The sequence below is a fragment of the Schistocerca cancellata genome, chromosome 9 (genome assembly GCF_023864275.1).
Source record: "Schistocerca cancellata isolate TAMUIC-IGC-003103 chromosome 9, iqSchCanc2.1, whole genome shotgun sequence".
Taxonomy (NCBI): Eukaryota; Metazoa; Arthropoda; class Insecta; order Orthoptera; family Acrididae; genus Schistocerca; species Schistocerca cancellata.
In genome coordinates, this window is record NC_064634.1 from 394,062,631 (window position 1) to 394,206,809 (window position 144,179).

General features: G+C 41.1%; 1 protein-coding gene across 7 annotated transcripts; it reads left to right on the forward strand.

Moving 5' to 3' along the window:
* The first annotated feature begins 1,822 nt into the window (after positions 1-1,822).
* LOC126100828 (uncharacterized) lies at positions 1,823-102,154 on the forward strand. Of its 7 annotated transcripts, none has more exons than XM_049911481.1 (3): positions 1,823-1,893; positions 9,855-9,954; positions 15,841-16,293. In XM_049911481.1, exons 1-3 carry the CDS (start codon positions 1,882-1,884, stop codon positions 16,167-16,169), a joined length of 441 nt encoding a protein of 146 aa, XP_049767438.1. In that variant the 5' UTR covers positions 1,823-1,881; the 3' UTR covers positions 16,170-16,293. The 7 variants fall into 7 exon arrangements, with proteins under 7 accessions (XP_049767438.1, XP_049767437.1, XP_049767436.1 ...); XM_049911480.1 differs by lacking the exons at positions 9,855-9,954; positions 15,841-16,293 and adding exons at positions 65,643-65,742; positions 101,681-102,154 and having other exon boundaries at positions 1,825-1,893; XM_049911479.1 differs by lacking the exons at positions 1,823-1,893; positions 9,855-9,954; positions 15,841-16,293 and adding exons at positions 29,330-29,444; positions 65,643-65,742; positions 101,681-102,154.
* The last annotated feature ends 42,025 nt before the right edge of the window (positions 102,155-144,179 follow it).

Genomic DNA, 144,179 nt, shown 5'->3' on the forward strand with positions numbered 1-144,179 from the left:
TTGGCGGGAGTTTTCGCTACTTGTCTTTGTCATGTTAATGGAGCCTGAATACACATTATTATTCTGTACATGTAAACATACCTGTTATGGCTACTGTGAGTCTGTAAACTGGTCGAGATGTATGCTAACGTTTGAAACGAAGGCTATGGTTTGAGAATGGGCAATGTAATCCGAAACTAGTTACCACAAATAAGAAATTTTGAACGCAACTGTCATAGAACCTGAAAAAACAAAACAGAGTAATTAGTTTGTGTACCACGATAACTCCTTTTTTTTATTTAAGGTTCTATGTTTTGTAGAGTGGCCGATACTACCCGGCAGTTTTTTAACATCTCGAAATGTAAGTGTTAGAAAATCTTTTCTTGCTGTATAATGTTTTGGGCAGATATCTTATTTATACAATGTACACAAAAACAAAGATAAATAAAGGTTTTATGCGCTTATACCTTATTTAAAAGCAACAGCTAAAGCTTTAAACCATTTTGGATTTAACAGGCTGAAACTAGGCGCTATTCCCCTAACTGAATTTCGCAAAAACCTATCACGTTTGCCACGTTAAAACCAATTTTTAAGTAAGTCTATTTCCGTTCCCCTTCTGATATTATTCACATGTAGTATTTAGAATAACGCGGAAAACAGGACTAAAATATTCAGGAAACATTAAATTTCCGGTACGCTTTGTGGACTTGGAGAGTTTGATGTTGAAAGGTTTTAAAATTGTTGGCACAATTTTAACGATATTTCAAATTTTCAACTATGTTTATTTTATTACTTCAGAAAAAGTCACACAAATGGTGTCATTACTACTTCAACAGAAGATGGTATGTTCAAATGAAGGAAAAAGCCAGTTTTAAAATACTAGGAAAGCAAATTAGCTTCTGTACGCAATCATACTTACATGAATATGTTACACAGTAACTCTTCAACCGAAGAGGTCCAGACAGACAAGACGCTCACTTGGTAAACGAATCTGCGCTCCAACAGTTGGAGCTGAATGCTAAAGTTGACTACGTAATGATAAGAAATTCGCAAATCTCTAAACACGAAAATATGATAAAGAATATTCACAATGTAAAATTAACTATCAGGTAATATCTTTTCAAAGTGGAAACTAGTAATGAAACCATTTAACGCCCAGCAAGTTAAATGAAAAAATCAGGATGGACGACACAGTCCGACAGTAACAGCTGCGGTCGCAATTTGTACACTGCACATAAAATTATAGTTGTGTACGGAAGTTTGTCATTTAGTTTCCTAGTGTTCTGCTATCAACTTTTATTTATGTTTACACAGAACATCTAATGAGCACCAGGTAATAAGCCGGAATCGGTAATAACACTTCTAATATGAGTTGAAGCAAAAGCATATTATTTAAAAAAATTACAAGACCGCAGTGCCTTTTCCTAAGGCAATATGGTTAGTATGCTTACGTTGATAAGTTACATTTTAACCAGTTTTGAACGCTGAAACACTATCTTAATTCCTGCACGTTTAATTCACATGTAATTACGAAATGGTATAAACTTGAGCGAGATTTTATTATAACGAGGCGATAACGACAAAGAAAATCTGGGCCACGAAGAGAGAGACTGGAAGCCCGTGCGAATGCTACAAGAGCCGCCACGAAACTGAGAAATCGGCATGCTCGCGTCTTTCGCTCCCCCCATCGAGCAGGTTATCTAGACGGTCCAAGGTGCCGGTAATTAATGGCCGGTGTTAACCCGGTGTGGGGATGTGGGTGTTGGTGGGGGCAGCGTGGCCGCACGTACTCGTCTGCTCCCGCGTATAAAAGGCGCGGCCCACCGGCCATCCTCACACGCAGAGTTACGACCGCACCATCCCTCGCTCTCATCGCTGAAGTCTACACTGCTCTTCTGCAAAATGATGAAGCTGGTGAGTATTTTACTTTCGTTACTCACACATTTCCATTCCAAACGAATATGCCTTGTTGCTTCCGCTGTACTTTGCGGAAGTCTGTAAATTACGTGACGGAGCCCTCTCGTCATGATGCGTCGAAACATTTTACGTGTTCCCTGGTTTATGCTCGTCAATCGGTATGTAGAGCTCGGCTGCCTACGGGCGCTACACTCTAATTCGCGAACCGCGTATCACACCAGTTTTGTGATTGGATAGAGGTCTCACTAACAAGTAGTGAGAGTTACTAGAGAGAAACCATCGAACTTAAAGTAGCTTTGGGCGCACGCCATGGACGTATTAAAGGTACATTACTGTTACATACGATGCTACGAACTGACGCACCAACCTAATATATATACAAGCGCAACGCGAAAAAAAATTGTAGCGAACGCAGAACGATCTACAGACAATCGACGTTCATGTACGGATTTATAGCTGAAGTTCGATATAGGTAAATGTAATGTATTACACATAAGTGGACGCCATTATTATATGGTTAGATGATTGCAGAAGAATCATTGGGAGCAGTCACAGGCATAAGACACCTACGGGTGTGCGTACAGAGCTTTTTAAATTGTAACGACCACGTAAAACTAACCACAGGTAAAGGGAGCGCCAGAGAATGCCATTGGAAGAACCCTCGGGAAAAGTAACCCACACACAAAAAGGGTAGCTTACAAACCCCTTGTTTAACCAATACCGGAATATTGCTCATCTACGTATCAGGTAGGATTGAGAGAGAAAACGGAGATGACTGAAAGAAGAGGACGCTTTTTCTTAGAGCTTTATTTAGAAAACGCGAAAGCATCAGGTGCTGCCCAGGGAGTTCCATTCCAGGACTTCACAGCTGCTGAAATTCCGAGACAGTACCTCGCTAGAAGAGTCAGCCAGTATATAGTTTCCTCCTATTTATGATTCACGAATCGACTATGAAAGTAAGATTATAGGTATTGGAGCTCACACTGACACAAAAGCGTTCTTCCAGTAAACACGTCGCGCATGGAGCAGGGAAGGCGTAAGAGACAAAGGCACACTAACTATTCCCACCATACTACCCTCAAGCAGCACACGAGTGGCTTGCGGAGTATACACGCAGATGTAGGTGTAACATAGGAGCCGAGCCAGGTGGCTCAATGGTTATCTTACTGCACCCACTTTCTAGAGGAGGTGAGGACAGCCCTCATGATTTACTTATAGATTAGCCGCTTCACTGAATCAGTGGAGGCCATAGCCATGGTGTTTCGACGGCCGGGGTGGCCGAGGGGTTCTAGGCGCTACAGTCTGGAACCGCGCGACCGTTACGGTCGCAGATTCGAATCCTGCCTCGGGCATGGATGTGTCTAATGTCCTTGGGTTAGTTAGGTTTAAGTAGTTCTAAGTGCTAGGGGACTGATGACCACAGCAGTTAAGTCCCGTAGTGCTCAGAACCATTTGAACCGTGGTGTTTCCCTAGGCAACGCAGCAATTGTTTTCCTACCACATCTTTCTGTATTCCGATATTGTGCTCTGTAATGATGAGTGAAGTTGTGCAGTCCTGGGACACTCGACTTACGTTAGGAAGGACAGCGACTGAAATCACGTTCGGCCACCCTTAAGGCATATTTTGGAATGGTTTCTATCAATATCACACATCCGATGTCCTTTCCCAACCATGCTAGCGTTTCGCATCTAATAAGAAAGTCGTCAACGAGACGTTGATCATTAATCTTTATCCCTCCTTTCCATTTCCAATAACCGCTACGTCGGCTGGACATTAGAATAAGCTATCTTCCTTATCACTCTAATCTCCATTCATGAACATCGACGGGAGAAATCTATTTGTATTTCACGATACACCTGTCATGTCAACTTGTTGCCCTAAGTCATCAGTGTTTTGACTGTGTTGACTGTTTTGACTGTGTTTGACTTTTCCCTGCCTGGTGCGATTCTGTTCGTCCCTAAATTTACCTCTAGGTTTACACGACTTCTCTACAACTCACACTTACGTGCCAGGCTGGGGGTCCATCCAACCACTTTCAGACTACTTCTGTACCGTTTCACTCACGAACCACGTGAGGGGGAAACGAACACTTAAATATTTCCTTCCGAGCTCCGATTTCTATGATTTTATTACGAAGACCATTAATTACTATGCAACTGGAAATCAATAACATATTTTCTGACTGGAAGAAAAAAAAAAACAATATGGAGACTGAAATCTAGTGAAAGGATTACGCTGGGTCGAAATACGCCTTTGATTTAATAACAGCCACCCCAATACGCGCATCGTATCCGTGACATTCTGTAAAACGAACAAACCGCACAACATTTGCTTAATCCACAATCTTTTATTGTGTACACGATCGGTTTAGGAACAATAAAATCGTATTAACAGAATCTTCCGTCGGTTCTTGGTAGAACAACATTATAATAAATGAAGAGCACCAGCCGGCCACGCTGTCCATGCGGTTCTAGGCGCTGTAGTCCGGAACCGTGCGACTGCTACGGTCGCAGGTTCGAATCCTGCCTCGGGCAAGGATGTGTGTGACGTCCTTAGGTTAGTTAGGTTTAAGTAGTTCTAAGTTCTAGGGGACTGGTGACCTCAGATGTTAAGTCCCATAGTGCTCAGAGCCATTTGAACCTTTTTTTGAAGAGCACCAGTTTGCTTTTGTTCTACAAAAGCAAACTGGTGCTTTTCCTTTATAACAATAAAATCTCTTAACATTAGTAGCACGGATGATCGGTTTTAGTGGAATTTATGTTCCTTCTATCGTTTTGACACGGCACCGTAGGTTCTATAACAAGAATGGGCTGATGATGCCCTCTGAAGGTTAAGAGATTTTATTTTTTACACCAGATGATGCAACTTTAAAAGTTCCGGAACCCTGTCGCCTACACAATAAACGATTTGGATTACGGAACTGTTCTGCGGTTTTTCTCATTTTACAAAATGGTCTTATATAGTTGCGCGTGCCCCATAGGAACTCTTTGTGCACATTTGTGACACGCTCTTACCTATTTCGCGGTAATACAAAACTACCTGTCCTTCTTTAAACTGTTTACATGTCCTGCACCAATCCTATCTCGTAAGGACCCCATACCGCGCAGCGATACTCAAGAAGATGACACGAACAAGCGTACTGTAGGCAGTCTGTTTAGTAGATCTGTTGCATGTTCCACGTGATCTTGCAATAAAACACAGTCTTTGGTTTGCCTTCCTCACAGCATTATTTAAGCAATCATCGTAATTGTAGTCCCTAGGTATTCAGTTGAATTGACAGCATTTAGATTTGTGTGTGTAACTGCTGAATTCAGAATCCTCAACGTACTTTGCATATCCTAGTCCTGGACTTCCCTAACCTTTCTTTCCTATTACTGGTCTTTCCACAGCCAAATTTTGTATGCGTGGGTGTCGTAGCGGAAATCAAACTAACTACCCGTCATATGGTAAGAGGCTTCAACAAACATCTTTTCTATCTTTTTATAGAATTTATTTATGTCATTTTGTCTGTTCACTTGATTTTTAATTTTTATCAGTAACACCATATCCTTCCAGCGTTTTCTTCTCCGGATTTCTGGTGATCAACCTTTCATTTGCACACCGTGTAATACTCCAGGGTTTTACTTTCAAGAACTTCATAGCAGCAACACTCCCTACAACCCCCGACCCCCTTCCCCCTCCCCCAAAAGAAAACCGCTATTCTTTAACGAATCGACCTTGCATGTATGAAACAGTGCCAAATGTCTGACTGCGTTACAAATAAATTATCGAGTGAAATATTTTATATTAAATGTGTGAATCCTTCATGCTTGAAGATGGAAAATCGTAACTACTCCGATTTTGTTCGTTTCGAAGTACTAAATCTGCAGGCTAATGAACCATACTTGGTTAAGCAAGAAACGTATAATTCCTTTAAATGTTCATGTAAGACCTGTTGGGGAAATAAATTAAAACGTCATGTCTGATGCTAAAGCCGTACTGCATGAACACCGAATATATAGAAGGCGATAAATTTCTTTTCCTTTCATTACTTTGTGGGAGGCATCAACAAGAACAAGTTTCGAAAAGGTTTCAAATTGTGTAAACTTTGTTGGAAGTCACTAAGCGCTCTCATCCTCAAATACTGGATGAATGTAGTATTTGTTTTTTTTTGGGGGGGGGGGGGCAGTGAACTACGATGGCTCATTTACATTTACAGTTTCTAACATTAATACTTGTGTTATTGTGTTAAACCTTCAATGTAACATTACATCTTTTCATGAGTAAGTTATGATAGCATTTTAAGTTTCTAATTACCGGCAATAATTGCAAGTAATATTAAAAAACAAATTTTTGTTGCCTATGGGAGTTATCATTGGACAGACAACTTGGAACAGGGATCGTGTACCGGATTAGCCATTTAGCAACACATATACCAGCAGAGCCGTGTTCTGAAAGCAAGGTTGTTTCGTCTGTCTTTACCCTCTTCAGACAGCTTGTTTGCTTCAGCTATCTAGCGTGAACTTACTTTCTACATACGAGAATTCTTTCTTTAAGTGGACATCTGTATCGTTCTCAGTTTAGATGTTAAGTAAGCTACTCTCCATTTTTTACGTTATCCATCTCTCTCTGTACTTTCTCCCCAATCATCAAGGACAATGACAATATTATCCACTTTTACAGTGTCGAAAGTGTTCTTTGGGTCCATAAATGCTACCGAGTTCGCCTGTTTTTTTCGGTTTCCCTTTCATTAGTAAACTAAATATCTAATTTTCTTCTCTAACATTTGTTTCCCTTCTGACGTAAACAGATCTTCATCCAGTATGTCTTCGACCTTTCCGTATTCTTTGGTATTGTATTCTGGGCTACATAAAATAAAATGAAATGATCGTGTGCATTGAAGGCCTGGAGTTTCCACTTGAGGAAATTCGCCCACCAAATTGCAAGTCTTTTCAGTTGACTCCACACTAGACGACTTGCGCAGTCTATGATGATGAGAACAGCACAGCACAGCACCTAGTCCCTGAGCATAGGAAATAACAGAACCGGCCGGGAGTAGAAGCCGGGTCCACTCCATGCCAGTCATACACACTGACCACTCAATAAAGGAGGCAGACCTTTGGGTTACAGTCTACAAAAGTGACTAGCTGTGCAGTAGTTCTCATATTTATCCGTTCGTGACATCTTAAGTAATGTCCTGATAAGTTCTTTTTTATTGTTATTCTTACTTATTTAAGTTACACAATTAATGCTAAAAATATTCAGTAAAATAAGAAACCTGCCTAAAGTCCATATCCACTTGTTTCCTCCGATAGAATTGGTTGCAGTATCCATGAAACGGTATTTCGAAAATGAAATATTCTCATTATATCAATTACAGCTCGAACACTGAGATTGCGATCCTTTCTGAGTATGGTCCTATATTGCACTACAAAATTGTAAACTAATTAATTCGTCAATAAATATAATGGGACCGTCTATAGAATGTAGCTATGCCTAATGAGTCAATAAGACACTGACTGCTGATAAATGAAATTAAAAGTTTCCCAGATGCAAGGCATGTTCTGCTTGGTGTGATTCACCTAACTTTACATGATCGTGTTATTCTGATAGAAGGGCGTCCATTTTTGCTTTTGTGAGTCTTATGATCATAGGTAATGTATTCAGTAGAGGACTAGCAAAGAATAGGCGATTTTATCTAATGAAAACTGCTATCAGTACAAGGAACAGCGAAATTGATTGTGTAAAAACACGCCAGTGGCGAGTTAGAGGGTTGTATTCGACAGAATAATGTTGCTGATGACCTCAAAACATGTAAAATATCGATAAAAAAAGACTCTAAAGTGTGTTTGTGATTCTTTCAACTCTCGCAATAGCTAAAAACAATATACGTCGTAACAATAAGTATCTTTTTAGGTCTTCTGAATACCGGTGAAGCCGTAGATTACTGATATTTTAGCCACAACTTTAGTTTCTTCAAGTGACCTTCATTCTCCAGATAATGTGCACATGACAATGTTCCAGCGAGTAAGAAAGTGTGACGTGCCTGTAATTCCGTGTATTTTCCTTCACTGGAAAGATTTTGGTTATAGCGCCACTCATTTCACTTAGACACTGAGGTACGAACAAAAAACGTGTTGCATCAGACGCCGGAGTTAGCAAGTAACCTACATCTTTCGACGATATTAGCCCGGGGTACTGAGCTCTCTGAGAATCAGACTACCACTTAGCAAAACTGCAAGCCAGACACTACTAGCAGCATTGGCATCAGTATCATTTCGCACGCTCATTGTTTACTGGACATTGTAGCTAATTTATGTTCCCTTTTCTTTAAGGTTACTGCTTATTCATTATTTCCTTTACACAGAACAAAGCTGTAGAATTCTTGAAACCTGAATTTTTAATTGCGCATTTCGAGTGAAATCCGCATCGCACAATGTTGCTCTGTGGATGGTATTTCCTTATAAAGCATCCTCTGCTCAGTTTGTTCGTTTAGTGACGCTGTGCAATGATTCGGATTACGCAGTAGAATTTTCAGAGGTTCTGTACTACCAATATAGTGACATATTTCTAACTATGGATGCCAAGTGATGCATACTGCGTGTCACATACGTTTGAAATTTGAATGAGAGAAACAATAACTAAATTAGAAATATAACAAAAAGTTATTATTTAGATTTTCCCGCTCACGCTTGAATCTGTACGTGGTGGCAGATTATGATTACTTTTATTTAGCTACATCAGTGAAATCCTACACGAAGCTGTAACGCGATCCCGCTATATCTTTGGGTGATACATTGTTATGAAATTCTAATGGGATGAAACATATGCCATAATTAATGTTAATAAATGTCTTTCATAAAATAGGTCAACTCCAAGCCAAAGTTACCAGTGATTTCAGCTTGTCGGATAGGATAACGTCATTGAAAATATTTTACCGTCACACTTGTCAGGAAAATCATCAAACTTCTTAAAAATAACCTCGAAACTTGCAGACGACTTTTTCAGATATACAGTACAATTAAATGACGGCGAAGCCGGCCAAAAAGTCTCCCACAAAAGTCTCGTCTTTAACATATGCCACTTGTCTCACAATACTTTTGAAATTAAGTTGTGACTGGAATTCCATAAATGAAACACACAACTTTGAATAATATTTTGATTTCATATTATATTTTCAACATACACTCACTGGTATATTAATTCAGCTATGAACAGTAATCAGAATGAGAATCAAACGAATGCGATGCGAATGTGAATGAGAATTCCAAAGTCTAATTGTTTCTTCACTTACACAACACTGTAAAAAAATTTTCGTCCCTCTCTGACATAGTTTGTAGTAGATCTTAAAGATTTAGTTTCTCCTTGCTCTTAAATAATCTTAGTCAGTCTGCTCGAACATTAACTATTGTCACTCACACGTAACTAAGAAAATATTAAAGCTACGTAAAAACCCTTAAACTTAAGAAAATAGGTGCTTGAAACCACGCATAAGAGCCCAGCACATTCACTGTGTCCCCATTAAAGATTGCACAAAACGCTCATCACTACATCCACAGGCGTTACTCCAGTTCTGTCCTTTGCGTTCCCTACGAGTCATAAGGGTTCTTTATTCTGTTCCCGGTACTTCAAGGTTGTTGTTACAATCCTCTTACTGTCGGAAACTTCTTAGACTGAAAGACTGGACTGGATCGCTTGCTGGCTGAAATTTTTGATCATATTTTGTTTCTCTTCTACTTCTCTATAACAACTAATTTTGCCCTGTTATCACAGAAACACCTGTTTGTTAGAAGAGATTGTTTGTGGTTTGTGACTGTCAGCGATCGCATATTCCTCTTACAGGACGTCGCCGACCGAGTTGGTCTCGGATTTTGCCGGATGCCGATTTCTTGTAACTGGGTCCCCTGCCCCAGTATTAATAAGTTGCTGTAGTTTTATCTTGCAGAACCCGTGGCGATCCCAGCACTGTGTGTTTCAGGTGTTAGTGCTGTGTGCCGTGACGGGCTTCGCCCTGGCCACCCCTGCCGAAGACACCAGCGTCCAGAGGTCCAAGAAGGCGGTCGACCCCCTGGTCACAGGTACGGAACTCCTAAAATGATCTTACGTTAGATGTAATAACGTGTACAATATGTCCATACGAGATTCATACGTTTTCATATGCGCCTTTCTTGCCCTTTTGTAAATGGTAAGAAGAAAGAAAAAGGAAGTGCACCTCGAAGGAATTATCCGAATGGGACGGGAACTGATACATGTGATGTACATATACAAACAAACAAACGATTACAATTTCTGAAAAGTTGGGTGATTCATTCAGGAGAAAGAGTTTCACAAATTGAACAAGTCAATAACGCATTGGTCCACTTCTCGCCCTTATGCAAGCACTTGTTCGGCTTGGCATTGATTGACCGAGTTGTCGGGTGTCCTCCTGAGAAATATCATGCCAACTTCTGTCCAGTTGGGGCGTTAGATCGTCAAAACCCCGAGCTGGTTGGAGGGCCCTGCCCGTAGTGATCCAAACGTTCTGAGTTGGGGAGAGATCCGGAGATCTTGCTGTCCAAGGCAGCGTTTGCCAAGCGTGCAGACAGACAGTAGAAGCTATAGTCGTGAGCGGGCGAACATTACCTTGCTGAAATGTAAGGCAAGGACGGCTTGCCTTGAAAGGCAACAAAACTGCGTGTAGAATATCGTCGACGTACCGTTGTGCTGTTAGGGTGCCGCAGGTGACAACCTAAGTGGTCCTGCAATGAAAATAAATGGCATCCCAGACCATCATCCTGGCAGTCGGGACGCATGGCGACGGACATTCAGGTTTGTATCCCACGGCTGTCTGGGGTATCTCCAGACACGTCTTTGGCCTGGAGTCTCATTAACTGGAGTAGAATTGTCTTCGGCGATGAGTCATGCATGCTCCAATATGACCGTCGATGACCAGTGAAGACGTGAATGAGATTTTCACTCTGCAGCGGAGTGTGCGCTGATATGAAACTTCCTGGCAGATTGAAGCTGTGTGCCGGACCGAGACTCGAGCTCGGGACTTTGCCTTTCGCGGGCAAGTGCTCTACCAACTACCGAAGCACGACTCACGCCCCGTCTTCACAGCTTTACTTCTGACAGTACCTCGTCTTCTTCCTTCCAAACTTGCCCGCGAAAGGCAAAGGTCTCGAGTTCGAGTCTCGGTCGGGCACACAGTTTTAATCTGACAAGTTTCAGTGAAGACGTGTCTGCAGAGGCACCGTACAGCAGTGGCCTACCAACCAAATGCCCGCCATATGGCCTGACAGCTAACAGTGATGGTCTGGGGTACATTCCTTTTCGCAGCAGGATCCCTTAGGTTGTCATCAGCGTCACCCTCACAGCACAGCGCTACGTCAACGATATTCTTCGTCACGTTTTATTGTCCATCATTCTAAGCAATCCTTTGCTTACATTTCAATAAGATAATGCCTGCCTACAAACAGCGAGAGTTTCTACTGCTTATTTTCGTGCTTGCCAAACTGTACCTCGGTCAGCAATTGAGAAAATTTGGAGCATTATGGGTATGACCCTCCAAGCAGATTGGGATTTTGAAGATATAACGTACCTACTGGACAAAACAAACTTGATGAATTTGTGAAGCCATTTCCTTTGAATAAATAAAACAATGTTTCTGAAGTCGTAATCATTTGTTTGTCTGTACATACAAATTACATTTCTTTGCCGTCGAACAATTCCTTCGTGGTGCTACTTTCTTTTCGCCCTTAGAGTGTATGTGCGTTTTCATTTTATCCCACTTCATTATTAACCGATTGCGTTAGACATGGTGTAAACCTCAACATCTAAATATCAATTAACCACAAATTGCAGTAATGAGTTTTTTCTTTTATTCCTCGGACCATCACGATTCTGATGGTTCGTGGCGGTCCACTTTGATATAATTTCTTGCGCTAATCTCTTCCTCTGATAGATATTTTGAGAAAGAAGTAGGAGCTCTTGAAAGCTAGTAACACCAGGAAGCCTTGTTTAAAATATTAATCGATTATCTCAAAACCACTGGTTTGGGACATTCGCATACAAAACTGCGACTTTTACCATGAGAGGCATTTGAATGTTCACCTGCTCGAAGTCTATGATAGGAATTCGGGTAACGCGAAGAAACTAGATATTGTTGGTAGAACCAAAAAAACACGCATTGCAATGTCGTGACTGATGGTTATACTTCCCTCTGCTTAAAATAACTGCTCTATGTGAAATTTTTCTGCTGACCTGACCAGAGGTGCACAGCTATTCAGTCTACAAGGTGTAGGTGCGTTTTCATTGAAGTAGTCAAAACAAAGGGGAACGGAACAATATGCATGTCTTACTAAATTTTGTTTCCTTCTCTCATTCAGTATCACGTCTGCGTTGAAGCAGTCCAATATCAAACGCCGCAGAATTACATTTTCAAACGATGATATTGGTATGTAAATGTCTTAATCTGGCTTTTGCCACGTCAGTGTAAAGTGGGCTTGTTCGTCACTGCATAAAAGTTGACTGGACAACACAGGCTGCAGACTGATCATGAAATGACGTTCACGTAACTTTACTTTGAGTTGTTTCACGTTGTAGTCTGAGATAATCAACGATCCTTTTCATGTGAAACTCATGTTGCCTAAACAAGTACACATCAGAACGTTGTTGAATGCGGTAGCACTGCCTTGAGCGTAACATTCTTGTTCGGAAAACATTCACCTAGCAGAGTACGATCTTTATGGCCTGACCAGAACTGACAATAGCAGAAAACAGTTGCGTCTTGAATGCGAATGGCTAATACCACTGTTTTTGGGATGAACGATTTATATTGAAAGCGCATTTGCGCGTTTGAAGTCATGCATCTCCCTTGTCAGACCAGCACTTGCACCTAACATTCTCAGTTATTTGTTGCATACATTGCAGTCTCAATCTCCCGGTATTATTTTTGCGCTCTTAACTTCCGTTTCGTATCATGGAAGTCATTCCCCTGAGTCTTAACACATACCACATCACCCTGTTTCTTCATATAATTAGTAGATTCCATATATTGCTTACCATTCCAATTCTGCGATGAACATTCCCATTTCTAATCGTAGCAAACGACCTAATTTTGAGCATTCTCCTGTAATACCATCTTCACCTCTGATTTTCTGGCAGCCCATGACTCACTTTTGTACAATGCTGTATTCCATATGCGGTTCTCAGAAATTACTTTCTCTGGTAAAGTCCAGTGTTCCGTAGTGGTAGACCTACTGTGGTGAAGATTGCTCTCCTCGTTTGCGCTAGTCCGTTTCGGTAACCTCCTTGCTTCCTCCGTCATGCGTTAATCTCCTTTCAACGGAACAGAACTCCTTCGCTTCGACAGCCAGTTTGTCTCCAATTTTGGTACTAGGTTTGTCACTAATCTCATTTCATCTATTCTCTAACACTTTCACACAATCAATTTAATTAATGAATCTTAACATTCGCACAATTTCACACTGAATTTTAATTCCGCTTGTGACACTTTTGTCTTTTAATTGATTTTTCGATTTACATGTTACACATCATAGGAGAAATACTGCATTTCTACTTTACTCTTTCTTCAAACCGAGCACTTCTCCGTTCTTGGCAGGACAGCCGAAGAAAACGTTACATGGCACACACCAGCCCGCCCGGCTAGCCACGCGGTCTAACGCGCTGCTTCCCGAGCGGGAAGGCGTGGCAGTCCTCCGCACGAATCCGCCCGGCGGATCAGTGTCGAGGTCCAGAGTGACGGCCAGCCTGTAGAGGGCTTTTAAGGCTGTTTTCCACCTACCTCAGCGAATGCGGGGTGGTTCCCCTTATTCCGCCTCACAATGTGTCGGCTATTGCTGCGCCAACACCGTTTCCACGTACACACACACAACTATTACTCTATCACGCAAACATTTGGGGTTGCAGTCGTCTGGTATGAGACGTTCCGGGAGTGGTGGTGGCGGAGGTATTGGGGGGGGGGGGGGGTGCACTGTCGGCCAAACAGCACAATAACCCTGGGTTCGGTGTGGGCGGCGGTGGGGTGGGAGTACTGCTGTGGCCTGTTGTGGGGTTGTGAACCACTGAGGGCTACGGCGGTACGAAGCCTCTCCGTCGTTCCTAGGTTCCCAGTTCAAATACACAATACAATACACAGTGGTACACACCATCTACAGAAATGATTATGATGTTAGGGTGTAATTGACGATGTCAGGGAACAGCTTCCGTGAATCTAGAAGAAGCCCTGGAGGAAAAATATTGGAGGCGAACGCAGATACTAGAAATCACAGAACAAGTGACTAAGGATGTTGCTGCTCTGAACTGGCGAGATTAGTACAGGGCGCGATACTCTGGTCGAAGAATGATTCTTCATACACTTAGCGATCCACAGTTATGGTCACCAGATGAAAAATTAACAACTGTATCAGACGCTTGCAACAATCTCCTTTTCAGTCACTCGGAAAGACACGGGCATTCGTGCAATGATATATCTATGAACCATATTACGTTTCCAAATCGCATTTTCTTTCCTTCGCATATGAGAATCTACTAATTCATAAACAAGGTTTACAAAAATAGATCAGTTTTTATCTTTGATTCCACCTGTTAACGCGAGTGATTTCGGAGAGTATTATTATTCTAACACAGCGGCTATGGCCCAATATAAGTGAAAACTGATACGAAATAAGAGGTAGAGGAGAAATGGCTAGATATTGCAGTGAAAAATTGCTCGTGGAACACAAAAGCTCAATAAGTTAAGCTGAGAGAAGCAATACTGAAAAATTCGGCATGTAAATTGAGGGTTATATTATGAACATTCTTGAGGTGTAATGGTCACACTGATAAAATGTGATATTAGGATATTAATTAAACAATAATAAAATAGCTCATGATGTCATTAACAATACAAAATCTTTGTTTTTTTTAAGAGAAAATTACTCTGAATAAGGATCATCTTCATCGAGGAAATCTGCTAGTCGACGTTAAAATCCTGTCAAAATTTGTAGATTGTTTGTCGTCCATTTTCTTAATTGGAAAAGTGTCCTCCACTATGTTAAACAAAATAGAAACGAGGCGGAAGAAAATTGCATGAGATTTTTATCGTTAACTGAGGGCAATGGAATTTTATTAGTCTTTGTTCAGTAGCTAATGGAAACCTAAAGCTATCTGTAGTCAGACAGTATTTCAAGATGGACTGGCTGTGCTTGTAGTAGAACGTATAGTTCGCGGTGAGAAAGATTGTAATTTACACTTCCATTTCTTTTCAATGCATAATATTATTATTGTGAAAGTCAAATATTTTCTTAGAAAGAATAAATGAGGAATTCCCTGAGTATATACTTGGCATAACGTTCCAAATAGGCTCATGTTGTATAGTCCAACATGTAGCAACCGTTTTAGGATTTCTGTGACTCTAGGAAAAGTATAACAAAGCATATTAAAAACCATGCAGAGAGTAAGACTATGTATAACATCAGAGAAACAGCATACATCAGTCGTCAGCAGGCACAGCGTCAGTTTCGGAAAGGTGGATGGGACTGTTGTATCAGGGTATGAAGATGAAGAACGAAATTTGAAACCTATAGCGTCTTTCTGTTTTTCTTTTTTAACTAGTACCAGATTTATGTCAGGATACCAGCTGCAGAATGTATCTTTGTTGTAATGGTAATGCCAGTATTAGAAGGGAAATAAAAAATGGATTAACATAACGCAGAGATATGCTGTAAATACTACTTACAGTAAATCGTCATTTCGTTTTAATATGAGTGCAATACCAGTTAGAAGTCATGTAATTTAACGTTTCCAATTCATTTAATTTCCTTTGCATACGAAACAGAGTAAAATTATTTATTGAATAATTTCTAATACTAGATTATTATTTCGCATTATACTAAAGACATGTAACTAATGTATGCATATTTATGCCTCCCATACTGTTGTCTCATTAGCCTGTTGGTAATAGTGTGTCTTTTTACTTGCAGGGGCAGCCTACAACCCATACTATTCTGACGTGACTGGCCGCTACTCCGCCCTGGGCTACACAGGGGCCTACCCCTATTCGTCAGCCTACAACCCCTTGACTGATGTATACCCCTACACAGCTAAAACGTACCCCTACACAGCCAAAACATACCCTTACACAGCTGGAACATATCCCTACGCTGCTGGTACCTACCCCTACACTGCAGCTGCCCACCCCTACACCGCTGCTGGCGCCTACCCCTACACGGCAGGGATAAGCGGTTACCCGTATACTGCCGGGGCTTACCCACATGCTGCTGCCGCTGGAGTTCTCCCCTATACTGGATAAGGAAGATGAACTGTTCTGCAAATTCATTCTGACAATGTTCTAGTGCCTTCTGTGTTACTAATATTGTATAATACTGGCTTTAATACTTCAGTAGTCAAATAAAAATAACTGTGGAGAAATTCAATTTCAGATTTATTTATTACACACTCATCATTTCCCACTCAGGTCCTGATCCACGCTACACACAATAAGTTTCGTCTATCTTAGTTTTACACTGTTGTGGATAAGCAGCTTATACTGCGTCGGCAACAGCTTTAATATTTAGAAATAAGACACACATATATTATGGATCTTATTTTGCATAGAATGTCATGCAGCTACTCGATGGGGGTCCCCCTTCACAGCGGAGGTCGTTTATGTATTCCTTTGATACGGAGCTCGTCTCGGAGATAGCAAGTGTTTCGCCAACAAGGTAACGAAAGATGCTCCCTTATCACCAGATCTTGTGCCAGTGACCGGCAACAATACCAGATACCTCCTGAGTGTCTCATAAAGTGTGACGACGCAACACTGTTGATGTTACGTCCCTCATATTAGGACGTTTAGCTTGGCTGACCTCTTGGTAGTGTTTCAGAGAAATGAGCTATATGTCTGGGCCAGGTTAAAGTTCTCTCCTGTCTGATTATCGTACAACTGAAACATGACATAACACCACATATACAAGGCGTGTTTTTTAAGTAAGGTCCGTTTGAACATGAGTACACAGCGACAGGTTATTTCAGAAAACTAAATTTATTTTCAGAAAGTACATACTTCACTCCACTTTTCGACATAGTAGCCAGGTTTGTTGAAACACGTATCATACCTCTCAACCAATTTTAAAATACCCTCTTAATAAAAACTTGCCACCTGTTCTGATACCCAAAAGTTCACTGCCGTTTTCACGTCGTCGTCATCATTGTAATGGTTGCCACTGAGGTGTTGTTTGACGTGGAGGAACAAATGGTAATCGCTCGGTGCAGGATCAGGACTGTAGGGTAGGTGGTCTAAAACTTTCCGGCCAAAACTGTCCAATAACTATCGGGTCTGAACTGCAGTGTGAGGTCTTGCATTGTCATGGAGGAGGACAATTCCCTGTGTCAACATGCCGCGTCTTTTGTTTTGAATCGCTCTGCGTAGCTTTCTCAGGGTTTGGCAGTATGTTTCTGCATTGATAGTGGTTACTCATTGCATGAAGTCGACCAACAAAGCACCATGCCTAACCCGAAACACCGACGACATGATTTTGCACTGGGACAGAGTCTGTTTGGCCTTCATCTTTACAGGCGAGTGTGTGTGTCTCCATTCCATGCCCTGTTGCTTCGACTTTGGGCGTGATATGCGAAACCCATGTTTCGTCTCCAGTTGTGATCTGACTCAAGAAGCCGTCACTTTCTTCGTGATAATAGACAAGAACTTCATCGCACACTCAAATCTTTGGTTTTTGTGGTCCTCTGTTAGGAGTTTCGGGACCCAACGGGAGTACAGTTTCCTAAACTTTAGGAGTTCAGAAACAATCTTGTAAAGCACAGATCTCGACACGTCAGGAACTTCGTTTGAGAGACCTGTTATTGTGGAGCGCCTGTTCTCACGAATCCTTGATTCAGAGGAAGCCACCAAATCATCTGTAATCAAAGAAGGGCGACGAGAGCTGTCCTCATCATGGACGTTGTGGCGGCCATCTTTGAATTCTCGTACCCACTTACGCATTTTGGTTTCTCTCATAACAGTATCACCGTACACTTCGCATATCTGTCGCTGAATTTCTGCAGCAGACAGGTTCCTTGTGACAAAAACTACTAGTGTCTACAACACAATGGACCTTACTTAAAAAACGCGCCTTGTATATCCAAACAGTGACTTACACTCAACAGATACATTTAAAAAACAGCTCTCACATATCGCAAGAATAAAGGCCACTGTATGTGAAACAAGAAATCCCTTTCCAATTAAACAACATCTCAGCTTCTACAGGCAACAATGACCAAAAATGTTCAAATGTGTGTGAAATCTTATGGGACTCAACTGCTAAGGTCATCAATCCCTAAGCTTACACACTACTTAACCTAAATTATCCTAAGGACAAACACACACACCCATGTCCGAGGGAGGACTCGAACCTCCACCGGGAACAGCCGAACAGTCCATGACTGCAGCGCCGTAGACCGCTCTGCTAAGTCCCGCGGGGTGCACCAATGCCACGCGACTCCTTAGCCATACCCTGTTCACTGTCTCATTTCCAGTGGCAATACACTCGTTGTATCGAGGTTTTTACTTGCAGCCTGTTGGTATAGAACCTTTCATGCTAGATAACGACGTAAATATTATTACATTTAGTTGCGAAACTGTCTGTGCGGTACGAAGCTTCTGTCATGCTAACTCTTCTGTATGACTGAATTACTTATGATGTATAGCGATAATCTGGATTTAACCTTACTAAAGATTAAGCTACCGCGGTTTCTCTGAGAAACGGTGAACGGATCATCATATGAAAACTTTTAAATATTTTTAAATAAAACAACCGTTATTCAACCGTTATTCACACTGTACATCGTTATTCTTCATGTCTACATATTTGTACCGAGCGGGGTGGCGCAGTGGTTAGCACACTGGTCTCGCAATCGTGGGGACGACGGCTCAGTCCCGCGTCTGACCATACTGATTTAGGTTTTCCGTGATTTCCCTAAATCGTTTCACGCAAATGCTGGGTTGGTTCCTTTGAAAGGGCACGGCCGATTTCCTTCCCCCTCCTTCCTAATCCGAGCTTGTGCTCCGTCTCTGATGGCCTCGCTGTGACGGTACCGTCTCCTTCTCCTCCTTCTTCTTCTACATATTTGTTTCTCAACATTGTGATTCTTGCGACGAACACTTTTCTCCCTACACGAGACCAGTCTGTTGATGCCGCCACTGTAAAATATATTCTTTACGTTTTGGAAGGAGATGAAAATCGGATGGGCAACTCGGAACTGTATGGAGGACCGTCAATGACAGTGAACCCAAGCGCCGGATGGTTACATTGCTACAAACGTCGCAATGCTCTTGTGTGGTCAGGCATTGTCATGCTGAAAGGGAGGGTGTTCCAGGTGTGGACGAACTCATCGACTTCGTAACTTGATCGCAGCACGCTGTTCTCACGCTCCGAGATAGTTATGTTACACACTGCCGCGTTAAACGCTACAGTTCTGAGATCTCCAGTGACAGATGGCTGCAAATATGTAGACACGTAGATGAAACCTGGTAGTCAAGGAAGGCAGGATTCGGTTACGATTGTGGACGGGGGTGTAATCAGGTACTATTGGTTGCCTTTTAAAGTTGCACACAATTTATTTTAAACCAGCAATTCCAGACCCAACAATAAATAAAAAATACCACACGTTATTAATGAAGGACTAAACAACTGTGTAAATAATAGTGTCCTCAGTGAGTTATAATTTAGCAAATCACCATTAAATACAGATACAGCAGATAATGTTTTAAAAGCAAGCCACTGTGATCTGGGCAGAAGGCCTTACACGCCAGGAATGGCAGTAAACTAAGACTTGTTTAAAAGTTGCTACAACCTTCAAATTACAGGCATTGAAATATTAAAGGCAAGTAACCGCAAACACAGCAGAAGGCATCAGACGCCAGGAATGGCAGTAAATAAGGTTTTAAAGGCTTACTGCGTAAACACAAATAACAAATTAGAATTTTAAGGCAAGCGACCACAAACACTGCTGAAGAACTTACACGCCAGGAACGGCAAAAATATAAGAAATTTAGTAACCTGCTGTAAACCAGCAAATACAATACCAAAGGTTAATTTAAAAAAAAACAAGGAAGAGTGATGGGGAGGAGTACATGGTCAGAGGAAGGGGAGATGGTAGATATGGCAAGGGAGATGGGATGGATAGAGGCTGAGAAGGACAGACCGAGGCAGGAGGACGGCGACATGGAGAAGGGGAGGAAGAAGTGTGTTCACTGTATGTGTCGAAGGGATACGTGGGTGAAGCCGCGGGGAGAAGTCTAGTTAACTAATAAAGACCGCTAATCGTATGACATTGCAGATGAGTAGGTTGTTTGTGAGACAACATAATTGTAAAGAAATCTTTTTACTCGAAAACTAAGTTTGGAGTATGAGTTGTAAAACTTTCGCTACTTGCCAGAGGCAAATGCAAACAATGCCTTTATTTTCATTAAAACAGTAAGGACACAAGCGAAGCAAGAGATGACAGTTCTGAAAAAAAAATATAGAAAATGGATATTTATTGGTATTATCAACATACTGTTCGCAGAGCATTTTGACGTCTTTTCTTTGAAGAAAGAAATGCAGGTTCGTTCGTAAACAACATAATTATCAGGTTCATACGCCGAGGTAAAATAAACAGTATGAACAAATAACAGACGTGACGACTGCCTGGAACCTGCCAGAAGCTACAGTACTACTGACGTTAGTTACCATAAAACCAATTTATTGAGCGTGGCACATGAATACTCTTCCTTTCTCTCTTTAGGAAGAAATAACTAAGATTCATCTGAAAGCGTGTGCGTCAAGTGACTCAGTGGGGTAAACGAAAATAGCTGGCCGTAGCTCGTCTGGCACCTAACTTATCCCAGCAGCACTGGCGTAACACCAAATGCCGAAACGTATGGACGCCAGGCATCTGTTCGACGATGTACAAGGTCAAGAGTGTCTGGACCACTGTACCTTAATCGTAAGGAGTAACATTTCCAGTAAATTCACGGATTACTGTGAAAAAAAAATCCACAATATTGCTGAATATTTGCTTCACTATATAACTACAGAACATTACTAAGTACTTTAGCTCTGGTGTACTCAAATGGGAAAAAAAGGGGACACTGCGTCCGTATATTTGAAGTTACGTCGTTACTATGAAGTAGTTAATGACCTTGGTACACATTGTACATAGAAAATCAAATAACAATCAGAGGCGTAAAAGACTTAAAAACAACGCAATAGGATTATTTGATTTCAACCAGTGATACGCGAGGGTACAATTGCAGCGTGCGATTATAAAATTTGAGTTTGTCTATAATGAAAAATAAAAATCTTCTTTAAAGCTATTTTTTTCCTACCATTCAAGGTTCTATATGTGTCGAAGTGGTTGTTATGGGCCATTTTAAATTGTGACAGAACTGTAACTTGTGTTTGGTCATTTTTCTTTCGTTTTCCAACGTGTTATGACACCCTAGGCTTCAGTGTATTAAGCAGACCTAGGTAATTCACTGAGCTGCAAAGAAATTGACTTTAGCCGCATTTACAGGTCATCTCATTTCACACTGTAAACCGAAAGACGATTTGAAGATTGTTCTTAACTAACCCGTAAAAATGTAATTTCAGGGACATACCTAATATTGGTGCTAGTAACGGAAACAAATATTAGTAATTAAAGATAACATTTTTTAGATTCTGGAAGCAACGATAGTAAGTTCTTCATCCGCAGTTGGAATTAATTAACGAAACAAATTGCTTTAAATACAGAAATATTGGATATCAGTCTTTGGTATGAGCTTCAATATATAATGCACAATCATTGATGAAAATTAGTTTATACAAGGCTTTTTAATCTGGACTTTCAGGAGGAACCGTGTTAGTCAGATAATTATGAAACGGACCTATTTACAGGATTCCGCACCTGTCGATAAGATCGCTTTGTTGTCCGACTGTTACGACTGCTTTTCTCAGGAACGGAGAGACGTATCAAGTTGAAATTTTTATGTCAGACACTAAGAGCTACGGTTCCTGAGCGGTGTAAATAATTTAAGCTTCCGTGTCACATATTCTGTTATTCACAAAGTGACACAGCAAAATCTATGGGTAAACTGTTTCTGTATGTGTCGACCCTGGTGGCCAAACGGATACCCTCACTCAGCTCAGAGACCACGTGATTTATTATTTGTTTAGAGAGGTGATGTCATAGATTTCTGGAACTATTTAAACGATCGTCATTGTGCTATTGTGAACAATCCTAAGTACAGCCGATACTTTTCGAACGTCTTGCGGAGCATCATCCACGATCCGGCCCGCAGCTGGATCATTCATGGGAAATGAATTTGACACATCCACATGCAGAAGATTGAACAGATAGCGATACCTACACGACAATGCGAAAAGACATGCCATGGAGATGGACGGCGGTGTCCGTGGATAACGAGGCCGTATGTTCATGTTCCAGAAGTGCTCCCTTGCGTTTCGTTTCTTTCTTTTTCATTTTGTCACGCACTTAGTACGTAACCCTTTTTCTTTTAAAATCTTGGAGACAGAGGCACGTCATGGGAAAGACATTTTATGTTTTGTCAAAAAATAAATGAGTATTCTTCTGTGGCCAGGTAACCCTTCCATTTCCTCCTCTCTGGTGACGGACACATTGTGGCCAGGCATCGTTTATTGACCCTCACCCACTTCGCCTCTGGGACCATTCCATTTCGAAAAAAAATTTCCAGGTTTTTGATTGTTAGTGAGATTTCGTGTAACATCTGCTTATAGCGTCGTACCTTGCTCACTACCGGAACTGAGGGCTTTATCTATTTAAAACAATAATAGTACACGGTAAAATCCAAAGCATATGTAATGAGAAGTCACAAACTTACGTCTGATACTGTTGTATGTATTAGCAAATTTGTACGAGTTTCCTGTAAACGTACAAAGTAAATATAATACTAACCAATAGTGTAACGTCAATAATACTCCAAGCTCGTCGTCGAAAGAGTCTCTGGAAAGTCAGTGCCTCATTTGGTGACCAAGGTTATGAGAGAGTTCTGAAATCTTTCTGTAGTAAGATTCCTACCATTGTTTGGTGTAATAAATTTATGGTACCCTCTCAAAAAGCAGCATCGCATTAATTACTGCACGTCATTGTTTAGAAAGCAGAGTTAACATAGAGAAATACGGAGATGTATCTAACAAGGCGTCCTCAAACCTTGCTACGCACCGTTTCGGACGAAATTTACTGTACTAGTTGGCAATCTCTCGATAGTAATTCTTGTGGCATGCTTTAGGACACTAAGCTTCCGTTTCTGAAAGAAAAAGGATCAAGGTCAAAAGGTATGGCGCTGGAGTCGTTCTGACTAGATGGAACCACTAGCATACAGTAAAATTAGAAATTTCTGTTCATACGTGTGAGACCCACAGTGTAAGTGCTTCTGAGAAATCGAAGAACTGATTCTTTCGATTCATTTAACAGAAATTTGAGGAGGGAAGTTTCATCTCTCTCGCCATGTTGTTATCTGCCGTAATACAGCAGTTGAATTTCGCACACATGGCTTTGAAACAAGTCCTTTGCAGAATTTTGTGCATTGTGGCGGCAATTACAGCTGTTGCGAAATTTATATGTTGTTATTTCAAGCAAAATAAATTTCACTGAGTAAGAGGGAAAATGTGATTAGTGTGCAAACCTACAAACAGTAATCACTCGCCGGCCGCGGTGGTCTAGCGGTTCTAAGCGAGCAGTCCGGAACCGCGCGACTAAGGTCGCAGGTTCGAATCCTGCCTCGGGCATGGATGTGTGTGATGTCCTTAGGTTAGTTAGGTTTAAGTATTTCTAAGTTCTAGGGGACTGATGACCACAGATGTGGTCATCAGTCCCATAGTGCTCAGAGCCATTTGAACTTTTTTTTTTTTTGTAATCACTCGTTTTTAATCTTTAGTCTACTTAATATTTTTACATTTTGTTTTATGCTCATTAAATGCATCATAAACTTTTAGGGAAAGTGAAGTAAAAACCGCCTGAAAAACTGCCGAGAGCTGCTACGCATGCAGTGTGGCCAAGTGGTCTTTGTTGGCCTATCTATTGCGGGTCGCGAGTTCAAATGTGACCACCAGCAATTATTTGTTATTTAGCATCTATCATTCCCGAAAGTTCTTGAAATATGTTATGTATGTGTCTAAATATTCTGGATTGTTCGATGTTTGTCTAAATATCATCTTTCCCGAATATTCAGTGCATGTATAAACATAAGGATCAGTTAAATGAAGACCAGGCAAATCGGAAAAAAGTAAGTAAACTCCATATTATTTCAAAGCACTCCCCAGAATAGTTCAGACATTTATGCTACTGTGAGACCAGACAGTCAATACCTCAATGAAAAAATGTGTGCGGTAGGGTACGGAACAATGACTGTACGCAGGTGTGCATCTCTTCGTCCGATTCAAATCAACGGCCACGAATACCTTTTCCAGGGCTCCCAAAAAATGGAATGAGGAGAGTTCGGGACTGTATGGAAGATGTGTAAGGCCTTTCCAGCGAGACTTCTGCAGCGAACTCGAAAAAACATTGGCAATATGTCGGCGAGCCACAAAGAAAGACATTCGTGACCCTCGATTTGATTCGAATCAATAGGTGCGTGCCTGGATCACGGATTCGCAGGCAACAGTAAACATTTTTCTAGTTGGTCGTCTTCTCTCACAGTGGGTTGAATGTGTTAACAGTTATGATGATTACGTGTCAAAAAATGAACAGTTTATTTCCTTTTTTTCCGTGTATCTCGCTTTAATTTGGCTGCCCTTATAGCTACATTCTCCGGCCAAGACGCCTTGTCGGTACTGCACGCATTAACATATATTGTTTCAAGCAAATGTTTAGCTTATTGGCAAACGATACGTCGTGTATGCCTTGTGTAAATCCAATGCTCATAATTGTCTGTTACACGCTATTGTTCACCGACTTCTGTACTTCTTCCTTCATGTTGGGTGTAACTGTCAGATCTCCGTTTTTTAACGGGTCTCAGTCGCTCGTATCACAGTAGTTTCGAAGTTACCAAAGAGGCACACAAATGGAAGTGTTATTTTCCATTTCCAACCATTTTTATTTGATGTGAGTCTGCAAAAACACTTTGAATATTAACCTCAAAAGTTCTGAGAGATTTTTTGAAAAGTAATAGTGTATTTTCTCTGTCTTTCAATGATACTACATTATTTATTAAATAATACACTTATCATCGAACGCATATAATATTCGAATTTCTTCAGATGAATGTAGATTGATTTTAGTAATCAAGTAATGAAGTGGAGCTATTCACAGAGGTCCAGAGAGGCTGTAATTATTGTATGGTAGCGAAACTACGTAGATATTCCAATCTCGTTGACGTCTCCGGTGCTCACACTGAACAAATTATGTAATCGGGTGTTAATAATATCAATGTTACGCCTTTCTCACTCGTCTGATCCTTCCTACCCATCCCCCGTTCATAATCCATTACATATGTGAACATATCTATATGTCTTTCTAGCATTTACAGCGCCAAATTTGCGTCCGGTGGTCAAAATTAGAACTATTTTTCCTAGCGTAAATGGGTTCCTCAGTAACACATTAGAATATCTACCACGTTTTGCTGCCATACGATAATTACAATCCACACTGACCCTCTGTGAGTAGGTGCATTTCAATTGTAACGACAATGTTGCTGTGGAGTACGACAATCCCCAGAAGAGAATGCCTAATCATCTGTCACCTCTTCTTATGATACCTGGTTCTCTGATTTACTTATAATATTCTACTTTTCTTAAAAACATAGTCATCTGTCTGTTTCTCAGGTAGTGTAATATGTGGTTCCTGCCATTAAGTAGCGCGGAACGACTGGCAACGAGTAATCAGGCCTGAATGGTACATTCCGCATTCGCCCACATTATGGATTCTTTCCTCACTGATTGTAAGACCAGCTTCAGCTGTTAGATTTCCACACATTTTGACAATCTCCTGACAGTTGATTAGGGTAGCGAGTATTATACTCTAATGTTTTATGTTTTTTATGATATACTCTCTAACTTCCACAACCACAAGAATCACCTCATTTTTTGGTATATGGAACGAAAATTGAATCTAATCTGATCTAATCTACTGATGACGACATAATGGAATATTGTACAATACCTCAAAGATCATTAGACAGAAAGACTTCAAACAATTAAAAGTACTGCTCACAGTAGGGAAACAGCGGGCAGTGTTTTCCGCAAGACAGCGGAAACAACGCAGACCTTGTGCGACGTATCTGTCAATTTCTTGTCTCGAGTAAATTTTATTTATTTTTGAGTGTTAAAGCTGGGGAACAGTGTAATTTTCAGCATTGGTTTGTACTTCTAAGCGTGACAAGCAATGTAATACTAGTAATACTATTTAAGTAGTCTAATGAAGATGCAGTTGTAATAGTGAAATTCCACTCACTCAAGCCTGAATCTGTTAGCGCCATGTGCAATGGCACAAGGGTAAATGGGCGATACTAAAGTCGGGTGGTATGGGTCATGTAAGCGACCTTTTTCTTTCTTTTGCTTTTAGGGTACGACATCAAGGTTGATTAAAAAGTATAGCGATGAGGGTCGAAGGGAGGGGTCTGGGACTAAAGTGAAGCAAGTGATTTCAAATGTTTTAGAAAACAAAATCATAGAAAGTGCTCTTGATTGTCTATGTATGTATGTATTAAACTTGGGACCTAGAAAGTACGGAGAGGCTTCGTCCCGCCGTAGCCCTCAGTGGTTCACAACCCCACAACAGGCCACAGCAGTCTACCCACCCCACCGCCGCCCAACACCGAACCCAGGGTTATTGTGCAGTTCGGCTCCCAGTGGACCCCCCCCCCCCCCTCCCCCGTGAACGTCTCATACCAGACGAGTGTAACCCCAAATTTTTGCGTCGTAGAATAATTATCGTGTGCATGTACATGGAAACGGTGTTTATGCGGCAATCGCAGAGACAGTGTAACTGAGGCGAAATAAGGGAACCAAGCCCGTATTCACCGAGGTAGATGGAAAACCGCCTTAGAAACCAACCACAGGCTGGCTGGCACACCGCACCTCGACATTAATCCTGCAGGCGGATTCTTGTCGGGGACCGGCACGCCTTCCCGCTCGGGAAGCAGAGCGTTGGACCGCGCGGGCTCTCTTGATGTTAGTTTTAATGTTCCTAGAAGTACATTGAAAAAGAGATTAAAAGCATTGTAGGGACTCAGAAGACATCTGCGACATCTCGGGTGGATCTTTTCTAGCCAAAATTTGAAGAAAGTTACGAAGAAATGCTTTTAGCAGACATGAGAGATTTAGATTTCAGCTTAATGTCGTTAGATAAGATTGAGTTCAAAAAACTAGATTAAGATATGGCGGAAAATTTAACAGCCAAAAGAAACTGCCAGATCATGATTTATATCAAAACTTTATGAAGGATCACCTAGAAATTTCTAACAGAAAACCTCTGCCCACATGTTTAATTTGTTGTGTTGGTTCAATCAGCCACAAGCTGACAGGTTTTTGACGATTTTTTTAAATTATCTTGTGCATTTGATGTATGTACAGAGTAATTCGTGAAGTTCCAACGTAATGTAGGAGCGAACACTAGCAACTTGTATTAGTAAATTTTATGTATTATTATTACCATTCAGAGTCTGTCGATGTTGCATGTGATACCACGTATTTTTGGCGGGAGTTTTCGCTACTTGTCTTTGTCATGTTAATGGAGCCTGAATACACATTATTATTCTGTACATGTAAACATACCTGTTATGGCTACTGTGAGTCTGTAAACTGGTCGAGATGTATGCTAACGTTTGAAACGGAGGCTATGGTTTGAGAATGGGCAATGTAATCCGAAACTAGTTATCACAAATAAGAAATTTTGAACGCAACTGTCATAGAACCTGAAAAAACAAAACAGAGTAATTAGTTTGTGTACCACGATAACTCCTTTTTTTTATTTAAGGTTCTATGTTTTGTAGAGTGGCCGATACTACCCGGCAGTTTTTTTAACATCTCGAAATGTAAGTGTTAGAAAATCTTTTCTTGCTGTATAATGTTTTGGGCAGATATCTTATTTATACAATGTAAACCAAAACAAAGATAAATAAAGGTTTTATGCGCTTATACCTTATTTAAAAGCAACAGCTAAAGCTTTATACCATTTTTGTTTAACAGGACGAAACTAGGCGCTATTCCCCTAACTGAATTTCGCGAAACCCAATCACGTTTGCCACGTTAAGACCAATTTTTAAGTAAGTCTATTTCCGTTCCCCTTCTGATATTATTCACAGATAGTATTTAAAATAACGCGGAAAACTGGACTAAAATATTCAGGAAACATTAAATTTCCGGTACACTTTGGGGACTTGGAGAGTTTGATGTTGAAACATTTTAAAATTGTTGGCACTGTTTTTAACGATATTTCAAATTTTCAACTACGTTTAATTTATTACTTCAGCAAAAAGTCACACAAATAGTGTCATTACTACTTCAACAGGAGATGGTATGTTCAAATGAAGGAAAACTCCAGTTTTACAATACTAGGAAAGCAAATTAGCTTCTATACACAATCATACTTACATGAATACGTTACACAGTAACTCTTCAACCGAAGAGGTCCAGACAGACAAGACTATCACTTGGTAAACGAATCTGCGCTTTAACAGTTGGAGCTGAACGCTACAGTTGACTACGTAATGATAAGAAATTCGCAAATCTCTAAACACGAAAATATGATAAAGAATATTCACAATGTAAAATTAACTATCAGGTAATATCTTTTCAAAGTGGACACTAGTAATGAAACCATTTAACGCCTAGCAAGTTAGATGAAAAAATCAGGATGGATGACACAGTCCGACAGTAACAGCTGTGGTCGCAATTTGTACACTGCACATAAAATTATGGTTGTGTACAGAAGTTTGTCATTTAGTTTCCTAGTGTTCTGCTATCAACTTTTATTTATGTTTACACAGAACATCTAATGAGGACTAGGTAATAAGCCGGATTCGGTAATAACACTTCTAATACGAGTTGAAGCAAAAGCATATTATTAAAAAAAATTACAAGACCGCAGTGCCTTTTCCTGAGGCAATATGGTTAGCATGCTTACGTTGATAAGTTACATTTTAACCAGTTTTGAACGCTGAAACACTATCTTAATTCCTGCACGTTTAATTCACATGTAATTACGAAATGGTATCAACTTGAGCGAGATTTTATTATAACGAGGCGATAACGACAAAGAAAATTTGGGCCACGAAGAGACAGACTGGAAGCCCGTGCGAATGCTACAAGAGCCGCCACGAAACTGAGAAATCGGCATGCTCGCGTCTTTCGCTCCCCCCATCGAGAAGGTTATCTAGACGGACCAAGGTGCCAGTAATTAATGGCCGGTGTTAACCCGGTGTGGGGATGTGGGTGTTGGTGGGGGCAGCGTGGCCGCACGTACTCGCCTGCTCCCGCGTATAAAAGGCGCGACCCACCGGCCATCCTCACACGCAGTCTCACGACCGCACTAGCCCTCGCTCTCATCGCTGAAGTCTACACTCCTCTTCTGCGAAATGATGAAGCTGGTGAGTATTTTACTTGCGTTGCTCACACATTTCCATTCCAAACGAATATGCCTTATTAATGCCGCTGTACTTTGCGGAAGTCTGTAAATTACGTGACGGAGCCCTCTCGTCATAATGCGTCGAAACATTTTACGTGTTCCCTGGTTTATGCTCGTCAATCGGTATGTAGAGATCGGCTGCCTACGGGCGCTACACTCTAATTCGCGAACCGCGTATCACACCAGTTTTGTGATTGGATAGAGGTCTCACTAACAAGTAGTGAGAGTTACTAGAGAGAAACCATCGAACTTAAAGTAGCTTTGGGAGCATGCCATGGACGTATTACAGGTACATTACTGTTACATATATGCTACGAACTGACGAACCAACCTAATACATATACACGCGCAACGCGAAAAAAATTGTAGCGAATGCAGAACGATCTGCAGACAATCGACGTTCATGTACGGATTTATAGCTGAAGTTCGATATAGATAAATGTAATGTATTACACATATGTGGGCGCCATTATTGTATGGTTAGATGATTGCAGAAGAATCATTGGGAGCAGTCACAGGCATAAGACACCTACGGGCGTACGTCAGAGCAGTTTAAATTGTAACGACCACGTAAAACTAACCACAGGTAAAGGGAGCGCCAGAGAGTTCCATTGGAAGAACCCTCGGGAAAAGTAACCCACACACAAACAGGGTAGCTCACAAACCCCTTGTTTAACCAATACCGGAATATTGCTCATCTACGTATCAGGTAGGATTGAGAGAGGAACGGAGATGACTGAAAGAAGAGGACGCTTTTTCTTAGGGCTTTATTTAGAAAACGCGAAAGCATCAGGTGCTGCCCAGGCAGTTCCATTCCAAGACTTCACAGCTGCTGAAATTCCGAGACAGTACGTCGCTAGCAGAGTCAGCCAGTATATAGTTTCCTCCAATGTATGATTCACGAATCGACTATGAAAGTAAGATTATAGGTATTGGAGCTCACACTGAAACAAAAGCGTTCTTCCAGTAAACACGTCGCACATGGAGCAGGGAAGGCGTAAGAGACAAAGGCACACTAACTATACCCATCATACTACCCTCAAGCAGCACACGAGTGGCTTGCGGAGTATACACGCAGATGTAGGTGTAACATAGGAGCCGAGCCAGGTGGCTCAATGGTTATCTTACTGCACCCACTTTCTAGAGGAGGTGAGGACAGCCCTCATGATTTACTTATAGATCAGACGCTTCACTGAATCAGTGGAGGCCATAGCCATGGTGTTTCGACGGCCGGAGTGGCCGAGGGGTTCTAGGCGCTACAGTCTGGAACCGCGCGACCGTTACGGTCGCAGATTCGAATCCTGCCTCGGGCATGGATGTGTCTAATGTCCTTGGGTTAGTTAGGTTTAAGTAGTTCTAAGTGCTAGGGGACTGATGACCACAGCAGTTAAGTCCCGTAGTGCTCAGAGCCATTTGAACCGTGGTGTTTCCCTAGGCAACGCTGCAACTGGTTTCCTACCACATCTCAATGGCACATCTTTCTGTATTCCGATACTGTGCTCTGTAATGATGAGTGAAGTTGTGCAGTCCTGGGACACTCGACTTAGGAAGGACAGCGACTGAAATCACGTTCGGCCACCCTTAAGGCATATTTTGGAATGGTTTCTATCAATATCACACATCCGATGTCCTTTCCCAACCATGCTAGCGTTTCGCATCTAATAAGAAAGTCGTCAACGAGACGTTGATCATTAATCTTTATCCCTCCTTTCCATTTCCAATAACCGCTACGTCAGCTGGACATTAGAATAAGCTATCTTCCTTCTCACTCTAATCTCCATTCATGAACATCGACGGGAGAAATCTATGTGTATTTCACGATACACCTGTCATGTCAACTTCTTGCCCTAAGTCATCAGTGTTTTGACTGTGTTGATGATGGCTACTTTTCCCTGCCTGGTGCGATTCTGTTCGTCCCTAAATTTACCTCTAGGTTTACACGACTTCTCTACAACTCACACTTACGTGCCAGGCTGGGGGTCCATCCAACCACCTTTAGACTACTTCTGTACCGTTTCACTCACGAACTACGTGAGGGGGAAACGATACTTAAATATTTCCTTCCGAGCTCCGATTTCTATGATTTTATTACGAAGACCATTAATTACTATGCAAGTGGAAATCAATAACATATTTTCTGACTGGGAGAAAAAAAAATATGGAGACTGAAATCTAGTGAAAAGATTACGCTGGGTCGAAATACGCCTTTGATTTAATAACAGGCACCCCAATACGCGCATCGTATCCGTGACATTCTGTAAAACGAACAAACCGCACAACATTTGCTTAATCCACAATCTTTTATTGTGTACACGATCGGTTTAGGAAAAATAAAATCGTATTAACATAATCTTCCGTCGGTTCTTGGTAGAACAACATTATAATAAATGAAGAGCACCAGCCGACCGTAGTGGCCATGCGGTTCTAGGCGCTGTAGTCCGGAACCGTGCGACTGCTACGGTCGCAGGTTCGAATCCTGCCACGGGCATGGATGTGTGTGATGTCCTTATTTTAGTTAGGTTTAAGTAGTTCTAAGTTCTAGGGGACTGGTGTCCTCAGATGTTAAGTCCCATAGTGCTCAGAGCCATTTGAATCTTTTTTTGAAGAGCACCAGTTTGCTTTTGTTCTACAAAAGCAAACTGGTGCTTTTCCTTTATAACAATAAAATCTCTTAACATTAGTAGCACGGGTGATCGGTTTTAGTGGAATTTATGTCCCTTCTATCGTTTTGACACGGAACCGTAGGTTCTATAACAAGAATGGGCTGATGATGCCCTCTGAAGGTTAAGAGATTTTATTTTTTACACCAGATGATGCAACTTTAAAAGTTACGGACCCTATCGCCTACACAATAAACGATTGTGGATTACGGAACTGTTCTGCGGTTTTTCTCATTTTACAAAATGGTCTTATATAGTTGCGCGTGCCCCATAGGAACTCTTTGTGTACATTTGTGACACGCTCTTACCTATTTCGCGGTAATACAAAACTACCTGCCCTTCTTTAAGCTGTTTACATGTCCTACACCAATCCTATCTCGTAAGGACCCCATACCGCGCAGCGATACTCAAGAAGATGACATGAACAAGCGTACTGTAGGCAGTCTGTTTAGTAGATCTGTTGCATGTTCCACGTGTTCTTGCAATAAAACACAGTCTTTGGTTTGCCTTCTTCACAGCAGTATTTAAGCGATCATCGTAATTGTAGTCCCTAGGTATTCAGTTGAATTGACAGCATTTAGATTTGTGTGTGTAACTGCTGAACTCAGAATCCTCAACGTACTTTGCATATCCTAGTCCTGGACTTCCCTAACCTTTCTTTCTTATTACTGGTCTTTCCACAGCCAAATTTTGTATGCCTGGGTGTCGTAGCGGAAATCAAACTAACTACCCCTCATATGGTAAGAGGCTTCAACAAACATCTTTTCTATCTTTTTATAGAATTTATTTATGTCATTTTGTCTGTTCACTTGATTTTTAATTTTTATCAGTAACACCATATCCTTCCAGCGTTTTCTTCTCCGGATTTCTGGTGATCAACCTTTCATTTGCACACCGTGTAATACTCCAGGGTTTTACTTTCAAGAACTTCATAGCAGCAACACTCCCTCCAACCCCCGACCCCCTTCCCCCTCCCCCAAAAGAAAACCGCTATTCCTTAACAAATCGACCTTGCATGTATGAAACAGTGCCAAATGTCTGACTGCGTTACAAATAAATTATCGAGTGAAATATTTTATATTAAATGTGTGAATCCTTCATGCTTGAAGATGGAAAATCGTAATTACTCCGATTTTGTTCGTTTCGAAGTACTTAATCTGCAGGCTAATGAACCATGCTTGGTTAAGCAAGAAACGTATAATTCCTTTAAATGTTCATGTAAGATCTGTTGGGGAAATAAATTAAAACGTCATGTCTGATGCTAAAGCCGTACTGCATGAACACCGAATATATAGAAGGCGATAAATTTCTTTTCCTTTCATTACTTTGTGGGAGGCATCAGCAAGAACAAGTTTCGAAAAGGTTTCAAATTGTGTAAACTTTGTTGGAAGTCACTAAGCGCTTTCATCCTCAAATACTGGATGAATGTGGTATTTGTTTTTTTTTTTTGGGGGGGGGGGGGCAGTGAACTACGATGGTTCAGTTACATTTACAGTTTCTAATATTAATACTTGTGTTATTGTGTTAAACCTTCAATGTAACATTACATCTTTTCATGAGTAAGTTATGATAGCATTTTAAGTTTCTAATTTCCGGCAATAATTGCAAGTAATATTAAAAAACAAATTTTTGTTGCCTATGGGAGTTATCATTGGACAGACAACTTGGAACAGGGATCGTGTACCGGATTAGCCATTTAGCAACACATATACCAGCAGAGCCGTGTTGTGAAAGCAAGTGTTTCGTCTGTCTTTACCCTCTTCAGACAGCTTGTTTGCTTCAGTTATCTAGCGTGAACTTACTTTCTACATACGATAATTCTTTCTTTAAGTGGACATCTGTATCGTTCTCAGTTTCGATGTTAAGTAAGCTACTCTCCATTATACTACTCTTAGCCACCTTTCTCTTCGCTTTCCCTATTCTGAAACAACATTCTCTGCCAGGTATGCTGCCCGTTCCTCTAAGCAGTCTTCTAAGTACTTCTCACGTAAAGGGCTGCACCATTCTTTCTCGTCCATCACTGCTCTGTCACAGACAAGTTCATCGTTAGTGGTGGTCAGCTGCAAATCCGTCTAAGCACCCTGCTCAACACAAATTTATCTCACTTGACTTTCCACTTTAATACTACTTTCACTTAGATTTTTACGTTATCCATCTCTCTCTGTACTTTCTCCCCAATCATCAAAGACAATGACAATATTATCCACTTTTACAGTGTCGAAAGTGTTCTTTTGGTCCATAAATGCTAGCGAATTAGCCTGTTTTTTCTTCGGTTTTCCTTTCATTAGTAAAATAAATATCTAATTTTCTTCCCCAACATTTGTGTGGACGTAAGCAGATCTTCATCCAGTATGTCTTCGACCTTTCCGTATTCTTTGGTATTGTATTCCGGGCTACATAAAATAAAATGAAATGATCGTGTGCATTGAAGGCCTGGAGTTCCCACTTGAGGAAATTCGCCCACCAAATTGCAAGTCTTTTCAGGTGACTCCACACTGGACGACTTGCGCAGTCTATGATGATGAGAACAGCACAGCACCTAGTCCCTGAGCATAGAAAATCTCAGACCCGGCCGGGAATAGAACCCGGGTCCGCTCCATGCCAGTCATACACACTGACCACTCAATGAAGGAGGCGGACGTTTGGGTTACAGTCAACAAAAGTGACTAGCTGTGCAGTAGTTCTCATATTTATCCGTTCGTGACATCTTAAGTAATGTCCTGATAAGTTCTTTTTTATTGTTATTCTTACTTATTTATGTTACACAATTAATGCTAAAAATATTCAGTAAAATAAGAAACCTGCCTAAAGTCCATATCCACTTATTTCCTTCGATAGAATTGGTTGCAGTATCCATGAAACGGTATTTCGAAAATGAAATATTCTGATTATATCAATTACAGCTCGAACACTGAGATTGCGATCCTTTCTGAGTATGGTCCTACATTGCACTACAAAATTGTAAACTAATTAATTCGTCAATAAATATAATAGGACCGTCTATAGAATGTAGCTATGCCTATTGAGTCAATAAGACACTGACTGCTGATAAATGAAATTAAAAGTTTCCCAGATGCAAGGCATGTTCTGCTTGGAGTGATTCACCTAACTTTACATGATCGTGTTATTCTGATAGAAGGGCGTCCATTTTTGCTTTTGTGCGTCTTATGATCATAGGTAATGTATTCAATAGAGGACTAGCAAAGAATAGGCGATGTTATCTAATGAAAACTGCTATCAGTACAAGGAACAGCGAAATTGATTGTGTAAAAACACGCCAGTGGCGAGTTAGAGGGTTGTATTCGACAGAATAATGTTGCTGATTACCTCAAAACATGTGAAATATCGATAAAAGAAGACTCTAAAGTGTGTTTGTGATTCTTTCAACTCTCGCAATATCTAAAAACAATATACGTCGTAACAATAAGTATCTTTTTAGGTCTTCTGAATACCGGTGAAGCCGTAGATTACTGATATTTTAGCTACAATTTTAGTTTCTTCAAGTGACCTTCATTCTCCAAATAACGTGCACATGACAATGTTCCAGCGAGTAAGAAAGTGTGGCGTGCCTGTAATTCCGTGTATTTTCCTTCACTGGAAAGATTGTGGTTATAGCGCCGCTCATTTCACCTAGACACTGAGGTACGAACAAAAAACGTGTTGCATCAGACGCCGGAGTTAGCAAGTAACCTACATCTTTCGACTATATTAGCCCGGGGTACTGAGCTCTTTGAGAATCAGACTTTACTACCCCTTAGCACATATCGTCTCAAAACTGCAAGCCAGACACTACTAGCAGCATTGGCTTCAGTATCATTTCGCACGCTCATTGTTTACTGGACATTGTAGCTAATTTATGTTCCTTTTTCTTTAAGGTTACTGCTTATTCCTTATTTCCTTTACACAGAACAAAGCTGTAGAATTCTTGAAACCTGAATTCTTAATTATGCATTTCGAGTGAAATCCGCATCGCACAATGTTGCTCTGTGGATGATATTTCCTTATAATGCATCCTCTGCTCAGGTTGTTTGTTTAGTGACGCTATGCAATGATTCGGATTACGCAGTAGAATTTTCAGAGGTTCTGTACTCCCAATATAGTGACATATTTCCTACTATGGATGCCAATTGATACATAATGCCTGTCACATACGTTTGAAATTTGAATGAAAGAAACAATAACTAAATTAGAAATATAACAAAAAGTTATTTTTTAGATTTTCCTGCTCACGCTTGAATCTGTACGTGGTGGCAGATTATGATTACTTTTATTTAGCTACATCAGTGAAATCCTACACGAAGCTGTAACTCGATCCCGCTATGTCTTTGGGTGATACATTGTTATGAAATACTAATGGGATGAAACATATGTCATAATTAATGTTAATAAATGTCTTTCATAAAATAGGTCGACTCCAAGCCAAAGTTACCTCTGATTTCAGCTTGTCGGATAGGAGTAACGTCATTGAAAATATTTTACCGTGACACTTGTCAGGAAAATCATCAAACTTCTTAAAAATAACCTCGAAAATTGCAGACGACTTTTTCAGATATACAGTATGATTAAATGTCGGCGAAACCGGCCAAAAAGTCGCCCACAAAAGTCTCGTCTTTAACATATGCCACTTGTTTCACAATACTTTTGAAATTGTGGCTGGAATTCCATAAATGAAACACACAACTCTGAATTACATTTTGATTTCATATTATATTTTCAATATACACTCACTGGTATATTAATTTAGCTATGAACAATAATCAGAATCAGAATAAAATATGCAAACGAATGCGATGCGAATGTGAATGAGAATTCCAGAGTCTGTTTCTTCACTTATACAACACTGTAAAAAAATTTTCGTCACTCTCTGACATAGTTTGTAATAGATCTTGATGATTTAGTTTCTCCTTGCTCTTAAATAATCTTAGTCACTCTGCTCTAATATTAACTATTGTCACTCACACGTAACTAAGAAAATATTAAAGCTACGTAAAAACTCTTAAACTTAAGAAAATAGGTGCCACGGCACCACGCCTAAGAGTCCAGCACATTCACTGTGCCCCCATTAAAGATTGTACGAAGTAGTGACGTCCACAGGCGTTACTCCAGTTCTGTCCTTTGCGTTCCCTACGAGTCATAAGGGTGCTTTACTCTGTTCCTGGATACTTCAAGGTTGTTACAATCCTCTTACTGTCGGAAACTTCTTAGACTGAAAGATTAGATTGGATCGCTTGCTGGCCGAAATTTTTGATCATATTTTGTTTCTCTTCAACTTCTCTATAACAACTAATTTTGCCCTGTCATCACAGAAACACCTTTTTTTTAAAGGGGTTTTTTTCCGGTTTGTGACTGTCAGTGATCTCATGTTCCTCATACTGGACGTCGCTGACCGCGTCGGATTTTGCCGGATGCCGATTCCTTGTAACTGCGTCCCTTCCCCTGTGTTAATAAGTTGCTGTAGTTTTATCTTGCAGAACCCGTGGCTATCCCAGCACTGTGTGTTTCAGGTGTTAGTGCTGTGTGCCGTGACGGGCTTCGCTCTGGCCACCCCTGCCGAAGACACCAGCGTCCAGAGATCCAAGAAGGCGGTCGACCCCCTGGTCACAGGTACGGAACTCCTAAAATCATCTTACGTTAGATGTAATAACGTGTACAATATGTCCATACGAGATACATACGTTTTCATATGCGCCTTTCCTGCCCTTTTGTAAATGGTAAGAAGAAATAAAAAGGAAGTGCACCTCGAAGGAATTATCCGAATGGGACGGGAACTGATATATGTGATGTACATATACAAACAAACAAACGATTACAATTTCAGAAAAGTTGGGTGATTCATTCAGGAGAAAGAGTTTCACAAATTGAACAAGTCAATAACGCATTGGTCCACTTCTCGCCCTTATGCAAGCACTTGTTCGGCTTGGCATTGATTGACTGAGTTGTCGGGTGTCCTCCCGAGAAATATCATGCCAACTTCTGTCCAGTTGGGGCGTTAGATCGTCAAAACCCCGAGCTGGTTGGAGGTCCCTGCCCATAGTGATCCAAAGGTTCTGAGTTGGGGAGAGATCCGGAGATCTTGCTGTCCAAGGCATCGTTTGCCAAGCGTGAAGACAGACAGTACAAGCTATAGTCGTGAGCGGGCGAACATTACCTTGCTGAAATGTAAGGCAAGGACGGCTTGCCATGAAAGGCAACAAAACTGAGTGTAGAATATAGTCGACGTACCGTTGTGCTGTTAGGGTGCCGCAGGTGACAACATAAGTGGTCCTGCAATGAAAATAAATGGCATCCCAGACCATCATCCTGGCAGTCGGGACGCATGGTGGCGGACATTCAGGTTTGTATCCCACGGCTATCTGGGGTATCTCCAGACACGTCTTTGGCCTGGAGTCTCATTAACTGGAGTAGAATTGTCTTCGGCGATGAGTCATGCATGCTCCAAAGTGACCGTCGATGACCAGTGAAGACGTGAACGAGATTTTCACTCTGCAGCGGAGTGTGCGCTGATATGAAACTTCCTGGCAGATTGAAGCTGTGTGCCGAACCGAGACTCGAACTCGGGACTTTGCCTTTCGCGGGCAAGTGCTCTACCAACTGAGCTACCCAAGCACGACTCACGCCCCGTCTTCACAGCTTTACTTCTGCCAGTACCTCGTCTTCTACCTTCCAAACCTGCCCTCGAAAGGCAAAGGTCTCGAGTTCGAGTCTCGGTCCGGCACACAGTTTTAATCTGACAAGTTTCAGTGAAGACGTGTCTGCAGAGGCACCGTACAGCAGTGGCCTACCAACCAAATGCCCGCCATATGGCCTGACAGCTAACAGTGATGGTCTGGGGTACATTCCTTTTCGCAGCTGGATCCCTTAGGTTGTCATCAGCGTCACCCTCACAGCACAGCCGTACGTCAACGACATTCTTCGTCACGTTTTATTGTCCATCATTCTAAGCAATCCTTTGCTTACATTTCAATAAGATAATGCCTGCCTACAAACAGCGAGAGTTTCTACTGCTTATTTTCGTGCTTGCCAAACTGTACCTCGGTCAGCAATTGAGAAAATTTGGAGCATTATGGGTAGGACCCTCCAAACAGATTGGGATTTTGAAGAAATAACGCACCAACTGGACAAAACAAACTTGATGAATTAGTGAAGCCATTACTTTTGAATAAATCATACAATGTTTCTGAAGTCGTAATCATTTGTTTGTCTGTACATACAAATTACATTTCTTTGCCGTCGAACAATTCCCTCGTGGTGCTACTTTCTTTTCGCCTTTAGAGTGCATGTGCGTTTTCATTTTATCCCACTTCATTATTGACCGATTGCGTTAGACATTGTTAAACCTCAACATCTAAATATCAATTAACCATAAATTGCAGTAATGAGTTTTTTCTTTTATTCCTCGGACCATCATCATTCTGATGGTTCGTGGCGGTCCACGTTGATATCATTTCTTGCGCTAATCTCTTCCTCTGATAGATATTTTGAGAAAGAAGTAGGAGATCTTGAAAGCTCATAACACCAGGAAGCCGTGTTTAAAATATTAATCGATTATCTCAAAACCACTGGTTTAGGACATTCGCATACAAAACTGCGACTTTTACCATGAGAGGCATTTGAATGTTCACCTGCTCGAAGTCTAAGATAGGAATTCGGGTAACGCGAAGAAACTAGATGTTGTTGGTAGAACCAAAAAAACACGCATTGCAATGTCGTGACTGATGGTTATACTTCCCTCTGCTTAAAGTAACTGCCCTATGTGAAATTTTTCTGCTGACCTGACCAGAGGTGCACAGCTATTCAGTCTACAAGGTGTAGGTGCGTTTTCATTGAAGTGGTCAAAACAAAGGGGAACGGAACCATATGCATGTCTTACTAAATTTTGTTTCCTTCTCTCATTCAGTATCACGTCTGCGTTTAAGCAGTCCAATATCAAACGCCGCAGAATTACATTTTCAAATGATGATATTGGTATGCAAATGTCTTAATCTGGCTTTTGCCACGTCAGTGTAAAGTAGGCTTGTTCGTCACTGCATAAAAGTTGACTGGATAACACAGGCTGCAGACTGATCATGAAATGACGTTCACGTAACTTTACTTGTGGTGTTTCACGTTGTAGTCTCAGATAATCAACGATCCTTTTCATGTGAAACTCATGTTGCCTAAACAAGTACACATCAGAACGTTGTTGAATGCGGTAGCACTGCCTTGAGCGTAACATTCTTGTTCGGAAAACATTCACCTAGCAGAGTACGATCTTTATGGCCTGACCAGAAATGACAATAGCAGAAAACAGTTGCGTCTTGAATGCGAATGGCTAATTCCACTGTTTTTGGGATGAACGATTTATATTGAAAGCGCATTTGCGCGTTTGAAGTCATGCATCTCCCTTGTCAGACCAGCACTTGCACCTAACATTCTCAGTTATTTGTTGCATACATTGCAGTCTCAATCTCCCGGTATTATTTTTGCGCTCTTCCGTTTCGTATCATGGAAGTCATTCCCCTGAGTCTTAACACATACCATATCACCCTGTTTCTTCATATAATTAGTGGATTCAATATATTGCTTATCATTCCAATTCTGCAATGAACACCCCCATTTCTAATTCTAACAAACGACCTAGTTTTCAGCATTCTCCTGTAATACGATCTTTACCTCTGGTTTTCTGGAAACCCATGACTCACTTTTGTACAATGCTGTATTCCATATGCGGTTCTCAGAAATTACTTTCTCTGGTAAAGTCCAGTGTTCCGTAGTGGTAGACCTACTGTGGTGAAGATTGCTCTCCTCGTTTGCGCTAGTCCGTTTCCAGTAATCTCCTTCCTTCCTCCGTCATGCGTTAATCTCCTTTCAACGGAACAGAACTCCTTCGCTTCGTCAGCCTCTTTGTCTCCAATTTTGGTACTAGGTTTGTCGCTAATCTCATTTCATCTATTCTCTAACACTTTCACACAATCAATTTAATTAATGAATCTTATCATTCGCACAATTTCACACAGAATTTTAATTCCGCTTGTGACACCTTTGTCTTTTAATTGAATTTTCAGTACACATGTTGCACAGCACAGGAGAAAGACTGCATCTCCATCTTACTCTTACTTCAAACCGAGCACCTCTCTGTTCTTAGCAGAACCGCCGAAGAAAATGTTACATGGTACACACCAGCCCGCCCGGCTAGCCACGCGGTCTTACGCGCTGCTTCCCGAGTGGGAAGGCGTGCCGGTCCCCGGCACGAATCCGCCTGCCGGATTAGTGTCGAGGTCCAGAGTGACGGCCAGCCTGTAGAGGGTTTTAAGACTGTTTTCCACCTACCTTGGCGAATGCGGGGTGGTTCCCCTTATTCCGCCTCAGGAGGGGAGGGAGGGGGGCCGGCACTGCAGGCCGAACAGCACAATAAACAATAACGCTGGGTTCGGTGTGGGCGGCGGTGGGGTGGTAGTACTGCTGTGGCCTGTTGTGGGGTTGTGAACCACTGAGAGCTACGGCGGTACGAAGCCTCTCCGTCGTTCCTAGGTTCCCAGTTCAAATACACAATACAATACACAATGGTACACACCATCGACAGAAAAGATTATGATGTTAGGGTGTAATTGACGATGTCAGGGAACAGCTTCCGTGAATCTAGAAGAAACCCTGGAGGACAAATACTGGAGGCGAACACAGATGTTAGAAATCACAGAACAAGTGACTAATGACGTTGCTGCTCTCGCTTAGTACAGGACGCGATATCCTGGTGGGAGAATGCTTCTTTGTACACTTAGCGATCAACAGTTATGGTCACCAGATGAAAATTTAGCAATTGTATCAGACGCTTGCAACAATCTCCTTTTCAGTCACTCGGAAAGACACGGGCATTCGTGCAATGATATATCTATGATCCATATTACGTTTCCAAATCGCATTTTCTTCCCTTCGCATATGAGAATCTACTAATTCATAAACAAGGTTTACAAAAATAGATCAGTTTTTATCTTTGATTCCACCTGTTAACGACAGTGATTTCGGGGAGTATTATTATTCTAACACAGCGGCTATGACACAATATAAGTGCAAACTGATACAAAATAAGAGAAAGAGGAGAAATGGCTAGATATTGCAGTGAAAAATTGCTCGTGGAACACAAAAGCTCAATAAATTAAGCTGAGAGGAACGATACTGAAAAATTCGGCATGTAAATGTATATTATGAATATTATGAACATTCTTGAGGTGTAATGGTCACACTGATAAAATGTGATTTTAGGATACTAATTAAACAATAATAAAATAGCTCATGTACTCATTAACAATACAAAATCTTTGTTTTTATTAAAAGAAAATTACTCTGAATAAAGATCATCTTCATCGAGGAAATCTGCTAGTCGACATTAAAATCCTGTCAAAATTTGTAGATTGTTTGTCGTCCATTTTCTTAATTGGAAAAGTGTCCTCCACTATGTTAAACTAAATAGAAACGAGGCGGAAGAATATTGCATGAGATTTTTATCGTTAACTGATGGCAATGGAATATTATTAGTCCTTTGTTCAGTAGCTAATGGAAACCTAAAGCTATCTGTAGTCAGACAGTATTTCAAGATGGACTGGCTGAACGACTGTGCTTGTAGTAGAACGTATAGTTCGCGGTGAGAAAGATTGTAATTTACTCTTCCATTTCGTTTCAATGCATGATATTATTACTGTGAAAGTCAAATATTTTCTTAGAAAGAATAAATGAGGAATTCCCTGAGTATATACTTGGCATAACGTTCCAAATAGGCTCATGTTGTATAGTGCAACATGTAGCAACTGTTTTAGGATTTCTGTGACTCTAGGGAAAGTATAAAAAAGCATATTAAAAACCATGCAGACAGTAAGACTATGTATAACATCAGAGAAACAGCATACATCAGTCGTCAGCAGGCACAGCGTCAATTTCGGAAAGGTGGATGGGACTGTTATATCAGGGTATGAAGATGAAGAACGAAATTTGAAATCTATAGCGTCTTTCCGTTTTTCTGTTTTAACTAGTTCCAGATTTATGTCAGGATACCAGCTGCAGAATGTATCTTTGTTGTAATGGTAATGCCAGCATTACAAGGGAAATAAAAAATGGATTAACATAACGCAGAGATATGCTGCAAATACTACTTACAATAAAGCGTCATTTCGTTTTAATATGAGTGCAATACCAGTTAGAAGTCATGTAATTTAACGTTTCCAATTCATTTATATTTCCTTTGCATACGAAACAGAGTAAAATTATTTATTGAATAATTTCTAATACTAGATTATTATTTCGCATTATACTAAAGACACCTAACTAATGTATGGATATTTATGCCTCCCGTACTGTTGTCTCATTACCCTGTTGGTAATAGTGTGTCTTTTTACTTGCAGGGGCAGCCTACAACCCATACTATTCTGGCGTGACTGGACGCTACTCCGCCCTGGGCTACACAGGGGCCTATCCCTATGCGGCAGCCTACAACCCCTTGACTGATGTCTACCCCTACACAGCTAAAACCTACCCCTACACAGCCAAAACATACCCCTACACAGCTGGAACATATCCCTACGCTGCTGGTACCTACCCCTACACTGCAGCTGCCCACCCCTACACCGCTGCTGGCGCCTACCCCTACACGGCAGGGATAAGCGGTTACCCGTATACTGCCGGGGCTTACCCACATGCTGCTGCCGCTGGAGTTCTCCCCTATGCTGGATAAGGAAGATGAACTGTTCTGCAAATTCATTCTGACAATGTTCTAGTGCCTTCTGTGTTACTAATATTGTATAATACTGGCTTTAATACTTCAGTAGTCAAATAAAAATAACTGTGGAGATTTTCAATTTCAGATTTATTTATTACACACTCATCATTTCCCACTCAGGTCCTGATCCACGCTACACTCAATAAGTTTCATCTATCTTAGTTTTACACTGTTGTGGATAAGCAGCTTATACTGCGTCGGCAACAGCTTTAATATTTAGAAATAAGACACACATATATTATGGATCTTATTTTGCATAGAATATCATGCAGCTACTCGATGGGGGACCCCCTTCACAGCGAAGGTCGTTTATGTATTCCTTTGATACGGAGCTCGTCTCGGAGATGGCAAGTGTTTCGCCAACAAGGTAACGAAAGATGCTCCCTTATCACCAGATCTTGTGCCAGTGACCGGCAACAATACCAGATACCTCCTGAGTGTCTCATAAAGTGTGACGACGCAACACTGTTGATGTTACGTCCCTCATATTAGGACGTTTAGCTTGGCTGACCTCTTGGTAGTATTTCAGAGAAATGAGCTATATGTCGGGGCCAGGTTCAAGTTCTCTCCTCTCCCATTATCGTACAACTGAAACATGACGTACACCACATCTACAAGGCGTGTTTTTTAAGTAAGGTCCGTTTGAACATGAGTACACAGCGACAGGTTATTTCAGAAAACTAATTATTTTTTCCGAAAGTACATACTTCACTCCATTTTTCGACATAGTAGCCAAGTTTGTTGAAACACGTATCATACCTCTCAACCAATTTTAAAATACCCTCTTAATAAAAACTTGCCACCTGTTCTGATACCCAAAAGTTCACTGCCGTTTGCACGTCGTCGTCATCATTGTAACGGTTGCCACTGAGGTGTTGTTTGACGTAGAGGAACAGATGGTAATCGCTCGGTGCAAGATCAGGACTGTAGGGTATGTGGTCTAAAACTTTCCGGACAAAACTGTCCAATAACTATCGGGTCTGAACAGCAATGTGTAGGGTCTTGCATTGTCATGGAGGAGGACAATTCCCTGTGTCAACATGCCACGTCTTTTGTTTTGAATCGCTCTGCGTAGCTTTCTCAGGGTTTGGCAGTATGTTTCTGCATTGATAGTGATTACTCATTGCATGAAGTCGACCAACAAAGCACCATGCCTAACCCGAAACACCGACGACATGATTTTGCACTGGGACAGAGTCTGTTTGGCCTTCATCTTTACAGGCGAGTGTGTGTGTCTCCATTCCATGCTCTGTTGCTTCGATTTGGGCGTGATATGCGAAACCCATGTTTCGCCTCCAGTTGCGATCTGACTCAAGAAGCCGTCACTTACTTCGTGATAACAGACAAGAACTTCATCGCACACTCAAATCTTTGGTTTTTGTGGTCCTCTGTTAGGAGTTTCGGGACCCAACGGGAGTACAGTTTCCTAAAATTTAGGAGTTCAGAAACAATCTTGTAAAGCACAGATCTCGACACGTCAGGAAATTCGTTTGAGAGACCTGTTATTGTGAAGCGCCTGTTCTCACGAATCCTCGATTCAGAGGAAGCCACCAAATCATCTGTAATCAAAGAAGGGCGACCAGAGCTGTCCTCATCATGGGCGTTGTGGCGGCCATCTTTGAATTCTCGTACCCACTTACGCACTTTGGTTTCACTCATATCAGTATCACCGTACACTTCGCATATCTGTCGCTGAATTTCTGCAGCAGACAGGTTCCTTGTGACAAAAACTATTAGTGTCTACAACAAAATGGACCTTACTTAAAAAACTCGCCTTGTATATCCAAACAGTGACTTACACTCAACAGATACATTTAAAAAACAGCTCTCACATATCGCAAGAATAAAGGCAACTATATGTGAAACAAGAAATCGCTTTCCAATTAAACAACATCTCAGCTTCTACAGGCAACAATGACAAAAATGATCAAATGTGTGTGAAATCATATGGGACTCAACTGCTAAGGCCATCAGTCCCTAAGCTTACACAATACTTAACCTAAATTATCCTAAGGACAAACACACACACCCATGTCCGAGGGAGGACTCGAACCTCCACCGGGACCAGCCGTACAGTCCATGACTGCAGCGCCGTAGACCGCTCTGCTAAATCCCGCGGGGTGCAACAATGCCATGCGACTCCTTAGCCATACCCTGTTCACTGTGTCATTTCCAGTGGCAATACACTCGCAGTATCGAGGTTTTTACTTGCAGCCTGTTGGTATAGAACCTTTCATGCTAGATAACGACGTAAATATTATTACATTTAGTTGCGAAACTCTCTGTGCGGTACGAAGGTTCTGTCATGCTAACTCTTCTGTATGACTGAATTACTTATGATGTCCAGCGATAATCTGGATTTAAGCTTACTAAAGATTAAGCTACCGCGGTTTCTCTGAGAAACGGTGAACGGATCATGCCGTCTGAATGTCGAATAATTAGATGCAGAACGTCTTGTTGTATATCACGTCACAAAAAATGTATAGAAAAGTTAAGACGCAGAGTCTCCATTTATCGGTCGCAGGAAACTGTAACACGAGTTTCAGCAAGTCCATAAGCTGGCAGTGGCACAGAAGGTGGCAAGACTGCGAATGCTCAACGACAAACGTTTTGCTATAAATGATAGGGCTATGCAACACTACACCCACAATTCAGGTAGCAACACTGACTATACGATCAGACGACATCTCTTGAAGAAAAAATGTGGTTCCCTAGATGTGCAAGATACGATAGAAGGAGCAGGATAGTAGCGTGCAGAAGCGGTGTTCGACTTGAACCAAAATGCGGTTATCGCTGTTTTTCTTATCTCCAATCCTTCATTGCCTACTGTGAAACTGTAACGATAGTAGTAAGTCTAATAAGCCAATACGTAAAACAAAAACTTACATGAAGAGAAGGAGTACGGCGAACATGAAACACAATGAAGTGTGGGGAAATATACAGAGTGCCTTTGGGGATTACATGCTAGCAGTGTTCAATGTGTACCGCCAGATAGGGTATCACGTGATGATGGAATTGTAAGTGCCGACATGAACGATGACCTTTGTAAAAAAAAAAAAATTATCCTACGTTGTGTTAAGCTAGAGCATATTCAAAGGCGTGTTGAAAAGTAATGCCTCCGAATTTTTTATATGAAAAGTTTTAAATATTTTTAAATAAAACAACCGTTATTCACACTGTACATCGTTATTCTTCATGTCTACATATTTGTACCGAGCGGGGTGGCGCAGTGGTTAGCACACTGGTCTCGCATTCGTAGGGACGACGGCTCAGTCCCGCGTCTGACCATACTGATTTAGGTTTTCCGTGATTTCCCTAAATCGTTTCACGCAAATGCTGGGTTGGTTCCTTTGAAAGGGCACGGCCGATTTCCTTCCCCCTCCTTCCTAATCCGAGCTTGTGCTCCGTCTCTGATGGCCTCGCTGTGACGGTACCATCTCCTTCTCCTTCTTCTTCTTCTACATATTTGTTTCTCAACATTGTGACTCTTGCGACGAACACTTTTCTCCCTACAAGAGACCAGATGCCGCCACTGTAAAACATATTCTTTACGGATGGGCAACTCGGAACTGTATGGAGGACCATCAATGACAGTGAACCCAAGCGCCGGATGGTTACATTGCTACAAATGTCGCAGTGCTCTTGTGTGGTCAGGCATTGTCATGCTGAAAGGGAGGGTGTTTCAGGTGTGGACGAACTCATCGACTTCGTAACTTGATTGCAGCACGCTGTTCTCACGCTCCGAGATAGTTACGTTACACACTGCCGCGTTAAACGCTACAGTTCTGAGATCTCCAGTGACAGATGGCTGCAAATATGTAGACACGTAGATGAAACCTGGTAGTCAAGGAAGGCAGGATTCGGTTACGATTGTGGACGGGGGTGTAATCAGGTACTATTGGTTGCCTTTTAAAGTTGCACACAATTTATTTTAAACCAGTAATTCCAGATCAACAATAAATAAAAAATACCACACGTTATTAATGAAGGACTAAACAACTGTGTAAATAATAGTGTCCTCAGTGAGTTATAATTTAGCAAGTCACCATTAAATACAGATACAGCAGATAATGTTTTAAAAGCAAGCCACTGTGACCTGGGCAGAAGGCCTTACACACCAGGAATGGCAGTAAACTAAGACTTGTTTAAAACTTGCTACAACCTTCAAATTACAGGCATTGAAATATTAAAGGCAAGTCACCACAAAAACAGCAGAAGGCATCAGACGCCAGGAATGGCAGTAAATAAGGTTTTAAAGGCTTACTGCGTAAATACAAATACCAAATTAGAATTTTAAGGCAAGCGACCACAAACACGGCTGAAGACCTTACACGCCAGGAACGGCAAAAATATAAAAAAATTAGTAACCTGCTGTAAACCAGCAAATACAATAGCAAAGGTTAATTTAAAAAAACAAGGAAGAGTGATGGGGAGGAGTACATGGTCAGAGGAAGGGGAGATGGTAGATATGGCAAGGGAGATGGGATGGATAGAGACTGAGATGGGCAGACTGAGGCAGGAGGACGGCGACATGGAGAAGGGGAGGAGGAAGTGTGTTCACTGTATGTGTCGAATGGATACGTGGGTGAAGCCGCGGGGAGAAGTCTAGTTAACTAATAAAGACCGCTATGAGTTGTAGAACTTCCGCTACTTGCCAGAGGCAAATGCAAACAATGCCTTTATTTTCATTAAAACAGTAAGGACACAAGCGAAACAAGAGATGACAGTTCTGAAAAAAACTACAGAAAATGGATATTTATTGGTATTATCAACATACTGTTCGCAGAGCATTTTGACGTCTTTTCTTTGAAGAAAGAAATGCAGGTTCGTTCGTAAACAAAATAATTATCAGGTTCATACGCCGAGGTAAAATAAACAGTATGAACAAATAACAGACTCGACGACTGCCTGGAACCTGCAAGAAGCTACAGCACTACTGACGTTAGTTACCATAAAACCAATTTATTGAGCGTGGCACATGAATACTCTTCCTTTCTCTCTTTAGGAAGAAATAACTAAGATTCATCTGAAAGCTTGTGCGTCAAGTGACTCAGTGGGGCAAACGAAAATAGCCGGCCGTAACTCGTCTGGCACCTAACTTATCCCAGCAACACTGCCGTTAACACCAAATGCCGAAACGTATAGACGCCAGGCATCTGTTCGACGATGTACAAGGTCAAGAGTGTCTGGACCACTGTACCTTAACCGTAAGGAGTAACATTTGCAGTAGATTCACGGATTACTGTGAAAAAAAAATCCACAATATTGCTGAAAATTTGCTTCACTGTATAACTACAGAACATTACTAAGTACTTTAGCTCTGGTGTACTCAAATGGGAAAAAAGGGGACACTGCGTCCGTATATTTGAAGTTACGTCGTTACTATGAAGTAGTTAATGACCTTGGTACACATTGTACATAGAAAATCAAATAACAATCAGAGGCGTAAAAGACTTAAAAACAACGCAATAGGATTATTTGATTTCAACCAGTGATACGCGAGGGTACAATTGCAGCGTGCGATTATAAAATTTAAGTTTGTCTATAATGATAACTAAAAATCTTCTTTAAAGCTATTTTTTTCTTACCATTCAAGGTTCTATATGTGTTGTAGTGGTTGTTATGGGCCATTTTAAATTGTGACACAACTGTAACTTGTGTTTGGTCATTTTTCTTTCGTTTTCCAACGTGTTATGGCACTCCAGGCTTCAGTGTATTAAGCAGACCTAGGCAATTCACTGAGCTGCAAAGAAATTGACTTTAGCCGCATTTACAGGTCATCTCATGTCACACTGGAACCGAAAGACGATTTGAAGATTGTTATTAACTAACCCGTAAAAATGTAATTTCAGGGAGATACCTAATATTGGTGCTAGCAACGGAAACAAATATTGGTAATTAAAGATAATATTATTTAGATTCTGGAAGCAACGATAATAAGTTCTTCATTCGCAGTTGGAATTAATTAACGAAACAAATTACTTCAAATACAGAAATATTGGATATCAGTCTTTGGTATGAGTTTCAATATATAATGCACAATCATTGATGAAAATTAGTTTATATAAGGCTTTTTAATCTGGACTTTCAGCAGGAACCGTGTTAGTCAGATAATTATGAAACGGACCTCTTTACAGGATTCCGCATCTAAGTCGTCGATAAGATCGCTTTGTTGTCCGACTGTTAAGACTGCTTTTCTCAGGAACGGAGAGATGTATCAAGTTGAAATTTTTATGTCAGACACTAAGAGCTACGGTTCCTGAGCGGTGTAAATAATTTAAGCTTCCGTGTCACATATTCTGTTATTCACAAAGTGACACAGCAAAATCTATGGGTGAACTGTTTCTGTATGTGTCGACCCTGGTGGCCAAACGGATACCCAGGGACGAAAGGCAATGTCCTCACTCAGCTCAGAGACCACGCGATTTATTATTTGTTTAGAGAGGTGATGTCATAGATTTCTGGAACTATTTAAACGATCGTCATTGTGCTATTGTGAACAATCCTAAGTACAGCCGATACTTTTCGAACGTCTTGCGGAGCATCATCAACGATCCGGCCCGCAGCTGGATCATTCATGGGAAATGAATTTGACACATCCACATGCAGAAGATTGAACAGATAGCGATACCTACACGACAATGCGAAAAGGCATGCCATGGAGATGGACGGCGGTGTCCGTGGATAACGAGGCCGTATGTTCATGTTCCAGAAGTGCTCCCTTGCGTTTCGTTTCTTTCTTTTTCATTTTGTCACGCACTTAGTACGTAACCCTTTTTCTTTTAAAATCTTGGAGTCAGAGGCACGTCATGGGAAAGACATTTTATGTTTTGTCAAAAAATAAATGAGTATTCTTTTGTGGCCAGGTAACCCTTCCATTTCCTCCTCTCTGGTGACGGAGACATTGTGGCCAGGGCATCGTTTATTGACCCTCACCCACTTCGCCTCTGGGACCGTTCCATTTCGAAAAAAAATTTCCAGGTTTTTGATCGTTAGTGAGATTTCGTGTAACATCTGCTTATAGCGTCGTACCTTGCTCACTACCGGAACTGAGGGCTTTATCTATTTAAAACAATAATAGTACACGGTAAAATCCAAAGCAAGTCACAAACTTACGTCTGATACTGTTGTATGTATTAGCAAATTTGTACGAGTTTCCTGTAAACGTACAAAGTAAATATAATACTAACCAATAGTGTAACATCAATAATACTCCAAGCTCGTCGTCGAAAGAGTCTCTGGAAAGTCAGTGCTTCATTTGGTGAGCAAGATTATGAGAGAGTTCTGAAATCTTTCTGTAGTAAGATTCCTACCATTGTTTGGTGTAATAAATTTATGGTACCCTCTCAGAAAGCAGCATCGCATTAATTACTGCACGTCATTGTTTAGAATGCAGAGTTGATATAGAGAAATACGGAGATGTATCTAACAAGGCGTCCTCAAACCTTGCTACGCACCGTTTCGGACGAAATTTAGTGTACTAGCCGGCAATCTCTCGATAGTAATTCATGTGGCATGTTTTAGGACACTAAGCTTCCGTTTCTGAAAGAAAAAGGATCAAGGTCAAAAGGTATGGCGCTGGAGTCGTTCTGACTAGATGGAACCGCTAGCATACAGTAAAAAAACGGTTCAAATGGCTCTGAGCACTATGGGACTTAACATCTGAGGTCATCAGTCCCCTAGAACTTAGAACTACTTAAACCTAACTAACCTAAGGACATCACACACATCCATGCTCGAGGCAGGATTCGAACCTGCGACCGTAGCAGTCGCGCGGTTCCGGACTGAAGCGCCTAGAACCGCTCGGCCACCTCGACCGGCAGCATACAGTAAAATTAGAAATTTCTATTCATACGTGTGAGACCCACAGTCTAAGTGCTTCTGAGAAATCGAAGGACTGATTCTTTCCATTCATTTAACAGAAATTTGAGGAGGGAAGTTCCATCTCTCTCGCCATGTTGTTAAGTGCCGTAATACAGCAGTTGAATTTCGCACACATGGCTTTGAAACAAGTCCTTTGCAGAATTTTGTACATTGTGGCAGCAATTACAGCTGTTGCGAAATTTGTATGTTGTTATTTCAAATAAGATAAATTTCAGTGTGAGTAAGAGGGAAAATGTGATCAGTGTGCAAACCTACAAACTGTAATGACTCGTTTTTAATCTTTAGGGTAGTTAATATTTTTAGATTTTGTTTTCTGCTCACGAAATGCATCATAAACTTTGAGGGAAATTAAAGACGTAAAAACCTCCTGAAAACTGCCGAGAGCTGCTACGCATGCAGTGTGGCCAAGTGGTCTCCTTTGTTGGCCTATCTATTGCGGGTCGCGAGTTCAAATGTGACCACCAGCAATTATTTGTTATTTAGCATCTATCATTCCCGAAAGTTCTTGAAATATGTTATGTATGTGTCTAAATATTCTGGAATGTTCGATGTTTGTCTAAATATCATCTTTCCCGAATATTCAGTGCATGTATAAACGTAAGGATCAGTTAAATGAAGACCAGGCAAATCGGAAAAAAGTAAGTAAACTCCATATTATTTCAAAGTACTCCCCATAATCGTTCAGACATTTATGCTACTGTGAGGCCAGACAGTCAATACCTCAATGAAAAAATGTGTGCGGTAGGCTACGGAACCATGACTGTACGCAGGTATACATCTCTTCGTCCGATTCAAATCAACGGCCACGAATATCATTTCCAGGGCTCCCAAAAAATGGAATGAGGAGGGTTCGGGACTGTATGGAAGATGTGTAAATCCTTTCCAGAGAGACTTCTGCAGCGAACTCGAAAAAACATTGGCAACATGTCGGCGAGCCTCAAAGAAAGACATTCGTGACCCTCGATTTGATTCGAATCAATAGGTGCGTGCCTGAATCACGGATTCGCAGGCAACAGTAAACATTTTTCTAGTTGGTCGTCTTCTCTCACAGTGGGTTGAATGTGTTAACAGTTATGATGATTAAGTGTCAAAAAATGAACAGTTTATTTCCTTTTTTCCGTGTATCTCGCTTTAATTTGGCTGCCCTTATAGCTACATTCTCCGGCCAAGACGCCTTCTCCGTACTGCACGCATTATATTGTTTCAAGCAAATGTTTAGCTTATTGGCAAACGATACGTCGTGTATGCCTTGTGTAAATCCGATGCTCATAATTGTCTGTTACATGCTATTGTTCACCGACTTCTGTACTTCTTCCTTCATGTTGGGTGTAACTGTCAGATTTCCGTTTTTTAACGGGCCTCAGTCGCTCGAATTACAGTAGTTTCGAAGTTACCAAAGAGGCACACAAATGGAAGTGTTATTTTCCATTTCCAACCATTTTTATTTGATGTGAGCCTGCAAAAACACTTTGAATATTAACCTCAAAAGTTCTGAGAAATTTTTTGAAAAGTAATAGTGTATTTTCTCTGTCTTTCAATGATACTACATAATTTATTAAGTAATACACTTATCATCGAACGCATATAATATTCGAATTTCTTCGGACGAATGTAGATTGATTTTAGTAATCAAGTAATGAAGTGCAGCTATTCACAGAGGTCCAGAGAGGCTGTAATTATTGTATGGTAGCGAAACTAGGTAGATATTCCAATCTCGTCGACGTCTCCGGTGCTCACACTGAACAAATTGTGTAATCGGGGGTTAATAATAACATCAATGTTATGCCTTTCTCACTCGTCTGATCTTTCCTACCCATCCCCCGTTCATAATCCATTACATATGTGAACATATCTATATGTCTTTCTAGCATTTACAGCGCCATATTTGCGTCCGGTGGCCAAAATTAGAACTATTTTTCCTAGCGTAAATGGGTTCCTCAGTAACACATTAGAATATCTACCACGTTTCGCTGCCATACGATAATTACAATCCACACTGACCCTCTGTGAGTAGCTGCATTTCAATTGTAACGACAATGTTGCTGTGGAGTACGACAATCCCCAGAAGAGCATGCCTAATCATCTGTCACCTCTTCTTATGATACCTGGTTCTCTGATTTACTTATAATATTCTACTGTTCTTAAAAACATAGTCATCTGTCTGTTTCTCAGGTAGCGTAATATGCGGTTCCTGCCATTAAGTAGCGCGTAATGACTGGCAACGAGTAATCAGGCCTGAATGGTACATTCCGCGTTCGCCCACATTATGGATTCTTTCCTCACTGGATTGTAAGACCAGCTTCAGCTGTTAGAATTCTACACATTATGACAATCTCCTGACAGTTGATTAGGGTAGCGAGTATTATACTCTAATGTTTTATGTTTTTTATGATATACTCTCTAACTTCCACAACCACAAGAATCACCTCATTTTTTGGTATATGGAACGAAAATTGAATCTAATCTGATCTAATCTACTGATGACGACATAATGGAATATTGTACAATACCTCAAAGATCATTAGACAGAAAGACTTCAAACAATTAAAAGTACTGCTCACAGTAGGGAAACAGCGGGCAGTGTTTTCCGCAAGACAGCGGAAACAACGCAGACCTTGTGCGACGTATCTGTCAATTTCTTGTCTCGAGTAAATTTTATTTATTTTTGAGTGTTAAAGCTGGGGAACGGTGTAATTTTCAGCATTGGTTTGTACTTCTAAGCGTGACAAGCAATGTAATACTAGTAATACTATTTAAGTAGTCTAATGAAGATGCAGTTGTAATAGTGAAATTCCACTCACTCAAGCCTGAATCTGTTAGCGCCATGTGCAATGGCACAAGGGTAAATGGGCGATACTAAAGTCGGGTGGTATGGGTCATGTAAGCGACCTTTTTCTTTCTTTTGCTTTTAGGGTACGACATCAAGGTTGATTAAAAAGTATGGTGATGAGGGTCGAAGGGAGGGGTCTGGGACTAAAGTGAAGCAAGTGATTTCAAATGTTTTAGAAAACAAAATCATAGAAAGTGCTCTTGATTGTCTATGTATGTATGTATTAAACTTGGGACCTAGAAAGTACGGAGAGGCTTCGTCCCGCCGTAGCCCTCAGTGGTTCACAACCCCACAACAGGCCACAGCAGTCTACCCACCCCACCGCCGCCCAACACCGAACCCAGGGTTATTGTGCAGTTCGGCTCCCAGTGGACCCCCCCCCCCTCCCCCGTGAACGTCTCATACCAGACGAGTGTAACCCCAAATTTTTGCGTCGTAGAATAATTATCGTGTGCATGTACATGGAAACGGTGTTTATGCGGCAATCGCAGAGACAGTGTAACTGAGGCGAAATAAGGGAACCAAGACCGTATTCGCCGAGGTAGATGGAAAACCGCCTTAGAAACCAACCACAGGCTGGCTGGCACACGGGACCTCGACAGTAATCCTCCAGGCGGATTCTTGTCGGGGACCGGCACGCCTTCCCGCTCGGGAAGCAGAGCGTTAGACCGCGCGGCTAGCCGGGCGGGCTCTCTTGATGTTAGTTTTAATGTTCCTAGAAGTACATTGAAAAAGAGATTAAAAGCATTGTAGGGACTCAGAAGACATCTGCGACATCTCGGGTGGATCTTTTCTAGCCAACATTTGAAGAAAGTTACGAAGAAATGCTTTTAGCAGACATGAGAGATTTAGATTTCAGGTTAATGTCGTTAGATAAGATTGAGTTCAAAAAACTGGATTAAGTTATGGCGGAAAATTAAACAGCCAAAGAAACTGCCAGATCATGATTTCTATCAAAACTTTATGAAGGATCACCTAGAAATTTCTAACAGAAAACCTCTGCCCACATGTTTAATTTGTTGTGTTGGTTCAATCAGCCACAAGTTGACAGGTTTTTGACGATTTTTTAAAATTATCTTGTGCATTTGATATATGTACAGAGTAATTTGTGAAGTTCCAACGTAATGTAGGAGCGAACACTAGCAACTTGGATTAGTAAATTTTATGTATTATTATTACCATTCAGAGTCTGTCGATGTTGCATGTGAAACCACGTATTTTTGGCGGGAGTTTTTGCTACTTGTCTTTGTCATGTTAATGGAGCCTGAATACAGTACATGTAACCTACCTGTTATGGCTACTGTGAGTCTGTAAACTGGTGGAGATGTATGCTAACGTTTGAAACGAAGGCTATGGTTTAAGAATGGGCAATGTAATCCGAAACTAGTTACCACAAATAAGAAATTTTGAACGCAACTGTCATAGAACCTGAAAAAACAAGACAGAGTAATTAGTTTGTGTACCACGATAACTCCATTTTTTATTTAAGGTTCTATGTTTTGTAGAGTGGGCGATACTACCCGGCAGTTTTTTTTAACATCTCGAAATGTAAGTATTCGAAAATCTTTTCTTGCTGTATAATGTTTTGGCCAGATATCTTATTTATACAATGTACACCAAAACAAACATAAATAAAGGTTTTATGCGCTTATACCTTATTTAAAAGCAACAGCTAAAGCTTTATACCATTTTTTATTTAACAGGCCGAAACTAGGCGCTATTCCCCTAACTGAATTTCGCGAAACCCTATCACGTTTGCCACGTTAAAACCAATTTTTAAGTAAGTCTATTTCCGTTCCCCTTCTGATATTATTCACAGGTAGTATTTAGAATAACGCGGAAAACAGGACTAAAATATTTAGGAAACATTAAATTTCCGGTACACTTTGTGGACTTGGAGAGTTTGATGTTGAAACATTTTAAAATTGTTGGCACAATTTTTAACGATATTTCAAATTTTCAACTACGTTTATTTTATTACTTCAGCAAAAAGTCACACAAATGGTGTCATTACTACTTCAACAGAAGATGGTATGTTCAAATGAAGGAAAAAGCCAGTTTTAAAATACTAGGAAAGCAAATTAGCTTCTGTACACAATCATACTTACATGAATATGTTACACAGTAACTCTTCAACCGAAGAGGTCCAGACAGACAAGACGCTCACTTGGTAAACGAATCTGCGCTCCAACAGTTGGAGCTGAATGCTAAAGTTGACTACGTAATGATAAGAAATTCGCAAATCTCTAAACACGAAAATATGATAAAGAATATTCACAATGTAAAATTAACTATCAGGTAATATCTTTTCCATTTAACGCCAAGCAAGTTAGATGAAAAAAATCAGGATGGACGACACAGTCCGACAGTAACAGCTGTGGTCGCAATTTGTACACTGCACATAAAATTATAGTTGTGTACGGAAGTTTGTCATTTAGTTTCCTAGTGTTCTGCTATCAACTTTTATTTATGTTTACACAGAACATCTAATGAGGACCAGGTAATAAGTCGGATTCGGTAATAACACTTCTAATATGAGTTGAAGCAAAAGCATATTATATAAAAAAATTACAAGAGCGCAGTGCCTTTTCCTGAGGCAATATGGTTAGCATGCTTACGTTGATAAGTTACATTTTAACCAGTTTTGAACGCTGAAACACTGTCTTAATTCCTGCACGTTTAATTCAAATGTGATTACTAAATGATATAAACTTGAGCGAGATTTTAGTATGACGAGGAGATAACGACAAAGAAAATTTGGGCCACGAAGAGACAGACTGGAAGCCCGTGCGAATGCTACAAGAGCCGCCACGAAACTGAGAAATCGGCATGCTCGCGTCTTTCGCTCCCCCCATCGAGCAGGTTATCTAGACGGTCCAAGGTGCCGGTAATTAATGGCCGGTGTTAACTCGGTGTGGGGATGTGGGTGTTGGTGGGGGCAGCGTGGCCGCACGTACTCGCCTGCTCCCGCGTATAAAAGGCGCGTCCCACCGGCCATCCTCACACGCAGCCTTACCACCGCACCGTCCCTCGCTCTCATCGCTGAAGTCTACACTCCTCTTCTGCAAAATGATGAAGCTGGTGAGTATTTTACTTGCGTTGCTCACACATTTCCATTCAAAACGAATATGCCTTATTGATGCCGCTGTACTTTGCGGAAGTCTGTAAATTACGTGACGGAGCCCTCTCGTCATGATGCGTCGAAACATTTTACGTGTTCCCTGGTTTATGCTCGTCAATCGGTATGTAGAGCTCGGCTGCCTACGGGCTCTACACTCTAATTCGCGAACCGCGTATCACACCCGTTTTGTGATTGGATAGAGGTCTCACTAACAAGTAGTGAGAGTTACTAGAGAGAAACCATCGAACTTAAAGTAGCTTTGGGCGAACGCCTTGGACGTATTACATTTACATTACTGTTACATATATGCTACAAACTGACGCACCAACCTAATACATATATACGCGCAACGCGAAAAAAAATTGTAGCGAATGCAGAACGATCTGCAGACAATCGACGTTCATGTACGGATTTATAGCTGAAGTTCGATATAGATAAATCCAATGTATTACACATAAGTGGGCGCCATTATTATATGGTTAGATGATTGCAGAAGAATCATTGGGAGCAGTCACAGGCATAAGACACCTACGGGTGTGCGTCAGAGCAGTTTAAATTGTAACGACCACGTAAAACTAACCACAGGTAAAGGGAGCGCCAGAGAATGCCGTTCGAAGAACCCTCGGGAAAAGTAACCCACACACAAAAAGGGTAGCTTACAAACCCCTTGTTTAACCAATACCGGAATATTGCTCATCTACGTATCAGGTAGAATTGAGAGAGGAAACGGAGATGACTGAAAGAAGAGGACGCTTTTTCTTAGAGCTTTATTTAGAAAACGTGAAAGCATCAGGTGCTGCCCAGGCAGTTCCGTTCCAGGACTTCACAGCTGCTGAAATTCTGAGACAGTACCTCGCTAGAAGAGTCAGCCAGTATATAGTTTCCTCCTATGTATGATTCACGAATCGACTATGAAAGTAAGATTATAGGTATTGGAGCTCACACTGACACAAAAGCATTCTTCCAGTCAACACGTCGCGCATGGAGCAGGGAAGGCGTAAGAGACAAAGGCACACTAACTATTCCCACCATACTACCCTCAAGCAGCACACAAGTGGCTTGCGGAGTATACACGCAGATGTAGGTGTAACATAGGAGCCGAGCCAGGTGGCTCAATGGTTATCTTACTGCACCCACTTTCTAGAGGAGGTGAGGACAGCCCTCATGATTTACTTATAGATTAGCCGCTTCACTGAATCAGTGGAGGCCATAGCCATGGTGTTTCGACGGCCGGAGTGGCCGAGGGGTTCTAGGCGCTACAGTCTGCAACCGCGCGACCGTTACGGTCGCAGATTCGAATCCTGCCTCGGGCATGGATGTGTCTAATGTCCTTGGGTTAGTTAGGTTTAAGTAGTTCTAAGTGCTAGGGGACTGATGACCACAGCAGTTAAGTCCCGTAGCGCTCAGAGCCATTTGAACCGTGGTGTTTCCCTAGGCAACGCTGCAACTGGTTTCCCACCACATCTTTCTGCATTCCGAAATTGTGCTCTGTAATGATGAGTGAAGTTGTGCAGTCCTGGGACACTCAACTTACGTTAGGAAGGACAGCGACTGAAATCACGTTCGGCCACCCTTAAGGCATAGTTTGGAAAGGTTTCTATCAATATCACACATCCGATGTCCTTTCCCAACCAAGCTAGCGTTTCGTATCTAATAAGAAAATCGTCAACGATACGTTGATCATTAATCTTTATCCCTCCTTTCCATTTCCAATAACCGCTACGTCGGCTGAACATTAGAATAAGCTATCTTGCTTCTCACTCTAATCTCCATTCATGAACATCGACGGGAGAAATCTATGTGTATTTCACGATACACCTGTCATGTCAACTTGTTGCCCTAAGTCATCAGTGTTTTGACTGTGTTCATGATGGCTACTTTTCCCTGCCTGGTGCATTTCTGTTCGTCCCTAAGTTTACCTCTAGGTTTACACGACTTCTCTACAACTCACACTTACGTGCCAGGCTGGGGGTCCATCCAACCACCTTCAGACTACTTCTGTACCGTTTCACTCACGAACCACGTGAGGGGGAAACGAACACTTAAATATTTCCTTCCGAGCTCCGATTTCTATGATTTTGTTACGAAGTCCATTAATTACTATGCAAGTGGAAATCAATAACATATTTTCTGACTGCAAGACAAAAAAACAATACGGAGACTGAAATCTAGTGAAAAGATTACGCTGGATCGAAATACGCCTTTGATTTAATAACAGCCACCCCAATACGCGCATCGTATCCGTGACATTCTGTAAAACGAACAAACCGCACAACATTTGCTTAATCCACAATCTTTTATTGTGCACACGATCGGTTTAGGAACAATAAAATCGTATTAACAGAATCTTCCGTCGGTTCTTGGTAGAACAACATTATAATAAATGAAGAGCACCAGCCGGCCACGCTGTCCATGCGGTTCTAGGCGCTGTAGTCCGGAACCGTGCGACTGCTACGGTCGCAGGTTCGAATCCTGCCTCGGGCATGGATGTGTGTGATATCCTTAGGTTGGTTAGGTTTAAGTAGTTCTAAGTTCTAGGGGACTGGTGACCTCAGGTGTTAAGTCCCATAGTGTTCAGTGCCATTTGAACCTTTTTTTTAAGAGCACCAGTTTGCTTTTGTTCTACAAAAGCAAACTGGTGCTTTTCCTTTATAACAATAAAATCTTTTAACATTAGTAGCACGAGCGATCGGTTTTAGTGGAATTTATGGCCCTTCTATCGTTTTGACACGGAACCGTAGGTTCTATAACAAGAATGGGCTGATGATGCCCTCTGAAGGTTAAGAGATTTTATTTTTTACACCAGATGATGCAACTTTAAAAGTTCCGGAACCCTGTCGCCTACACAATAAACGATTGTGGATTACGGAACTGTTCTGGGGTTTTTCTCATTTTACAAAATAGTCTTATATAGTTGCGCGTGCTCCATAGCAACTCTTTGTGCACATTTGTGACACGCTCTTACCTATCTCTCGGTAATACAAAACGACCCGCCCTTCTTTGAACTACTTGCATGTCCCACACCAATCCTATCTCGTAAGGACCCCATACCGCGCAGCGATACTCAAGAAGATGACACGAACAAGCGTACTGTAGGCAGTCTGTTTAGTAGATCTGTTGCATGTTCCACGTGTTCTTGCAATAAAACACAGTCTTTGGTTTGCCTTCCTCACAGCATTATTTAAGCGATCATCGTAATTGTAGTCCCTAGGTATTCAGTTGAATTGACAGCATTTAGATTTGTGTGTGTAACTGCTGAACTCAGAATCCTCAACGTACTTTGCACATCCTTGTCCTGGACTTCCCTAACCTTTCTTTCCTATTACTGGTCTTTCCACAGCCAAATTTTGTATGCCTGGGTGTCGTAGCGGAAATAAAACTAACTAGCCGTCATATGGTAAGAGGCTTCAACAAACATCTTTCCTATCTTTTTATAGACTTGATTTATGTCATTTTGTCTGTTCACTTAATTTTTAATTTTTATCAGTAAGATCCTATTTCATATCCTTCCAGCGTTCTCTTCTCCGGATTTCTGGTGATTAACTTTTCATTTGCACAGACGCAATACTCCAGGGTTTTACTTTCAAGAACTTCACAGCAGTAACACTCCATCCAACTCCCCGACCCCTTTCCCTCTCCCCCAAAAGAAAACCGCTATTCTTTAACGGATCGAACTTGCATGTATGAAACAGTGCCAAATGTCTGACTGCGTTACAAATAAGTTATCGAGTGAAATATTTTATATTAAATGTGTGAATCCTTCATGCTTGAAGATGGAAAATCGTAATTACTCCGATTTTGTTCGTTTCGAAGTACTAAATCTGCAGGCTAATGAACCATACTTGGTTAAGCAAGAAACGTATAATTCCTTTAAATGTTCATGTAAGATCTGTTGGGGAAATAAATTGAAACGTCATGTCTGATGCTAAAGCCGTACTGCATGAACACCGAATATATAGAAGGCGATAATTTCTTTTCCTTTCATTACTTTGTGGGAGGCATCAACAAGAACAAGTTTCGAAAAGGTTTCAAATTGTGTAAACTTTGTTGGAAGTCACTAAGCGCTCTCATCCTCAAATACTGGATGAATGTAGTATTTGTTTTTTTTTTTGGGGGGGGGGGGGGGGTAGTGAACTACGATGGCTCAGTTACATTTACAGTTTCTAACATTAATACTAGTGTTATTGTGTTAAACCTTCAATGTAACATTACATCTTTTCATGAGTAAGTTATGATAGCATTTTAAGTTTCTAATTTCCGGCAATAATTGCAAGTAATATTAAAAAACAAATTTTTGTTGACTATGGGAGTTATCATTGGACAGACAACTTGGAACAGGGATCGTGTACCGGATTAGCCATTTAGCAACACATATACCAGCAGAGCCGTGTTATGAAAGCAAGGTTGTTTCGTCTGTCTTTACCCTCTTCAGACAGCTTGTTTGCTTCAGTTATCTAGCGTGAACTTACTTTCTACATACGATAATTCTTTCTTTAAGTGGACATCTGTATCGTTCTCAGTTTCGATGTTAAGTAAGCTACTCTCCATTATACTACTCTTAGCCACCTTTCTCTTCGCTTTCCCTATTCTGAAACAACATTCTCTGCCAGGTATGCTGCCCGTTCCTTTAAGCAGTCTTCTAAGTACTCCTCACGTAAAGGGCTGCACCATTCTTTCTCGTCCATCACTGCTCTGTCACAGACAAGTTCATCGTTAGTGGTGGTCAGCTGCAAATCCGTCTAAGCACCCTGCTCAACACAAATTTATCTCACTTGACTTTCCACTTTAATACTACTTTCACTTAGGTTTTTACGTTATCCATCTCTCTCTGTACTTTCTCCCCAACCATGAAGGACAATGACAATATTATCCACTTTTACAGTGTCGAAAGTGTTCTTTGGGTCCATAAATGCTAGGGAGTTAGCCTGTTTTTTTCTTCGGTTTCCCTTTCATTAGTAAAATAAATATCTAATTTTCTTCCCCAACATTTGTGTGGACGTAAGCAGATCTTCATCCAGTATGTCTTCGACCTTTCCGTATTCTTTGGTATTGTATTCTGGGCTACATAAAATAAAATGAAATGATCGTGTGCATTGAAGGCCTGGAGTTCCCACTTGAGGAAATTCGCCCACCAAATTGCAAGTCTTTTCAGGTGACTCCACACTGAGCGACTTGCGCAGTCTATGATGATGAGAACAGCACAGCACCTAGTCCCTGAGCATAGAAAATCTCAGAACTGGCCGGGAATAGAACCCGGATCCGCTCCATGCCAGTCATACACACTGACCACTCCATGAAGGAGGCGGACCTTTGGGTTACAGTCTACAAAAGTGACTAGCTGTGCAGTAGTTCTCATATTTATCCGTTCGTGACATCTTAAGTAATGTCCTGATAAGTTCTTTTTTATTGTTATTCTTACTTATTTAAGTTACACAATTAATGCTATAAATATGCAATAAAATGAGAAAACTGCCTAAATTCCATATCCACTTATTTCCTTCGATAGAATTGGTTGCAGTATCCATGAAACGGTATTTCGAAAATGAAGTATTCTGATTATATCAATTACAGCTCGAACACTGAGATTGCGATCCTGTCCTACATTGCACTACAAAATTGTAAACTAATTAATTCAAGGAACAGCGAAATTGATTGTGTGTAAAAACACGCCAGTGGCGAGTTCTAGGGTTGTATTCGACAGAATAATGTTGCTGATGACCTCAAAACATGTAAAATATCGATAAAAAAATACTCTAAAGTGTGTTTGTGATTCTTTAAACTCTCGCAATAGCTAAAAACACTACACGTCGTTACAATAAGTATCTTTTTAGCTCTGCTGAATACCGGTGAAGGAGTAGATTACTGATATTTTAGTTACAACTTTAGTTTCTTCAAGTGACTTTCATTCTGCAAATACTGTGCACATGACAATGTTCCAGCGAGTAAGAAAGTGTGACGTGCCTGTAATTCCGTGTATTTTCCTTCACTGGAAAGATTGTGGTTATAGCGCCGCTCATTTCACCTAGACACTGCGGTACGAACAAAAAACGTGTTGCATCAGACGCCGGAGTTAGCAAGTAACCTACATCTTTCGACGATATTAGCCCGGGGTACTGAGCTCTCTGAGAATCAGACTTTACTACCACTTAGCACATACGTCTCAAAACTGCAAGCCAGACACTCCTAGCAGCATTGGCTTCAGTATCCTTTCGCACGCTCATTGTTTACTAGACATTGTAGCTAATTTATGTTCCCTTTTCTTTAAGGTTACTGCTTATTCCATATTTCCTTTACACAGAACAAAGCTGTAGAATTCTTGAAACCTGAATTCTTAATTATGCATTTCGAGTGAAATCCGCATCGCACAATGTTGCTCTGTGGATGATATTTCCTTATAATGCATCCTCTGCTCAGGTTGTTCGTTTAGTGACGCTGTGCAATGATTCGGATTACGCAGTAGAATTTTCAGAGGTTCTGTACTCCCAATATGGTGACATATTTCCTACTATGGATGCCAAGTGATGCATACTGCGTGTCACATACGTTTGAAATTTGGATGAAAGAAACAATAACTAAATTAGAAATATAACAAAAAGTTATTATTTAGATTTTCCTGCTCACCCTTGAATCTGTACGTGGTGGCAGATTATGATTACTTTTATTTAGCTACGTCAGTGAAATCCTACACGAAGCTGTAACGCAATCCCGCTATATCTTTGGGTGATACATTGTTATGAAATACTAATGGGATGAAACATATGCCATAATTAATGTTAATAAATGTCTTTCATAAAATAGGTCGACTCCAAGCCAAAGTTACCTGTGATTTTAGCTTGTCGGATAGGAGTAACGTCATTGAAAATATTTTACCGTCACACTTGTCAGGAAAATCATCAAACTTCTTAAAAATAACCTCGAAAATTGCAGACGACTTTTTCAGATATACAGTACAATTAAATGTCGGCGAAGCCGGCCAAAAAGTCTCCCACAAAAGTCTCGTCTTTAACATATGCCACTTGTCTCACAATACTTTTGAAATTAAGTTGTGACTGGAATTCCATAAATGAAACACACAACTTTGAATAATATTTTGATTTCATATTATATTTTCAACATACACTCACTGGTATATTAATTCAGCTATGAACAGTAATCAGAATGAGAATCAAATATGCAAACGAATGTGATGCGAATGTGGATGAGAATTCCAAAGTCTAATTGTTTCTTCACTTATACAACACTGTAAAAAACTTTCGTCACTCTCTGACATAGTTTGTAATAGATCTTGAAGATTTAGTTTCTACTTGCTCTTAAATAATCTTAGTCACTCTGCTCGAATATTAACTATTGTCACTCACACGTAACTAAGAAAATATTAAAGCTACGTAAAAACTCTTAAACTTAAGAAAATAGGTGCCATGAAACCACGCCTAAGAGTCCAGCACATTCACTGTGTCCCCATTAAAGATTGCACAAAGCGCTCATCACTACATCCACAGGTGTTACTCCAGTTCTGTCCTTTGCGTTCCCTACGAGTCATAAGGGTGCTTTATTCTGTTCCTGGATACTTCAAGGTTGTTGTTACAATCCTCTTACTGTCGGAAACTTCTTAGACTGAAAGACTGGACTGGATCGCTTGCTGGCTGAAATTTTTGGTCATATTTTGTTTGTCTTCTACTTCTCTATAACAACTAATTTTGCCCTGTTATCACAGAAACACCTGTTTGTTAGAAGAGTTTGTTTGTGGTTTGTGACTGTCAGCGATCGCATATTCCTCTTACAGGACGTCGCCGACCGAGTTGGTCTCGGATTTTGCCGGATGCCGATTTCTTGTAACTGGGTCCCCTGCCCCTGTATTAATAAGTTGCTGTAGTTTTATCTTGCAGAACCCGTGGCGATCCTAGCACTGTGTGTTTCAGGTGTTAGTGCTGTGTGCCGTGACGGGCTTCGCCCTGGCCACCCCTGCCGAAGACACCAGCGTCCAGAGATCCAAGAAGGCGGTCGACCCCCTGGTTACAGGTACGGAACTCCTAAAATCATCTTACGTTAGATGTAATAACGTGTACAATATGTTCATACGAGATACATACGTTTTCATATGCGCCTTTCCTGCCCTTTTGTAAACGGTAAGAAGAAAGAAAAAGGAAGTGCACCTCGAAGGAATTATCCGAATGGGACGGGAACTGATAGATGTGATGTACATAGACAAACAAACTATTACAATTTCAGAAAAGTTGGGTGATTCATTCAAGAGAATGAGTTTCACAAATTGAACAAGTTAGTAACGCATTGGTCCACTTCTCGCCCTTATGCAAGCACTTGTTCGGCTTGGCATTGATTGACCGAGTTGTTGAGTGTCCTCCTGAGAAATGTCATGCCAACTTCTGTCCAGTTGGGGCGTTAGATCGTCAAAACCCCGAGCTGGTTGAAGGGCCCTGCCCATAGTGATCCAAACGTTCTGAGTTGGGGAGAGATCCGGAGATCTTGCTGTCCAAGGCAGCGTTTGCCAAGCGTGAAGACAGACAATAGAAGCTATAGTCGTAAGCGCGCGAACATTACCTTGCTGAAATGTAAGGCAAGGACGGCTTGCCATGAAAGGCAACAAAACTGCGTGTAGAATATCGTCGACGTACCGTTGTGCTGTTAGGGTGCCGCAGGTGACAACGTAAGTGGTCCTGCAATGAAAATAAATGGCATCCCAGACCATCATCCTGGCAGTCGGGACGCATGGCGGCGGACATTCAGGTTTGTATCCCACGGCTGTCTGGGGTACCTCCAGACACGTCTTTGGCCTGGAGTCTCATTAACTGGAGTAGAATTGTCTTCGGCGATGAGTCATGCATGCTCCAAGTGACCGTCGATGACCAGTGAAGACGTGAATGAGATTTTCACTCTGCAGCGGAGTGTGCGCTGATATGAAACTTCCTGGCAGATTGAAGCTGTGTGCTGGACCGAGACTCGAACCCGGGACTTTGCCTTTCGCGGGCAAGTGCTCTACCAACTGAGCTACCGAAGCACGACTCACGCCCCGTCTTCACAGCTTTACTTCTGCCAGTACCTTGTCTTCTACCTTCCAAACTTGCCCGCGAAAGGCAAAGGTCTCGAGTTCGAGCCTCGGTCCGGCACACAGTTTTAATCTGACAAGCTTCAGTGAAGATGTGTCTGGAGAGGACCCGGACAGAGTGGCCTACCAACCAAATGTCGCCTGCCATATGGCCTGACAGCTAACAGTGATGGTCTGGGGTATATTCCTTTTCGTACCAGGATCCCGCGGCACCCTCACAGCACAGCGGTACGTCAACGATATTCTTCGTCACGTTTTATTGCCCTTCATTCTAGTCAATCCTTTGCTTACATTTCAACAAGATAATGCCTGCCTACAAACAGCGAGAGTTTCTACTGCTTGTTTCCGTGCTTGCCAAAATTCTACCTTGGCCTGCAAGACTTGCGGATCTATCCGCAATTGAGAAAATTTGGAGCATTATGGGTAGGACCCTCCAAACAGATTGGGATTTTGAAGATATAACGTACCAACTGGACAAAACAAACTTGATGAATTTGTGAAGCCATTTCCTTTGAATAAATCATACAATGTTTCTGAAGTCGTAATCATTTGTTTGTCTGTACATACAAATTACATTTCTTTGCCGTCGAACAATTCCTTCGTGGTGCTACTTTCTTTTCGCCCTTAGAGTGTATGTGCGTTTTCATTTTATCCCACTTCTTTATTAACCGATTGCGTTAGACATTGTGTAAACCTCAACATCTAAATATCAATTAATCATAAATTGCATTAATGAGTTTTTTCTTTTATTCCTCGGACCATCACCATTCTGATGGTTCGTGACGGTCCACGTTGATATCATTCCTTGCGCTAATCTCTTCCTCTGATAGATATTTTGAGAAAGAAGTAGGAGATCTTGAAAGCTCATAACACCAGGAAGCCGTGTTTAAAATATTAATCGATTATCTCAAAACCACTGGTTTGAGACATTCGCATACAAAACTGCGACTTTTACCATGAGAGGCATTTGAATGTTCACCTGCTCGAAGTCTAAGATAGGAATTCGGGTAACGCGAAGAAACTAGATATTGTTGGTAGAACCAAAAAAACACGCATTGCAATGTCGTGACTGATGGTTATACTTCCCTCTGCTTAAAATAACTGCTCTATTTGAAATTTTTCTGCTGACCTGACCAGAGGTGCACATCTATTCAGTCTTCAAGGTGTAGGTGCCTTTTCACTGAAGTGGTCAAAACAAACTGGAACGGAATAACATGCATGTCTGACTAAATTCTGTTTTCATCTCTCATTCAGTATCATGTCTGCGAGTAAGCAGTCCAATATCAAACGCCGCAGAATTACATTTTCAAACGATGATATTGGTATGTAAATGTCTTAATCTGGCTTTTGCCACGTCAGTGTAAAGTAGGCTTGTTCGTCACTGCATAAAAGTTGACTGGATAACACAGGCTGCAGACTGATCATGAAATGACGTTCACGTAACTTTACTTGTGGTGTTTCACGTTGTAGTCTCAGATAATCAACGATCCTTTTCATGTGAAACTCATGTTGCCTAAACAAGTACACATCAGAACGTTGTTGAATGCGGTAGCACTGCCTTGAGCGTAACATTCTTGTTCGGAAAACATTCACCTAGCAGAGTACGATCTTTATGGCCTGACCAGAAATGACAATAGCAGAAAACAGTTGCGTCTTGAATGCGAATGGCTAATTCCACTGTTTTTGGGATGAACGATTTATATTGAAAGCGCATTTGCGCGTTTGAAGTCATGCATCTCCCTTGTCAGACCAGCACTTGCACCTAACATTCTCAGTTATTTGTTGCATACATTGCAGTCTCAATCTCCCGGTATTATTTTTGCGCTCTTCCGTTTCGTATCATGGAAGTCATTCCCCTGAGTCTTAACACATACCATATCACCCTGTTTCTTCATATAATTAGTGGATTCAATATATTGCTTATCATTCCAATTCTGCAATGAACACCCCCATTTCTAATTCTAACAAACGACCTAGTTTTCAGCATTCTCCTGTAATACGATCTTTACCTCTGGTTTTCTGGAAACCCATGACTCACTTTTGTACAATGCTGTATTCCATATGCGGTTCTCAGAAATTACTTTCTCTGGTAAAGTCCAGTGTTCCGTAGTGGTAGACCTACTGTGGTGAAGATTGCTCTCCTCGTTTGCGCTAGTCCGTTTCGGTAACCTCCTTGCTTCCTCCGTCGTGCGTAAATCTTCTTTCAACGGAACAGAACTCCTTCGCTTCGCCAGCCACTTTGTCTCCAATTTTGGTACTAGGTTTGTCGCTAATCTCATCTCATCTATTCTCTAACACTTTCACACAATCAATTTAATTAATGAATCTTATCATTCGCACAATTTCACACTGAATTTTAATTCCGCTTGTGACACTTTTGTCTTTTAATTGAATTTTCAATAGACATGTTACACAGCACAGGAGAAATACTGCATCTCCATCTTACTCTAACTTCAAACCGAGCACCTCTCTGTTCTTAGCAGAACCGCCGAAGAAAATGTTACATGGTACACACCAGCCAGCCCGGCTAGCCACGTGGTCTTACGCGCTGCTTCCCGAGTGGGAAGGCGTGGCAGTCCCCGGCACCAGTCCACCTGCCGGATCAGTGTCGAGGTCCAGAGTGACGGCCAGCCTGTAGAGGGTTTTAAGACTATTTTCCACCTACCTTGGCGAATGCGGGGTGGTTCCCCTTATTCCGCCTCGGGAGGGGAGGGAGGGGGGCGGGCACTGCAGGACGAACAGCACAATAAACAATAACCCTGGGTTCGGTGTGGGCGGCGGTGGGGTGGGAGTACTGCTGTGGCCTGTTGTGGGGTTGTGAACCACTGAGGGCTACGGCGGGACGAAGCCTCTCCGTCGTTCCTAGGTTCCCAGTTCAAATACACAATACAATACACAATGGTACACACCATCTACAGAAAAGATTATGATGTTAGGGTGTAATTGACGATGTCAGGGAACAGCTTCCGTGAATCTAGAAGAAACCCTGGAGGACAAAAACTGGAGGCGAACACAGATGTTAGAAATCACAGAACAAGTGACTAATGACGTTGCTGCTCTCGCTTAGTACAGAACGCGATATCCTGGTGGGAGAATGATTCTTTGTACACTCAGCGATCAACAGTTATGGTCACCAGATGAATATTTAACAACTGTATCAGACGCTTACAACAATCTTCCTTTCAGTCACTCGGAAAGACACGGGCATTCGTGCAATGATATATCTATGACCCATATTACGTTTCCAAATCGCATTTTCTTCCCTTCGCATATGAGAATCTACTAATTCATAAACAAGGTTTACAAAAATAGATCAGTTTTTATCTTTGATTCCACCTATTAACGAGAGTGATTTCGGGGAGTATTATTATTCTAACACAGCGGCTATGACACAATATAAGTGCAAACTGATACAAAATAAGAAGTAGAGGAGAAATGGCTAGATATTGCAGTGAAAAATTGCTCGTGGAACACAAACGCTCAATAAGTTAAGCTGAGAGGAGCAATACTGAAAAATTCGGCATGTAAATTGAGGGTTATATTATGAACATTCTTGAGGTGTAATGGTCACACTGATAAAATGTGATATTAGGATACTAACTAAACAATAATAAAATAGCTCATGTTGTCATTAACAATACAAAATCTTTGATTTTTTTAAAAGAAAATTACTCTGAATAAGGATCATCTTCATCGAGGAAATCTGCTAGTCGACATTAAAATCCTGTCAAAATTTGTAGATTGTTTGTCGTCCATTTTCTTAATTGGAAAAGTGTCCTCCACTATGTTAAACTAAATAGAAACGAGGCGGAAGAATATCGCATGAGATTTTTGTCGTTAACTGAGGGCAATGAAATATCATTAGTCCTTTGTTCAATAGCTAATGGAAACCTAAAGCTATCTGTAGTCAGACAGTATTTCAAGATGGACTGGCTGAACGACTGTGCTTGTAGTAGAACGTATAGTTCGCGGTGAGAAAGATTGTAATTTACTCTTCCATTTCTTTTCAATGCATGATATTATTATTGTGAAAGTCAAATATTTTATTAGAAAGAATAAATGAGGAATTCCCTGAGTATATACTTGGCATAACGTTCCAAATAGGCTCATGTTGTATAGTGCAACATGTAGCAACTGTTTTAGGATTTCTGTGACTCTAGGGAAAGTATAACAAAGCATATAAAAAACCATGCAGACAGTAAGACTATGTGTTACATCAGAGAAACAGCATACATCAGTCGTCAGCAGGCACAGCGTCAGTTTCGGAAAGGTGGATGGGACAGTTGTATCAGGCTATGAAGATGAAGAACGAAATTTGAAATCTATAGCGTCTTTCTGTTTTTGTGTTTTAACTAGTTCCAGATTTATGTCAGGATACCAGCTGCAGAATGTATCTTTGTTGTAATGGTAATGCCAGCATTACAAGGGAAATAAAAAATGGATTAACATAACGCAGAGATATGCTGCAAATACTACTTACAATAAAGCGTCATTTCGTTTTAATATGAGTGCAATACCAGTTAGAAGTCATGTAATTTAACGTTTCCAATTCATTTATATTTCCTTTGCATACGACACAGAGTAAAATTATTTATTGAATAATTTCTAATACTAGATTATTATTTCGCATTATACTAAAGACACCTAACTAATGTATGGATATTTATGCCTCCCATACTGTTGTCTCATTACCCTGTTGGTAATAGTGTGCCGTTTTATTTGCAGGGGCAGCCTACAACCCATACTATTCTGGCGTGACTGGCCGCTACTCCGCCCTGGGCTACACAGGGGCCTATCCCTATTCGGCAGCCTACAACCCCTTGACTGATGTCTACCCCTACACAGCTAAAACCTACCCCTACACAGCCAAAACATACCCATACACAGCTGGAACATATCCCTACGCTGCTGGTACCTACCCCTACACTGCAGCTGCCCACCCCTACACCGCTGCTGGCGCCTACCCCTACACGGCAGGGATAAGCGGTTACCCGTATACTGCCGGGGCTTACCCACATGCTGCCGCCGCTGGAGTTCTCCCCTATGCTGGATAAGGAAGATGAACTGTTCTGCAAATTCATTCTGACAATGTTCTAGTGCCTTCTGTGTTACTAATATTGTATAATACTGGCTTTAATACTTCAGTAGTCAAATAAAAATAACTGTGGAGAAATTCAATTTCAGATTTATTTATTACACACTCATCATTTCCCACTCAGGCCCTGATCCACGCTACACTCAATAAGTTTCGTCTATCTTAGTTTTACACTGTTGTGGATAAGCAGCTTATACTGCGTCGGCAACAGCTTTAATATTTAGAAATGAGACACACATATATTATGGATCTTATTTTGCATAGAATATCATGCAGCTACTCGATGGAGGACCCCCTTCACAGCGGAGGTCGTTTATGTATTCCTTTGATACGGAGCTCGTCTCGGAGATAGCAAGTGTTTCGCCAACAAGGTGACTAAAGATGCTCCCTTATCACCAGATCTTGTGCCAGTGACCGGCAACAATACCAGATATCTCCTGAGTGTCTCATAAAGTGTGACGACGCAACCCTGTTGATGTTACGTCCCTCATATTAGGACGTTTAGCTTGGCTGACCTCTTGGTAGTATTTCAGAGAAATGAGCTACATGTCGGGGCCAGGTTCAAGTTCTCTCCTGTCTCATTATCGTACAACTGAAACATGACATAACACCACATATACAAGGCGTGTTTTTTAAGTAAGGTCCGTTTGAACATGAGTACACAGCGACAGGTTATTCCAGAAAACTAAATTTATTTTCAGAAAGTACATACTTCACTCTATTTTTCGACATAGTAGCCAGGTTTGTTGAAACACGTATCATACCTCTCAACCAATTTTAAAATACCCTCTTAATAAAAACTTGCCACCTGTTCTGATACCCAAAAGTTCACTGCCGTTTTCACGTCGTCGTCAACATTGTAATGGTTGCCACTGAGGTGTTGTTTGACGTGGAGGAACAAATGGTAATCGCTCGGTGCAAGATCAGGACTGTAGGGTAGGTGGTCTAAAACTTTCCGGCCAAAACTGTCCAATAACTATCGGGTCTGAACTGCAGTGTGAGGTCTTGCATTGCCATGGAGGAGGACAATTCCCTGTGTCAACATGCCGCGTCTTTTGTTTTGAATCGCTCTGCGTAGCTTTCTCAGGGTTTGCAGTATGTTTCTGCATTGATAGTGGTTACTCATTGCATGAAGTCGACCAACAAAGCACCATGCCTAACCCGAAACACCGACGACATGATTTTGCACTGGGACAGAGTCTGTTTGGCCTTCATCTTTACAGGCGAGTGTGTGTGTCTCCATTCCATGCTCTGTTGCTTCGATTTGGGCGTGATATGCGAAACCCATGTTTCGTCTCCAGTTGCGATCTGACTCAAGAAGCCGTCACTTTCTTCGTGATAACAGACAAGAACTTCATCGCACACTCAAATCTTTGGTTTTTGTGGTCCTCTGTTAGGAGTTTCGAGACCCAACGGGAGCACAGTTTCCTAAACTTTAGGAGTTCAGAAACAATCTTGTAAAGCACAGATCTCGACACGTCAGGAACTTCGTTTGAGAGACCTGTTATTGTGGAGCGCCTGTTCTCACGAATCCACCAAATTATCTGTAATCAGAGAAGGGCGACGAGGGCTGACCTCATCATGGACGTTGTGGCGGCCATCTTTGAATTCTCGTACCCACTTACGCACTTTGGTTTCACTCATAACAGCATCACCGTACACTTCGCATATCTGTCGCTGAATTTCTGCAGCAGACAGGTTCCTTGTGACAAAAACTACTAGTGTCTACAACAACATGGACCTTGCTTAAAAAACACGCCTTTTATATCCAAACAGTGACTTATTCTCAACAGATACATTTAAAAAACAGCTCTCACATATCGCAAGAATAAAGGCCACTGTATGTGAAACAAGAAATCCTTTTCCAATTAAACAACATCTCAGCTTCTACAGGCAACAGTGACAAAAAATGTTCAAATGTGTGTGAAATCTTATGGGACTCAACTGGTAAGGTCATCAGTCCCTAAGCTTACACATTACTTAACCTAAATTATCCTAAGGACAAACACACACACACCCATGTCCGAGGGAGGAATCGAACCTCCACCGGGACCAGCCGTACAGTCCATGACTGCAGCGCAGTAGACCGCTCTGCTAAATCCCGCGGGGTGCAACAATGCCATACGACTCCTTAGCCATACCCTGTTCACTGTGTCATTTCCAGTGGCAATACACTCGTAGTATCGAGGTTTTTACTTGCAGCCTGTTGGTATAGAACCTTTCATGCTAGATAACGACGTAAATACACTCCTGGAAATGGAAAAAAGAACACATTGACACCGGTGTGTCAGACCCACCATACTTGCTCCGGACACTGCGAGAGGGCTGTACAAGCAGTGATCACACGCACGGCACAGCGGACACACCAGGAACCGCGGTGTTGGCCGTCGAATGGCGCTAGCTGCGCAGCATTTGTGCACCGCCGCCGTCAGTGTCAGCCAGTTTGCCGTGGCATACGGAGCTCCATCGCAGTCTTTAACACTGGTAGCATGCCGCGACAGCGTGGACGTGAACCGTATGTGCAGTTGACGGACTTTGAGCGAGGGCGTATAGTGGGCATGCGGGAGGCCGGGTGGACGTACCGCCGAATTGCTCAACACGTGGGGCGTGAGGTCTCCACAGTACATCGATGTTGTCGCCAGTGGTCGGCGGAAGGTGCACGTGCCCGTCGACCTGGGACCGGACCGCAGCGACGCACGGATGCACGCCAAGACCGTAGGATCCTACGCAGTGCCGTAGGGGACCGCACCGCCACTTCCCAGCAAATTAGGGACACTGTTGCTCCTGGGGTATCGGCGAGGACCGTTCGCAACCGTCTCCATGAAGCTGGGCTACGGTCTCGCGCACCGTTAGGCCGTCTTCCGCTCACGCCCCAACATCGTGCAGCCCGCCTCCAGTGGTGTCGCGACAGGCGTGAATGGAGGGACTAATGGAGACGTGTCGTCTTCAGCGATGAGAGTCGCTTCTGCCTTGGTGCCAATGATGGTCGTATGCGTGTTTGGCGCCGTGCAGGTGAGCGCCACAATCAGCACTGCATACGACCGAGGCACACAGGGCCAACACCCGGCATCATGGTGTGGGGAGCGATCTGCTACACTGGCCGTACACCACTGGTGATCGTCGAGGGGACACTGAATAGTGCACGGTACATCCAAACCGTCATCGAACCCATCGTTCTACCATTCCTAGACCGGCAAGGGAACTTGCTGTTCCAACAGGACAATGCACGTCCGCATGTATCCCGTGCCACCCAACGTGCTCTAGAAGGTGTAAGTCAACTACCCTGGCCAGCAAGATCTCCGGATCTGTCCCCCATTGAGCATGTTTGGGACTGGATAAAGCGTCGTCTCACGCGGTCTGCACGTCCAGCACGAACGCTGGTCCAACTGAGGCGCCAGGTGGAAATGGCATGGCAAGCCGTTCCACAGGACTACATCCAGCATCTCTACGATCGTCTCCATGGGAGACTAGCAGCCTGCATTGCTGCGAAAGGTGGATATACACTGTACTAGTGCCGACATTGTGCATGCTCTGTTGCCTGTGTCTATGTGCCTGTGGTTCTGTCAGTGTGATCATGTGATGTATTTGACCCCAGGAATGTGTCAATAAAGTTTCCCCTTCCTGGGACAATGAATTCACGGTGTTCTTATTTCAATTTCCAGGAGTGTATTATTACGTTTAGTTGCGAAACTCTCTGTGCGGTACGAAGCTTCTGTCATGATAGCTCTTCTGTATGACTGAATTACTTATGATGTACAGCGATAATCTGGATTTAAGCTTACTAAAGATTAAGCTACCGCGGTTTCTCTCAGAAACGGTGAACGGACCATGCCGTCTGAATGTCGAATAATTAGATGCAGAACGACTTGTTGTATATCATGTCACAAAAAAGGTATAGAAAAGTTAAGACGCAGAGTCTCCATTTATCGGTCGCAGGAAACTGTAACACGAGTTTCAGCAAGTCCACAAGCTGGCAGTGGCACAGAAGGTGGCAAGACTGCGAATGCTGAACGACAAACGTTTTGCTATAAATGATAGGGCTATGTAACACAACACCCACAATTCAGGTAGCAACACTGACTATACAATCAGACGACATCTCTTGAAGAAAAAATGTGGTTCCCTAGATGTGCAAGATACGATAGAAGGGGCAGGATAGTAGCGTGCAGAAGCGGTGTTCGACTTGAACCAAAATGCGGTTATCGCTGTTTTTCTTATCTCCAATCCTTCATTGCCTACTGTGAAACTGTAACGATAGTAGTAAGTCTAATAAGCCAATACGTAAAACAAAAACTTACAAGAAGAGGAGGAGTACGGCGAGACATGAAACACAACGAAGTGTGGGGAAATACACAGAGTGCCTTTGGGGATTACATGCTAGCAGTGTTCAATGTGCACCGCCAGATAGGGTATCACGTGATGATGGAATTGTAAGTGCCGACATGAACGATGACCTTTGTAAAAAAAAAAAAATTATCCTACGTTGTGTTAAGCTAGAGCATATTCAAAGGCGTGTTGAAAAGTAATGCCTCCGAATTTTTTATATGAAAACTTTTAAATATTTTTAAATAAAACAACCGTTATTCACACTGTACATCGTTATTCTTCATGTCTACATATTTGTACCGAGCGGGGTGGCGCAGTGGTTAGCACACTGGTCTCGCATTCGTGGGGACGACGGCTCAGTCCCGCGTCTGACCATACTGATTTAGGTTTTCCGTGATTTCCCTAAATCGTTTCACGCAAATGCTGGGTTGGTTCCTTTGAAAGGGCACGGCCGATTTCCTTCCCCCTCCTTCCTAATCCGAGCTTGTGCTCCGTCTCTAATGACCTCGCTGTGGCGGTACCATCTCCTTCTCCTCCTTCTTCTTCTTCTACATATTTGTTTCTCAACATTGTGACTCTTGCGACGAACACTTTTCTCCCTACAAGAGACCAGTCTGTTGATGCCGCCACTGTAAAATATATTCTTTACGTTTTGGAAGGAGATGAAAATCGGATGGGCAACTCGGAACTGTATGGAGGACCGTCAATGACAGTGAACCCAAGCGCCGGATGGTTACATTGCTACAAACGTCGCAGTGCTCTTGTGTGGTCAGGCATTGTCATGCTGAAAGGGAGGGTGTTCCAGGTGCGGACGAACTCATCGACTTCGTAACTTGATTGCAGCACGCTGTTCTCACGCTCCGAGATAATTATGTTACACACTGCCGCGTTAAACGCTACAGTTCTGAGATCTCCAGTGACAGATGGCTGCAAATATGTAGACACGTAGATGAAACCTGGAAGTCAAGGAAAGCAGGATTCTGTTACGCTTGTGGCCGGGGGTGTAATCAGTTACTATTGGTTGCCTTTTAAAGTTGCACACAGTTTATTTTAAACCAGTAATTCCAGACTCAACAATAAATAAAAAATACCACACGTTATTAATGAAGGACTAAACAACTGTGTAAATAATAATGTCCTCAGTGAGTTATAATTTAGCAAATCACCATTAAATACAGATACAGCAGATAATGTTTTAAAAGCAAGCCACTGTGATCTGGGCAGAAGGCCTTACACGCCAGGAATGGCAGTAAACTAAGACTTGTTTAAAACTTGTTACAACCTTCAAATTACAGGCATTGAAATATTAAAGGCAAGTCACCACAAACACAGCAGAAGGCATCAGACGCCAGGAATGGCAGTAAATAAGGTTTTAAAGGCTTACTGCGTAAATACAAATACCAAATTAGAATTTTAAGGCAAGCGACCACAAACACGGCTGAAGAACTTACACGCCAGGAACGGCAAAAATATAAAAAAATTTAGTAACCTGCTGTAAACCAGCAAATACAATAGCAAAGGTTAATTTAAAAAAAAAACAAGGAAGAGTGATGGGGAGGAGTACATGGTAAGAGGAAGGGGAGATGGTAGATATGGCTGGGGAGATGGGATGGATAGAGGCTGAGAAGGTTCAAAATGGTTCAAATGGCTCTGAGCACTATGGGACTCAACATCTTAGGTCATAAGTCCCCTAGAACTGAGAACTACTTAAACCTAACTAACCTAAGGACATCACACACACCCATGCCCCAGGCAGGATTCGAACCTGCGACCGTAGCAGCCTCGCGGTTCCGGACTGCAGCGCCTAGAACCGCACGGCCACCGCGGCCGGCGGCTGAGAAGGACAGACCGAGGCAGGAGGACGGCGACATGGAGAAGGGGAGGAGGAAGTGTGTTCACTGTATGTGTCGAAGGGATACGTGTGTGAAGCCGCGGGGAGAAGTCTAGTTAACTAATAAAGACCGCTAATCGTGTGACATTGCAGATGAGTAGGTTGTTTGTGGGACAACATAATTGTAAAGAAATCTTTTTACTCGAAAACTAAGTTTGGAGTATGAATTGTAAAACTTTCGCTACCTGATAGAGGCAAATGCAAACAATGCCTTTATTTTCATTATAACAGTAAGGACACAAGCGAAGCAAGAGATGACAGTTCTGAAAAAAAAATACAGAAAATGGATATTTATTGGTATTATCAACATACTGTTAGCAGAGCATTTTGACGTCTTTTCTTTGAAGAAAGAAATGCAGGTTCGTTCGTAAACAACATAATTATCAGGTTCATACGCCGAGGTAAAATAAACAGTATGAACAAATAACAGACGCGACGACTGCCTGGAACCTGCCAGAAGCTACAGCACTACTGACGTTAGTTACCATAAAACCAATTTATTGAGCGTGGCACATGAATACTCTTCCTTACCCTCTTTAGGAAGAAATAACTAAGATTCATCTGAAAGCTTGTGAGTCAAGTGACTCAGTGAGGTACACGAAAATAACCGGCCGTAACTCGTCTGGCACCTAACTTATCCCAGCAGCACTGCCTTAACACCAAATGCCGAAACGTATGGACGCCAGGCATCTGTTCGACGATGTACAAGGTCAAGAGTGTCTGGACCACTGTACCTAAATCGTAAGTAGTAACATTTGCAGTAGATTCACAGATTACTGTGAAAAAAAAGCCACAATATTGCTGAATATTTGCTTCACTATATAAGTACAGAACATTACTAAATACTTTAGCTCTGGTGTACTCAAGCGGGAAAAAAACCCGATACTGCGTTCGTATATTTGAAGTTACGTCGTTACTATGAAGTAGTTAATGACCTTGGTACACATTGTACATAGAAAATCAAATAACAATCAGAGGCGTAAAAGACGCAATAGGATTATTTGATTTCAACCAGTGATACGCGAGGGTACAATTGCAGCGTGCGATTATAAAATTTAAGTTTGTCTATAATGATAACTAAAAATCTTTTTTAAAGCTATTTTTTCCTACCATTCAAGATTCTATATGTGTCGTAGTGGTTGTTATGGGCCATTTTAAATTATGACAGAACTGTAACTTGCGTTTGGTCATTTTTCTTTCGTTTTCCAACGTGTTATGGCACTCCAGGCTTCAGTGTATTAAGCAGACCTAGGTAATTCACTGAGCTGCAAAGGAGTTGACTTTAACCGCATTTACAGGTCCTCTCATGTCACACTGGAAACCGAAAGACGATTTGAAGATTGTTATTAACTAACCCGAAAAAATGTAATTTCAGGGAGATACCTAATATTGGTGGTAGTAACGGAAACAAATATTAGTAATTAAAGATAACATTTTTTAGATTCTGGAAGCAACGATAATAAGTGCTTCATCCACAGTTGGAATTAATTAACGAAACAAATTATTTCAAATACAGAAATATTGGTTATCAGTCTTTGGTATGAGCTTCAATATATAATGCACAATCATTGATGAAAATTAGTTTATATAAGGCTTTTTAATCTGGACTTTCAGGAGGAACCGTGTTAGTTAGATAATTATGAAACGGACCTATTTACAGGATTCCGCATCTAAGTCGTCGATAAGATCGCTTTGTTGTCCGACTGTTAAGACTGCTTTTCTCAGGAACGGAGAGATGTATCAAGTTGAAATTTTTATGTCAGACACTAAGAGCTACGGTTCCTGAGCGGTGTAAATAATTTAAGCTTCCGTGTCACATATTCTGTTATTCATAAAGTGACACAGCAAAATCTATGGGTGAACTGTTTCTGTATGTGTCGACCCTGGTGGCCAAACGGATACCCAGGGACGAAAGGCAATGTCCTCACTCAGCTCAGAGACCACGCGATTTATTATTTGTTTAGAGAGGTGATGTCATAGATTTCTGGAACTATTTAAACGATCGTCATTGTGCTATTGTGAACAATCCTAAGTACAGCCGATACTTTTCGAACGTCTTGCGGAGCATCATCCACGATCCGGCCCGCAGCTGGATCATTCATGGGAAATGAATTTGACACATCCACATGCAGAAGATTGAACAGATAGCGATACCTGCACGACAATGCGAAAAGACATGCCATGGAGATGGACGGCGGTGTCCGTGGATAACGAGGCCGTATGTTCATGTTCCAGAAGTGCTCCCTTGCGTTTCGTTTCTTTCTTTTTCATTTTGTCACGCACTTAGTACATAACCCTTTTTCTTTTAAAATCTTGGAGACAGAGGCACGTCATGGGAAAGACATTTTATGTTTTGTCAAAAAATAAATGAGTATTCTTCTGTGGCCAGGTAACCCTTCCATTGCCGGCCGAAGTGGCCGTGCGGTTAAAGGCGCTGCAGTCTGGAACCGCAGGACCGCTACGGTCGCAGGTTCGAATCCTGCGTCAGGCATGGATATTTGTGATGTCCTTAGGTTAGTTAGGTTTAACTAGTTCTAAGTTCTAGGGGACTAATGACCTCAGCAGTTGAGTCCCATAGTGCTCAGAGCCATTTGAACCCTTCCATTTCCTCCTCTCTGGTGACGGAGACATTGTGGCCAGGCATCGTTTATTGACCCTCACCCACTTCGCCTCTGGGACCATTCCATTTCGAAAAAAAATTTCCAGGTTTTTGATCGTTAGTGAGATTTCGTGTAACATCTGCTTATAGCGTCGTACCTTGCTCACTACCGTAACTGAGGGCTTTATCTATTTAAAACAATAATAGTACACGGTAAAATCCAAAGCATATGTAATGAGAAGTCACAAACTGTAAACGTACAAAGTAAATATAATACTAACCAATAGTGTAACGTCAATAATACTCCAAGCTCGTCGTCGAAAGAGTCTCTGGAAAGTCAGTGCTTCATTTGGTGAGCAAGGTTATGAGAGAGTTCTGAAATCTTTCTGTAGTAAGAGTCCTACCATTGTTTGGCGTAATAAATTTATGGTATCCTCTCAAAAAGCAGCATCGCATTAATTACTCAACGTCATTGTTTAGAAAGCAGAGTTAATATAGAGAAATACGGAGATGTATCTAACAAGGCGTCCTCAAACCTTGCTACGCACCGTTTCGGACGAAATTTACTGTACTAGTTGGCAATCTCTCGATAGTAATTCTTGTGGCATGCTTTAGGACACTAAGCTTCCGTTTCTGAAAGAAAAAGGATCAAGGTCAAAAGGTATGGCGCTGGAGTCGTTCTGACTAGATGGAACCGCTAGCATACAGTAAAATTAGAAATTTCTATTCATACGTGTGAGACCCACAGTGTAAGTGCTTCTGAGAAATCGAAGAACTGATTCTTTCGATTCATTTAACAGAAATTTGAGGAGGGAAGTTCCATCTCTCTCGCCATGTTGTTATCTGCCGTAATACAGCAGTTGAATTTCGTACACATGGTTTTGAAACAAGTCCTTTGCAGAATTTTGTGCATTGTGGCGGCAATTACAGCTGTTGCGAAATTTATATGTTGTTATTTCAAACAAAATAAATTTCACTGAGTAAGAGGGAAAATGTGATGAGTGTGCAAACCTACAAACAGTAATCACTCGTCGGCCGCGGTGGTCTAGCGGTTCTAGGCGCGCAGTCCGGAACCGCGCGACTGCTACGGTCGCAGGTTCGAATCCTGCCTCGGGCATGGATGTGTGTGATGTCCTTAGGTTAGTTAGGTTTAAGTATTTCTAAGTTCTAGGGGACTGATGACCACAGATGTGCTCATCAGTCCCATAGTGCTCAGAGCCATTTGAATCTTTTTTTTTTTTTTTGTAATCACTCGTTTTTAATCTTTAGTCTACTTAATATTTTTACATTTTGATTTATGCTCACTAAAAGCATCATAAACTTTTAGGGAAAGTGAAGTAAAAACCGCCTGAGAAACTGCCGAGAGCTGCTACGCATGCAGTGTGGCCAAGTGGTCTCCTTTGTTGGCCTATCTATTGCGGGTCGCGAGCTCAAATGTGACTACCAGCAATTATTTGTTATTTAGCATCTATCATTCCCGAAAGTTCTTGAAATATGTTATGTATGTGTCTAAATATTCTGGAATGTTCGATGTTTGTCTAAATATCATCTTTCCCGAATATTCAGTGCATGTATAAACATAAGAATCAGTTAAATGAAGACCAGGTAAATCGGAAAAAAGTAAGTAAACTCCATATTATTTCAAAGCACTCCCCATACTCGTTCAGACATTTATGCTACTGTGAGACCAGACAGTCAATACCTCGATGAAAAAATGTGTGCGGTAGGCTACGGAACCACGACTGTACGCAGGTGTGCATCTCTTCGTCCGATTCAAATCAACGGCCACGAATACCTTTTCCAGGGCTCCCAAAAAATGGAATGAGGAGAGTTCGGGACTGTATGGAAGATGTGTAAGACCTTTCCAGCGAGACTTCTGCAGCGAACTCGAAAAGACATTGGCAATATGTCGGCGAGCCTCAAAGAAAGACATTCGTGACCCTCGATTTGATTCGAATCAATAGGTGCGTGCCTGGATCACGGATTCGCAGGGAACAGTAAACATTTTTCTAGTTGGTCGCCTTCTCTCACAGTGGGTTAAATGTGTTAACAGTTATGATGATTACGTGTCAAAAAATGAACAGTTTATTTCCTTTTTTTCCGTGTATCTCGCTTTAATTTGGCTGCCCTTATAGCTACATTCTCCGGCCAAGACGCCTTCTCGGTACTGCACGCATTAACATATATTGTTTCAAGCAAATGTTTAGCGTATTGGCAAACGATACGTCGTGTATGCCTTGTGTAAATCCGATGCTCATAATTGTCTGTTACACGCTATTGTTCACCGACTTCTGTACTTCTTCCTTCATGTTGGGTGTAACTGTCAGATCTCCGTTTTTTAACGGGTCTCAGTCGCTCGAATTACAGTAGTTTCGAAGTTACCAAAGAGGCACACAAATGGAAGTGTTATTTTCCATTTCCAACCATTTTTATTTGATGTGAGTCTGCAAAAACACTTTGAATATTAACCTCAAAAGTTCTGAGAGATTTTTTGAAAAGTAATAGTGTATTTTCTCTGTCTTTCAATGATACTACATTATTTATTAAGTAATACGCTTATCATCGAACGCATATAATATTCGAATTTCTTCAGACGAATGTAGATTGATTTTAGTAATCAAGTAATGAAGTGGAGCTATTCACAGAGGTCCAGAGAGGCTGTAATTATTGTATGGTAGCGAAACTAGGTAGATATTCCAATCTCGTCGACGTCTCCGGTGCTCACACTGAACAAATTATGTAATCGGGAGTTAATAATATCAATGTTACGCCTTTCTCACTCGTCTGATCTTTCCTATCCATCTCCCGTTCATAATCCATTACATATGTGAACATATCTATATGTCTTTCTAGCATTTAAAGCGCCATATTTGCGTCCGGTGACCAAAATTAGAACTTTATTTTCCTACCATAAATGGGTTCCTCAGTAACACATTAGAATATCTACCACGTTTCGCTGCCATACGATAATTACAATCCACACTGACCCTCTGTGAGTAGCTGCATTTCAATTGTAACGACAATGTTGCTGTGGAGTACGACAATCCCCAGAAGAGAATGCCTAATCATCTGTCACCTCTTCTTATGATACCTGGTTCTCTGGTTTACTTATAATATTCTACTGTTCTTAAAAACATAGTCATTTGTCTGTTTCTCAGGTAGCGTAATATGTGGTTCCTGCCATTAAGTAGCGCGTAACGACTGGCAACCAGTAATCAGGCCTGAATTGTACATTCCGCGTACGCCCACATTATGGATTCTTTCCTCACTGGATTGTAAGACCAGCTTCAGCTGTTAGATTTCCACACATTTTGACAATCTCCTGACAGTTGATTAGGGTAGCGAGTATTATACTCTAATGTTTTATGTTTTTTATGATATACTCTCTAACTTCCACAACCACAAGAATCACCTCATTTTTTGGTATATGGAACGAAAATTGAATCTAATCTGATCTAATCTACTGATGACGACATAATGGAATATTGTACAATACCTCAAAGATCATTAGACAGAAAGACTTCAAACAATTAAATGTACTGGTCACAGTAGGGAAACAGCGGGCAGTGTTTTCCGCAAGACAGCGGAAACAACGCAGACCTTGTGCGACGAATCTGTCAATTTCTTGTCTCGAGTAAATTTTATTTATTTTTGAGTGTTAAAGCTGGGGAACAGTGTAATTTTCAGCATTGGTTTGTACTTCTAAGCGTGAGAAGCACTGTAATACTAGTAATACCATTTAAGTAGTCTAATGAAGATGCAGTTGTAATAGTGAAATTCCACTCACTCAAGTCTGAATCTGTTAGCGCTATGTGCAATGGCAGAAGGGTAAATGGGCGATACTAAAGTCGGGTGGTATGGGTCATGTAAGCGACCTTTTTCTTTCTTTTGCTTTTAGGGTACGACATCAAGGTTGATTAAAAAGTATGGCGATGAGGGTCGAAGGGAGGGGTCTGGGACTAAAGTGAAGCAAGTGATTTCAAATGTTTTAGAAAACAAAATCATAGAAAGTGCTCTTGATTGTCTATGTATGTATGTATTAAACTTGGGACCTAGAAAGTACGGAGAGGCTTCGTCCCGCCGTAGCTCTCAGTGGTTCACAACCCCACAACAGGTTCGGCTCCCAGTGGACCCCACCTCCCCCCCCCCCCCCTCCCGGGAACGTCTCATACCAGACGAGTGTAAACCCAAATTTTTGCGTCGTAGAATAATTATGGTGAACATGTACATGGAAACGGTGTTTATGCGGCGATCGCAGAGACAGTGTAACTGAGGCGAAATAAGGGAACCAAATCCGTATTCGCCGAGGTAAATGGAAAACCGCCTTAGAAACCAACCACAGGCTGGCTGGCACATCGGACCTCGACATTAATCCTGCAGGCGGATTCTTGTCGGGGACCGGCACGCCTTCCCGCTCGGGAAGCAGAGCGTTAGACCGCGCGGCTAGCCGGGCGGGCTCTCTTGTTGTCAGTTTTAATGTTCCTAGAAGTACATTGAAAAAGAGAATAAAAGCATTGTAGGGATTCAGAAGACGTCTGCGACATCTCAGGTGGATCTTTTCTAGCCAAAATTTGAAGAAAGTTACGAAGAAATGCTTATAGCAGACATGAGAGATTTAGATTTAAGGTTAATGTCGTTAGATAAGATTGAGTTCATAAAACTGGATTAAGATATGGCGGAAAATTTAACAGCCAAAAGAAACTGCCAGATCATGATTTCTATCAAAACTTTATGAAGGATCACCTAGAAATTTCTAACAGAAAACCTCTGCCCACATGTTTAATTTGTTGTGTTGGTTCAATCAGCCACAAGCTGACAGGTTTTTGACGATTTTTTTAAATTATCTTGTGCATTTGATGTATGTACAGAGTAATTTGTGAAGTTCCAACGTAATGTAGGAGCGAACACTAGCAACTTGGATTAGTAAATTTTATGTATTATTATTACCATTCAGAGTCTGTCGATGTTGCATGTGATACCACGTATTTTTGGCGGGAGTTTTTGCTACTTGTCTTTGTCATGTTAATGGAGCCTGAATACACATTATTATTCTGTACATGTAAACATACCTGTTATGGCTACTGTGAGTCTGTAAACTGGTCGAGATGTATGCTAACGTTTGAAACGAAGGCTATGGTTTGAGAATGGGCAATGTAATCCGAAACTAGTTACCACAAATAAGAAATTTTGAACGCAACTGTCATAGAACCTGAAAAAACAAAACAGAGTAATTAGTTTGTGTACCACGATAACTCCTTTTTTTTATTTAAGGTTCTATGTTTTGTAGAGTGGCCGATACTACCCGGCAGTTTTTTAACATCTCGAAATGTAAGTGTTAGAAAACCTTTTCTTGCTGTATAATGTTTTGGGCAGATATCTTATTTATACAATGTACACCAAAACAAAGATAAATAAAGGTTTTATGCGCTTATACCTTATTTAAAAGCAACAGCTAAAGCTTTAAACCATTTTTGATTTAACAGGCTGAAACTAGGCGCTATTCCCCTAACTGAATTTCGCAAAACCCTATCACGTTTGCCACGTTAAAACCAATTTTTAAGTAAGTCTATTTCCGTTCCCCTTCTGATATTATTCACATGTAGTATGTAGAATAACGCGGAAAACAGGACTAAAATATTCAGGAAACATTAAATTTCCGGTACACTTTGTGGACTTGGAGAGTTTGATGTTGAAAGGTTTTAAAATTGTTGGCACAATTTTAACGATATTTCAAATTTTCAACTATGTTTATTTTATTACTTCAGAAAAAGTCACACAAATGGTGTCATTACTACTTCAACAGAAGATGGTATGTTCAAATGAAGGAAAAAGCCAGTTTTAAAATACTAGGAAAGCAAATTAGCTTCTGTACACAATCATACTTACATGAATATGTTACACAGTAACTCTTCAACCGAAGAGGTCCAGACAGACAAGACTATCACTTGGTAAACGAATCTGCGCTTTAACAGTTGGAGCTGAATGCTAAAGTTGACTACGTAATGATAAGAAATTCGCAAATCTCTAAACACGAAAATATGATAAAGAATATTCACAATGTAAAATTAACTATCAGGTAATATCTTTTCAAAGTGGAAACTAGTAATGAAACCATTTAACGCCAAGCAAGTTAGATGAAAAAATCAGGATGGACGACACAGTCCGACAGTAACAGCTGTGGTCGCAATTTGTACACTGCACATAAAATTATGGTTGTGTACGGAAGTTTGTCATTTAGTTTCCTAGTGTTCTGCTATCAACTTTTATTTATGTTTACACAGAACATCTAATGAGGACCAGGTAATAAGCCGGAATCGGTAATAACACTTCTAATATGAGTTGAAGCAAAAGCATATTATTTAAAACAATTACAAGAGCTCAGTGCCTTTTCCTAAGGCAATATGGTTAGTATGCTTACGTTGATAAGTTACATTTTAACCAGTTTTGAACGCTGAAACACTATCTTAATTCCTGCACGTTTAATTCAGATGTAATTACGAAATGGTATAAACTTGAGCGAGATTTTATTATAACGAGGCGATAACGACAAAGAAAATCTGGGGCACGAAGAGAGAGACTGGAAGCCCGTGCGAATGCTACAAGAGCCGCCACGAAACTGAGAAATCGGCATGCTCGCGTCTTTCGCTCCCCCCATCGAGCAGGTTATCTAGACGGTCCAAGGTGCCGGTAATTAATGGCCGGTGTTAACCCGGTGTGGGGATGTGGGTGTTGGTGGGGGCAGCGTGGCCGCACGTACTCGCCTGCTCCCGCGTATAAAAGGCGCGGCCCACCGGCCATCCTCACACGCAGAGTTACGACCGCACCATCCCTCGCTCTCATCGCTGAAGTCTACACTCCTCTTCTGCAAAATGATGAAGCTGGTGAGTATTTTACTTGCGTTACTCACACATTTCCATTCCAAACGAATATGCCTTCTTGCTGCCGCTGTACTTTGCGGAAGTCTGTAAATTACGTGACGGAGCACTCTCGTCACGATGCGTCGAAACATTTACGTGTTCCCTGGTTTATGCTCGTCAATCGGTATGTAGAGCTCGGCTGCCTACGGGCGCTACACTCTAATTCGCGAACCGCGTATCACACCAGTTTTGTGATTGGATAGAGGTCTCACTAACAAGTAGTGAGAGTTACTAGAGAGAAACCATCGAACGTAAAGTAGCTTTGGGCGCACGCCGTGGACGTATTACAGGTACATTACTGTTACATATATGCTACGAACTGACGCACCAACCTAATACATGAACACGCGCAACGCGAAAAAACATTGTAGCGAATGCAGAACGATCTGCAGACAATCGACGTTCATGTACGGATTTATAGCTGAAGTTCGATATAGACAAATGTAATGTATTACACATAAGTGGACGCCATTATTATATGGTTAGATGATTGCAGAAGAATCATTGGGAGCAGCCACAGGCATAAGACACCTACGAGTGTGCGTACAGAGCAGTTTAAATTGTAACGACCACTTAAAACTAACCACAGGTAAAGGGAGCGCCAGAGAGTTCCATTGGAAGAACCCTCGGGAAAAGTAACCCACACACAAAAAGGGTAGCTTACAAACCCCTTGTTTAACCAATACCGGAATATTGCTCATCTACGTATCAGGTAGGATTGAGAGAGGAAACGGAGATGACTGAAAGAAGAGGACGCTTTTTCTTAGAGCTTTATTTAGAAAACGCGAAAGCATCAGGTGCTGCCCAGGGAGTTCCATTCCAGGACTTCACAGCTGCTGAAATTCCGAGACAGTACCTCGCTAGAAGAGTCAGCCAGTATATAGTTTCCTCCTATGTATGATTCACGAATCGACTATGAAAGTAAGATTGTAAGTATTGGAGCTCACACTGACACAAAAGCGTTCTTCCAGTAAACACGTCGCGCATGGAGCAGGGAAGGCGTAAGAGACAAAGGCACACTAACTATACCCATCATACTACCCTCAAGCAGCACACGAGTGGCTTGCGGAGTATACACGCAGATGTAGGTGTAACATAGGAGCCGAGCCAGGTGGCTCAATGGTTATCTTACTGCACCCACTTTCTAGAGGAGGTGAGGACAGCCCTCATGATTTACTTATAGATTAGCCGCTTCACTGAATCAGTGGAGGCCATAGCCATGGTGTTTCGACGGCCGGAGTGGCCGAGGGGTTCTAGGCGCTACAGTCTGGAACCACGCGACGGTTACGGTCGCAGATTCGAATCCTGCCTCGGGCATGGATGTGTCTAATGTCCTTGGGTTAGTTACGTTTAAGTAGTTCTAAGTGCTAGGGGACTGATGACCACAGCAGTTAAGTCCCGTAGTGCTCAGAGCCATTTGAACCGTGGTGTTTCCCTAGGCAACGCTGCAACTGGTTTCCTACCACATCTTTCTGTATTCCGATATTGTGCTCGAGTGAAGTTGTGCAGTCCTGGGATACTCGACTTACGTTAGGAAAATGGTTCAAATGGCTCTGAGCACTATGGGACTCAACTGCTGTGGTCATAAGTCCCCTAGAACTAAGAACTACTTAAACCTAACTAACCTAAGGACATCACACACATCCATGCCCGAGGCAGGATTCGAACCTGCGACCGTAGCGCTCGTGCGGTTCCAGACTGTAGCGCCTTTAACCGCACGGCCACTCCGGCCGGCCTACGTTAGGAAGGACAGCGACTGAAATCACGTTCGGCCACCCTTAAGGCATAGTTTGGAAAGGTTTCTATCAATATCACACATCCGATGTCCTTTCCCAACCAAGCTAGCGTTTCGTATCTAATAAGAAAATCGTCAACGATACGTTGATCATTAATCTTTATCCCTCCTTTCCATTTCCAAAAACCGCTACGTCGGCTGAACATTAGAATAAGGTATCTTCCTTCTCACTCTAATCTCCATTTATGAACATCGACGGGAGAAATCTATGTGTATTTCGCGATACACCTGTCATGTCAACTTGTTGCCCTAAGTCATCAGTGTTTTGACTGTGTTGATGATGGCTACTTTTCCCTGCCTGGTGCGATTCTGTTCGTCCCTAAATTTACCCCTAGGTTTACACGACTTCTCTACAACTCACACTTACGTGCCAGGCTGGGTGTCCATCCAACCACCTTCAGACTACTTCTGTACCGTTTCACTCACGAACCACGTGAGGGGGAAACGAACACTTAAATATTTCCTTCCGAGCGCTGATTTCTATGATTTTATTACGAAGACCGTTAATTACTATGCAAGTGGAAATCAATAACATATTTTCTGACTGGGAGAAAAAAAATATGGAGACTGAAATATAGTGAAAAGATTACGCTGGGTCGAAATACGCCTTTGATTTAATAACAGGCACCCCGTACGTGACATTCTGTAAGACGAACAAACCGCACAACATTTGCTTAATCCACAATCTTTTATTGTGTACACGATCGGTTTAGGAACAATAAAATCGTATTAACAGAATCTTCCGTCGGTTCTTGGTAGAACAACATTATAATAAATGAAGAGCACCAGCCGGCCGCGGTGGCCATGCGGTTCTAGGCGCTGTAGTCCGGAACCGTGCGACTGCTACGGTCGCAGGTTCGAATCCTGCCTCGGGCATGGATGTGTGTGATGTCCTTAGGTTAGTTAGGTTTAAGTAGTTCTAAGTTCTTGGGGACTGGTGACCTCAGATGTTAAGTCCCATAGTGCTCAGAGCCATTTGAACCTTTTTTTGAAGAGCACCAGTTTGCTTTTGTTCTACAAAAGCAAACTGGTGCTTTTCCTTTATGACAATAAAATCTCTTAACATTAGTAGCACGAGTGATCGGTTTTAGTGGAATTTATGTCCCTTCTATCCTTTTGACACGAAACCGTAGGTTCTATAACAAGAATGGGGTGAGGATGCCCTCAGAAGATTAAGAGATTTTATTTTTTACACCAGATGATGCAACTTTAAAAGTTCCGGAACCCGGTAGCTTTCACAATAAAAGATTGTGGATTACGGAACTGTTCTGGGGTTTATCTCATTTTACAAAATAGTCTTACATAGTTGCACGTGCTCCATAGGAACTCTTTGTGCACATTTGTGACACGCTCTTACCTATTTCGCGGTAATACAAAACTACCTGTCCTTCTTTAAACTGTTTACATGTCCTACACCAATTCTATCAAGTAAGGACCCCATACCGCGCAGCGATACTCAAGAAGATGACACGAACAAGCGTACTGTAGGCAGTCTGTTTAGTAGATCTGTTGCATGTTCCACGTGTGCTTGCAATAAAACACAGTCTTTGGTTTGCCTTCCTCACAGCATTATTTAAGCGCTTGTATTAATTTAAGATCTTCGTAATTGTAGTCCCTAGGTATTCAGTTGAATTGACAGCATTTAGATTTGTGTGTGTAACTGCTGAACTCAGAATCCTCAACGTACTTTGCATATCCTAGTCCTGGACTTCCCTAACCTTTCTTTCCTATTACTGGTCTTTCCACAGCCATATTTTGTATGCCTGGGTGTCGTAGCGGAAATCAAACTAACTACCCGTCATATGGTAAGAGGCTTCAACAAACATCTTTTCTATCTTTTTATAGAATTTATTTATGTCATTTTGTCTGTTCACTTGATTTTTAATTTTTATCAGTAACACCATATCCTTTCTTCTCCGGATTTCTGGTGATCAACCTTTCATTTGCACACCGTGCAATACTCCAGGGTTTTACTTTCAAGAACTTCATAGCAGCAACACTCCCTCCAACCCCCGACCCCCTTCCCCCTCCCCCAAAAGAAAACCGCTATTCTTTAACGAATCGACCTTGCATGTATGAAACAGTGCCAAATGTCTGACTGCGTTACAAATAAATTATCGAGTGAAATATTTTATATTAAATGTGTGAATCCTTCATGCTTGAAGATGGAAAATCGTAATTACTCCGATTTTGTTCGTTTCGAAGTACTAAATCTGCAGGCTAATGAACCATACTTGGTTAAGCAAGAAACGTATAATTCCTTTAAATGTTCATGTAAGATCTGTTGGGGAAATAAATTAAAACGTCATGTCTGATGCTAAAGCCGTACTGCATGAACACCGAATATATAGAAGGCGATAAATTTCTTTTCCTTTCATTACTTTGTGGGAGGCATCAACAAGAACAAGTTTCGAAAAGGTTTCAAATTGTGTAAACTTTGTTGGAAGTTACTAAGCGCTCTCATCCTCAAATACTGGATGAATGTAGTATTTGTTTTTTTTGGGGGGGGGGGGGGGCAGTGAACTACGATGGCTCAGTTACATTTACAGTTTCTAACATTAATACTTCTGTTATTGTGTTAAACCTTCAATGTAACATTACATCTTTTCATGAGTAAGTTATGATAGCATTTTAAGTTTCTAATTTCCGGCAATAATTGCAAGTAATATTAAAAAACAAATTTTTGTTGGCTATGGGAGTTATCATTGGACAGACAACTTGGAACAGGGATCGTGTACCGGATTAGCCATTTAGCAACACATATACCAGCAGAGCCGTGTTCTGAAAGCAAGGTTGTTTCGTCTGTCTTTACCCTATTCAGACAGCTTGTTTGCTTCAGCTATCTAGCGTGAACTTACTTTCTACATACGATAATTCTTTCTTTAAGTGGACATCTGTATCGTTCTCAGTTTCGATGTTAAGTAAGCTACTCTCCATTATACTACTCTTAGCCACCTTTCTCTTCGCTTTCCCTATTCTGAAACAACATTCTCTGCCAGGTATGCTGCCCGTTCCTTTAAGCAGTCTTCTAAGTACTCCTCACGTAAAGGGCTGCACCATTCTTTCTCGTCCATCACTGCTCTGTCACAGACAAGTTCATCGTTAGTGGTGGTCAGCTGCAAATCCGTCTAAGCACCCTGCTCAACACAAATTTATCTCACTTGACTTTCCACTTTAATACTACTTTCACTTAGGTTTTTACGTTATTCATCTCTCTCTGTACTTTCTTCCCAATCATCAAGGACAATGACAATATTATCCACTTTTACAGTGTCGAAAGTGTTCTTTGGGTCCATAAATGCTAGCGAGTTAGCCTGTTTTTTCTTCGGTTTCCCTTTCATTAGTAAAATAAATATCTAATTTTCTTCCCTAACATTTGTGTGGACGTAAGCAGATCTTCATCCAGTATGTCTTCGACCTTTCCGTATTCTTTGGTATTGTATTCTGGCCTACATAAAATAAAATGAAATGATCGTGTGCATTGGAGGCCTGGAGTTCCCACTTGAGGAAATTCGCCCACCAAATTGCAAGTCTTTTCCGCTGACTCCACACTGGACGACTTGCGCAGTCTATGATGATGAGAACAGCACAGCACCTAGTCCCTGAGCATAGGAAATCTCAGACCCGGCCGGGAATTGAACCCGGGTCCGCTCCATGCCAGTCATACACACTGACCACTCAATGAATGAGGCGGACCTTTCGGTTACAGTCTACAAAAGTGACTAGCTGTGCAGTAGTTCTCATATTTATCCGTTCGTGACATCTTAAGTAATGTCCTGATAAGTTATTTTTTATTGTTATTCTTACTTATTTAAGTTACACAATTAATGCTAAAAATATTCAGTAAAATAAGAAACCTGCCTATATTCCATATCCACTTATTTCCTTCGATAGAATTGGTTGCAGTATCTATGAAACGGTATTTCGAAAATGAAATATTCTGATTATATCAATTACAGCTCGAACACTGAGATTGCGATCTTTTCTGAGTATGGTCCTACATTGCACTAAAAAATCGTAAACTAATTAATTCAAGGAACAGCGAAATTGATTGTGTGTAAAAACACGCCAGTGGCGAGTTCGAGGGTTGTATTCGACAGAATAATGTTGCTGATGACCTCTAAACATGTAAAATATCGATAAAAAAATACTCTAAAGTGTGTTTGTGATTCTTTAAACTCTCGCAATAGCTAAAAACAATACACGTCGTTACAATAAGTATCTATTTAGCTCTGCTGAATACCGGTGATGGAGTAGATTACTGATATTTTAGTTACAACTTTAGTTCTTCAAGTGGCTTTCATTCTGCAAATACTGTGCACATGACAATGTTCCAGCGAATAAGAAAGTGTGACGTGCCTGTAATTCCGTGTATTTTCCTTCACTGAAAAGATTGTGGTTATAGCGCCGTTCATTTCACGTAGAAACCATACTGAGGTACGAACGTCTGTTGCATCAGGCGCAGAAGTTACCAAGTAACCTACATCTTTCGATGATATTAGTCCAGGATACTGAGCTCTTTGAGAATCAGGTTTTTACATCACTTAACACATATCGTCTCAAAATTGCAAGCTACACACTACCAGCAGCATTGGCTTCCGTAGCATTTCCCTCGCTAATAGTCTACTGGACATTGTAGCTAATTTGTGTTCCCTTTTCTTTAAGGTTCCTGTTTATTCCTTATTTCCTTTACACGGAAGAAAACTGTAGAATTTTTAAAACCTGCATTTTTAATTGCACATTACGAGTGAAATCCGCATCGCACAATGTTGCTCTGTGGATATTTCCTTATATGGAATCCTCTGCTCAGTTTGTTTTTTTTGTGACGCTGTGCAATGAGTCGGATTTTTCAGTAGAATTTTCAGAGGTTTTGTACTCCCAAATAGTGACATATTTCGAACTATGGATGCCAAGTGATGCATACTGCGTGTCACATACGTTTGAAATTTGGATGAAAGAAATAATAATCAAATATTAAAAATAAACAAAAAAATATTTTTTTAGAATTTACCGCTCACTCTGGAATACTGTACGTGGTGGCAGATTATGATTACTTAAATTTAGCTATATCAGTGAAATCCTACACGAAGCTGTAACGTGATCCCGCTATATCTTTGAGTCATACGTTGTTATGAATGCTAATGAGATGAAACATATGTCGTAATTAACGTTAGTAAATGTCTTTCATAAAATAGGTCAACTCAGAGCCAAAGTTATCTGTGATTTCAGCTTGTCGGATTTGAGTAGCGTCACTGAAAATATTTTACCGTGACGCCTGTCAGGAAAATCATCAAACTTCTTTAAAGTAACCTCGAAAATTGCAGACGACTTTTTCAGATATACAGTACAATTAAATGTCGGCGAAGCCGGCCAAAAAGTCTCCCACAAAAGTCTCGTCTTTAACATATGCCACTTGTCTCACAATACTTTTGAAATTAAGTTGTGGCTGGAATTCCATAAATGAAACACACAACTCTGAATAACATTTGGATTTCATAATCTATTTTCAATATACACTCACTGGCATATTAATTTAGCTATGAACAATAATCAGAATCAGAATAAAATATGCAAACGAATGCGATGCGAATGTGAATGAGAATTCCAGAGTCTGTTTCTTCACTTAAACAACAACTGTAAAAAAATTTTCGTCACTCTCTGACATAGTTTGTATTAGGTCTCGACGATTTAGTTTCTCCTTGCTCTTACATAATCTTAGTCACTCTGCTCGAATATTAACTATTGTCACTCACACGTTACTAAGAAAATATTAAAGCTACGTAAAAACTCTTACACTTAAGAAAATAGGTGCCACGAAACCACGCCTAAGAGTCAGGCACATCCACCGTGTCCTCATTAAAGATTACACGAAGCGCTCATCGGTACGTCCACAGGCGTTTTTCCAGTCCTGTCCTCTGTGTTCCCTACGAGTCATATAACAACTAATTTTGCCCTGTCATCACAGAAACACCTGTTTGTTAGAAGAGTTTGTTTGTGGTTTGTGACTCAGTGATCGCATATTCCTCTTACAGGACGCCGCCGACCGAGTTGGTCTCGGATTTTGCCGGATGCCGATTTCTTGTAACTGGGTCCCCTGCCCCTGTATTAATAAGTTGCTGTAGTTTTATCTTGCAGCACCCGTGGCGATCCTAGCACTGTGTGTTTCAGGTGTTAGTGCTGTGTGCCGTGACGGGCTTCGCTCTGACCACCCCTGCCGAAGACACCAGCGTCCAGAGATCCAAGAAGGCGGTCGACCCCCTGGTCACAGGTACGGAACTCCTAAAATCATCTTACGTTAGATGTAATAACGTGTACAATATGTTCATACGAGATACATACGTTTTCATATGCGTTTTTCCTGCCCTTTCGTACGCGGTAAGAGAAAAGAAAAAAAAGCGCACCTCGAAAGAATTATCCGAAAGGGACGGAACTGATAGATGTGATGTACATATACAAACAAACTATTACAATTTCAGAAAAGTTGGGAGATTCATTCAAGAGAATGAGTTTCACAAATTGAACAAGTCAATAACGCATTGGTCCACTTCTCGCCCTTATGCAGGCACTTGTTCGGCTTGGCATTGATTGACCGAGTTGCCGAGTGTCCTCCTGAGAAATATGATGCCAACTTCTGTCCAGTTGGGGCATTAGATCGTCAAAACCCCGAGCTGGTTGGAGGGCCCTGCCCATAGTGATCCAAACGTTCTGAGTTGAGGAGAGATCCGGAGATCTTGCTGTCCAAGGCAGCGTTTGCCAAGCGTGAAGACAGACAGTACAAGCTATAGTCGTGAGCGGGCGAACATTACCTTGCTGAAATGTAAGGCAAAGACGGCTTGTCATGAAAGGCAACAAAACTGGGTGTAGAATATCGACGACGTACCGTTGTGCTGTAAGGGTGCCGCAGGTGACAACCTAAGTGGTCCTGCAATGAAAATAAATGGCATCCCAGACCATCATCCTGGCAGTCGGGACGCATGGCGGCGGACATTCAGGTTTGTATCCCACGGCTGTCTGGGGTATCTCCAGACACGTCTTTGGCCTGGAGTCTCATTAACTGGAGTAGAATTGTCTTCGGCGATGAGTCATGCATGCTCCAAAGTGACCGTCGATGACCAGTGAAGACGTGAATGAGATTTTCACTCTGCAGCGGAGTGTGCGCTGATATGAAACTTCCTGGCAGATTGAAGCTGTGTGCCGGACCGAGACTCGAGCTCGGGACTTTGCCTTTCGCGGGCAAGTGCTCTACCAACTACCGAAGCACGACTCACGCCCCGTCTTCACAGCTTTACTTCTGCCAGTACCTCGTCTTCTACCTTCCAAACTTGCCCGCGAAAGTCAAAGGTCTCGAGTTCGAGTCTCGGTCCGGCACACAGTTTTAATCTGACAAGTTTCAGTGAAGACGTGTCTGCAGAGGCACCGTACAGCACTGGCCTACCAACCAAATGCCCGCCATATGGCCTGACAGCTAACAGTGATGGTCTGGGGTATATTCCTTTTCGCACCAGGATCCCTTAGGTTGTCATCCGCGGCACCCTCACAGCGCAGCGGTACGTCAGCGATATTCTTCGTCACGTTTTATTGCCCTTCATTCCAAGCCATCCTGGTCTTACATTTCAACAATATAATGCCTTCCTGCAGACAGCTAGAGTTTCTACTGCTTGTTTCCGTGCTTGCAAAGCTGTACCTCGGTCAGCAATACTTGCGGATCTATCCGCAATTAAGAAAATTTGAAGCATTATGGGTAGGGCCCTCCAAACAGATAGGGATTTTGAAGATATAACGTACCAACTGGACAAAACTAACTTAATGAATTTGTGAAGCTATTTCCTTCGCATAAATCATACAATTTTTCTGAAGTCGTAATCATTTGTTTGCCTGTACATACAAACCACATTTACCGATTTTTTTGCCGTCGAACAACTACTTCGCGGTACGATTTTCTTTCCGCCTTAAGAGCGTATGCACGATTTCATTTTTTCCCGCTTCATTATAAACCGATTGCGTTACACATTGTGTCAACATCAGCGAATCAGTCGTAGCATCTAAATAGCAATTTACCATAAATTCCACTAATGAGTTTTTTTCTTATTCCTCGGACCGTCACTATTCTGATGGTTCGTGGTGGTCCACGTTGATTTCCTTACTTGCGCTAATCTCTTCATCTGATAGATCTTTTGAGAAAGAAGTAGGAAATCTTGAAAGCTAGTAACACCAGGAAGCAGTGCTTAAAATATTAATCGCTTATCCCAAAACCACTGGTTTGATACATTCTCATACAAAACTGCTAGTTTTACCACGAAAGACATTTCATTGATCACCTTTTCGAAGTCAAAGACAGGAATTCAAGTAATGCGAAAAAAACAAAATATCGATATAATAGAACCAAAACAACACGTAATGTCGTGACTGATGGTTAAACTTCCCTCTTCTTAAAATAACTGCTCTATGTCAAATTTTTCTACTGACCTGACAGAGTTGCACAGCTATTCAGACTTCAAGGTGTATGTATATTTTCAATGAAGTGGTCAAAGCAAACTGGAACAGAACAATATGCATGTCTGATTAAATTCTTTTTTCTTCTCTTATTCAGTATCACGTCTGCGTTCAAGTCCAATATCAAACGCCACAATTTACATTTTCAGACAATGATATTTATATTGTAAATGTCGTAATCTGGCTTTTGCCGCGTATAATGTAAAGCAGGCTTGTACGTCGCAACAGAAAACTTGACTGCATAACACAGACTGAAGTCTGATGATGAAATGACGTTCAGGTAACTTTACTTGTGGTGTTTCACATTGTAGTCTCAGATAATCAGCATGTGGAACTCATGTTGCCTAAACAAGCACACATCAGAACGTTGTTGTTTGCGGTAGCACTATCTTGAGCGTAACATTCTTGTTCGGAAAACATTCACCTAGCAGAGTACGATCTTTATGGCCTGGCCAGAAATGACAATAGCAGAAAACAGTTGCGTCTTGAATGCGAATGGCTAATACCACTGTTTTTGGGATGAACGATTTATATTGAAAGCGCATTTGCGCGTTTGAAGTCATGCATCTCCCTTGTCAGACCAGCACTTGCACCTAACATTCTCTGTTATTTGTTGCATACATTGCAGCCTCAATCTCCCGGTATTATTTTTGCGCTCTTCCGTTTAGTATCATGGAAGTCATTCCCCTGAGTCTTAACACATACCATATCATACTGTTTCTTCATATAATTAGTGGATTCAACATATTGCTTATCATTCCAATTCTGCGATGAACACCCCCATTTCTAATCCTAACAAACGACCTAGTTTTCAGCATTCTCCTGTAATACGATCTTTACCTCTGGTTTTCTGGAAACCCATGACTCACTTCTGTGCAACGCTGTATTGCATACGCGGTTCTCAGAAATTACTTTCTCTGGTAAAGTCCAGTGTTCCGTAGTGGTAGACCTACTGTGGTGAAGATTGCTCTCCTCGACTGCGCTAGTCTGTTTCCAGTAATCTCCTTGCTTCCTCAGTCATGCGTTAATCTCCTTTCAACGGAACAGAACTCCTTCGCTTCGCCAGCCTCTTTGTCTCCAATTTTGGTACTAGGTTTGTCGCTAATCTCATTTCATCTATTCTCTAACACTTTCACACAATCAATTTAATTAATGAATCTTATCATTCGTACAATTTCACACTGAATTGTAATTCCGCTTGTGACACCTTTGTCTAAATACACATGTTGCACAGCATAGGAGAAAGACTGCATCTCCATCTTACTCTTACTTCAAACCGATCACCTCACTGTTCTTAGCAGAACCGCCGAAGAAAATGTTACATGGTACACACCAGCCAGCCCGGCTAGCCACGCGGTCTAACGCGCTGCTTCCCGAGCGGGAAGGCGTGGCAGTCCTCCGCACGAATCCGCCCGGCGGATCAGTGTCGAGGTCCAGAGTGACGGCCAGCCTGTAGGGGGCTTTTAAGACTGTTTTCCACCTACCTCAGCGAATGCCGGATAGTTCCCCTTATTCCGCCTCACAATGTGTCGGCTATTGCTGCGCCAACACCGTTTCCACGTACACACACACAACTATTACTCTACCACGCAAACATTTGGGGTTACAGTCGTCTGGTATGAGACGTTCCGGGAGTGGTGGTGGCGGTGGAAGGGGGGGGGGGGGTTGCACTGTCGGCCGAACAGCACAATAACCCTGGGTTCGGTGTGGGCAGCGGTGGGGTGGGAGTACTGCTGTGGCCTGTTGTGGGGTTGTGAACCACTAAGGGCGGTACGAAGCCTCCCCATCGTTCCTAGGTTCCCATTTCAAATACACAATACAATACACAATGGTACACACCATCTACAGAAAAGATTATGATGTTAGGGTGTAATTGACAGCTTCCGTGAATCTAGAAGAAACCCTGGAGGACAAATACTGGAGGCGAACACAGATGTTAGAAATCACAGAACAAGTGACTAATGACGTTGCTGCTCTCGCTTAGTACAGGACGCGATATCCTGGTGGGAGAATGATTCTTTGTACACTTAGCGATCAACAGTTACGGTCACCAGATGAAAATTTAACAACTGTATCAGACGCTTGCTACAAACTTCTTTTCAGTCACTCCGAAAGACACGGGCATTCGTGCAAAGATGTATCTACGAGCGATATTATGTTTCCAAATAGCATTTTCTTCCCTTCGCATGTTAGAATCTACTAATTTCATAAACAAGGATTACAGAAATAGCTCAGTTTTTATCTTTGATTCCACCTGTTAACGAGAGTGATTTCGGAGAGTATTACTATTCTAACACAGAGGCTATAACATAATGTATGTGCGAACTGATACAAAATAAGAGAAAGAGGAGAAATGAGTAGATATTGAAGTGAAAACAAAAATTGCTCATGGAACACAAAAGCTCAATAAGTTAAGATGGGAGGAGCCATACTAAAAAATTCGGCAAGTAAATTGAGGGTTATATTATGAACATTCTTGAACTGCAGTGGTCACACTGATAAAATGTGATTTTAGGATGATAAGTAAACAATAACAAAATAGCTCATATTGTCATCAACACTACAACATCTATCTTTTTAATTAAAGAAAATTATGTCGAATAAGGATCATCTTCATCGAAGGAAGCTGCTAGTCGACATCAAAATTCTGACAAAATTTGTAAATTCTTTGTCGTCCATTTTTTTAATTGGAAAAGTTAAACTAATCAGAAACGAGGGGGAAGAAGAAGCTTCTTCATCAATATTGGAATATTATTAGTCCTTTGTTCAGTAGCTAATGGAAACCTAAAGTTATTTGTAGTCAGACAGTATTTCAAGATGGACTGGCTGAAGGACTGTGCTTATAGTAAAACGTACAATTGTGCTGAGTAAGATTGTAATTTATACTTCCATTTCGTTTTGATATATAGTATTATTATTGTGAAAGTAAAATATTTTCTTAGAAAGAATAAATGAGGAATTCCCTAAGTGTATACTTGGCATAACGTTCCAAATAGGCTCATGTTGTATAGTGCCATACGTGGTTACTGTTTTAGAATTTCTGTGCCTCTAGGAAATGTGTAACGAAGCATATTAAAAACCATGCAGACAGTAAGACTATGTGTTACATCAGAGAAACAACATCAGTTTCGGAAACGAGAGATAGGACGGTTGTACCAGGATATGAAGACGAAGAACGAAATTTGAAATCTATAGCGTCCTTCTGTTTGCTTTTTTAATTAGTACCAGGTTTATGTCAGGATGCTGCCTGTAGAATGTATCTTTGTAATGGTACTGCCAGCAATAGAAGGGAAATAAAAAATGGATTAACGTAACGCAGAGACATGCAATTATTTAACAGTGTTTCGGGAAAGACATATATCTTCCGGTAGATGGTAAACGTTAAATGCGTAAAAATTTAAAAGAAATGTGAATATAACTGCTACGTTTAGAATAAAGCGTCATTTCGTTTTAATATGAGTGTAATACCAGTAAGAAGTAATGTAATTTTACGTTTCCAGTTCACTTATATTTCCTTTGCACACCAAACAGAGTAAAATTCCTTATTCAATAATGTCTAAATATTAGATTATTTTTTCGCATTACTTATACTAAAGACATGTAACTTGTGTATGGATATTTTTGCCTCCCACACTTTTGGAGTGTTATATTTATGAAATTATTGACGCACAGGCGATGCGTCACATTGAATAATTCATGTAAGTCATTAGGTGGTACTGATAACACCTAACGTCGTCTCTTTACCCTGGCGGTAATAATGTGTCTTTTTATTTGCAGGGGCAGCCTACAACCCGTACTATTCTGGCGTGGCTGGCCGCTACTCCGCCCTGGGCTACACAGGAGCCTACCCATATTCGGCAGCCTACAACCCCTTGACTGATGCCTACCCCTACACAGCTAAAACCTACCCCTACACAGCCAAAACACACCCCTACACAGCTGGAACATACCCCTACACTGCTGGTACCTACCCCTACACTGCTGGTACCTACCCCTACACTGCAGCTGCCCACCCCTACACCGCTGCTGGCGCCTACCCCTACACGGCAGGGATAAACGGTTACCCGTACACTGCTGGGGCTTACCCACATTCTGCTGCCGCTGCAGTTCTCCCCTATGCTGGATAAGGAAGATGGACCGTTCTGCAAATTCATTCTGACAATGTTCTAGTGCCTTCTGTGTTACTAATATTGTATAGTACTTGCTTTAATATTTCAGTAGTCAAATAAAAATAACTGTGGAGAAATTAAATTTCGGATCTATTTACTACACCCTCATCATTTCCCACTCAGGGCCCTGATCCACGCTACACTCAATAAATTTCGTCTATCTTAGTTTTGCACTGTTGTGGATAAGCAACTTATATTGCGTCGGCAACAGCTTTAATATTTGGAAATAAGATACGCATATATTATGGATCTTATCTTACTCTGCATAGATTATCATGCAATTACTTGATGGGGGACACCCTCCATAGCGGAAGTCGTTAATGTATTCATTTGAGATGGAGCTCGTCTCGGTGACAGCAAGTGTTTCACCAACAAGGTGAGGAATGATGCTTCCTTACCACCAGTCGTTGTGCCAGTGTCCAACAACAATACCAGATCCCTCCTGAGTGTCTCATAAACTGTGACGACGCAACACTGTTGATTTTACGTCCCTTATATCAGAACGCTTAGCTTGGATGACCTCTTTGTAGTATTTCAGAGAAATAAGCTGTATGTCGGCACCAGGTCCCATCTTCTCTCCTCTCTCATTACTGTACAACTGAAACATGACACATCACACATACATCCAAACAGTGACTTACACTCAACTCGTACATTTAACAAACAACTCTCACATATCGCAACAATAAGGACCACTGTATGTGAAACAAGAAATCCCTTTCCAGTTAAACGAACTAACAACATCTCAGCTTCTACAGGCAACAATGCGATGCGACTCCTTAGCTATACCCTGTTCACTGTCTCATTTCCAGTGACAATATACTCGTAATGTCGAGGTTTTTACTTCCAGCCTGTTTGTATAGAACCTTTTATGCCAGATAACGACATAAATATTATTACATTTAGTTGCGAAACTCTCTGTGCGGTATGAAGCTTCTGTCATGCTAACTCTTCTATAAGACTGGATTACTTAAGATGTATAGCGTTCAGTAACCACACGATAATCTGGATTTAAGCTTTCTAAATATTAAGCTGTCGCGCTTTCTCTGAGAAACCAGCTTTGGTGAAGGAATCATGCAGTCTGAATGTCGAATAATGAGATGCAGAACGTCTTGTTGTATGTCATGTCACAAAAAAGGTATAGAAAAGTTAAGGCGCAGAGACTCCATTTACCGGTCGCAGGCAAGTGTAACACGAGTTTCAGCAAGTTCATAAGCTGGCAGGAGCACAGAAGGTGGCAAGACTGCGAATGATGAACGAATTTAGTGAAACTAAACTTCTAATTGCCTAACTCTGACTTCAGAGCATTTCTGCTGAAGCTAGAGAGGGTTCTTGATTCACTTTGTAGGAAGTACCAGAAACTAGTTATATGTGGTGACTTCAATATAAATTTTGTATATGATGGTGCAAGAAAAGAATGTTGGTGGATCTCCTAAATTCATATGATCTGATGCAAACTGTGTCTTTTTCAACTAGGGTGTAGGGGAACACTAGCACAGCCATAGACAATATTTTTATTCATTCTTCATTACTAGATGGGCATTCTGTTAGTAAAAGCGTGAATGGCCTTTCAGACCATGATGCATAAATTTTAACACTAAAAGGCTTTTGTGCTAAAGCCAATGTCATAGTTAATTTCAAACTATGTAGGAAAGTTAATCCAACAGCAATAGAGAGTTTTTTAAACTTTGTCGAGGAACGAGAGTGGCAGGATATTTATAGTGCCGATAACATAGATGATAAACACAATGTTTTCCTTTCTCATGCTCTTTGAGAGTTGCTTTCCATTAGAAACATTCCAAACGGGATACTAGCAGTAATGGGCAGCCCGGGTGGATGACAAGTGGGATAAGGATATCATGCAGAACAAAGCGGGAATTATATCAAAATGTTAGAAGTAGTCACAATCAAGCTACAGTAGCCCATTAGAAACTGTATTGTCAGGCGCTTAACAATGTTATCAGGAAGGTAAAGAGTACGTGTTATGCAAACAGAATAGGTAATTCACAGGATAAAATTAAAACCGTATGGTCAGTAGTGAAGGAAGTGTCTGCTCAGGAGCACAAGGTCGACGATATAAAGTCAATTCACAGTAAAAATATTTCTGTTACTGATAAATCAGATATATGTACAGTATTTAAGAATCATTTTCTGAACATTGCTGGTGAAGTAAATAAAAATTTAGTTTCTAAAGGAAATCATATAACTTTCTTGGCAAATGCCTTTACGAGACTGATGTCTGAAATACTCCTCTGTGATACTCCTCTGTGATACAGATAAGAGGGAGATTGAGTCAATAATTAAATCACTGAAGACTAAGGACTCTCGTGGTTATAATGCAGTGTCTAGCAGAATATTAAAGTACTGTGCTGCACATGTTAGCCCTGTATTTAGCCATATTTGTAATTTGTCCTTTAGGAATGGTCAGTTTCCTGAACGATTAAAGTACTCAGTAGTAAAGCCGTTTATAAAAAGGGAGAAAGGGATAATGTAGATCATTTTAGACCTATTTCTATGCCATCAGTGTTTGCAAAAGTTATTGAAAAGGCTATGTATGTAAGGATAATTGATCATTTTATATCACACGATTTGCTATCAAATGTACAGCTCGGCTTTAGAAGTCGTTTAACAACTGAAAATGCTATATTCTCTTTTCTCTGTGAGGTACTGGATGGGTTAAACAAAAGGTTTCGAACGCTTACCATATTTTTTGATTTAACTAAGGCATTTGATTGTGTTGATCACAAAATATTACTCCAGAAGTTGGACCATTACAGAATACGGGAAGTAGTTCACAATTGGTTCACCTCTTACTTTAGCAAAAGGTCATTATTCACAATGTTGATAACGGCTGTGATGTTGGACCTGTGTTGGGTACTGTCAAAAGGGGGGTGCCCCAGGGATCAGTGTTGGGGCCACTCCTGTTCCTTATTGATATAAATAATATGCCCTCTAGTATTATGGGTAACTCTAAAATATTTCTGTTTCCTGATGACACTAGCTTGGTAGTAAAGGATGTTGTGTGCAATATTGGTTCGGTTTCAAATAGTGCAGTACATGACCTCAGTTCATGGCTTGTAGAAAATAAACACGCTAAATCACAGTAAGACACAGTTTTTACAGTTTCTAACACACAATTCAACAAAACCTGACGTTTTAATTTCACAGAATGGGCATATGATTAGTGAAACCGAACAGTTCAAATTTCTAGGTGTTCAGATAGATAGTAAGCTGTCGTGGAAAGCCCACATTCAGGATGTTCTTCAAAGACTTAATACTGCCATTTTTACTATTCGAACGGTATCGGAAGTGAGTGGTAGTTCGACTCGAAGATTAGTCTACTTTGCTTATTTTCATTCGCTGTTGTCGTATGGTATTATATATTGGGGTAACTCTTCTCATTCTAGGTGTTATTTCACGAACCTCTTGACCTCTTTTCACGAGTCTGGGTATTTTGACGTTGGCCTCTCAATACGTATCTTCCTTATTGTCGTTTCTTGTTACCAATATTAGTCTATTCCCAAGAATAAGCAGCTTTCAATCGGTTAATATTCGGCAGAAATCAAACCTGCATTTGGATCGGACTTCTTTAACTCTTGTGCAAAAAGGTGTGCAGTATACTGCTGCATCCATTGATTGATATTGAAGCGGGCCACTCGAATTCAAAAATCTTAGCAGTAATCCACGCGCTTTCAAATCGAAACTGAAGAGTTTCTTCATGGGTCACTCCTTCTATTCTGTCGAGGAGTTCCTTGAAAAATTAAGCAGATTTTTATTGTATTGGTGATAGCGTTTACTTAAACTTATGGACTGCCCTTTTTAAGGTTCATGAACATTTATTTTTATCTGTTATTACGTTTATGTTGCAATTATTTCATGTACTGACACGTTCCATGACCTTGGAGATTTGCTCCTCAATTTGGTTCTACGGAACCAACGGAAAAGAAAAAAAAAGACCATGTTGCTATAGATGATAGGGCTATGCAACGGTCCAACCACAATTCAGATAACAACACTGATTATACAATCAGACGACATCTCTTCAAGAAAAAATGTGGTTCCCTAGATGTGCAAGATACGATAGAAGGAGCAGGATAGTAGTGCGCAGAAGCGGTGTTCGACTTAAACCAAAATGCAGAAATTTGAAAATTTGTGGTAAGTTCCTACCGGACAAAACTGCTAAGGTCATCGGTCCCTAGGCTTACAACTACTTAATATAACTTAAATTAACTTACACTAACGACAACACACACACCCATGCCCGAGGGAGGACTCGAACCTCCGACGGGGGGAGGCGCGCGAGCCGTGGCAAGGCGCCCATAGACCGCACGGCTACCCCGCGCAGCCCAAAATGCTGTTATCGCTGTTTTTCTTATCTCCAATCCTTCATTGCCTGCTGTGAAATTGTAAGGACAGTAGTAAGTGTAATAAGACAATACGTAAAACAAAAACTTACAAGAAGAAAAGGAGTACGGCGTCAGATGAAACACAATGAAGTGTGGGGAAATATACAGAGTGCCTTTGGGGATGGTTACATGCTAGCAGTGTTCAGTGTGTACCGGCAGATAGGGAATCACATGATGATGGAATTGTTAGTGGCGAAATGAACGATGACCTCTGTAAAACAAAAAAAAGAAAAAAAAAACGAAAAATATCCTACGTTGTGTTAAGCTAGGGCATATTCAAAGGCGTGCTTAAAAGTAATGCCTCCGAATTTTTTATTTGAAAACTCTTAAATATTTTTAAATAAAACATCCGTTATTCACATTCTAAATCTTTATTCTTCATGTAAACATATTTATACCGAGCGGGGTGGCGCAGTAGTTAGCACACTTGTCTCCCATTCGGGGGGACAACGGTTCAATACACATAAGGGAGGTGAAATTTAGTGTTTATTTATAAATTATAAAACGTTTTGCACGAACTGGGAAGCAGGGTGTGCCTAAGTATTATGGCATTCCCGTGGGACTCATATGTGCATGACTCTAAGGGCAGAGCGGTAACTGAACAATTTCGTGAATGAAATTGGTGTAGCTGGGCACGATCTACTAGATTTTGACACGAATATGATCATTAAAATTTTTCATAAATATGACGAATATAATGCACAATCGGTCCAATAACACACAGATAAAGAATTATTACAAGAATACCTCGACCCAGAATGGAGGAGAAATTTGAAAGCTAAGAGATGTTCAGTTTGGTTCCTGGAAAAACTAGAACCCTAGACAGATAGATGGAACACTGCGGTTTACAATAGAGCGCTAATTTATGGAGAGAAAGGGACATGAACTCGATTCCTAATTTTTAGTAGACTTTGATAGTGTGGAATGGCTTAAAATCATTGTGTTCAGCTCTTATTAATCAGTGCTGTATCAACTATGGGTCGAGAAAGGCAGCTCAGTCCATCGAAAGGAAACCTTTTTAAATCGCCGTAGCTTTCTTCTTGTAGTTCTTAGTGCGCTAAATCATAAGATGATAACAGGAAATCTGTGTATCCATCATTTTTTACAGTTAACACTCAGTATTTGAAAAACTTTGTAATATATATTTCAATTAACAGTATAAAGTTGAAATTTCTGTGCCACCTTTTGAACTTGTTAGTATGTCTCATTGGTAATATGAAGTTATGATTATTACTTTTGCAGATTTTTCTATATGTACTTGAAAGCCTGTTTTATTACACAATAGTAATCAATACCTGTGCAACAGTACCAGTAGCCCATTTTGGACATATGGAGGAAAACTACGGAAACCTTGATAGAGACTTAAATGAAATAAACTATTCCATTCAATGTTATAATATACGCAGCGATTTAAAAGTGTTATGCCCGCCCCTTTGGCAAATGGCGTTATTAAACATACTAGTTTATTACGCGAAAAGGACAGTTGCACAGGAGTCAACAAGAAAGTGGCTTGCAACAATATCTTAGACGCCCGGAAAGAAGAACGTTTTTTCGCTAGTTCTTTGTGGATCTGGAAACAATTGTATGGACTTGAAGAAACCGAATGTTAATGCCTTACCCACAGATGTAGAATGTTTCTGAAATCTCTGTAAGAAGTTTCCTCAGCTGTCAGAAGGGAAATTCGAAAAATGATACTCGTTTCTAACTTTTAACCAAAGATGACTGTGAGTGAAAGTGATACTTGTATACTCATTTAAGGAGAGTTTTACTAAGTAATTACAGGACAGAGAAAACACTGGGTGCAATGTTGTCTTTTACGTGCTTTTCAACCCTTCAATGGGTAGCAAATGTTAATGGGTTGCTTTTGGAAGTGTTATAATGTTCTTTATATCGTGCACATATTTTGCTCCTGGCCTGTCTCATGTAAAATATATTACGCTCTTTGGATTGTATTTTATGTATGCCTGATCGGTGGTAAAGGGGTATCAGGTCAGATTTATGTCCTATACTGGACGGATATGATAGGCAAAATAAGTCACATACCACTATCTGATAAGAATATTGAAATAGAGCTGAATACATTGGGACATATGGCCACAGTAACTGGATACAAACCTGAGTTAGTAAATAAACTCTATAGAGAAAGGAAATAAAAGAACAACGAGATAAGAACAAGACAAATAAAATTAATAAATGTAGAGAAAAATGAAGAAACGAAGAGGAAAACAGTCTTTCCGTATATTAGACAAATATCTGAGAACATTAACTATAAATTTCACAAAACAAGAATGAAGAATTGATTTCGGGCTTGTAAGACAGTCCAATCCAATATAGGTCATAAATATGACCCGATGCATATTTTATTTTGAATGAAAAACTTGAACTGAAAAACAAAAAATAAAGCAATTGAAAATGTTTGTCATGTTTTATTATAAAGATATCACCAGACATAAGGGCAACACTTAAGCCATTCTATTTTATATATTCTTTGGATACCTGTATAACTGACACACCATGCATCTATCTTTCCATACGTTCCACTAGCGCTGCCAATTCCTTGGCCAGATTGTCCATCCAGCAATGGTTGGTCATCCCATACAGCGTACCCATAAGTGCGTTCGTCATCTGTCCTTCTTCTGGCATGTGGACTACATGACCCGCCCACTGGATTCTTCTGCTCTTCAGCTTCTGTAGGATTGTTGGATCTTGAATCAAGAGATAAATTTACTCGTTCTTCCTCCTCCATTCTACTTTATCTAAGATCTTCCTCATTGCCGTTCCTTCAAACATTAACAAGTTTTCCTTTTTTCTTTTAGCCTTGCTTCAGGCTTCTGAGCAATACACGACTTCTGGGCGTGTAACTGTGTTACAGAGTCTCAGTGTTCTCGCTGTTGTTGATTTTGAGCCGTGCATCTCCCTGAGGGAATACATGCATTTCATTCGTAACGCTGTTCTTTCCTTGATGCCCATTCCTTTGCTGTCGCCACTGGTAAACAGAGATCTCAAGTACACGAGTTATTAAACTCTCTCTGACTTGTATCATAAATTAAAGAAGTTCTTCCTCCTCTTGTACTCTTGCTAATTTTATAAACGTCGCTTGTCTTGATTTGCATTTATTCCTGGCTTCTGTGCGTAGCTGTCTGTTTTCTTGCACATTTCTTTCAAGATATGATTTATTTAGTAGTACTGTGTCATCTGTCTATGAGAGACAGTATCTGTAAAGCCTGCTATTAATAAGTATTGTTAAGTATTACTTCTATTTTACAACAATATTCATACACTCTTTTAGCATGAAAATTGTGCTGTATCTGTAATATTATATCTTACTGAAAATTGTCTCTGACGGAAACCGCTTGTCCCATTAAACATAAATTGTACAGAACATTCATGTGTTATAGTACGCCATTTCTACGGTTTATCAAAGCTGTGGAACACGATTAAAAAATCTTATTGAAATTTCTTTTCCTTCCAATTAAATTTATTTTGCTAAGTTTATAGTTTATAACTAAAGCATATTATAACAAAACTGAACGTGATGGAAAAGAAGACATTACTCAGCTATGGATGTGACCGTAAAAATCATGAGAATGAATTATTAATTTCAAAACGTTATGAAAAAATTTTCTAGTTGGTCTATGTAGTCTACTCCTTGTACGTAAAACAGCGTGGAGCAGTCAGCACCGACAGAATGACGCTTTGGGTATAACTCCCAGTGTTTTAAATCTTTTCTTATGGGTGGCAGAGGAAACCTTTCTGATACACCTCCACTGAGAATCGAAAAGAAAAGGTGGGTGGCATAAACGGTGTCAATGAAACCATCCCTTTACTTGGGACGTTGATCCCCACACATTTCGCTGCCGAAAACAAAAGTTCACAGTGCGAACAGCAACACGAAGACGTTCTTGACAATCTTTGTCACTGGTGATACCCTCGGAAGTTTCAACCATTCTCTATGGACGTTGTTGACCAGCATCCCATTGAACATAACAACACCCTTTTAAAGCGCAGCGCGACTGCAACTTTTGCTCTCGTGCACGGACCGTTCAGAGCCATTCGACGAAACTGGTTCGTGATCCGAAGCAGCAAAGGATCCTCATTCTTTTTCAGTGCTCTTGTTTCACGCCCTCCTGTGACGGGATAGCGGAGGAGTGTGTCACTAACAAGAGTAGAACCGCAGAGGGCTCCTCTAAGACCCCACAGTTGGGAGAGACCCTCACTAACACCCACTCACTTTCACTGAGAACCTGAATAACGCCCCTTTATAGAGAAAATCTACAAGGAAGCTCGAGGCGGCTGCTGGTAAGCAGGTATATGACACACCTCTGAGTCCAGACGCATCTAGGAGTATTTCACCGTACAGTGAAGTGGAACGGAAAGGATTTTGCTTTTATGAGAATAGATGTCTCTGCTATCTTCTTCATGCAAGAGCGATAAAGTTGACGAGAGGTATGAATACGTGCTCTGCAGGTTAAATCGTACCTCTATGTTCGTGGAAATCTGTATTCGGACTAACAGTAATGATTTAAAGATACACGAAACAATATATACAGTTGTCGTAACTCACATTAAAATTACCACTATAATGCTACCATAGTCACTGAACATATCACAACAACCTGTGCTTTGTCTACACGTTGTACACAATTACCTATCAAATAATAAAAGAGACCGAGTTATTAAAGAAGCGTTAACACGCCCACTGAGGTCTTTTTCCGAGTCTTGTTAGGCTGAAGCTGTAACCGATACACCATCAACGAGGAACGGCGCTTCCCCTTTCAGATATTCTTTTAGAGAAGCGTGCTTGTTAACGGTTGTCAGAGCGTTCTCATTTTCGGAGGAGGATTAAAACTACACCCAGAAAGCGATCATGTTACGACGTAATCTGAAAATATCTTCATTTACCTGCTGGTTGCTTTACGGAAGGAGAGGTTGGTGTTGGAAATGTATAAAAATTCTGTGCACTTGATTGTGAAACGGACACAGAATATTTAGTCACAGTGCCGTCAACTGCCATGTCAGTGGTAGCATATTTCGCAAGTAACAACGTCATTATCGTTGTTTGACAACAGAGCACGCGTACCGTAATCCTGAGGCACCAGAAGTTCTCAGCTTGGTTGTTCTCAGCTACTGTTACATTAATCTTTTTCTTCAAACTGTGTGTCGCTACTAAATTTATAACCGCGTGATATTCGAGGTCCCTCTCTTTTAAGAGAGAGTGTGTTCTCTCCAGCCATGCTTATTGTCACTGCTAACCACATTACGTCAGAGAACTCGGCTGCTGTGAAATTATTAAACTCATTGTGGATACTGTACACGAACTCTTGCTTGTTTACCTATATGGGTATATGTTTTGTTTTTTCTGTTTCATCCATCTTGTACTGTCTGTCTTTTCCCATCCATAACAGAGAGACGACTGGATTTCTGTTTAGTTCACTAATAATGTAAAATACTTTAATTATTGTAGCACGAGGGCAACTTCATTTACTAGTTCCTTGTTTTACCCGATTTGTCATCTGCGTTACCGCTATCTCTAATACTTCAGGGGAGCGAAAAGTTTAAACAGAGCAAATTGGACCTCATAACATCATCTTCAAAGAAGAAGACTGGAATAACTTCAAGTCTCGAAGAACTATCATCTAATAACCCAATATCAGTGTATGTTACAGATTTTTCAAAAAATCATAAGCCTGGCTACCTGTAGTATGTGTTGTAGTGCATAAATTAGATGAGACACACGCTCCCGAGCGAACTCACTATTGTTGCGCCAACAAATTTCCATCGTACTTATTATTCCTTAAATTATTAATTAATCAGTAGAACTGGTATCCGCGACGTGGCGGAGCCAGATAGATAGGCACAATAATGAAATAATATAAAACATGTAGTGTAATACTAGGGCTATTCGTAAAGTAAGTTCCGATTGATCGCGAAATGGAAACCATTGTGATAATCAGAAATTTTTTATCTGCAACAGTTAGGTGCAACTTCCAACCACTGCTCTACATAGTCACTACTCAGACTTAGACATTTGTCGTAGCTTTGTACCAACTTTCCAATACCCTCCCCATAGAAGGCAGCCGCCTGTGCTCCCCCGAAATTCTTTGCGCTCATTTTAGCTCGTTATCTGTGCTAAAATGTTGTCTTCATAGCCTGTGGTTAATGTTAGCAGAGAGGAAACACATAGGAAGCCAATTACGAACTGTGGTGCGGGTGATCAAACACTTCACATCGAAAACGCTGCAGGAGCATTTTCATTGCCCCTGCAGATTGCGACCGAGAATTGTCACGAAGTAGGAACTGTATGACAGTTCTGTAATGTGGGCTGCATAACATCAGGGTAAATCTCTCACCAGGACCTTATACTTGGCGGGAGAACTACACTCCTGGAAATGGAAAAAAGAACACATTGACACCGGTGTGTCTGACCCACCATACTTGCTCCGGACACTGCGAGAGGGCTGTACAAGCAATGATCACACGCACGGCACAGCGGACACACCAGGAACCGCGGTGTTGGCCGTCGAATGGCGCTAGCTACGCAGCATTTGTGCACCGCCGCCGTCAGTGTCAGCCAGTTTGCCGTGGCATACGGAGCTCCATCGCAGTCTTTAACACTGGTAGCATGCCGCGACAGCGTGGACGTGAACCGTATGTGCAGTTGACGGACTTTGAGCGAGGGCGTATAGTGGGCATGCGGGAGGCCGGGTGGACGTACCGCCGAATTGCTCAACACGTGGGGCGTGAGGTCTCCACAGTACATCGATGTTGTCGCCAGTGGTCGGCGGAAGGTGCACGTGCCCGTCGACTTGGGACCGGACCGCAGCGACGCACGGATGCACGCCAAGACCGTAGGATCCTACGCAGTGCCGTAGGGGACCGCACCGCCACTTCCTAGCAAATTAGGGACACTGTTGCTCCTGGGGTATCGGCGAGGACCATTCGCAACCGTCTCCATGAAGCTGGGCTACGGTCCCGCACACCGTTAGGCCGTCTTCCGCTCACGCCCCAACATCGTGCAGCCCGCCTCCAGTGGTGTCGCGACAGGCGTGAATGGAGGGACTAATGGAGACGTCTCGTCTTCAGCGATGAGAGTCGCTTCTGCCTTGGTGCCAATGATGGTCGTATGCGTGTTTGGCGCCGTGCAGGTGAGCGCCACAATCAGGACTGCATACGACCGAGGCACACAGGGCCAACACCCGGCATCATGGTGTGGGGAGCGATCTCCTACACTGGCCGTACACCGCTGGTGATCGTCGAGGGGACACTGAATAGTGCACGGTACATCCAAACCGTCATCGAACCCATCGTTCTACCATTCCTAGACCGGCAAGGGAACTTGCTGTTCCAACAGGCCAATGAACGTCCGCATGTATCCCGTGCCACCCAACGTGCTCTAGAAGGTGTAAGTCAACTACCCTGGCCAGCAAGATCTCCGGATCTGTCCCCCATTGAGCATGTTTGGGACTGGATGAAGCGTCGTCTCACGCGGTCTGCACGTCCAGCACGAACGCTGGTCCAACTGAGGAACCAGGTGGAAATGGCATGGCAAGCCGTTCCACAGGACTACATCCAGCATCTCTACGATCGTCTCCATGGGAGAATAGCAGCCTGCATTGCTGCGAAAGGTGGATATACACTGTACTAGTTCCGACATTGTGCATGCTCTGTTGCCTGTGTCTATGTGCCTGTGGTTCTGTCAGTGTGACAATGTGATGTATCTGACCCCAGGAATGTGTCAATAAAGTTTCCCCTTCCTGAGACAATGAATTCACGGTGTTCTTATTTCAATTTCCAGGAGTGTATTTTCTACGCATAGGCATACTAGAGACACTGTCGAACAAATATGTGAGAAGCTTTATTAGATTTTCAAAGTGATTTCCTTTTCTTGACCGATCGGAACTTATTTTCCGAATATCCCTTGTACACGTGACAAAACATTTATGGATCGACGACGGTGCAGCTTATCTTTGAACAAGTACAAACAATGTTTTTGCAGTATATCATTCACAAATATCAGTCTTACGAATCGACAGTAAGAAAAATCCGCTTATAGATACTGGTCTAAATGTACAAGAGCGTCCTGAAAAGTAACGCCTGCAAATATTTTATTCTGTTCTCAGCACCGCTTGAAGTATTACATTCATGCACGTTATTCGGTGATATTCCCGCTTCGCTGACGGAAGTTGCAGCACTCTGTTGCTAGAGGACTCCGAATTGTAGCATGTAACATGGCTGTATGTAATGTAAATATGTCAGTGCCTGAGAAACAGCATGCTGTTATCAAGTACTTAACCGTAGGGAACTTCGTCCACACATGGCGTAGCCTCTCTTACAGCATCACAATGCCAAACCACACACTAGCGCTGCTTCATCTGCAACAATCCGATAACTACTGTCATTAATCGTCCAGTCTCGGCTTGTCCCCAACCGATTTTAATCTGATTTCAGAAAAGACCATATTCGAGTACTTCACTTTAGCGGTGCTAACAGAGCTGAGATTGTAGCTAGGTCAATAAAACAAAACATTCTACACTGACACTATCTACAAATTGGTCTCTCGTTGGAAGAAATGTGCCCATGGTGACTATATTGACAAATAAAGATGTAGACATTAAGGAAAAAAGAGATAGTTTGTTTTGCTTTGTTTTCTTTAAATCTCTGGTCCTGGATTTTGGTACCAAACGTCGGAAATAGCACGGAGCATTACGCGCATGTGTGGATTTTCCAGTTAAAACAACTTTACTGAGAAAGAGGAAACATGTCGAACCGCACATCAAGGAATTCAACATGAATTTAAGATATGATTACTGCAACACACATGTCAGTCCGCAACGACAAACGTGGCAGACGAAAACAGGCGACAGAAAAGTTGCGGTTCTTGCACCAAGGAGCTCCAATCGCAAACACGTATAATGACTGATTGTTGTACTAAAAAAGTCAGGATACCGTAGAAGAAATTACAGAGAACACAAAATAATGGAGTAGATTAAGCGTTTATCTACACTGAACCGCCAAAGAATCTGGTATAGGCATGGGTATTCAATTCAGAGATTTGTAAACATGCAGAATATGGTGCTGCCCTCAGCAGCTCCTAATAACACAAGTGTCTGGCCCAGTTGTTAGATCGGTTACTGCTGCTACAATAGCAGGTTATCAAGATTTAAAAGGGTTTGAACGTGGTGTTGTAGTCGGCGCACCAGCAATGGGACACAACATCTCCGAGGAAGCGATGAAATGGGGATTTTCGCGTACAACCATTTCAAGAGTGTACCGTCAGTATCAGGAATCCAGTAAAATACCGAATATTCAACATCACTGCGGCCAGTAAAAGATCCTGGAAGAACGGGACCGACGACGACTGAAGAGAATCGCTCAGTGTGACAGAAGTCCAACCGTTCCGCAAGATGCTGCAAATATCAGTGCCGGGCCATCAACAAGTGTCAGCGTGTGAACCGTTCCACAAAACATCATGAATATGGGCTTTCGGAGCCGAAGGCCCACTCGTGTACCCTTGACGACTGCACGACACAAAGCTTTACATCTCGCCTGGACCCGTCAACACCGACATTGGACTACTGATGACTGAAAACATGTTGCCTGGTCGGACGATTCTCGTTTCAAATTGTATCTAGCGGATCGACGTGTACGGATTTGGAGGTAACCATGGAACCTGCATGTCAGCATGTAACACCATAGCTCCAATACTCTACTGATTTATTTTGCTTTTCTTTTATTTAATGTTACATTGTTGATCTTCTGTAAATGTGTTTCAATCGATAACATAAAATTGTATACTCCTTTCTTTGTTAAAACTTTGATGTCATGGTTTGGTTCTATGCAAAGTAGTGTATCTGTCATTTAAATTCTTTGTCCCATTTGGAGGGAACAAAACTTACTATATATAATAGTAATTTTGTGTGAATAATTTTTTGTAGAAATGTCAATATGTGCAAATGTTCTGTTTTGTTTAAAATATTTGGTTGCTGTTATGTAAACTGCTGATCCTCACTTAGGGTTCTTAGTGAGTTTCTATGTAAAAGGTGCAGTGCTTCCCCTAGGGAACGGAACTGTGTAGAGCGCGCAAATTGTGGTTGGCCTACGTAGAAAAGGTGGAAGTAATGGTCAGTTAGGGACAAGCTACGAGTCGGGGACAAGCTACGAGTCGGGGACAAGCTACCAAACTGTGCACTGCCATGTAAAAAATGCATATTGTGTTGGTTCCGAGAAAGGCTTTTTCTGCTACTTTGCAATGCCTCGGATGGATGGATAAATAGTTGGAACTATTCTGGAATTTGTATCTATCATCGCCACCAAAAAATGACAGAGTCCAGCAATTCTACCTACAATTCCACCTAACAACATGCAGTTGCCACCACATTGCGCAATCATTACATCGGAATACTACAGTGATGCACAGTGAAGGATCAGCTTAATGGATGTGTTAGTGTGCTCAAATATAAGGTAATTTATATCTGAATTTATGTACCTACCTTGATTTTTCTCCTCATCATAATACCTCTCAGGTTCCTCTCCGTTTGAGCTAAAGTGATATTCGAGTGTCCTTACTAAAAGAACATTAAAGCCCAGTATTTTGTTCATTAATGCCTCTTCAACATAGTAAAAAGAAAGTTGAAGTTAATATGGACAGAGAGTGAGTTAAAGTAAATGTTGTTTGCTGAAAATAATTTTCCTAGTAAAACTGCTTATTAATGTATTGTTGCCAACTTCAAATTAAAAGTTCTTAAGACTGAGGCTTATAAAGTTTTGCTTAGTAAATGATCACATTACTGCCTGTTGTAAATCGCAGAAGGTCAGTCAGTATCTTACATATATGTTAATTTTGTCTATCAATGTAGTAAAAGTGGAAAACTGCAGTTGTGAAACGTTATATACCCATGTTTGCTGAGTGTTTGTCTCTCATGCGTATTGGAAGTGCATATTAATAATATAACAGGATCCACAGTTTGTCTATTGTGTTAATTCTAGGTAACAAGTAATGGGAAGACCACTAATTATAAAAACCATAATTTCTTTAAAGCCTGAAAGTAATAGTGCGTTTCGGTGTCTCTTATAATTTTGCAAATAGTTTATGCTGCTCTAACTGTTAGTTTCAATCTTACTGTAAACATATGTATGTGTCAGAGTTCATTGCACTCGCGTGTGACAAAGTATAGGTTGTGTTTATTCGTTAAAATTACTAATAACTATTTTCTTGAACGAGAATGTTAATCATTCTCTTGCCTAGTTAGGCTGGCGACCCTTTTCTTTATCCGTTGAACAGTGCAGATAGGCAAAATTTTGTTTGTTACTGTTCTAATATATACGTAATTCTGACTTTCATTTCCGATAATCCACCTCCGTTAGGTACAACACGGTCAACCTAGCAAAGTTCCTCTCAGAGGGTAACACTGTTCAAACTGTGTGTCGCTACTAAATTTATAACCGCGTGATATTCGAGGTCCCTCTCTTTTAAGAGAGAGTGTGTTCTCTCCAGCCATGCTTATTGTCACTGCTAACCACATTACGTCAGAGAACTCGGCTGCTGTGAAATTATTAAACTCATTGTGGATACTGTACACGAACTCTTGCTTGTATACCTATATGGGTATATGTTTTGTTTTTTCTGTTTCATCCATCTTGTACTGTCTGTCTTTTCCCATCCATAACAGAGAGACGACTGGATTTCTGTTTAGTTCACTAATAATGTAAAATACTTTAATTATTGTAGCACGAGGGCAACTTCATTTACTAGTTCCTTGTTTTACCCGATTTGTCATCTGCGTTACCGCTATCTCTTATACTTCAGGGGAGCAAAAAGTTTAAACAGAGCAAACTGTACCTCATAACATAATCTTCAAAGAAGAAGATTGGAATAACTTCAAGGCTCGAAGAACTATCATCTAATAACCCAATATCAGTGTATGTTACAGATTTTTCAAAAAATCATAAGCCTGGCTACCTGTAGTATGTGTTGTAGGGCATAAATTAGATGAGACACACGCTCCCGAGCGAACTCACTATTGTTGCGCCAACAAATTTCCATCGTACTTATTATTCCTTAAATTATTAATTAATCAGTAGAACTGGTATCCGCGACGTGGCGGAGCCAGATAGATAGGCACAATAATGAAATAATATAAAACATGTAGCGTAATACTAGGGCTATTCGGAAAGTAAGTTCCGATTGATCGCCAAATGGAAACCACTGTGATAATCAGAAATTTTTTATCTGCAACAGTTAGGAGCAACTTCCAGCCACTGCTCTACATAGTCACTACTCAGACATTTGTCGTAGCTTTGTACCAACTTTCCAATACCCTCCTCATAGAAGGCAGCCGCCTGTGCTCCCCCGAAATTCTCTACGCTCATTTTAGCTCGTTATCTGTGTTAAATGTTGTCTTCATAGCCAGTGGTTAACGTTAGCAGAGAGGAAACACATAGGAAGCCAATTACGAACTGTGGTGCGGGTGATCAAACACTTCACATCGAAAACGCTGCAGGAGCATCTTCATTGCCCCTGCAGATTGCGACCGAGAATTGTCACGAAGAAGGAACTGTATGACAGTTCTGTAATGTGGGCTGCATAACATCAGGGGAAACCTCTCACCAGGACCTTATACTTGGCGGGAGAACTATTTTCTACGCATAGGCATACTAGAGACACTGTCGAACAAATATGTGGGAAGCTTTATTAGATTTTCACAGTGATTTCCTTTTCTTGAACGAACGGAACTTATTTTCCGAATATCCCTCGTACACGTGACAAAACGTTTATGGATCGACGACGATGCAGCTTGTCTTTGAACAAGTACAAACAATGTTTTTGCAGCATATCATTCACAAATATCAGTCTTACGAATCGACAGTAAGAAAAATCCGCTTATAGATACTGGTCTAAATGTACAAGAGCGTCCTGAAAAGTAACGCCTGCAAATATTTTATTCTGTTCTCAGTACCGCTTGAAGTATTACATTCATGCACGTTATTCGGTGATATTCCCGCTTCGCTGACGGAAGTTGCAGCACTCTGTTGCTAGAGGACTCCGAATTGTAGCATGTAACATGGCTATATGTAATGTAAATATGTCAGTGCCTGAGAAACAGCATGCTGTTATCAAGTTCTTAACCGTAGGGAACTTCGTCCACACATGGCGTAGCCTCTCTTACAGCATCACAATGCCAAACCACACACTAGCTCTGTTTCATCTGCAACAATCCGATAACTACTGTCATTAATCGTCCAGTCTCGGCTTGTCCCCAACCGATTTTAATCTGATTTCAGAAAAGACCATATTCGAGTACTTCACTTTAGCGGTGCTAACAGAGCTGAGATTGTAGCTAGGTCAATAAAACCAAACATTCTACACTGACACTATCTACAAATTGGTCTCTCGTTGGAAGAAATGTGCCCATGGTGACTATATTGACAAATAAAGATGTAGACATTAAGGAAAAAAGAGATAGTTTGTTTTGCTTAGTTTTAAGAGGTTTCACATAAAAAATTCGGAGGCATTACTTTTCGGCAAGCTCTCGTAAATATCGTAGCTTAGCCAAATGCAGGATAAAAATTCCTTACAGAGGTCAATAGCCCCTCGTACAACAGTACATTTGCGTTGGCGTACTTGCAGTGCTCGGCGTCATTCTGATGCTGTTTTTCCCAAGACTACCACTTAGGGCAGGCACCGTGACTGCACGCCTATCGAGAACACGTGTTTTCTTTAAATCTCTGGTCCTGGATTTTGGTACCAAACGTCGGAAATAGCACGGAGCATTACGCGCATGTGTGGATTTTCCAGTTAAAACAACTTTACTGAGAAAGAGGAAACATGTCGAACCGCACATCAAGGAATTCAACATGAATTTAAGATATGATTACTGCAACACACATGTCAGTCCGCAACGACAAACGTGGCAGACGAAAACAGGCGACAGAAAAGTTGCGGTTCTTGCACCAAGGAGCTCCAATCGCAAACACGTATAATGACTGATTGTTGTACTAAAAAAGTCAGAATACCGTAGAAGAAATTACAGAGAACACAAAATAAAGGAGTAGATTAAGCGTTTATCTACACTGAACCGCCAAAGAATCTGGTATAGGCATGGGTATTCAATTCAGAGATTTGTAAACATGCAGAATATGGTGCTGCCCTCAGCAGCTCCTAATAACACAAGTGTCTGGCCCAGTTGTTAGATCGGTTACTGCTGCTACAATAGCAGGTTATCAAGATTTAAAAGGGTTTGAACGTGGTGTTGTAGTCGGCGCACCAGCAATGGGACACAACATCTCCGAGGAAGCGATGAAATGGGGATTTTCGCGTACAACCATTTCAAGAGTGTACCGTCAGTATCAGGAATCCAGTAAAATACCGAATATTCAACATCACTGCGGCCAGTAAAAGATCCTGGAAGAACGGGACCGACGACGACTGAAGAGAATCGCTCAGTGTGACAGAAGTCCAACCGTTCCGCAAGATGCTGCAAATATCAGTGCCGGGCCATCAACAAGTGTCAGCGTGTGAACCGTTCCACAAAACATCATGAATATGGGCTTTCGGAGCCGAAGGCCCACTCGTGTACCCTTGACGACTGCACGACACAAAGCTTTACATCTCGCCTGGACCCGTCAACACCGACATTGGACTACTGATGACTGAAAACATGTTGCCTGGTCGGACGAGTCTCGTTTCAAATTGTATCTAGCGGATCGACGTGTACGGATTTGGAGGTAACCTTGGAACCTGCATGTCAGCATGTAACACCATAGCTCCAATACTCTACTGATTTATTTTGCTTTTCTTTTATTTAATGTTACATTGTTGATCTTCTGTAAATGTGTTTCAATCGATAACATAAAACTGTATACTCCTTTCTTTGTTAAAACTTTGATGTCATGGTTTGGTTCTATGCAAAGTAGTGTATCTGTCATTTAAATTCTTTGTCCCATTTGGAGGGAACAAAACTTACTATATATAATAGTAATTTTGTGTGAATAATTTTTTGTAGAAATGTCAATATGTGCAAATGTTCTGTTTTGTTTAAAATATTTGGTTGCTGTTATGTAAACTGCTGATCCTCACTTAGGGTTCTTAGTGAGTTTCTATGTAAAAGGTGCAGTGCTTCCCCTAGGGAACGGAACTGTGTAGAGCGCGCAAATTGTGGTTGGCCTACGTAGAAAAGGTGGAAGTAATGGTCAGTTAGGGACAAGCTACGAGTCGGGGACAAGCTACGAGTCGGGGACAAGCTACCAAACTGTGCACTGCCATGTAAAAAATGCATATTGTGTTGGTTCCGAGAAAGGCTTTTTCTGCTACTTTGCAATGCCTCGGATGGATGGATAAATAGTTGGAACTATTCTGGAATTTGTATCTATCATCGCCACCAAGAAATGACAGAGTCCAGCAATTCTACCTACAATTCCACCTAACAACATGCAGTTGCCACCACATTGCGCAATCATTACATCGGAATACTACAGTGATGCACAGTGAAGGATCAGCTTAATGGATGTGTTAGTGTGCTCAAATATAAGGTAATTTATATCTGAATTTATGTACCTACCTTGATTTTTCTCCTCATCATAACACCTCTCAGGTTCCTCTCCGTTTGAGCTAAAGTGATATTCGAGTGTCCTTACTAAAAGAACATTAAAGCCCAGTATTTTGTTCATTAATGCCTCTTCAACATAGTAAAAAGAAAGTTGAAGTTAATATGGCCAGAGAGTGAGTTAAAGTAAATGTTGTTTGCTGAAAATAATTTTCCTAGTAAAACTGCTTATTAATGTATTGTTGCCAACTTCAAATTAAAAGTTCTTAAGACTGAGGCTTATAAAGTTTTGCTTAGTAAATGATCACATTACTGCCTGTTGTAAATCGCAGAAGGTCAGTCAGTATCTTACATATATGTTAATTTTGTCTATCAATGTAGTAAAAGTGGAAAACTGCAGTTGTGAAACGTTATATACCCATGTTTGCTGAGTGTTTGTCTCTCATGCGTATTGGAAGTGCATATTAATAATATAACAGGATCCACAGTTTGTCTATTGTGTTAATTCTAGGTAACAAGTAATGGGAAGACCACTAATTATAAAAACCATAATTTCTTTAAAGCCTGAAAGTAATAGTGCGTTTCGGTGTCTCTTATAATTTTGCAAATAGTTTATGCTGCTCTAACTGTTAGTTTCAATCTTACTGTAAACATATGTATGTGTCAGAGTTCATTGCACTCGCGTGTGACAAAGTATAGGTTGTGTTTATTCGTTAAAATTACTAATAACTATTTTCTTGAACGAGAATGTTAATCATTCTCTTGCCTAGTTAGGCTGGCGACCCTTTTCTTTATCCGTTGAACAGTGCAGATAGGCAAAATTTTGTTTGTTACTGTTCTAATATATACGTAATTCTGACTTTCATTTCCGATAATCCACCTCCGTTAGGTACAACACGGTCAACCTAGCAAAGTTCCTCTCAGAGGGTAACACTGTTCAAACTGTGTGTCGCTACTAAATTTATAACCGCGTGATATTCGAGGTCCCTCTCTTTTAAGAGAGAGTGTGTTCTCTCCAGCCATGCTTATTGTCACTGCTAACCACATTACGTCAGAGAACTCGGCTGCTGTGAAATTATTAAACTCATTGTGGATACTGTACACGAACTCTTGCTTGTTTACCTATATGGGTATATGTTTTGTTTTTTCTGTTTCATCCATCTTGTACTGTCTGTCTTTTCCCATCCATAACAGAGAGACGACTGGATTTCTGTTTAGTTCACTAATAATGTAAAATACTTTAATTATTGTAGCACGAGGGCAACTTCATTTACTAGTTCCTTGTTTTACCCGATTTGTCATCTGCGTTACCGCTATCTCTAATACTTCAGGGGAGCAAAAAGTTTAAACAGAGCAAACTGGACCTCATAACATAATCTTCAAAGAAGAAGATTGGAATAACTTCAAGGCTCGAAGAACTATCATCTAATAACCCAATATCAGTGTATGTTACAGATTTTTCAAAAAATCATAAGCCTGGCTACCTGTAGTATGTGTTGTAGGGCATAAATTAGATGAGACACACGCTCCCGAGCGAACTCACTATTGTTGCGCCAACAAATTTCCATCGCACTTATTATTCCTTAAATTATTAATTAATCAGTAGAACTGGTATACGCGACGTGGCGGAGCCAGATAGATAGGCACAATAATGAAATAATATAAAACATGTAGCGTAATACTAGGGCTATTCGGAAAGTAAGTTCCGATTGATCGCCAAATGGAAACCACTGTGATAATCAGAAATTTTTTATCTGCAACAGTTAGGAGCAACTTCCAGCCACTGCTCTACATAGTCACTACTCAGACATTTGTCGTAGCTTTGTACCAACTTTCCAATACCCTCCTCATAGAAGGCAGCCGCCTGTGCTCCCCCGAAATTCTCTACGCTCATTTCAGCTCGTTATCTGTGTTAAATGTTGTCTTCATAGCCAGTGGTTAACGTTAGCAGAGAGGAAACACATAGGAAGCCAATTACGAACTGTGGTGCGGGTGATCAAACACTTCACATCGAAAACGCTGCAGGAGCATCTTCATTGCCCCTGCAGATTGCGACCGAGAATTGTCACGAAGAAGGAACTGTATGACAGTTCTGTAATGTGGGCTGCATAACATCAGGGGAAACCTCTCACCAGGACCTTATACTTGGCGGGAGAACTATTTTCTACGCATAGGCATACTAGAGACACTGTCGAACAAATATGTGGGAAACTTTATTAGATTTTCACAGTGATTTCCTTTTCTTGACCGATCGGAACTTATTTTCCGAATATCCCTCGTACACGTGACAAAACGTTTATGGATCGACGACGATGCAGCTTGTCTTTGAACAAGTACAAACAATGTTTTTGCAGCATATCATTCACAAATATCAGTCTTACGAATCGACAGTAAGAAAAATCCGCTTATAGATACTGGTCTAAATGTACAAGAGCGTCCTGAAAAGTAACGCCTGCAAATATTTTATTCTGTTCTCAGTACCGCTTGAAGTATTACATTCATGCACGTTATTCGGTGATATTCCCGCTTCGCTGACGGAAGTTGCAGCACTCTGTTGCTAGAGGACTCCGAATTGTAGCATGTAACATGGCTATATGTAATGTAAATATGTCAGTGCCTGAGAAACAGCATGCTGTTATCAAGTTCTTAACCGTAGGGAACTTCGTCCACACATGGCGTAGCCTCTCTTACAGCATCACAATGCCAAACCACACACTAGCTCTGCTTCATCTGCAACAATCCGATAACTACTGTCATTAATCGTCCAGTCTCGGCTTGTCCCCAACCGATTTTAATCTGATTTCAGAAAAGACCATATTCGAGTACTTCACTTTAGCGGTGCTAACAGAGCTGAGATTGTAGCTAGGTCAATAAAACCAAACATTCTACACTGACACTATCTACAAATTGGTCTCTCGTTGGAAGAAATGTGCCCATGGTGACTATATTGACAAATAAAGATGTAGACATTAAGGAAAAAAGAGATAGTTTGTTTTGCTTAGTTTTAAGAGGTTTCACATAAAAAATTCGGAGGCATTACTTTTCGGCAAGCTCTCGTAAATATCGTAGCTTAGCCAAATGCAGGATAAAAATTCCTTACAGAGGTCAATAGCCCCTCGTACAACAGTACATTTGCGTTGGCGTACTTGCAGTGCTCGGCGTCATTCTGATGCTGTTTTTCCCAAGACTACCACTTAGGGCAGGCACCGTGACTGCACGCCTATCGAGAACACGTGTTTTCTTTAAATCTCTGGTCCTGGATTTTGGTACCAAACGTCGGAAATAGCACGGAGCATTACGCGCATGTGTGGATTTTCCAGTTAAAACAACTTTACTGAGAAAGAGGAAACATGTCGAACCGCACATCAAGGAATTCAACATGAATTTAAGATATGATTACTGCAACACACATGTCAGTCCGCAACGACAAACGTGGCAGACGAAAACAGGCGACAGAAAAGTTGCGGTTCTTGCACCAAGGAGCTCCAATCGCAAACACGTATAATGACTGATTGTTGTACTAAAAAAGTCAGAATACCGTAGAAGAAATTACAGAGAACACAAAATAATGGAGTAGATTAAGCGTTTATCTACACTGAACCGCCAAAGAATCTGGTATAGGCATGGGTATTCAATTCAGAGATTTGTAAACATGCAGAATATGGTGCTGCCCTCAGCAGCTCCTAATAACACAAGTGTCTGGCCCAGTTGTTAGATCGGTTACTGCTGCTACAATAGCAGGTTATCAAGATTTAAAAGGGTTTGAACGTGGTGTTGTAGTCGGCGCACCAGCAATGGGACACAACATCTCCGTGGAAGCGATGAAATGGGGATTTTCGCGTACAACCATTTCAAGAGTGTACCGTCAGTATCAGGAATCCAGTAAAATACCGAATATTCAACATCACTGCGGCCAGTAAAAGATCCTGGAAGAACGGGACCGACGACGACTGAAGAGAATCGCTCAGTGTGACAGAAGTCCAACCGTTCCGCAAGATGCTGCAAATGTCAGTGCCGGGCCATCAACAAGTGTCAGCGTGTGAACCGTTCCACAAAACATCATGAATATGGGCTTTCGGAGCCGAAGGCCCACTCGTGTACCCTTGACGACTGCACGACACAAAGCTTTACATCTCGCCTGGACCCGTCAACACCGACATTGGACTACTGATGACTGAAAACATGTTGCCTGGTCGGACGAGTCTCGTTTCAAATTGTATCTAGCGGATCGACGTGTACGGATTTGGAGGTAACCATGGAACCTGCATGTCAGCATGTAACACCATAGCTCCAATACTCTACTGATTTATTTTGCTTTTCTTTTATTTAATGTTACATTGTTGATCTTCTGTAAATGTGTTTCAATCGATAACATAAAACTGTATACTCCTTTCTTTGTTAAAACTTTGATGTCATGGTTTGGTTCTATGCAAAGTAGTGTATCTGTCATTTAAATTCTTTGTCCCATTTGGAGGGAACAAAACTTACTATATATAATAGTAATTTTGTGTGAATAATTTTTTGTAGAAATGTCAATATGTGCAAATGTTCTGTTTTGTTTAAAATATTTGGTTGCTGTTATGTAAACTGCTGATCCTCACTTAGGGTTCTTAGTGAGTTTCTATGTAAAAGGTGCAGTGCTTCCCCTAGGGATCGGAACTGTGTAGAGCGCGCAAATTGTGGTTGGCCTACGTAGAAAAGGTGGAAGTAATGGTCAGTTAGGGACAAGCTACGAGTCGGGGACAAGCTACGAGTCGGGGACAAGTAACCAAACTGTGCACTGCCATGTGAAAAATGCATATTGTGTTGGTTCCGAGAAAGGCTTTTTCTGCTACTTTGCAATGCCTCGGATGGATGGATAAATAGTTGGAACTATTCTGGAATTTGTATCTATCATCGCCACCAAAAAATGACAGAGTCCAGCAATTCTACCTACAATTCCACCTAACAACATGCAGTTGCCACCACATTGCGCAATCATTACATCGGAATACTACAGTGATGCACAGTGAAGGATCAGCTTAATGGATGTGTTAGTGTGCTCAAATATAAGGTAATTTATATCTGAATTTATGTACCTACCTTGATTTTTCTCCTCATCATAACACCTCTCAGGTTCCTCTCCGTTTGAGCTAAAGTGATATTCGAGTGTCCTTACTAAAAGAACATTAAAGCCCAGTATTTTGTTCATTAATGCCTCTTCAACATAGTAAAAAGAAAGTTGAAGTTAATATGGCCAGAGAGTGAGTTAAAGTAAATGTTGTTTGCTGAAAATAATTTTCCTAGTAAAACTGCTTATTAATGTATTGTTGCCAACTTCAAATTAAAAGTTCTTAAGACTGAGGCTTATAAAGTTTTGCTTAGTAAATGATCACATTACTGCCTGTTGTAAATCGCAGAAGGTCAGTCAGTATCTTACATATATGTTAATTTTGTCTATCAATGTAGTAAAAGTGGAAAACTGCAGTTGTGAAACGTTATATACCCATGTTTGCTGAGTGTTTGTCTCTCATGCGTATTGGAAGTGCATATTAATAATATAACAGGATCCACAGTTTGTCTATTGTGTTAATTCTAGGTAACAAGTAATGGGAAGACCACTAATTATAAAAACCATAATTTCTTTAAAGCCTGAAAGTAATAGTGTGTTTCGGTGTCTCTTATAATTTTGCAAATAGTTTATGCTGCTCTAACTGTTAGTTTCAATCTTACTGTAAACATATGTATGTGTCAGAGTTCATTGCACTCGCGTGTGACAAAGTATAGGTTGTGTTTATTCGTTAAAATTACTAATAACTATTTTCTTGAACGAGAATGTTAATCATTCTCTTGCCTAGTTAGGCTGGCGACCCTTTTCTTTATCCGTTGAACAGTGCAGATAGGCAAAATTTTGTTTGTTACTGTTCTAATATATACGTAATTCTGACTTTCATTTCCGATAATCCACCTCCGTTAGGTACAACACGGTCAACCTAGCAAAGTTCCTCTCAGAGGGTAACACTGTTCAAACTGTGTGTCGCTACTAAATTTATAACCGCGTGATATTCGAGGTCCCTCTCTTTTAAGAGAGAGTGTGTTCTCTCCAGCCATGCTTATTGTCACTGCTAACCACATTACGTCAGAGAACTCGGCTGCTGTGAAATTATTAAACTCATTGTGGATACTGTACACGAACTCTTGCTTGTATACCTATATGGGTATATGTTTTGTTTTTTCTGTTTCATCCATCTTGTACTGTCTGTCTTTTCCCATCCATAACAGAGAGACGACTGGATTTCTGTTTAGTTCACTAATAATGTAAAATACTTTAATTATTGTAGCACGAGGGCAACTTCATTTACTAGTTCCTTGTTTTACCCGATTTGTCATCTGCGTTACCGCTATCTCTAATACTTCAGGGGAGCAAAAAGTTTAAACAGAGCAAACTGGACCTCATAACATAATCTTCAAAGAAGAAGATTGGAATAACTTCAAGGCTCGAAGAACTATCATCTAATAACCCAATATCAGTGTATGTTACAGATTTTTCAAAAAATCATAAGCCTGGCTACCTGTAGTATGTGTTGTAGTGCATAAATTAGATGAGACACACGCTCCCGAGCGAACTCACTATTGTTGCGCCAACAAATTTCCATCGTACTTATTATTCCTTAAATTATTAATTAATCAGTAGAACTGGTATCCGCGACGTGGCGGAGCCAGATAGATAGGCACAATAATGAAATAATATAAAACATGTAGCGTAATACTAGGGCTATTCGGAAAGTAAGTTCCGATTGATCGCCAAATGGAAACCACTGTGATAATCAGAAATTTTTTATCTGCAACAGTTAGGAGCAACTTCCAGCCACTGCTCTACATAGTCACTACTCAGACATTTGTCGTAGCTTTGTACCAACTTTCCAATACCCTCCTCATAGAAGGCAGCCGCCTGTGCTCCCCCGAAATTCTCTACGCTCATTTTAGCTCGTTATCTGTGTTAAATGTTGTCTTCATAGCCAGTGGTTAACGTTAGCAGAGAGGAAACACATAGGAAGCCAATTACGAACTGTGGTGCGGGTGATCAAACACTTCACATCGAAAACGCTGCAGGAGCATCTTCATTGCCCCTGCAGATTGCGACCGAGAATTGTCACGAAGAAGGAACTGTATGACAGTTCTGTAATGTGGGCTGCATAACATCAGGGGAAACCTCTCACCAGGACCTTATACTTGGCGGGAGAACTATTTTCTACGCATAGGCATACTAGAGACACTGTCGAACAAATATGTGGGAAGCTTTATTAGATTTTCACAGTGATTTCCTTTTCTTGAACGAACGGAACTTATTTTCCGAATATCCCTCGTACACGTGACAAAACGTTTATGGATCGACGACGATGCAGCTTGTCTTTGAACAAGTACAAACAATGTTTTTGCAGCATATCATTCACAAATATCAGTCTTACGAATCGAGAGTAAGAAAAATCCGCTTATAGATACTGGTCTAAATGTACAAGAGCGTCCTGAAAAGTAACGTCTGCAAATATTTTATTCTGTTCTCAGTACCGCTTGAAGTATTACATTCATGCACGTTATTCGGTGATATTCCCGCTTCGCTGACGGAAGTTGCAGCACTCTGTTGCTAGAGGACTCCGAATTGTAGCATGTAACATGGCTGTATGTAATGTAAATATGTCAGTGCCTGAGAAACAGCATGCTGTTATCAAGTTCTTAACCGTAGGGAACTTCGTCCACACATGGCGTAGCCTCTCTTACAGCATCACAATGCCAAACCACACACTAGCTCTGCTTCATCTGCAACAATCCGATAACTACTGTCATTAATCGTCCAGTCTCGGCTTGTCCCCAACCGATTTTAATCTGATTTCAGAAAAGACCATATTCGAGTACTTCACTTTAGCGGTGCTAACAGAGCTGAGATTGTGGCTAGGTCAATAAAACAAAACATTCTACACTGACACTATCTACAAATTGGTCTCTCGTTGGAAGAAATGTGCCCATGGTGACTATATTGACAAATAAAGATGTAGACATTAAGGAAAAAAGAGATAGTTTGTTTTGCTTAGTTTTAAGAGGTTTCACGTAAAAAATTCGGAGGCATTACTTTTCGGCAAGCTCTCGTAAATATCGTAGCTTAGCCAAATGCAGGATAAAAATTCCTTACAGAGGTCAATAGCCCCTCGTACAACAGTACATTTGCGTTGGTGTACTTGCAGTGCTCGGCGTCATTCTGATGCTGTTTTTCCCAAGACTACCACTTAGGGCAGGCACTGTGACTGCACGCCTATCGAGAACACGTGTTTTCTTTAAATCTCTGGTCCTGGATTTTGGTACCAAACGTCGGAAATAGCACGGAGCATTACGCGCATGTGTGGATTTTCCAGTTAAAACAACTTTACTGAGAAAGAGGAAACATGTCGAACCGCACATCAAGGAATTCAACATGAATTTAAGATATGATTACTGCAACACACATGTCAGTCCGCAACGACAAACGTGGCAGACGAAAACAGGCGACAGAAAAATTGCGGTTCTTGCACCAAGGAGCTCCAATCGCAAACACGTATAATGACTGATTGTTGTACTAAAAAAGTCAGAATACCGTAGAAGAAATTACAGAGAACACAAAATAATGGAGTAGATTAAGCGTTTATCTACACTGAACCGCCAAAGAATCTGGTATAGGCATGGGTATTCAATTCAGAGATTTGTAAACATGCAGAATATGGTGCTGCCCTCAGCAGCTCCTAATAACACAAGTGTCTGGCCCAGTTGTTAGATCGGTTACTGCTGCTACAATAGCAGGTTATCAAGATTTAAAAGGGTTTGAACGTGGTGTTGTAGTCGGCGCACCAGCAATGGGACACAACATCTCCGAGGAAGCGATGAAATGGGGATTTTCGCGTACAACCATTTCAAGAGTGTACCGTCAGTATCAGGAATCCAGTAAAATACCGAATATTCAACATCACTGCGGCCAGTAAAAGATCCTGGAAGAACGGGACCGACGACGACTGAAGAGAATCGCTCAGTGTGACAGAAGTCCAACCGTTCCGCAAGATGCTGCAAATGTCAGTGCCGGGCCATCAACAAGTGTCAGCGTGTGAACCGTTCCACAAAACATCATGAATATGGGCTTTCGGAGCCGAAGGCCCACTCGTGTACCCTTGACGACTGCACGACACAAAGCTTTACATCTCGCCTGGACCCGTCAACACCGACATTGGACTACTGATGACTGAAAACATGTTGCCTGGTCGGACGAGTCTCGTTTCAAATTGTATCTAGCGGATCGACGTGTACGGATTTGGAGGTAACCATGGAACCTGCATGTCAGCATGTAACACCATAGCTCCAATACTCTACTGATTTATTTTGCTTTTCTTTTATTTAATGTTACATTGTTGATCTTCTGTAAATGTGTTTCAATCGATAACATAAAATTGTATACTCCTTTCTTTGTTAAAACTTTGATGTCATGGTTTGGTTCTATGCAAAGTAGTGTATCTGTCATTTAAATTCTTTGTCCCATTTGGAGGGAACAAAACTTACTATATATAATAGTAATTTTGTGTGAATAATTTTTTGTAGAAATGTCAATATGTGCAAACGTTCTGTTTTGTTTAAAATATTTGGTTGCTGTTATGTAAACTGCTGATCCTCACTTAGGGTTCTTAGTGAGTTTCTATGTAAAAGGTGCAGTGCTTCCCCTAGGGAACGGAACTGTGTAGAGCGCGCAAATTGTGGTTGGCCTACGTAGAAAAGGTGGAAGTAATGGTCAGTTAGGGACAAGCTACGAGTCGGGGACAAGCTACGAGTCGGGGACAAGCTACCAAACTGTGCACTGCCATGTAAAAAATGCATATTGTGTTGGTTCCGAGAAAGGCTTTTTCTGCTACTTTGCAATGCCTCGGATGGATGGATAAATAGTTGGAACTATTCTGGAATTTGTATCTATCATCGCCACCAAAAAATGACAGAGTCCAGCAATTCTACCTACAATTCCACCTAACAACATGCAGTTGCCACCACATTGCGCAATCATTACATCGGAATACTACAGTGATGCACAGTGAAGGATCAGCTTAATGGATGTGTTAGTGTGCTCAAATATAAGGTAATTTATATCTGAATTTATGTACCTACCTTGATTTTTCTCCTCATCATAATACCTCTCAGGTTCCTCTCCGTTTGAGCTAAAGTGATATTCGAGTGTCCTTACTAAAAGAACATTAAAGCCCAGTATTTTGTTCATTAATGCCTCTTCAACATAGTAAAAAGAAAGTTGAAGTTAATATGGACAGAGAGTGAGTTAAAGTAAATGTTGTTTGCTGAAAATAATTTTCCTAGTAAAACTGCTTATTAATGTATTGTTGCCAACTTCAAATTAAAAGTTCTTAAGACTGAGGCTTATAAAGTTTTGCTTAGTAAATGATCACATTACTGCCTGTTGTAAATCGCAGAAGGTCAGTCAGTATCTTACATATATGTTAATTTTGTCTATCAATGTAGTAAAAGTGGAAAACTGCAGTTGTGAAACGTTATATACCCATGTTTGCTGAGTGTTTGTCTCTCATGCGTATTGGAAGTGCATATTAATAATATAACAGGATCCACAGTTTGTCTATTGTGTTAATTCTAGGTAACAAGTAATGGGAAGACCACTAATTATAAAAACCATAATTTCTTTAAAGCCTGAAAGTAATAGTGTGTTTCGGTGTCTCTTATAATTTTGCAAATAGTTTATGCTGCTCTAACTGTTAGTTTCAATCTTACTGTAAACATATGTATGTGTCAGAGTTCATTGCACTCGCGTGTGACAAAGTATAGGTTGTGTTTATTCGTTAAAATTACTAATAACTATTTTCTTGAACGAGAATGTTAATCATTCTCTTGCCTAGTTAGGCTGGCGACCCTTTTCTTTATCCGTTGAACAGTGCAGATAGGCAAAATTTTGTTTGTTACTGTTCTAATATATACGTAATTCTGACTTTCATTTCCGATAATCCACCTCCGTTAGGTACAACACGGTCAACCTAGCAAAGTTCCTCTCAGAGGGTAACACTGTTCAAACTGTGTGTCGCTACTAAATTTATAACCGCGTGATATTCGAGGTCCCTCTCTTTTAAGAGAGAGTGTGTTCTCTCCAGCCATGCTTATTGTCACTGCTAACCACATTACGTCAGAGAACTCGGCTGCTGTGAAATTATTAAACTCATTGTGGATACTGTACACGAACTCTTGCTTGTATACCTATATGGGTATATGTTTTGTTTTTTCTGTTTCATCCATCTTGTACTGTCTGTCTTTTCCCATCCATAACAGAGAGACGACTGGATTTCTGTTTAGTTCACTAATAATGTAAAATACTTTAATTATTGTAGCACGAGGGCAACTTCATTTACTAGTTCCTTGTTTTACCCGATTTGTCATCTGCGTTACCGCTATCTCTAATACTTCAGGGGAGCAAAAAGTTTAAACAGAGCAAACTGGACCTCATAACATAATCTTCAAAGAAGAAGATTGGAATAACTTCAAGGCTCGAAGAACTATCATCTAATAACCCAATATCAGTGTATGTTACAGATTTTTCAAAAAATCATAAGCCTGGCTACCTGTAGTATGTGTTGTAGTGCATAAATTAGATGAGACACACGCTCCCGAGCGAACTCACTATTGTTGCGCCAACAAATTTCCATCGTACTTATTATTCCTTAAATTATTAATTAATCAGTAGAACTGGTATCCGCGACGTGGCGGAGCCAGATAGATAGGCACAATAATGAAATAATATAAAACATGTAGCGTAATACTAGGGCTATTCGGAAAGTAAGTTCCGATTGATCGCCAAATGGAAACCACTGTGATAATCAGAAATTTTTTATCTGCAACAGTTAGGAGCAACTTCCAGCCACTGCTCTACATAGTCACTACTCAGACATTTGTCGTAGCTTTGTACCAACTTTCCAATACCCTCCTCATAGAAGGCAGCCGCCTGTGCTCCCCCGAAATTCTCTACGCTCATTTTAGCTCGTTATCTGTGTTAAATGTTGTCTTCATAGCCAGTGGTTAACGTTAGCAGAGAGGAAACACATAGGAAGCCAATTACGAACTGTGGTGCGGGTGATCAAACACTTCACATCGAAAACGCTGCAGGAGCATCTTCATTGCCCCTGCAGATTGCGACCGAGAATTGTCACGAAGAAGGAACTGTATGACAGTTCTGTAATGTGGGCTGCATAACATCAGGGGAAACCTCTCACCAGGACCTTATACTTGGCGGGAGAACTATTTTCTACGCATAGGCATACTAGAGACACTGTCGAACAAATATGTGGGAAGCTTTATTAGATTTTCACAGTGATTTCCTTTTCTTGAACGAACGGAACTTATTTTCCGAATATCCCTCGTACACGTGACAAAACGTTTATGGATCGACGACGATGCAGCTTGTCTTTGAACAAGTACAAACAATGTTTTTGCAGCATATCATTCACAAATATCAGTCTTACGAATCGACAGTAAGAAAAATCCGCTTATAGATACTGGTCTAAATGTACAAGAGCGTCCTGAAAAGTAACGCCTGCAAATATTTTATTCTGTTCTCAGTACCGCTTGAAGTATTACATTCATGCACGTTATTCGGTGATATTCCCGCTTCGCTGACGGAAGTTGCAGCACTCTGTTGCTAGAGGACTCCGAATTGTAGCATGTAACATGGCTATATGTAATGTAAATATGTCAGTGCCTGAGAAACAGCATGCTGTTATCAAGTTCTTAACCGTAGGGAACTTCGTCCACACATGGCGTAGCCTCTCTTACAGCATCACAATGCCAAACCACACACTAGCTCTGCTTCATCTGCAACAATCCGATAACTACTGTCATTAATCGTCCAGTCTCGGCTTGTCCCCAACCGATTTTAATCTGATTTCAGAAAAGACCATATTCGAGTACTTCACTTTAGCGGTGCTAACAGAGCTGAGATTGTAGCTAGGTCAATAAAACCAAACATTCTACACTGACACTATCTACAAATTGGTCTCTCGTTGGAAGAAATGTGCCCATGGTGACTATATTGACAAATAAAGATGTAGACATTAAGGAAAAAAGAGATAGTTTGTTTTGCTTAGTTTTAAGAGGTTTCACATAAAAAATTCGGAGGCATTACTTTTCGGCAAGCTCTCGTAAATATCGTAGCTTAGCCAAATGCAGGATAAAAATTCCTTACAGAGGTCAATAGCCCCTCGTACAACAGTACATTTGCGTTGGCGTACTTGCAGTGCTCGGCGTCATTCTGATGCTGTTTTCCCCAAGACTACCACTTAGGGCAGGCACTGTGACTGCACGCCTATCGAGAACACGTGTTTTCTTTAAATCTCTGGTCCTGGATTTTGGTACCAAACGTCGGAAATAGCACGGAGCATTACGCGCATGTGTGGATTTTCCAGTTAAAACAACTTTACTGAGAAAGAGGAAACATGTCGAACCGCACATCAAGGAATTCAACATGAATTTAAGATATGATTACTGCAACACACATGTCAGTCCGCAACGACAAACGTGGCAGACGAAAACAGGCGACAGAAAAGTTGCGGTTCTTGCACCAAGGAGCTCCAATCGCAAACACGTATAATGACTGATTGTTGTACTAAAAAAGTCAGAATACCGTAGAAGAAATTACAGAGAACACAAAATAATGGAGTAGATTAAGCGTTTATCTACACTGAACCGCCAAAGAATCTGGTATAGGCATGGGTATTCAATTCAGAGATTTGTAAACATGCAGAATATGGTGCTGCCCTCAGCAGCTCCTTATAACACAAGTGTCTGGCCCAGTTGTTAGATCGGTTACTGCTGCTACAATAGCAGGTTATCAAGAATTAAAAGGGTTTGAACGTGGTGTTGTAGTCGGCGCACCAGCAATGGGACACAACATCTCCGAGGAAGCGATGAAGTGGGGATTTTCGCGTACAACCATTTCAAGAGTGTACCGTCAGTATCAGGAATCCAGTAAAATACCGAATATTCAACATCACTGCGGCCAGTAAAAGATCCTGGAAGAACGGGACCGACGACGACTGAAGAGAATCGCTCAGTGTGACAGAAGTCCAACCGTTCCGCAAGATGCTGCAAATATCAGTGCCGGGCCATCAACAAGTGTCAGCGTGTGAACCGTTCCACAAAACATCATGAATATGGGCTTTCGGAGCCGAAGGCCCACTCGTGTACCCTTGACGACTGCACGACACAAAGCTTTACATCTCGCCTGGACCCGTCAACACCGACATTGGACTACTGATGACTGAAAACATGTTGCCTGGTCGGACGATTCTCGTTTCAAATTGTATCTAGCGGATCGACGTGTACGGATTTGGAGGTAACATAATGAATCCATGGAACCTGCATGTCAGCATGTAACACCATAGCTCTAATACTCTACTGATTTATTTTGCTTTTGTTTTATTTAATGTTACATTGTTGATCTTCTGTATATGTGTTTCAATCGATAACATAAAATTGTATACTCCTTTCTTTGTTAAAACTTTGATGTCATGGTTTGGTTCTATGCAAAGTAGTGTATCTGTCATTTAAATTCTTTGTCCCATTTGGAGGGAACAAAACTTACTATATATAATAGTAATTTTGTGTGAATAATTTTTTGTAGAAATGTCAATATGTGCAAACGTTCTGTTTTGTTTAAAATATTTGGTTGCTATTATGTAAACTGCTGATCCTCACTTAGGGTTCTTAGTGAGTTTCTATGTAAAAGGTGCAGTGCTTCCCCTAGGGAACGGAACTGTGTAGAGCGCGCAAATTGTGGTTGGCCTACGTAGAAAAGGTGGAAGTAATGGTCAGTTAGGGACAAGCTACGAGTCGGGGACAAGCTACGAGTCGGGGACAAGCTACCAAACTGTGCACTGCCATGTAAAAAATGCATATTGTGTTGGTTCCGAGAGAGGCTTTTTCTGCTACTTTCCAGTGCCTCGGATGGATGGATAAATAGTTGGAACTATTCTGGAATTTGTATCTATCATCGCCACCAAGAAATGACAGAGTCCAGCAATTCTACCTACAATTCCACCTAACAACATGCAGTTGCCACCACATTGCGCAATCATTACATCGGAATACTACAATGATGTACAGTGAAGGATCAGCTTAATGGATGTGTTAGTGTGCTCAAATATAAGGTAATTTATATCTGAATTTATGTACCTACCTTGATTTTTCTCCTCATCATAACACCTCTTAGGTTCCTCTCCGTTTGAGCTAAAGTGATATCCGAGTGTCCTTACTAAAAGAACATTAAAGCCCAGTATTTTGTTCATTAATGCCTCTTCAACATAGTAAAAAGAAAGTTGAAGTTAATGTGGCCAGAGAGTGAGTTAAAGTAAATGTTGTTTGCTGAAAATAATTTTCCTAGTAAAACTGCTTATTAATGTATTGTTGCCAACTTCAAATTAAAAGTTCCTAAGACTGAGGCTTATAAAGTTTTACTTAGTAAATGATCACATTACTGTCTGTTGTAAATCGCAGAAGGTCAGTCAGTATCTTACATATATGTTAATTTTGTCTATCAATGTAGTAAAAGTGGAAAACTGCAGTTGTGAAACGTTATATACCCATGTTTGCTAAGTGTTTGTCTCTCATGCGTATTGGAAGTGCATATTAAGAATATAACAGGATCCACAGTTTGTCTATTGTGTTAATGCTAGGTAACAAGTAATGGGAAGACCACTAATTATAAAAACCATAATTTCTTTAAAGCCTGAAAGTAATAGTGTGTTTCGGTGTCTCTTATAATTTTGCAAATAGTTTATGCTGCTCTAACTGTTAGTTTCAAACTTACCGTAAACATATGTATGTGTCAGAGTTCATTGCACTCGCGTGTGACAAAGTATAGGTTGTGTTTATTCGTTAAAATTACTAATAACTATTTTCTTGAACGAGAATGTTAATCATTCTCTTGCCTAGTTAGGCTGGCGACCCTTTTCTTTATTCGTTGAACAGTGCAGATAGGCAAAATTTTGTTTGTTACTGTTCTAATATTTACGTAATTCTGACTTTCATTTCCGATAATCCACCTCCGTTAGGTACAACCTAGCAAAATTCGTCTCAGAGGGTAACACTGTTCTGTTGCTTTATACCATAGTTGCTTTAACAAGATAGTTTTATTTCACGACCTGCTTCCAACTTTAAGGTTATGGTATAACAGTAGCAGACGGGAGTGTTATAAGCAGGGGACTGGTCAAGCTGGTGGAGACTATGTAATGGCGTGGGGTGTGTGCAGTTAGAGTGATATGGGACCCCTGATACGTTCAGATACGACTCTGGCAGATGACACTACGTAAGCATCCAGTCTGATCACGTGCATCCATTCATGTCCATTGTGCATTCCGACTGACTTGGGTAATTCCAGCAGGACAATGCGACACCCACTACGTCCAGATTGCTACAGAGTGTCTCCAGGTAACCGCTCTGAGCTTAAACACTTCCGCTGGCCACCAAAATGCACAGGCATGAACGTTATTGTGTGTGTCTGGGACGCTTTGCAACGCGTTGTTCAGAAGAGACTTCCATCGCCTCCTACTCTTACAGATTTATGGACAGTCCTGCAGGATTCACGATGTCAGTTCCCTCTACCACTACTTCAGACATTACTCGAGTCCATGCCACGTCGTGTTGCGGCACTTCTGCGCGCTCGCGGGGGCCCTACACGATATTAGCCAGGTGTACCAGTTTCTTTGGCTCTTCAGTGTATATTTTTCACGAACAACGAAACGCAAAGATCGTCAGTGTGGTTTCTACACGATAACATATGGTGCCCCCCTATGAACCATGGACCTTGCCGTTGGTGGGGAGGCTTGCGTGCCTCAGCGATACAGATGGCCGTACCGTAGCTGCAACCACAACGGAGGGGTATCTGTTGAGAGGCCAGACAAACGTGTGGTTCCTGAAGAGGGGCAGCAGCCTTTTCAGTAGTTGCAGGAGCAACAGTCTGGATGATTGACTGCTCTGGCCTTGTAACACTAACCAAAACGGCCTTGCTGTGCTGGTACTGCGAACGGCTGAAAGCAAGGGGAAACTACGGCCGTAATTTTTCCCGAGGGCATGCAGCTTTACTGTATGGTTAAATGATGATGGCGTCCTCTTGGGTAAAATATTCCGGAGAAGAAATAGTCCCCATTCGGATCTCCGGGCGGGGACTACTCAAGAGGACGTCGTTATCAGGAGAATGAAAACTGGCGTTCTACGGATCGGAGAGTGGAATGTCAGATCTCTTAATCGGGCAGGTAGGTTATAAAATTTAAAAAGGGAAATGGATAGGTTAAAGTTAGATATAGTGGGAATTAGCGAAGTTCGGTGGCAGAAGGAACAAGACTTTTGGTCAGGCGAATACAGGTTTATAAATACAAACAAAATCAAATAGGGGTAATGCTGGAGTAGGTTTAATAACGAATAAAAAAAAATAGGAGTGCGAGTAAGCTACTACAAACATACAAACAGCATAGTGAACGCATTATTGTGGCCAAGATATACACGAAGCCCACGCCTACTACAGTACTACAAGTTTATATGCCAACTAGCTCTGCAGATGACGAAGAAATTCATGAAATGTATGATGAGATAAAAGAAATTATTCAGGTAGTGAAGGGAGACACAAATTTAATAGTCATGGGTGACTGGAATTCTAGAGTAGGAAAAGGGAGAGAAGGAAACGTAGTAGGTGAATATGGATTGGGGGTAAGAAATGACAGAGGAAGCCGTCTAGTAGAATTTTTCACAGAACATAACTTAATCATAGCTAACACTTGGTTGAAGAATCATAAAAGAAGGTTGTACACATGGAAGAATCCCGGAGATACTAGAAGGTATCAGACAGATTATATAATGGTACGACAGAGATTTAGGAACCAGGTTTTAAATTGTAAGACATTTCCAGGGGCAGATGTGGACTCTGACCACAATCTACTGGTTATGAACTGTAGATTAAAACTGAAGAAATTGCAAAAAGGTGGGAATTTTAGGAGACGGGACCTGGATAAACCAGAGGTTGTACAGAGTTTCAGGGAGAGCAAAAGGGAACAATTGACAGCAATGGGGGAAAGAAATATAGTAGAAGAAGAATGGGTAGCTCTGAGGGATGAAGTAGTGGAGACAGCAGACGATCAAGTAGGTAAAAAGACGAGGGCTAGTAGAAATCCTTGGGTAACAGAAGAAATATTGAATTTGATTGATAAAAGGAGAAAATATAAAAATACAGCAAATGAAGCAGGCAAAAAGGAATACAAACGTCTCAAAAACGAGATCGACAGGAAGTGCAAAACGGCTAAGCAGGGATGTCTAGAGGACAAATGTAAGGACGTTCGCGACTACGCTGGTTCCACCCCAACACGCCGTCGCTCTTACGGTGGACAGGACGTCGACCCCAGCGGTCGTTGACACGCCGCGTTCCAGACGGCGCTACGCAACAATTGCTTCGCGCCGCCCGCCCCGTATGACATTGTCGACATTCAGCCGAACATTACTAACTACGCTGTTAATGTACTAACATGAAAATAATTTATTGGACACGAAATTACGTGACAAACATTTTTTCTTTAGTTTATTGTGTATAAACTCAAAATATTAATTTGTTAGATGATATATCTTACATGTTTTCGTCGCATTAGTGAAGCAAACTGACACGAATGCCAAACAATGGTAGAAATTTGTAGTAAATAATTGTAGAGACAAGTCATTATACTACTGTAAAACTATTTAATGACTGACTTTCTGTGTGACACGGAACACAAACTCAAACATTACCACGAATGTGGAAGAGTGTAGAACGTACATTTTCAATAAGGGAACTAAAAGTTTAACATTTTGTCATAAATAAATTTAGTGTGTGATACTTTATCTATAAACATTTGATAAATGCCAACCTTATTTGATGAACGATCAGACTGCGTTTTACTGCAAACCAGGCAAGGTGACCGTGGCTCCGTGGCAGTTTTCCCAGGTTTCCTGACCGCACATAGCCCGAATGGGGGAGCCAAAAAACTGTAATGACCCTTGGACTAGGTTTACGGTCACCTCGAAAAGTGTGAGCAAACCATTAACAGTGTAAATAAAACTGTAGTGCAAAACAGCAAACAAAGTGAATGGTGAACATCCCAAATAACGTGAGAAACAATGACGAAACGGACGTTAGTGGCAGCATATTGCCGAACATTATTAACGTTAGTTAATTGCTGGCAGGGGGCATTGTAACGTCTCCTGGCAAAACAGATATGTGGTAAAAAAAGAAAAAAATAATTGAACTGGATAATTGTAATTTCATTTCTGCATGGACAATGATTGTGTGAAATTTATGTAATAAAGAGAAACCATTATGTGTAATGTTTTATACTTGTATAGAATTATGTACCGATTTTTTTAAAGATATTATCTGTGTCGGCGAGTACTGAAACCGCCACAGACGATACTTATTAAATATCAAACAAAGATGAGAATATGTCACAACGAGTGTAAATAGTAGTGACCGAGCATCAATTTCTCTGTCGTCTGCTTGGAGTTACGTGAGTAGGAAGAGACTGTGACGCTATATTGTATGCTTGTGTAACATTCTTTCGTCAAGTTTGAGAGAAGGTATAATATAATAAAGTAATGGAATAGATGATAATAAAATGCGTGGCTTTTTAAAATGTATTGAATTAATGAGATTAATTTTTCGGCATGAATGACAAGCACAATAAGCTGAGCTATGTCTGGAAATAAGTTCGTATTAGTTCATATTATTTTGCAGGGCGAAGTAGTTTCTTTCTCCGCTGTAGATTTGTGCTTACCATTCTTTATAATCCTACGTTTGGTCGCCGTGTTCACCTTTGAAGTCTTGACCGTGTTCCCATTAAGCTTATCGGATCTTCGTAATTTTCCAAAGTACACAGGTGGGCTTCAGTTCTTGTAATTATTGTACTATTTGAAATAACAACTCACACGACCTTTCTGTTAATAAAACAATACTGTATTTTTCTAAACGGTGCACATATGAAATACATACTTACTTATTCATAGCGACCCCAAAATGGCGGTCTACAATTACTCGCTAAAAATGGCGTGCTCCTCACTCGTTCACCATCTGAGCGCGAATCCTTCCTTCCTCCTACTTGTACCAGAAAAAAAATCCTCTGTTTTTTAACAACTGAAAGTCAAAAAATACATGACGCTAGGCATAGGCTCTATGATGGGCTACCACTTCATCTTCTCTCTTTGCCTTTAAATAAGACGAAATCATAAAGGAAATGCAAAAGGTTTATCACAAAGGGCGCCAGTAGGTATTGATTTGTAAAAGTGTGTGTAAATGTTTTGAATAGAGTTACTTAGTGAAAACTTACATTATGATTTGTAATAAGCTTGCCTTGGTATTTTATCCCATCCTTTTAAGACATTTTCAGTTATTTAAATATTATTCGTGGTGCAAAGCTGCGCTACGAACGAACGAGCCACTGCCGCGGCGCATCCAAACTGCATTAAATGAAACCAATCATACCGCAAAGAAGCGGACAGGTATAGTGAACTAAAATTATTTCTTTCAGCTTTCAGTATTGCAGGGCAGAGCAGCAGATGTGTTTTACAGGTGGACACGGGCTGCGGATGATATAAACAGTGCAAAAATATAATTTACCTTCAGAAGATAAGAAAAATCTTGCTATGCGTAGTTCTGGTCTGGCAAACATTATAGTAAAAACATCCATGTTCTCGTGTTAATCGTGGTACTTATTGGTGTGTTACCGTTAACAAAAATCCACTGCAAAATTTTGATGTTGAACAAACATTGCGTACTATAACATTAGAATTGATAGCGAAACAATTTTCAGTAACCTTTTCAATAACTGTAAAGTAAGTAAGATATGTTGAACTTTATAGCGGATTACAGTAACGAAAGAATGTTCCCTTAATAGAAAGCCAGATTCAGAATAATAAGAACATAATATATTTTGTTTTGTTGAAAATTAATGATCCAAAGAAAGTCACAGCACAGCATCCCTAAGAAGTATTTCACGGCTCTTTTCGTAGCAACGTATTTCATCTCACATATTAGTTGTTACGCGAGCAATAACAAGCAATGAGAGTGAAAGATGGTCAGAAACAATCTGGAGGCTTGTAAGGGTGTTGCAGAAATAATTGTAAAAAAAAATTCGATACACTGCGCCGTTTCCGAGCTAATTGGCATTGAAGTTGGCCTATCAAGTCATTGCGAGCGTAAATTCAAGCAATTTGCCAGATACAGAATCGCCAAACGTGTCCTTTCTTTGCTTCCCTCAAATGTAACAAACGAAGCTTTGACTCAATAGTCGTATCACTTTCAAAAAAGGCACGTTCCAGCAGGTATTGGGAATCTGAACAAGTGGTAACTCAAGAATCCACAGATGTCTACGCATTACAACATTTTACCTTGTGCAAGTGCTTAAGTTTGCACGTGCAGTGAAGTTACTGGATATGTCAATGTTAATCAAGCCGGAAACGGTGCTACGTACAGAATATTTTTCTTAACAATTATTTCTCATCCCAGCCTACTCTGCATCACCCTTAGAAGCTTTTCAGAACGTTTCTGAGCACCCTGTGTACGTGACATTTGCGTAAACAGGCAAAGCCACGGGTAAAGCGCTCCTACTGGGCCACTGGATCGATTTCAACCGGACTTGGTACACATATTACTTATTATCTGGAAAGAAATACTGTAGACGTAAGAACTAGCAACCTCTTATTGGGATGGGGGTGATAACGTGGAGACAGGAGGGGGAGGAAGAGATGGACAGACATCAAGGGGCAAGGATGGTGGTGGTGGTTGTTAGGATGTTTAAGGGGGACTAAACAGCTAAGGTCATCAGTCCCCCATTCCAAAAACAGGCGAGACATTAGGGGGCAAGGAGGAGAGGGATACAGATAGGGGGAGTAGGAAATGGGCAGAAGATGAAGAGGTGGGAAATGAACCTGTCTGCCTGCTCAACTTTTTACAGACAAGAGACTGGTCCCTGCCATGTGCAGTCTCTCATCCCGGCAACCTTACTTCTGCGACGTATGCCACCTACTGACAGACTGTTGTGAACGCTGAGACGCACCCCTCTCGACCGTGGCTGCACATACTCATGTCCCTAAGGGCTGG

Excerpts from the sequence above, each read along its gene's own strand:
- LOC126100828 (XM_049911480.1), top strand. Across the intron at positions 65,743-101,680 it reads GGTCGACCCCCTGGTTACAG|GGGCAGCCTACAACCCGTAC; the intron begins GTACGGAACTCC and ends TTTTATTTGCAG.